The sequence below is a fragment of the Macrosteles quadrilineatus genome, unplaced genomic scaffold (assembly GCF_028750875.1).
Source record: "Macrosteles quadrilineatus isolate MER2022 unplaced genomic scaffold, UCM_ALF_1.0 Scaffold_8__2_contigs__length_117827958, whole genome shotgun sequence".
NCBI lineage: Eukaryota > Metazoa > Arthropoda > Insecta > Hemiptera > Cicadellidae > Macrosteles > Macrosteles quadrilineatus.
The window spans coordinates 32,981,578-33,125,756 of record NW_026542601.1 but is presented as its reverse complement, the minus strand read 5'-3'; the positions used below and the strand labels follow the sequence as shown (position 1 = coordinate 33,125,756).

General features: G+C 35.2%; 6 protein-coding genes across 13 annotated transcripts in view; 2 read left to right on the top strand and 4 right to left on the bottom strand.

Moving 5' to 3' along the window:
* LOC129000874 (E3 ubiquitin-protein ligase ZNF598-like) overlaps positions 1–10,464 on the bottom strand; it is a 23,387-nt gene extending 12,923 nt beyond the window's left edge. Inside the window, exons 1-4 of the mRNA XM_054427934.1 lie at positions 10,152–10,464; positions 6,425–6,676; positions 3,238–3,356; positions 1,506–1,598 (exon numbers count right to left, since the gene is read on the bottom strand). Coding sequence (XP_054283909.1) covers positions 1,506–1,598; positions 3,238–3,356; positions 6,425–6,676; positions 10,152–10,331 — 644 coding nt within the window. The 5' untranslated portion in view covers positions 10,332–10,464. The remainder of the gene's footprint in view (positions 1–1,505; positions 1,599–3,237; positions 3,357–6,424; positions 6,677–10,151) is intronic.
* A 1,025-nt stretch (positions 10,465–11,489) lies between these two features.
* LOC129001595 (vacuolar protein sorting-associated protein 18 homolog) lies at positions 11,490–37,180 on the top strand. 2 transcript variants are annotated; one of them, XM_054428949.1, is made up of 22 exons: positions 11,490–12,009; positions 13,576–13,762; positions 14,791–14,951; positions 18,603–18,779; positions 19,516–19,563; positions 20,751–20,937; positions 21,245–21,384; positions 22,333–22,518; positions 24,961–25,077; positions 25,557–25,669; positions 25,972–26,083; positions 26,259–26,360; positions 27,420–27,494; positions 28,787–28,931; positions 29,255–29,427; positions 30,408–30,543; positions 31,199–31,417; positions 31,883–32,034; positions 32,703–32,800; positions 33,840–34,008; positions 34,564–34,706; positions 35,857–37,180. In XM_054428949.1, exons 1-22 carry the CDS (start codon positions 11,923–11,925, stop codon positions 35,918–35,920), a joined length of 2,991 nt encoding a protein of 996 aa, XP_054284924.1. In that variant the 5' UTR covers positions 11,490–11,922; the 3' UTR covers positions 35,921–37,180. The 2 variants fall into 2 exon arrangements, with proteins under 2 accessions (XP_054284924.1, XP_054284925.1); XM_054428950.1 differs by lacking the exon at positions 19,516–19,563.
* A 466-nt stretch (positions 37,181–37,646) lies between these two features.
* Positions 37,647–43,916, bottom strand: LOC129001430 (hydroxyacylglutathione hydrolase, mitochondrial-like). The gene is made up of 7 exons (XM_054428689.1): positions 43,771–43,916; positions 43,218–43,405; positions 42,091–42,212; positions 41,167–41,381; positions 39,296–39,399; positions 38,192–38,336; positions 37,647–37,980 (listed from the first exon to the last, which is right to left on the bottom strand). The coding sequence occupies exons 2-7, from the start codon at positions 43,371–43,373 to the stop codon at positions 37,850–37,852; spliced, it is 873 nt and encodes a 290-aa protein (XP_054284664.1). The 5' UTR covers positions 43,374–43,405; positions 43,771–43,916; the 3' UTR covers positions 37,647–37,849.
* A 4,627-nt stretch (positions 43,917–48,543) lies between these two features.
* Positions 48,544–101,943, top strand: LOC129000789 (axin-like). 5 transcript variants are annotated; one of them, XM_054427790.1, is made up of 18 exons: positions 48,544–48,765; positions 69,893–70,002; positions 73,290–73,404; positions 74,058–74,180; positions 80,214–80,487; positions 81,264–81,473; positions 82,180–82,380; positions 83,212–83,352; positions 84,205–84,355; positions 85,742–85,849; positions 90,002–90,110; positions 93,331–93,443; positions 93,830–93,922; positions 94,844–94,973; positions 95,602–95,725; positions 96,089–96,319; positions 97,167–97,388; positions 98,190–101,943. In XM_054427790.1, exons 3-18 carry the CDS (start codon positions 73,332–73,334, stop codon positions 98,314–98,316), a joined length of 2,430 nt encoding a protein of 809 aa, XP_054283765.1. In that variant the 5' UTR covers positions 48,544–48,765; positions 69,893–70,002; positions 73,290–73,331; the 3' UTR covers positions 98,317–101,943. The 5 variants fall into 5 exon arrangements, with proteins under 5 accessions (XP_054283765.1, XP_054283764.1, XP_054283762.1 ...); XM_054427789.1 differs by having other exon boundaries at positions 80,211–80,487; positions 97,170–97,388; XM_054427787.1 differs by having other exon boundaries at positions 80,211–80,487.
* Positions 69,089–71,713, bottom strand: LOC129000306 (uncharacterized). The gene is made up of 3 exons (XM_054427268.1): positions 71,642–71,713; positions 69,963–70,064; positions 69,089–69,256 (listed from the first exon to the last, which is right to left on the bottom strand). The coding sequence occupies exons 1-3, from the start codon at positions 71,711–71,713 to the stop codon at positions 69,107–69,109; spliced, it is 324 nt and encodes a 107-aa protein (XP_054283243.1). The 3' UTR covers positions 69,089–69,106.
* Positions 101,944–103,635: 1,692 nt separating the features above from the next.
* On the bottom strand, positions 103,636–142,585 carry LOC128999978 (5'-3' exonuclease PLD3-like). 3 transcript variants are annotated; one of them, XM_054426803.1, is made up of 11 exons: positions 142,300–142,585; positions 126,676–126,785; positions 117,102–117,269; positions 116,389–116,569; positions 114,741–114,875; positions 113,247–113,438; positions 112,331–112,453; positions 111,885–112,024; positions 109,491–109,653; positions 107,229–107,328; positions 103,636–106,356 (listed from the first exon to the last, which is right to left on the bottom strand). In XM_054426803.1, the coding sequence occupies exons 1-11, from the start codon at positions 142,519–142,521 to the stop codon at positions 106,211–106,213; spliced, it is 1,680 nt and encodes a 559-aa protein (XP_054282778.1). In that variant the 5' UTR covers positions 142,522–142,585; the 3' UTR covers positions 103,636–106,210. The 3 variants fall into 3 exon arrangements, with proteins under 3 accessions (XP_054282778.1, XP_054282779.1, XP_054282780.1); XM_054426804.1 differs by lacking the exon at positions 142,300–142,585 and adding an exon at positions 132,798–133,010; XM_054426805.1 differs by lacking the exons at positions 126,676–126,785; positions 142,300–142,585 and adding an exon at positions 125,466–125,568.
* Positions 142,586–144,179: the final 1,594 nt, after the last annotated feature.

Sequence of the window (144,179 nt, the reverse complement as noted above, 5' to 3'; positions counted from 1 at the left end):
TTGCTTGGCCAAGTTGATATAGATTATAGTAAATATTTACATACAGTTCTAAAAATGTACAAAATCAGTATGGTTCTAAAAATTACTTAATTTTATAGTAAGATATCCCTATCAGCCAAATCATGTATTTTTTTGGTTTATTATACTTTAATAATAGAACCACGTGGTTGTTTATATAGCTCTTTTCATGTGATGAAATCAGATAAAAGAAAGTAGATAACTTGCGTTATCTTTTATCATATCACTAACATGGAAACCATTTTAAACCATGTTCATGGCTGATAAATACAACAGAACAAACTATTATTGGATTATGTTGGAGCATTTAATTGATTAGTCAGGTTTTTGAAAGAGTGCTATCACTGTTGTTTAGAAAAATCTGGCTAGCTTTAAATACAACAGGGCAAATTGAAATTTTGTAGTTCTAACAATGATATTAGGTGTTGGTCTACACATTACTACAAATGGACTAACAATGATATTCGGTTTAGCTCTACACATTATTACAAATGGGTACTTTCCTGTTAAAGGGAACATTCATTATTATCGATGATTTTTTTCTCGATATATCGATGTTTTTGTTTTCCGATCCATTACAAATTGACAACAAGAAATGAAACTGTTCTAAGCTAACCTAACATAACCAACCATACTTGCTGTACCATTTAAAAATTCCCTTTGGGTTTGAATATAAAAGGCAAGTTTTAAACGCGGAATTTTTAAATGTTACAGCAAGTTTTGTTAGTTATGTTAGGTTATTTATTTTAGAACAGTTTCATTTCATTAATGTTTGTTGATACTGAACACTTTCGTCATTGTCAGCTGATATGTTTCAATTTGTTAATATCGATATATCGAGAAAAAATCATCGATAATAATGAATGTTCCTTTTAACAGGAAAGTACCTACAAATGTTTGAGACACGCGAACACAATGCAACATAGTTTAACCTATGTACAGTACCAGTGAAGGTTGAGGGTACAATGCAGTGAGATGCCTTGTGTGTAACTGACTAAGATCAGATGATTTTTTACTAAAAGCCCTGTGATCAAGGATAGATAGGACCTAATGATCTATTTCAATGATCCTTTGATACCTTTGACTGAATTTGTCAGTAAAAAACCATATTCCCATGTTAAATTTATAGGTAGTCAGTTTTAAAGTGAAAATAAATTAGGTTGAATTGTGGTACCAACGGAGTGCACTGATGTAAGTTACCTACGGTAATGCTTTCTGTTAAATTCAACCAATTAATCTTTTAAACCAACCTAAATCGAAAGGACAACTTATTGCAAGCTGTAGCATCTTTTATTTAAAATAAAAAATAGCAATGTACTAAAAAATAAAGGAGTCTTTAAACTTTGACAGTAGTGTACTCTGTTAGCGATTCATCTACTTTCATAAATAATATTAGTCTTCTGCTGGTCCAAGTGGATGGTATGTCTACTTCAGTTACTAAAAGTCAATGGTAAATACTTGATTGAGTAACAAAATACAAGACTTACTCGTAGTATTGATGCAGTCCGTCCGCATCACAGAAGTGGCAGAAGAGATGGTCTCTCCGCAAATGTCTATATAACTCGTCGTTGTCATTGTATCTACAACACACAAGATGAAGATTAACGCTAAAATTCAACAGATTTAACTAAAAGATTAAAAAGAAACATAGCACAGTTTATACAATTACAGTACCGCTACCTTGATTTTCATATTTGAATTTGAACAATAAGATGGTAAATGTAAATTTCTTTGTCTTAAATAAATAAATGAAGCAAATTTTGTTTTTAAACAAGAGGAAAATTTAAGTTTTACAAACGATTAAGTATGAATATTTAATAAAATTACATTACATTTGCCCAGTTAAGATTAACTTTCTTACATGGAATTTCAGGTTTCAAAAATTAGATAGTTAATTTAAAAACTATTATTAAATTATACATAGTTAAAATATTAAAATTAAACCTGACATAATGACAATTAAAAGTCTTTTATGAATGAAAATGAAATGAAAAAGTGCTTTATTAACACAAAAATAAACTGCATAAATACATATCAACTTATAACAAAACATAATCTTCTGCATAACAAGAAAAAAATAAACTAAAATAGCACTTTACAGCAATGGTCATAAGACCATCTGCCAGGTTGACAACATTTTCAGACAAACGTTCTTTTAATACAGTATGACTAAAACTGTGACACTATTTATAATGACCTATAATACGGTATATACATTGTTTTGCTGCTTGACTTATACTTTAAATTCTAAAACCAAATCCCACCTATCTCCCGAGCATCTCTTAGAAAATTTGCCAGCGAGCGCCAATCCTTTCCATTAAGGAAATCTATAAACTCTGAGCGAGTTAAAACAACTTTCAATATCCATTTATTTCTTATTTGTGCTCAAATTTGACAACGAGCAACAAAATTATAAGCGTCCTCATTCGCATTTAGATTGCATAAAGTACAGCTAAAATTAGCGTCTGTCATCCAAGGTTTGAAATTTAAGGAAATAGTCTCTGTCCGTCCTCTGAATATCCATTGTCTAACAATACCAGGAACGTTATCTGTTAGATATCCTGATATCCATCATCTCCAAGGTCAAGATTCAGTAATTCTTTCCTTATCTTAAGATCTTAAGAGTTAATTGTATTGGCAAGTGATCTAACCCAATTTACTCTATTATCTTAACCCTTTAGTGACCGATCCTATACTAGACCTATAGTATATGACACGCTGCATAGGACCGGGGTACTTTTAACAATTTCTGCAATGTTAAAGAAAAATGCTATAACTTTTGAATATTAGCCCTCTTTAACATTTCTTGCATGCTAATCTTGTTTTTTTTTAAACTTTTTGTTTTTTTTTAGATTTTTTTTAGACTATCGTTTATTTAAACTGCCAATATATCGGAAGTTTGTCTTTTTAGCAAAAAATACACATTCTGAAAAATTGGAAGTTTGTCTCCTAAGGGTTAAAATCACTAACTATTTGTAAACAATGAATTGAAACTAGTGCTAAGTCTTTGACTGACACTCCCAATTTACTTATATGAAAGTAAGGTCGTACTTAGAATACCTCTTGTTCTTCCATTTTATAAAGTTTTTTACACAGCGTATATTCTGTAAAGAGTTAAGTCAGACATTAGCACTTCACTATGGCCAGCGAATTATAAAAAAAATGTTTAACCGTCCATAGATGAAAATTGTTAAAAACAACTGCCTCAATAAAACAAACCTTCGATCGCAGAATTCGCAGAGAGGATGGCCACGATGAGAGCGATCGTCTGCGTCACCCTGTCTCCGGTGAAGAGCCAAGTCTCGCCTTGAGTAGCATTTGCGTTCTCGTGTTAAAATCTGGTAAAATGTTATAAGTAATCATGATAAAAAGCTTACTTTTTAAGGTAAGAAAACTATTCAAGCATGCACTAGTTCAGCAAAAAAGAGGCAAGTGATATATTAGTTGACTAGCAGAGTACCCGTACTTTGTACGGGGTTGGCATATAAGTATAAAATGCTTATTGCATTGTTATGGGAGAGGTACCGGACACCAGTATAAGAAAATTTGGTTCTTTTAATCCATACGGTAGGCCTATGCTATAGTATAGCACACTACCATAGCCATAATGTTCTACTGTACCTAACCCATATAAAAATTAAAGTTCTCATTGTGTACCACAGCTTTTTGATGCTAGTTAATTCAAATTAGCTGTTGTCATAAATGCAAAAAAAAAAAACAATAGTGCTGCACCCTGTTGGTAAGCCTTATAACTTTTTAATGCCATTTATTATCATAGAACCAACTTGTGCAGTTGAAACAGCTGACAAAATTCTTTTATCTATATATAAAAAATAAAATAGGCAAGCACGATTTTTGTCGGCAGAACTCCTCCGTGGTTCCTCAACCAATTTTGTTAGTTTAGGGCTCATTGGAAAGATCTCATTGAGTAGATGTCATATAAGGTCTTGCATATTGAAAAAGTTTCCTGGGCTCTGCCCTAGTGGCTTTAAAGTTCCAATGTTTACCTTTTTTGTTTACATAGGTTCAAGCTATTTCTTTTAACAGCTGGTAATATTTGTATATGTCTATGTTGTAATAAAAATAGGTCATATTTCTGAGATAACAATGGCATAAGTTTGTTTTTTTATTGTTTTCCAAAGCACACCTGCTCCGGTGCTCCCATGTTTGATCTTAGAACCATCAGTATAGCATTCTAAATCACCTGCGGGGATGGGCCCTTTTTCGCCAAGCCATTCCTCCCTATCTAGTAATAGTACTTTAAAAGGCTTTCCAAAGGAGTGTTTTTTTGGACATGTGATCTGAAGGCAAGTCCAACTCATCGCTATGTACCACCTGAACAATTTTGGAGTGCCCTTTATTGTTCCCTGTGGTTTTCCATAAGTTTTCGCATCTTAGGCCTATGCTGATTTTCTTGCTACCACCTTGATAAAGATGTCGATGGGTAGCATTTCAAGCAGACAATCAAGGGCTGCAAGGGGACAGCTGCTTACTGCCCCAGTTATAATTAGACCAGCGAGTCTCTGAACTCCAGCTAAAGCTTTGACTACTGCAGTAGATTCCATCTTGGGCCACCACACAAGCGAACCATATGTCAAGGCGGGTCGGACAACAGATACATACAACCAGTGTAGGAGTCTAGGCTGTAACCCGCATGTTCCACCTACCAGTCGCCTGCATGCCATTAGGGACCACTTGCCACGGTCCATGAATCTTTGAAGATGTGGTCCCCAAACAGGGTCGCTTAAAGATGATCATTGTGTTAACACTAAAACATTGTTTATAAATCTTGAACTGATTATATTAAAAATTTACTGTAAAAGGATATAAAATGTGTATTTATTACACCAGTGAGCGGATGAGTTTGTTCCAGGTTCGAAAAGCTTTGACGTTCACTAAGAATTGGAGGAAATGGCTCGAGGAGAAATGGAGACTAATAACATGCTTAGGCATACAGTCATAGGCAATGCCGTCCTTGGAAACAGCTACATTTGGAAACTGTTCTACGTAGTTTAATAAACTCGCACAATCGTGCGACCCCGGGACTTCCTAGTACCTTTTAAAGATGAATACTCATAACGTTAACACGGGAAACTCCAGATCCACTGGGGCAGAGCCTGAAAGGATTTTTGAGATAGGTATATGTCTATGTGTTAATCAGGAATGTGAGCTATCATCATACCAAATTTTAACCATGTCGGTTTAGTATTTTTCGCAATTACTTGTCACAATCATCCATCCAAACATCCAAACTTTCTCACTTATAATATTAGTAAGATACAGGATAGGCCTATTATGAAATTGCATGGCAGGGCCGTGGGGTGGGTGCTATATTTTGTGTTGCTTCCAAAAATATTCAGGATTTTGACAAAACCCCGGAAGACAATGATGATTTCCGTACGACTGCAGGAGATAATCTTGATTTTACTATGACTGTGGAGGACGATGACTATATTTCCGTTGGACCGGTGGTCATATTAAAGATTTTGCCGTAATAACGGAGGACGGTTTATGCTACATGATTCAAATTTTTACCAAGTGTTTAGAATGTTATTATCTAAATAATTAGGTAGAATTGTAAATGTATGTCTATTCTAAAGTGAAAAAAGATTTTTTTTATTTCCACAGAAAAACATTTTTTTTTTTAATTACAAAACGACCCAAAAAAAAGTAATGAATCAAAATACAGTTATGATTTTCTACCTAAATATTTAGAGGGCATTATTCCCTGCAAACTGATGGTTTAATTATTAAAATCCAATGATTAGAACTGAAGTTATATCAAATTTAGTTAATTACCTAAAAAAAAACCCAAAAAAATATTAAGGGTGTACTTAACGAAAAAATTTACATTTAACTATGTTTATACCTATTCTTATGCCTATAAAACACATGGTATAAGTTTGAAAGACCTAGTGATAACGTTAAGGAAGTTAGCATTTTCACTGCCATGTCCCCTTAACAGACGTATAATTTGTATTAGGGCCTATTTACAGCTGTTCATAGTAATCCCATGATACACAAGAGAGCGTTCATTTTCAGTTTCGATAACTGGAGTGGAGTGAACGTAAGTAGGGATAAGTTGTCCCCTCCCTCATTAAGCATATGAGGTGTGGTTTGCACAAAACGTGGATTAAATCCATGACTGCAATCACTGGAGTTGTCTGCAGTAAACGAAAGTATGGGGATAGAGGAGGTAAATTTTACCGTACCGGTGGCGGTATACCGCGCCATTGTGGGCGCTCCCATTAGGTCACGTTGTTCTAAAATACCCGGCGGTTTACCCTTACCGCATACCGCGGCAGTTTGGGCGGGCCTTAAAATCAAATGTCCAGTCATAATATGATGTAATGGCATTCTGTAAATAAATAAATAAATGATAACAAACTTTCAAGTTTTAACTCACCTTTAAATTGTCAACACACAGATCGCAGTAAAAGAGTTCGTGTTCCTTCCGCACATGGTCACGCAAATGGTTAAATGTCTGGAATGCGTGACGGGTTGGACATTTGGGACAGACATGAGCAAGCAAAGCATCATACGCAGCCTGAATATCTGGACTCTCAAACACTATCTGGAACTTGCGATCAACAGCTGTCCTCAGACTGAGACTTCGTTCCAGCTGCTTAAACGGGCGGACTGACCTTGTAAATATCACCTGTTTGAATAAATAACATTAAGTTACTTGCAAATGGTTGCAATATTCACAATGTGTTAGAATAGGCTCCTGACTAAACTAAACTAAATTCAGCTAAAACATACAGGTAAGCATACAGGTAACTAAATTGTAACTTAATTGGGCATAGTAGAACGTACTGCATTTTGGAAAAGGGATTATGTATGCAAATGGATGCAAACATTTTTGAAATAGTACTTTTATCTCAGGGATTTAATTGTACATAAACAGTCAGCAGGTCACATAAACCGACATCTCGATTCACTGTAACCTAAACTTTATCTTCCTAATCTTTAGCCTACCTAACTTCAAAACACTTAATGCAGTCACAAATTTGCATAAAGCTACTGCACCTAACCCAATTCGCATAAAGCTCTTTCGACCACCCTGACATGCCTAAACATGAACTACATGTACAATTAGTCAGTCATAATGGTATATATCTCCATAATGTGACAAAATTCCCTTTATAGAAATCATTATTGTCTACAGAATCATTTGAAATATTTCTAGTCAATGATAATTTTGGAATCAACGGTGTTATTCTTCTCATCATCTATGATACCTTATTCACTTATCCTGAACTTAGCGTAGCAGACTTGTAGACACAGTATTGGTTTTGGTATTCTAGGCCTAGGCCTAGTTCTAGTTGTAAGCTAGTGAAGTGAAGCGTCATCATTAGGCCTATTGCCGATGATAGAATCAGTGTTAGTTGATAAAGTTAATACTTCCAGTTGCTTGTTGTGTGGTTGAAAAACAATCAGCTGTAGGCTTACTTCACCCACTGTTTACTCCACTAATAAATGTCATCCGTCCTACCTTGTTTATTCTAATGTTGTATAAGTTATTTGTACGGCGATATCTTGAGTAATATTCATCAGCGGTGAAAAATAATAGTAGCCTATATATAGATTTAGGAGGTAAAAACCCATAAGTAAGAGATATCAGAATTAAAAATTTGTTTGGAGACACCTAACTTAATACCTAATAAATACCAGGCCATGTTTCTTACATTTATAGTCATACAAATTTAAAGTAAAACTAATGATAAAGTAAAGAAACAACTCTAGGCCCTATAGCCTACATTTTTTTTGCTAGGCTAACTTATTGATTACCTATTATTCAGCCTATATAATATGGTAATATTAAATTCAATGTGATAGGCCTATAATCAATAGTGGTGCCAGGTGTAGGCCTACCATTTTTATTTGTACAATATTTTTGCTCCTTCTCCATAAAAATAGCCTAATTTTACAAAATTTTACAATTAAATTTGACAAAGTGTAGGCTACCGTGCATAAATTATGATTATTCGTCACAAAATAAGACTATTTTCCAGTGCCAAGAAAATAAAAATATTTAGCCTAATATTGATTCATGGTACATTTAAATGCACCTTGCAAAAAAACATCAACTTCAGCTGGTGCAGTGCCGTACAGCTCACTCAGCTAGAGTAACAAATACAGCTGCAGGTAGAACAAGAGAATTGAGAGACGTTGACTGCGATTTTTACCAGGGGTATAAGTTATTGCTTAGTAAGTTGCATTGGAAATAGGAGAACAGGGGATTGTAATTTTGTATGAGAATGAGAATCTAAAACTAATGTTTGTGATGATGGAAAAGGAGTTTATTGTGAATTCTTCTGTTGTATTCATCCTCTGAATAGCACTTTTAGGGGGTAACTTAGTTTCTTAACTGGGCTAAGCTAATTTTGATTGAAACTATCGAATTGAAAATATTGATTAATAATCGATATTTTTAAATATATCTACAGTCTAACCTTGATATAACGAACCTCGATGTAACGAATTCCTTGATATAACGAATTTTTTTTAAATCCCCTAGAACTCTCCATAAGACACAATGTATATTTTACCTCTACATAACGAACAAACCATAACAACGACCTTGATTTAACGAATTTTCGTGATTCCGGCTAAAATAAGACACCTCAATATAACGAATTTGTCATTGTCAGAACCTCTACATTGCGAATTTAACCTCTGCATAACGAATTGTCTACGTCTTTTCCTCGTTATAACAAATCCCCCACCCAATTATTGTTTTGGGAAAATCTGTTTCTTTATCAAATTAAATGGAAAGGTCACGTCATCGCTTGCGCTAACATTCGTCTGCTCCGTTTTACATCTTTGTCTGCTGTCGCTGCGCGCGCTATGTTGCAACTGAGAACTGATTTCATTCACTGAGGACTGATGACGACGTAATGTTTAGTAAGCTGTGATTGGGCGATATGGGATAACTATGGTGAATTGTACAATTTTTTTATAAATAGAAACCTAAGAAAGAATATAAAAACAAAACCAAAGAGAAAGAATAGCAACATCGTTATTTTAACATTCCTTTTACGAGTGTTTTTATTATCCTTAAGTTGGCTATGATTATACACTTTTATAATGACTTATCTAATAATTTATTGTTTTCAATACGATTTGTTTCAACTAGCAAAACCAATGCTATAGTTAAAGATTATTATTGACATTCCTCTGTTGTGATAAATCAGTACTGTACTGTAAGTAGCCTACCGGCCTATCGCGAGCAGTAGTTTACAAAACTTTCTACTGTTTTGTTTTGTTCTTGACATGGTTTATGACTACGCAATACAGTGTTTGGCTAGGTTTTAGGAGGGTTAGAACAAGCTGTGATTTTAAAGTTACATCTTTTAACCTGTACCAAGGTCAATGCCATTGTCATGATTGCGCAATATTTAAGATCCCTCCCCTTTATTATGCCGGATAATTTAGGTTCTACTGTACAATGTAAACACTGTACTGCAAAGTATTGTAGCCTATGCTACATTAATTGTATTTTAATGAGGTCAAATCCCGACCTATATTGACCGACGCTGGTTCTGAACCTCGACTTAGCGAAATTCCTGCAAACCTAACCTCTATATAACGAACCTCGTTTTAACGAAATCCTTGATATAACGAATATTCAGTTCGGTACCTTCAGATTCGTTATACTGAGGTTGGACTGTATTATAAAATACTATCATAACCTAACCTAACCACCCAAACTTGCTGATGGCGAAAAAATCGCATGAAGGTTTACTAGGTAATCGAATCGATAGTTTCAAGCAATATTAGCTTAGCATAGCCTAGCCCAGTTAAGAAACTGTACCCCTTTTAGGGCTACTTATCACAATATAATATATTTTACGTGTACGATTATTTTGCCCAGAATACAATAGTTTTGGACTGCGTGTACGATAATTTACTTTGGCCAATCTGGCAACACTGAATCAATATTAAACCGATAATAGGCATAGGCCTATTGCAGGTTGTCTGCGGAACTGTACCTAGGCCTATCACAAATAAAGTAAAGGTTACAGTGGCCTAAAATGTGATTTGTTAACTAAGGTTAGGCCTATTATGTCACAAACAATGTGGGAGTCAGCAGTGCATAACAATAGACTATTTTTTATACTTTGGCTTACCCTTTGCATGTCATGTCTACAAATTGGACATTCATTTTGTCTGCATAAAACCCTCATTCGTGTTGAACACTCATAGCAAACTGGGTGATCGCAGTCACCAACCGAAAATATGTCCACATTTTTGAAGCATACAACACAGGTATTTTCGTTTGAACTATCATCATTGCTGTTGGACGACATATTTATCGTTAATTTAGTATGTTTACACGTGAAATTGTGACAATTGTAAAAATAAATAAATGTAGAGCTTTCACTTAACTAGGACGACACAGCAGATCACAAATTAACCAACCATCATCAGTGTGGTGAGAAATGATTGGAATTGGAATACTTCTAATACTAGTAATACTTATCAGCTGAGAAAAAACACATTCCACTTGCGCCTAGGCCAAGTCGGGTCTGACTTAGGGGAGGTACGAATGAGGCATTAGTTCAAAATTCCTCCGTGAATAGCGCTGTAGTAGAGAGCACTTGGGCAATGAAGGTATACTAATACTAATCGCAAAAATAGTTCTGTTCATAAAATAAAATTATAAATGCCTCAAATTCCATTTTATAATTTTTTTAAATATAAAATTAAACTATCATAACCTAACCGAACAAACCAAACTTGCTGATAATGAAATAATATAACAAATGTTTAGTAATGAAAAAATAATTCTGTTTATTAAATAAAACTAGAAATTGCTAAATTAAAATTTTTGAATGACTTATAATACAATTAAACTGTCATAACCGAACCAAACCAACCAAACTTTCTGATAATGAAAGAATCTTGGACAAAAAGTTAGTGCCAACAGCAGGATTCGAACCCGGGACCTTCAGCATATCAGCCCGGCACGCTGACCACTAGACCACCGAGGCCGATGGCCATTGACCGTATTGTTACGGTAATGGCGTTCCTTCAGCTAATAAGAAGTCACAGCTGTCATCGTAGCCTCTTCTATACCTCCCCTGAGTAAATACCGGCCAAGTCTAACCGTGTTGGCAATGTTAAATGATAACTAGATTTTGTCGTCTGTATAATTTCAGAATGGATGATAACTATATGAAATATTTTACGACATATAAAATTAACACTAAAGCAAGAAAAATTCATAGCTCAATATTCATGAAGAACTGGCAAAGATATTTTTAATTTTTTTTGTGATACCATTTACAAAAAAACAAACGATACATAAATTTTACGTTATATAATCAATAGAACCATACTGGGACTTCTTGAAATCGTGTTGAAATCGGTGTGGTCTGATATAACTCAGCTCACTGGAAGACTGTAGACTGGACTGAGTGAGTGACTGAGGAGGACTCTGGAGAGGGGAAGAGGACCGTCTTCGACTTCGTTCGACTGTCAAAATGAAGTAAACAGAATAACAGAACAGTCTACATAAATTTGAGAAAATATTTAATTTACTTGAGAAGAGAAACTGAAACTTCTATCAACATCTTGCAGCTTGATTGATTTTGTTTCATAGATTCACTGGAGTTCTTGGAAGTATTTTTAGACATTAAATTGTGTAGATATTAGGCAAACTTTTCATTAAAATTCAGATTATGGACCAATACTTGTCATGAAAATAATTTTATATTAAGTCTACGCCAAAAGTTATGAATCTTGCCTTTTAAATAACTTAGGCCAATAGGATATTTTTAAGCAGAAAATTAGGATGTCGCCAATCTACACAAACTAGAGCTACTGTACTCAAACTAGAGACAGTATCAATTAATCATCTGTAGGTTATCTAACCCTTTCTTAACTGAATAAATCATCATGACATCTCTATTAGATCAGTATGAGCAGACATCTCAACGAACCATGGGCCCAACTGCTCCATCATCGCCTGCTGGACCAGAAGTGGTAAGTTTAATAAGTTACATAGGCTGGTACAAAAGGCTAGGTTGGAACACTCCCGGGTACACTTCCATATCTGTTGGCACAAACAACCGAATGAAAATATTGATGGATATATCGATATATCATTTGGTTAGTTAGGTAAGGTTAACCTAACCTAACCAACCAAACGATATATCGAATTAAACAATTGAATAATCAATATCACTCATTTGGTTGTTTGTGCCAACAGATACTGTATGGAAGTGTACCCACGGTAATTCTGAGCAATTACTTGGTCAACCCCAAACTGTTTCATATTTTACTACAGTCATAAGGATGTTCTCAGAAAACAAGAAACATATAATTCAAGCCCCGCAAGGTTAGGTTAGGTTAGGTACATACACACACACACACACACATACATAACCTAACCTGGGTTAGGTTAATTCCATACATATAGTAGTATACTACCATGGTTAATTCATAACCTAACCTATCATAATGGTACTGTCACAACTGGCCTTCTGCGCGTCTCCCGCTGCAAGCCACTGTTATCACGTGGACTTTGAACCTTCTTATCGCTCGGAAACCTGTACGATGGCCTTGTGGGGCTTGAATTATATGTTTCTTATTTTTGAGAACATCCTTATGACCGTAGTAAAATATGAAAAAGTTTGGGGTAATTGCTCAGAATTAGGTACCATACCCACACTCCCTTTTGGTAAGTTACTTTGATAGTATCCGGAGGCCACCATTATACAGCACACTGCGGCGGTTATGTAAGGTTGGATTATCAGTTTGTAGAGCTTTCCTAGTTTTGTTTTGAATCGAATGATAACAGATGAGTCATACTTTAGCCCGCCAAATCCCCTCTAAGTAAGTTTTAGGCCAACTTCAGGTTGTTGTATACTTACTTTGGTGAGCGAGCTGGTGTAGTGGTTAGAGGGCGGGACTTCGGTTCCTGAGTTCCCGGGCTCAAATCCCACCAAATCACTAATGGATTTTATCTAAGTGATAATGTCGCAACCCGTATGTCTAGCCTAGCCTGTTTTAAAATTTCATTATACAGTAGAAGCTCTTTAATCCGAACTAATTGGGACCGGGAGTAGTTCGGACTATTGAATAGTTCGAATTACAGAACATATTGTTGTTTTTACTTTAGGTTAGCTAAAACGTTGCTAAAATGGATTGTAATTTTTACGGGAAAAGTAAAAATGCTTTAGCCTATATAGTAAAATACACAGTGTGTTTTTTTAATACAGTGGTAAACATAGTGAATAAACAGTAGGTACTGTACATTACAGTAGAAACCATTATGGTGTGTATATCAATAAATACCTAGTATACCTACAATAAAGAACTAATGTACTGTGTATAGAGTACAGCAATGAGGCGTTTGGATTAGTGGACGTTCGGATTACAGGGGTTCGGATTAAAGAAGTTCTAACTTACTGTAATGAATTTTATTTTTTTCCGGTAAAAAAAAAGTTGAAAACTAAATATTTACTGTATATTTCAATTCAACAATCATGTTAAGTTATTGCAACAAATAACAAACCAAAAAATATGGTTGTTTTTATTTCTTTGTAGAAACCCGCATCTGGTTTCATCAATATGGCTGTAGAAGATGAGACTCCCATGTTTTACAAGCAGAAAGTAAACTTTGCGCCTCCGGATAAGATTATCCACATGTGTGTCAGCAGCGAGCTCATTGTACTAGCAATGGCCAACGGAATCCTATTTCGGATAGACTTGAAAGCCCCAGACAAACCTGAAGGCAAGTACTAATTTTGTGTGTTTAATTTGTACAGATAAATCTGAATCACATTAAGAGAATTGCAATGTAGAAAAACTTTGACATTCTGAGGAACTATTATAATATATAGCCTACAATATGTACAGATAGGCCTAGGCCTATGTTTTTTATGTTCATTCTTTTTTGATAAATATACATTTTCTAATTTTTGTTCATAAGAATGCTCATTTTTGCTAACCCACAAGAAACAATTAATTAGGTACATCTTTAATTTTAAATTTTACATTTCCTTGCTATTAAGGCTCAAGTTGGCAAACAGAATGTTTAAGCCTGTTTCCGATGCACTCCTCAGTGCCTGCTGAACTTATTTACTTCCACTGTATTTGTGATTTACTGCTGAACTGGTGCCTGAGCAAGAATAGAGAATCAGAAAGCTATATTTTCCATTAAATAGCATATACTTTCAATATAGTTTCCTCATAGTATTGTTAAACGGCTAATTCATTATCAAAAATAAACTATTCTCACACTTTAAAAAAAAGTTAGCCTAAATTTTTTTTTAAAGTGTGTGAATAGTTTATTTTTTATAACACCACACTTATAAATGAATATCGAGGTTTTGCTTTAAAACTTTAATACTATTAATTTTACGCTAGGCTATAAATAATATATAAAATGAAAAAGCAACTCAAAGAGTTTATGCCTTCCAATGAGAAATTATTTAACAAAATCGATCCAGTAGAACTGTAGATTTAACTGTAGGCCTACAAAGTTAAACAATGTATTTTTAATCTTCAAGAAGAACTGTTAATATTGGAATTAATACTAATTTGAAATAACAACTTCGCCAATATTTCTGAATTTTTAATTTTTATGAGGCCTTTTGCCAGCATAGCTATCAAAAGGCCTCATAAAAATTAAAAATTCAGAAATATTGGCGAAGTTGTTTTTTTCATATTAGTAGTAATGTATTTTTAATCCGATACTTATTTGTCAGAAATAGAAGTTTTTAAAAGTTAATGTGATTTCAAACTAATCTTTGTTTTCAGAGATTGATTTTTCAAAGCTGTGTCCCCAGTTGAGACTGTCAGGCATGTTCCTAGATCCTACAGGAGATCATTTGTTGCTCAGCTTTGTCCCGAGAAACCCGGAATCTGGTCTACAAGCGGAGCTTTTCTACCTCAACAGAAAGTCTACTAAAATTAGGCCGGTGAGATTAGTATTAAGTGCTTCTTAGTTTAAAATGTTTCCAACAATTGCTCTACTTAGGAGGGAAACTCTAAATAGCCCAAAACTAGTGGGGATTTATCCCAGTTGGGATGTCTAGCATTGAAGTCTCCGACTATAATGTAGTTGTTGGTCTTGGGTTTAATGGTGTCAAGTTCTTGTAGAGTTACTCCTTGATTTGGTATGTACACATTAACAATGGTTATGTTGAAAGATTCGTTTACTTGTACTTCTGCAGCTGTAGCTTCTATATTAGTGGTTGTAAAGTTAGTTGTGTTGCTTACTGGTAGTGAATTGTGCAGTAGGAAAGCTACACCTCCTCCACTTCTATTTTGTCGTTTGTTTCATCAATCAGCTCAAATAAAAGCAATCCCTTTTCCAACAAAACTCACCTGAGAAGAACAATATTTATCATGTAACCTGTACCTCCTCACACTGCATACCGACATAGCTGATTCTCCCTTCACAATGGATGAACTCCTGCAAGGTTTATCGGATATCCAAAACAGTACACCTGGAGATGACAACATACATAATGCCATGTTGAATAACTTATCACAGCAGTCTCTCAAATAAATACTCACTCTTTTCAATGACATCTGGAGCTCAGGTAACATCCCGCACAAATGGAAAAAAACCACTATCATACCAATTTTGAACCTACAAAAGACGCAGACCTACCCGGATCGTATAGACCTATCTCCTTAACTTCTTGCCTTGGAAAACTAATGGAGAGGCTAGTCAACAAGAGACTAGTGTGGAGACTCGAAAAAGAAGAAAAGTTACATCCTAAACAGTTTGGATATAGACCGAGAAGAGGAAAAAAGATGCTCTTCTGCACTTCACAGAATCAATCTACAGATCTTTTTCAGCAAACTCGACGACAGTAGCGGTAATGGTAGATCTAGAAGCAGCCTTTGATAAGATACCCCACTCTACAGTTCTACTACAGTGCCTTCTCATTGGAATCAGAGGAAAAATGCTTAAGTAAATACAAAACTTTCTGAAGTTTCGAAAAATTATACCTAACTAAAGTGAACAACACCTTCTCAGATGAACTTCCGATTTACAGTGGAGTTCCACAAGGATTGGTACTGAGTGCGACTCTGTTCAATGTAGCTCTGAACGATATACTAGAGACTCTGCCTGACAAAACCGACGGCTGCATCTACACCGATGACATAACCATCTGGAGTTCAGACAAAGACCCCAAACGAGCTAAACAGCAAGTGCAAACAGCCCTTAACTCCTTTAATGCATGGACCAAAAAGTGGAGCATATCGATATCTTCAACCAAAACCGAATCCATCTTCTTTACAAGAAAATACGCTCTTAAGAACTTTATTCCAGAAATACAATGTAAGGGAAAACCAGTACCCCATAACCCGAACCCATCATTACTTGGAATCACTCTTGATCCCAAACTTTTATGGAACAACCATATACAGCAGATTTTGTTGCAGTGCACAAAAAGACTAAACCTACTCAAAGCTGTTGCTAGCAGGACATGGGGAGCAGATACTCTCATATTGAGGCAGTTCTATATATCATTCATTCGATCTAAGATAATGTATGGAGCAGAAATATGGGGCTCTGTAGCAAAAACACATATAAATAAACTAAATGTAGTCCAAAACTCAGCCCTTAGAACTTGCCTAGGATGCCCAAAGACAACCCCTGTACGAGCAATGGAAATAGAGTTGAACATCGAACCTCTTGACATATGCATACAAAAGGCAATCTGGCACAAGTCCCTCAGTATTTCTGCAGACCCCTCATCAAATCCAGCTCTAAGACTGAACCCACAAGAAACTTATCACAAGTCCTCTTTTGCCTTCCAAACATCATCAATAGCAGAAAATACATAAAATATTCATCCAATGCCATACCCAACAGTCAACGAAATCCCACCTTGGCGCTTTCGACCCCCGAAAATTGAGCTAGAACTTCCAGGATTCAGGTCAAAAAAAGATTGTGTAGAAACACAAAGAGCCGTGGCCATAGAAATTATAAACATAAACTACAACAACTATTACAAGATCTACACTAATGGGTCTTTGGACCCCACCAAACCAAAATCTGGAGCCGGTTATTTCGCAGAACACTCAAACACCTCCGTTTTGTTCCAACAAATTCATGCTCAAGCACCGAAACCGAGCTTCTAGCCATCAACACAGCAGCTGCCCACTGCATAAGTTTTGAGAGTGAGAACATATGCATCCTCAGTGATTCAAAAAGCGCACTACAGCTTCTAAAACAATATAAGCCTTCAAACTTTTATCATATAACACAAGAAATATTTCATCTCCTGAATATGGTTTCGGACTGCATGGAAATGAAGAAGCTGATAAAATAGCAAAATCAGCCTCCAACATGCATCCAATACCACCTAAGCAACCAACTCTCTCCAGTTGCATAGCCACAGCTCACAGAACTCTGAGACACAGGTGGGTAGATAGATGGAATGATGAACCGCCACCTTTATAACCTCCTCAAAGAACCCAACAACATCGAAATCTACAAAAACCTTCCCAGATGCTATCGTTTGCCTCAAAAGCAAGAATAGGACATATAATTACACAATCCTATCTCTTTCGATTTAACCTGACAGAGTCACCCCTGTGTCTCGTTTGTCAATTGGAAGAAGAGACTCAGAACACATCCTCCGGCATTGTCCCAGCAAATCAGACGGAAGAGATGAGCTAAAGAGAAAACTCCAACCTGACTGTTCTCTCAAAAGAATCCTGACTGAGCCTAACTGTTGGAGATTAGCAAGCTATGTTTATGAGAGACACCGTGCGGTCGGCATCACTTGAAGCTGGAAGCACGTACCAAGAAGTAAGAAGTAAGTTCGGGCCATTTTCGAGACAGTGTGTTTTTTCTGTTATTTTATGGGTTTTTATGGAAAAATCCCCTTTAAAAAAAAATTGAAAAATATTAAAAAAAACGCCTGGAGATACCATGGATTAGTACATACATACCAAATTTCATCAAAATCAAACTACAGGATTGATCTGTAGCTCTGTAAACATCCACACTTACAGACACACACACAGACATCACTTCAAAATCTTTTTTGGGTTCAGGGGGACCCAAAATGGTTACATCCACTCAAAACTCAAACTCAAAAATGTTGACGAAAATAATGCTTTCTCCATATGTATAGGGGGAGAAAGTAGCTGCCTAGCTAATTATCAGATGATTTGAATTATTTGGTTTTCATGGTTTGGGTTAAACTGTGTGGGTTTCTGCTAGACGGGGTGCTGTTAGAAGAGGTTTCCTGTGCTATGGTTTCTCAGTGAAATCTCACTTGATTTTGGTTTGGTTAGGTTATGTAATCTTCCTATTCAAATCTCAAGTCCAAACATAGCCTAACTGAATAAAAACTAACAATAAAATTGTCAGGTATTTACTGTATATGCTGATGTGTGCTGATAGCCTAACCTTAACCTAGTTAGAAGGGATTTTGTAACTTGGAAAGAAACTTACAATTTAGGAAGTGGTAAAAATCATACTCATAAAGTACAACTAGGCCGTAGGTTTTACCAAAGTAATAAAATTTCCCTTATATTTTTTACTAGAAATTTGATTATTTAAAGCTTTTATACCTGTTTAACTTCCTTTATATTTCAAGGCCACCAGATTCCGAGGACACGAGATCACTGCGGTCGGATGGAACCATGAGAACGTCAAGTCAGACACAACCAAACCTCTTCTACTCGGCACATCCAAGGGACTTATTTTGGAAACGGCTTTGTCAAACGACTCGGAGAGAATCTTCCAATCGAGCATAGAGCAGTATTTTAAACAGGTATTATTCATTTTCATCATGTTCTTTGCGATTTAGCTTTGGAAACTTTGTCTCTGTTCGGCCTTCTTTGACAGAAAATAAGTTTTATGAGACTACCACTGAATTTAATGAAACTGTATTCCCATAGTAGTTTTGTTGGTTTTAAGCAGTTTTGTGTATGTGGATTCACTTTTTGTGACACCTGCCGTGTGTTTTTAAAATTTTAAAAACTTGTGCTTATTGTATCTGATGATTATTGGAGTGTCCAATCGAAATCGATCACCACGTTCCATCTTTTTATATCTATTTACTGTCTTGTGAGTAAACAGTAAGTATAAGTGTAATCTATTATAACAAATGTTATTTGGCGTACCTATTTTTTTTACTTTCAGGGTTTTTATAATGGTTAATTAGAGCAAAACTCAGTTTTCCTTAATTATTATTAATTATTATTCCTTAATTATTGAAACAGGGCTGGAAATGGGATAGAATTTCCTTTTTAGTGAAAATTTGATTAATTGTAGCTTGTAGAAGTGGTATAATAATGTATGTATGTATATCTCAAATCAACCTTACTAAAATTTGTATTGTGTTATATACAAATGGTATAAATATTATTCCAGTCACTCTGTTTGTACATGTTGTAGAACTAAGTTTAGCATTTTTTTTAGTAACACTTTCCCTTAGGAAAATACACTTTTAATAGTACATAAATCAATAAACTAATCCATCAAACTGTTTCTGTCATTTGTGGAAGCTGCCCAACTATCTCCCTTTATACGGACAAAAAGAAGTGGAGGGAATGGTAAGACTTTTTTTTTTTTATTATCAGTTCAACCGTGTACTTTTTTTGCTGTGGTAGTTTTATTTCCCACCATTAAAACATATTTGTTGAGACACAACTGCCTTCTCAAAATTTGATTTAAACTTCAGTATTTGTTGCTAACTGTGATTTTTTTTCAATTTTTTTTAAATTATTTACTTACAACTTTTTTGTCTGTATTGATTTATCTTAGGCTAATTATATCTTTTTTATCTATTTCTCCCCTCCCCAAAAATACATCTTGGCTAACAACTTTAGCCAAAGATAAGCACCGCAAACGCTGGGTCAACACTACTCCCCTTCTTAAGGTCAGCAAGCTTTAGGCCTTCCAAAAAGGTTGCCTCTGACCTCTTGAGACTAGACAGACGAAGAATGAAACTAATTGTAGAACTGATAACTGGTCACGGGCGATTCAGGAAACATTTACAACAGATGGGCTTATTTGATGGTGAACCGATCTGTAGGCACTGTGATAGGTCAGAAGAGACAGCCGATCACCTACTCTTTGATTGTAATGAGCTCTCTGATGCTATAATGATAACTCTTGGGAATCTGGCTAGAGGAAGATATCTTCCCGAGGTTGAACTTATTGGGAAGCTACAGGCATTCATTGGACACCTTAACTTGTAAGGTCAATAAAAAAACAATTGTCTGGGGTGCGCAATAATTTGATTTCGGACAAAGTGCTCTAAGGTCTCGACCTGATAACAACTTTAGTCAGTGAAAATGATATCAAAACACTACAAAACAACCAGACTATATTTTTCACCAATAAAAATACAAAATTGGGCTAATTTGACTTGTTTTAAAACTTTGGACTCCTGAACAACACTATACAATATTTACATAGCTAGTAATTTTACAATTTCAAAGGATTTCCAAATATAATTGCATATTCAACATTTAAAATGTGACCAAACAAATTAGAGTCAAGATACTTTTTTTACAGTCTGTAATATGTATACTTTTAAACTGGATTTCATCACTTCAAATTCTTTCCTTTTAGGCATACACAAATTAAATCAAAACTAAAGGGATAGCAATCAACTCAAGAGATATCCAATTTTTGTTTTTTATGATATATGATATACAGTATTTATTAAAACTACCCTCGTTTGGGGTTAGTTTTAGAGGACTATATATTTTGTTTTAAATTTTCTATTCTGTAGGTGTTTGACATTGGCAAGGGGAACAGCCCTATGACTGGACTGGAGTTCCACAGACTGCCGAATAGAGAACGCTACTTCATCATAGCTACCACGCCCAACCGCATTTACCAATTTGTGGGAAACGTAAATAGCTCTGAGGATCGGCCTCTGTTACAGCAGATCTTCAATGTGTATCTTTCCAAAGCGGGTTAGTGGCATGAATCAAACATTCACTGTAAGTTTTATTTAGGATTGTTTTTAAGAAAAGGTTATGTTGATTGTGTACATTAATTAAGAAAGTTTTTTAATTTATGTTTTTGAAAGAAATATTGCTTGGAGATCTGCAATACAGGATTTTCAGTCCTATCCAACGATCAGAGGATTTTATAACAAGTTTTGGGTAAATTAAGGCTTTTTGGCTGATCTATAAAATAAACCCCTTCAGGCCTATAACTCTAATTTACTTGTTACCTTTTAAGTAATTTACTGATCAATTGTTTTTATCTCTTCAACAGAGGGCTTCATAGAAGTTCCTAGCCAGAAGGTCCTGAAGTACTCCAAGCTGCAGTTCTTCTATCCAAAGTCTTCGCAGCAAAAACCAGTTTTGCCTTCATCCTTTGCGTGGCTAACAGAAGAATCGATCTTCTACGGACAGGTAATATATGATTAGTCCACGGAGTCAGAGTAATATTATTTAGTTACAAACCATGAAGTTTGTCTATACCTCTTCACCTTCTTCACCTTTCATTCACATCGGTGACTTTCTAAGAGGAAAAGTTAAGAAATTGTAAATAAAAATGAACACACTGATTTCCATCCTCAATTTTTGTCTGCTAATAGCTGAAGCAGTAACCTTATTTGGTTTATTCTGCATGTCGGAACTTTCATCTATGGTTTGTAATAGAAAAGTGTTGTTAACACAATGCATTTGATGATACCTAATTGCTCTCAACAATATGACATTTTTACTCTCACACCGAGCAAAAGTTGTTTGAGAAATTTCATTGTTGCAATGATGATTTTTGTGAGGATAGAAGGATTATGTGAATGACAAAGTCCACGCTGGCACAAGAAACAGAACACTTTACACTATCACTATACACAAATGTTTGAATATTTCACTGACACTAACAGCTTTTTCAACCAAAGGTTTGAATTGGAGAGATATGTCTGCAGGTCCAACAGTAGAAAGGAAGTTGTTCAGTGTGTTGCCAATGAAAGCCATCTAGTTTTGTGTTTCTTGAGCCAAAATGTACTCTTTCCCATTCAGATTAAAAAAAAAAAAAAAAAAAAAACCTAAGCCCCACCTTAAAATCTTTTAACACTAGACTCTAGCCTGGAACCGTTTTACACATTACTTCAGAGACCTAGAGGGTCGTGGCATTATCACAGAGCTAAAACCATCGGTGGTTGGTGATTGGCAGGACTTAAACCCTGAACCTCAGTAACTGAAATCCTGGGTTCTACCACTAGACCAGCTCGCTCCCGTTTTCCATTCAGAAAAGCCTAATATCCTCATTAAAATTCTTAAAAGGTAGCCCTTGTATCTATGTTACATCCTTAACCTCAAAATCTCATTTCTTACCAAGATTTTTGTTCATAGGTAGACATCAGTGGCGAGGGAGAAGAAGTTTTGTCAGACAGTCAACGCCTCAACTACCCTGCCTCAGCGCCTGCACCCCTCAACTTTGTGCTTACAGAGTTCCATGTTCTTCTTCTCTACCCGAACAAAGTTGTCGGCCTGTCCATACTAAACCAGAGCATGGTGTTTGAGGATTTGTATAATGAGGTAGGCCTAATTAAATAATGTTAATTGGTTAATACAGGATAATGCGTATTAAATGTCACTCTTGAGACTGGAACAATATTATTTGTTGATATTATTCGTGATATTCTATGGTAACACCAGTGGTTATATACAGTAGCTTGTAAAGTATGTTAAAATTATAGGTTTGTAGACTACATAGTGAAGCATGGGTAGCTTCTAGTATCTCTTAAGCCCCTGTCACATTGGGCTTGTTTCAGCAGCTAGTTCTCGCTGCGAGATCAAGGAGCAGCTCTAGTTACTGGTTCTCCAGCGTGCTAGAAATCCTGTCAGATGGAGCTGGGGAACTAACGGCGCTACAAAATACTATGTGAAGTTAAAACAAAAATATTGTCGTTAGATGGCATTAGACTTGATATTTTGTCTATGATCTGATCAGCTATCATAGAAGTAAAAATAGTGCATGGCAAAAATTTAAATATTAAAATAAAAACACTGGTACCTACTATGAGCTTCTAAGTTAACAAATTAAGAACAAATAAGTTTTGGTAGGCCTATACCTACCACCAGTTTTGTGTTCTTTATTCATTATTTCTTTTCAGATTAGATTAGGTGAACTCTTCTTCATTTAAAAAAAAAAATCCCTGTCCCCTAAATAGATGAACCTGTTGACAGAAATACTAAAATGTTTTGGCCTAGACACATTCCATCATTATGTTTGGAGCCAAGGGATCTGAACCTACTAGCCATCTTTTGATATGACTCTCACTCATAGATAATGGTTTTAACGTGAACTACAATCATGACTAATAGCTATAGTGTGTGACGCAAAATTCTAGGGGGGGAATAAACTAGTATTCACCAAGTCAGGCTAGGCCTACCCTAGAACCGGCCACACTCAAATTTCTTCCCCGGAGTGCTCAGAAGGAGCCGAGAAAAATCCAGGGGTCGATACGAAGGTGTCACGGCTTTGACTGATCAATTTATTTAAAATTTAATCGAAGGCTCAGAGCTCTAGAAGCGCTCAGGAAATCCTGCAGACGCTCAGTAGGAGCTATTTCATCCTCACCTTCGCTAACGTGTTTTGGAGAATTTTGCCTAACTTTTAGAATGACTCTGTAGGGCCGACGAGTATTCAATCTTAAGCCAATGTGATATAAATACTTGTATTAAACTGTAAACTAATTAGTTGAAGACGTTGGTAATTGATCTAATATCGAATAAAAGGCAAAACAATTCCTACAGAGTCGTCGGGGCCTAATTAATATAATTGGATGGAGAATTTATCGTGATGTTGTTTAAAATAGATTTAATATTAATTTACGTAGCTGATTGTTCAAATCAGCCTGCTCCCAAGACTTGATTCTTTCACCCGCCAAAGACGGGGTTTAGAACTTAGACGACAAGTCTCGGGGTATTAAAACGGTGAAAACGAGATATAATTTGGACGTGATAATTATTTGTTAAGCGAACGTAGAAATCGTAATTTTGAAACTAATGAATTAAAATTAAATAAACGATAGCCACTGCTAGTCACTGGCAGGCAGGAACTGGCGGGTCAAGACTCAAGTTAAGATATTAAATTAAGATAATTCGAAACGGAATATTAAGAAAACGAAAAGGTATATTAAGTTAAGTATGCGTAAGATAAAACAGAAAGAACGTAAAACGTAAAAATGGGCCTAACTAGTATGGTAGCTAACCTTCGTAATAATATCGTGGTGTCGTTTCGTTGTATCCGTAACCCGTGCGAGCTAGTCGGTGGTCAAACAGCGAATAATCTTGTCCGTCTCAAATCATGATTTCCTCGGTCGAGGCTTAATCGCTCTGGTGGTGAGTTCGAGAACTAGCCAACAGCTGATCGGAAATTCACCTGTTGAGCCGGTCTAGTTGTCGTCTGTCGTTGGTCAACAAACAAACACCAGTTTGGGGTTAAGTGATGTTGTAATCGGCGTTAAATATTCGTAAAATCGGTCGTTTTAACTTTATTATGTGAAACGGAGTGCTATTATGAATAAATATGTAGTTGTGGGTGTGTTCGTGTACTTCACTGTTATCAAAAGTAGGCCTACGTTCTTTGGCCCATAGCCCAAGCTAGGGCCAACACATAGGCCTAGGATTAGGATGTTGTGGATAAAAATCGGGTAAGTAATGGTGTTTGTTGACTAGCAATACGTTTTTACCCCCCTTAAAATTTGGTACCTCACAAGTGTTAGCCAGATATTCACTGAAAAACATTGCTCCCTAGTCTATTTGTTTGAACCTTTGAGTGGTATCCAAAATATTCATAACAAATTAAAACTAGTCATAAGAGAAGGGGTTGATACGTAAGCCATTCAGTTTTGTGTTTCTTGTACACATAAAAATTGCTGGAAGTTTTGTAACGATTTGTTGTTTTGGTTGGTTTAAATGTGTGCGGTCTCGGCATGTTTGCATTCCAATTACAGTTTTGTTGATATGTTTCAGTCATACGGCCGGCTGGTTACCATCACCAAAGATCCCACAAAAGGCACTGTCTGGGTGATTGCAGAAAGAACTGTTTATCGTTACAAGATATCTAGAGAAGATCGTAACGTTTGGCAGGTTAGCTCAACTTTTTTAAAAACATTAGTATATACAGTATTCCCTAACTCAGTCAAAATCTAGATATAGATAAGTAGGTGTTTCTTTTAGGTTAACCTAATGAATTTGTTCAATTGAAGCTAAGTATTCTTTCTTCTTCATAATTTTAAAAATACCATCACAATACAATAGTTTGGTAATATAACTATTAAGAATAAGAACTATTGTATAACAAATTGAAAAAAAAAAAACATGCTTACCTGAATAGGAGTTTTTCTCTTTGTTGACAATTCTGTCAGTGACAGTGAAATGCTCTAAAGCTTTGTGTATAGTGTAAAGTTTTGTGTCTCTTGTGCCAGTTTAGATTCTTTCCCATTCAGGTAAGCCCGCTATCCTCACAAAAACCAGAAAAAAACCTAGGCCCTTGTGCTCTATGTTACATCCTATCCTCAAGAAAAAAAACTGTTTATCCGTAGTCATATGCTGTGATGGGATTTCAGATATACATGGAGAAAGGGCAGTTTGACTTGGCTAAAGAATACTGCAGTACCAACCAAGCTTACCTGGACCAGGTCTTGAATAGGGAGGCAGAAACTCATTTTAACAACCAAGAGTGAGTATTTATGGAATATAGTCTAACATATTATTGTAGTATTTTGTGTTGTGCTCTGAGTTGTTGGTAAAATTAGTTTTAATAATATTTTCAAGCAAAAAAGTAATGATAAAGCACATACTGTAAAACTTACATAACTGGATAAGTCAAAATATTTAGTCAACATCCGCACACTCAAACGTAATAAGACATAAAATACAAATCACAATTTTCAAATTGTTTAGTAGTATTTCAAGTGTACTAGGACAGTATCCAATACACTGTTGCTCTCCTTGACTGGACCTACTTTCATTTGTTCAAAGATATGAACTCAGTGCAGAACGCTATGCCGAGACTCACTCCTCGTTTGAAGAAATTGCCCTCAAGTTTTTACAAGTCTGGCAAATCAAGGCGCTGAAAACATTTCTTCAGAAGGTTTGTTATTTTACTCTTTCTCCAATACTTGTAAGAGAAATGTCATACACTGTACTGTTGTAAAAATTATATGTCTGTCTAACTGCATTTCTATGACAAGTTTTTGTAGCTTATAAAACTTATAAAAACAGACATAAACATGTGTAAAACTGCTATACCTTTCCCGACTTTTCAGAAATTAGAAAAGCTGCGGCCATCCGACCAGACTCAGACTACGATGATTGTTATATGGGTCATAGAGCTGTTTATGAACGAAATGGGAACTCTGCGCAGCCAGGTAAACCAAATTTTATTTTTCACATTTTAGTTTACCTGAGACAACACATCGTGTTATATACAATTCCAAAACTGTAAAGGAATGTGTTTATTTGTGTCCTCTTTGGTTAGGACTTAATAAAAGTTGTTTAACAGCATAAACTATCACATTTTGTTTAACCATTTTATTTGAAAAGCTTAAATAAATAAATATCTCTTTATTGTCACATTAACGTTAGTCAAAAAAGCGTAGCTTCAGTGTAGATTCCACTGTTGAGAATTCATATTGAAAATCTATCACTAGGCTTGTATTCCTGTAATGTTTATGAGTTATTAACTTCATAATATTTATGAGTGGGGGCCTACTTAAAAAATAAAATAAAATCTCTACAGAATATGTTGGCCTTAAATAAACTTTTATAATAAATATATTCTTAGTGATTTATAACATAAACACATCAATCTTTTCTCAAGCCACACCAAACTGAAAATTTACAAATTAGGACTTGTAACTCTTTTCTAACATGGATCTGTAACATTTACGAGAGAAAAACTTCTGGAAAAAAGCTAATATTGTTATTTTTTATATTATATTTTGTTGATCATTTTAGACTTAAAAGCTCCTTGTCAACCTCTAGAACAGAAATTATTGTATTATGAAATAGGTTGTCTGTCAATAAACAAACAGTATAAATAATTAACAAAAAATAAAGAATCAACTGTACCTAGAGAACTAAGGCATCTGTTTAAAGCACCAGATGTGGTTACATAATAAAAAACTTATTATTACTTAACATCTAATGAGGAGAGGAGATAAATATGATAATAGATTTGAAAGAAAAACATAGATATAAGAAGACCCACTGAATGGCCGCAAATAGAGGTGGATAGACTCACTGAATGACCAACGAGGAGGTGGATAGAATAAGTAGTCAAAGACATGAGAATATTGACAGCCGAAGAGGAAGAAGATGCACATGTTTGTTGTTCAAGCCAAATACCTTATCGGGTGTTGATTGCAATGTTAGTAAGAGTAAGATTAAGTACTTCATAGTGGCTTATTATTTTTCTCTTTCTTCAGGGAATGGAGCACAGCAATGAGTATCAACAATTGCAGCAGGACTTGGATAGGTTTCTGGCTCTTAGACAGGTTGAGGTAAAGAAAACACTAATACAAGAGTCCCTGTGAAATTTGTAGAGTAGCTGATATAATACTGTTGTCTTTACATTTATGACTAAGTAAAGAACAAATGTGATTAGTTTTCTGTTTACTTTTTTTAAACTTTGGTATCCCTTGATTACAGTACTCCCTCTTATCCAGACACTTTTTTACCGGACATCGGTTTAACCGGACTACACTCAGCGGAAATGTCATCTCTTTGACCGGACAACTTTTATCAGCACATCTGTTTAACCAGACTTGATCGGGTGGAAGTGGGCGGTACTGAAACAACTGTTCTCATGTGAAAGATTTGAGACCAGCGATAACGTGTATAAACACAATGCTCTCCAAAATTTGAGTCAAATATTTGGGTTGCATGCATTTAAGTGGTCCGTTTTAACGAGTTTTTGAGGATGTCGGTTTAACCGGAAAAACCGTTATCCGGACTGGCCTCGGTCCCGAGCAGTCCGGATAAGAGGGAGTCTACTGTATGTCAAAAGATACGCTTAGCAAAAGAATTTCTACAGAGTATTGTTTTTTATTTTATTCCTTTGTTCACGTACGCCAATGCTTTTTTACTTTACTACTAAGAGAACAATTTAAATCCAATCCAAATATTTTTACTTGATACAGTCTTTAACAGTACACATTGTAGAAATCCCATTTCCATATTAAACTGTTGCCAATTTTATAATATTGTTTATATTTTCAAACATATTTAAAAAAATAGAAACTTAGAAACCTACAGAATGTGCTACTGTAAGTGGTAATTTTCTTTCTTAATAAAGAAACTTTTTAATGACAACCCTAAGATCAGTAAATTAAGGTACTGCAATCAATCAAAGCTTATTTTTACAATAAGCAAAATTTAAGGTAGTCGAGTCTTGTTTCACATTTTTAGAAAAAAATTTTGAAAAAAAAGATTTTGAGTTATTAAAGACTTTCTTTTAAGCATTCTACAAACATGTATATGATCTGAATTCTGGCTCACAATTTTACCTAGGGAAATATTTAAAAGCAAATTATGCTCTGAAATTCATGAAATTATTTATCATGAAATGCATGAAATTTAACGCATGAAGAAAATTACGCTCTGTTCTGTAGTCTTTGGTTAGCAATGTTTAGTGTTTGTTCTTTTAGGTGTATTGCTATCTTTAAATTGTGTTTGCCATCTCTGAAATTCCACTGAGTGTTAAGACAAGTAGTGTTTCTGCAGAAGTTTCTGTATCAATAATACTTTCTTGGTTTTACTGGAAACAGTTACTTTCAACTTGTTGTGTTGGCAGGAGTGTGTAAAGCGTAACAAGGGCACTGTTTACGACCTGATGGCGAGTCACGGAGATAAACAGAGCATGATACGACTGACAATAGCTAACAAAGACTTTGAGAGAGTGGTTCAACAGCATATACACAAGGGCGACTTCTACAAAGGTAAGCCTGCCTACACGAAGAGAGGTTCTACATGAATTAACCTTTAAGCTCATTTTTGTTTATATCAGCTTGACACAAGCTTTGCACAGGTTTAACATCCATGTCATCCGCATATGTAAGGTTTAAAGAGGCTGCCCTCCTAAAAAAAATAAATTCATGCTCTGACATAAATTTGCATTATGCATTGGTTTTTCAATTGATTAAAGAAATTGGTAATCACATCAATCAAGAATATGTTTTATCAGAGAAAATGTGAAATAAACTAATGTAATTTTTCAAGAATTTAATTACTTTGGAATAATACACCTCTTGCCACGTTGTAGCCTTGGATGTACTTCGTAAACAGAAAGACAAGTCACTGTTCTACACTTTCACACCTGCGCTGGTGCAGGCAGTACCCAAGGCTATGGTGCAGGCACTCATTGAGCAAGGCCGTGCGCTCGATCCCACCAAGCTGTTACCTGCACTTGTCACCTGCCATGCCGATGAGAATCAGGTCAGTCGAGAGTGCTAAAGTTAGTCTGAACTCCACTAGTAATGATCTTGATATGAGTGGTGGTAAAGATTTTGTTTCAGTTTTGAGTTAAAGTGGATGTTGGTTTAGAGTTTCCTCTCTTCTTATTCACCGATAAACACAATAAATCTTCCTTGGCGAAGGGGGAACATAACTCAAACATTTAGAAGAACTCAAAATATGACATAATATATTTTAGCCTAGCAGCTGTACTGCCTTTTTATAGGTTGTTTTTATAATGTTGACTAATATATTTTTTACTCCGGTTGACATTAGAAACTAAGTTGTTTTTGGCCTCACCTAAAAATTGTCTTCACCTTCCTCCTTAGTCATCTTCCATATTCTTGCAGAACTTATCAGGTCTTTTTAGCTTTGTCATTTCAAAACATGAGTCTTCCTAACAGTAGAACCCTTCCGTTAAACAATTGGTAGCTTTTCTGTACCTAATCGATCATTGTATTTTCACTCCTTCCAACCAACCTAGTATTTTGCTTTTTATCATCCCTATAGTGTGATTCCTCGGTATAATTTATGTTACTCTCTGTTATTTCTTGATCTCCAAGCCGAATGTTTCAGAGTCTCCAAGCCAAATCTTTCAGAACTGGCCCACATATTTTTTGTTAAGTTTTGTTTCTAAATGTTTTAAGGTTAGACTTTTTTCTTTTTTGATAAAATAAAAAAGAAGGAAATTACTGATTTCCTAATGATTGATATTCAACACCGTGATATGTAGTATATTTACAAATTTTTTTTCATTTACTTTACATCCTGGTGGTTTTTCTTATTTTAGCTATTAATGCCATTCGTGCTCACTATGCTCAGTTTAGGGCCCTAACTTTGATAGTTTTTTATTGTTTATATATTTATGTTAAGTTATCAATTTTTATCATGTTAAGTTATCAATTTTTATCATAAGTGTTCGTAGGAGTATAAGTATAAATTATTTAATTTTGTGTTGACAGGCGAATGAGATCATCAGGTACTTGGAGTTTTGCGTCAGTTCGATGAATGTGCAAGAACAAGCTGTGCACAACTACTTGTTGACATTGTATGCTCAACATAAGCCTGATAGGCTCATGAGGTATCTCGCTATGCAGGGTGAGTATTTAACATGGAATATGGCCTTGCTTTTACAGTAGACTAAGACTTCCTTCTGATCCAGAAGACCAGTGAATGGAAAGGTCCTACACACAAACTACTGTATATTACTTACCCAACATTTTGTTGGTTCTTTAGCCACTTCTACCGGCTGACCGACCCCTTTCCGTAAGGGTTGGTTTAAATATGCTGTCAGGAATAAATATGCCACAGCCACATAATAAAACAACTATGCATATCCATTTGTTCTCAAGGTCTAACCAACCACGGGTCATCAAATTAGCCAACCTAGTCTCCATTTCACTAGCTGCTATAACTCTATTCTAAAAGTCTTAACCTTGAATAAGAGATTCAAGATTTCTTATTTTAAGATTCAGATTCAAAACTCTTCATTCGCAGATTTTTCACAAACTGAACCTAACATTCTGCTGCTACAACATTTGGATGTGTTGTTAGTACAGTGCTTAGCGTCTCGACCTTTGAAGCAAGAGAGCCGGTTGTAATCCTTAGCAGATCCACATAAAACCTAGGGGTGTGGACTGTTTCCCTTAACAGCACTTGGAATTGCTTGATTGGAAATACTGGCATAGACTATACACTAACAAGAGGAAACCTTGTTTTTTTTCCATGAAAAATTGAAACTCATGTATTGCAGGCCAGGAAGTGTCCATGGTGAACTACGATGTTCACTACGCACTACGGCTGTGTAGAGAGCGAGGGCTGACTCAAGCGTGTGTGCAACTTTCTGCATTGTTGGGACTGTGGCAATCAGCTGTTGACCTGGCTCTGTCTATCAGTGTAGACTTGGCCAAGCAGACGGCCAGCATGCCTACTGGTGACGACGAGCTCACCAAGAAACTGTGGCTGAAGATTGGTGAGTTGACTGTCAAAAAATGAACTTCTGTCCGAGTGTTGTTGGGTTCGAAGATTTTAACTTTAGTTATGTAATACAGTAGCTAGAGCTAGTGACATTAAGCATAGTGACATTAGTGTTGTGACATTGAGCTAGTGATTTATTCCATTTGGGTCTTACAGTAGACTTCATGGTAGTTTGTAGATCTGGGATTAGTGTTCTTTATTTCGCGCAGTTTTTCAAATATTTGTCTCATGTCAGTAGGCTGATAGCTTTTAACTCTGTAATTTAATATAAATGTGAATAAGTTGGCAAACAAGCCATATCCAATCATAGGAAGAGGTGTTCTCTTAAATCAGTTGTCGTTGTTAAGATAAACAATTTAACAACTCTCTGAATTTTCTTACTGATTTGTTTCCTGGGATAAAAATCCCAGTCCATATGTGTAAACTAGCAATAGTTTCTCAAGAATATTTTTCTATACAGCTCAACATGTTGTCAGTAAAGACAACGACATCCAGCAAGCGATGCAGTTCCTCAAAGAATGCGATCTCATCAAGATTGAAGATATTCTGCCGTTCTTCTCAGATTTTGTCACCATCGACCATTTCAAGGAGGCAATCTGCAGCGCTTTACAGGTAAGACGGCTTTGTACACTCAATATTACATTGTGGTCTGTACACTGATTACATTGGTAGTTGGTTATGAATTAGAAGATGGTCAATATAAATTCTTATAAATAAATAATACTTGTTGCGGTCTTTTTTGTCTTAAATCCACCAACTACGAATAACATGGCTTCTCTCAGGAACATGGATGCTTCCTAAATCTTATCTTGAATTTTTCTTGTCATCCCAGGTTCAAAAACTTGAATTATATGAGATTACCTCTTTTGTTGTTGCTTGTGTCATTGAGTAAGACGTTTGTGTATCATTCCATAAATTTGTGGTGACAGCCTGTGTGGCTTCTTCAATGGGTCTTCTTAAGCCATTTTATTTTTTACCTGCACCATTATCTCTATATTTACAAAAATATTGAGGCAACAACAAAAGAGTAATCTAAAATCTAATATTTTCTACGTTGATTCTAAGACTATTATTGAAATATAAATGCTCTTAGGCATCGACTTAAACCAGACTACTATACTCGATTAATCTATAGAGTGGATATAAAATAATGACAATGAATTATTAGAGTTCTACATCATTTGTCACGTCTCCTGTACGGAGAGTAAATAAAAATATGTCTAATAACACTGCTGATTAAGAAGTTATTTCGTGTCTCCTAACACATGTTTTGTCTCCAGGAATACAACCAGCACATCCAGGACTTGAGGGAGGAGATGGAGGACGCTACAAAGTCAGCTGATGTCATCCGACAGGAGATACAATCCTTTAGGACGAGGTTTGTAGTTAAAGAATAGTTCGACTTGTGTGTGAATCAGGTTATTGTAGTAGGTGACAACAATGTGTTAAAAAATTGATGCTTTCTCTAGTAAGAAATGTGTTTTGTGGTTACAAATTCTAAGGACCAAGAGGATTTTTTTTTAAGTTGACGCACATGACATTGTATTTTAAAACTGTTATTAGGCTTTAGGCTACACTATAAATACTAAAAAATTGAGAAGTTACTCAAGAGGAAAAAAATGAAAACTGAAAAGCATAAAACAGAATTATAAAGGTTCAACTGTCCAAGGATTATACACCTGGAAATAAAACTATTATCAATAAAGAAGGATTATCAAAATCTAAATGGCAAGCCTGTATTAAAATGATTGCAAATGTTGTGCCGGTTCGTGTTCTCTACGGCAGAAGTTAGGGCAACAACTGCTACAGGCATGCCTGTGATGAGATTGAAACCCTTGCTTCTGTCCATTTGGCAAACTTCTAAGAAACACAAGGCACCACAAAATTAGAAGTATCATAGCAAACACCTTACAAAAAATATATAATACATGGGAAGTCCATGAAGTACATTGTCTTTCCCCAGATGGTAGCACAAGAAGAGTAGAAATTTTGTTAAATTGATAGACAAACCAACAAGGGGATTTTTCTTGGTCCAACAATTCAATATCAAATCAACTTAATGAAGTCCACGAGGAAAAAAAACAAATTTATGAATCTACCTTTGAATATTTCAAACTTCCAAAATGGAGGTGATTGGATTGTTAATTGGTTCTAGAGGAACATTACAACATTTTTTGTGAACTTTTAGAAACAATATGATTTGGACAGATCCTTTTTGAAAATTATTATACATGTTAAGTAAGAGATTAACTATAATGAGAAATAATTTATATGGCAAACATCATAATTAATCAGTGTTACAGCTGTTTTAATTTTTCAGTATTTCAAGTGTATTTCTGTGTCATTGGCAACCTTATTTTTTATGGCAGATGCATTTATTTCTATTTATAAATTCTTTTCTCTACACTTACTTGCAGGTACACAGTACTGGAGCCGGGGGACGCCTGCGCAGTTTGTGACATCCGCCTGATTCTGCGGCCGTTTTACGTGTTCCCCTGCGGTCATCGCTTTCACGCAGACTGTCTGGTGACAGAACTGAAACAGCATTTGTCTCAACAGACGCAGAATGAACTGAGAGATCTGCAGGTAACTAACGAATTTCAGCAAAGATGGATTTAGAAATTACTAACCCATGTTAGGGTTTTGTTTTCTGTTTGTGTCTACGCCAGTAGAATTTGTTAAGCGAAGGAAATTCAAACACTTTTAAAGGAATGCTGTCCAAACCACTCAAATTCTTGTGGATACGTCGGGAATCAAAATTGTCCCTCTTACACTGAAGTCTGAGACACTAACCACTAGGCTAACTACACCTCCTAGTTTAGGTTGTAAGTCTCAGCAAGTTTTCTCATAAAAATGAACGTAGATGAATTAAGCTAAGCCTCTGAGTGTGTTGATGTATATAACAATTGACAAGAAAATTTCATTCATCAACGTTTTGGCCTTAATATACTAACAACTTAGGCGGACTTGACTACTGCTCATTTGACGTAGTTGAAACCTAAGTGCATGAAGATTTGAAATGGGTGTCGCCTGAACACCATGAATCTACATGTGACTGAGGAATCCTATCCATGAGGAGAATAACGTTGTTTCCCAGAGATATCTTACAATAATTAACTAATCAATTTTTCCCCTTTGTAGAAGAAGCTGGCAAACCTGTGTGCTACAGCGACGGACACGACGTCAGCTGGTACTGCCTCACTGCTGGGCAGAGAACAGGTGAAGACTGACATCGACACCATCGTAGCCTCAGAGTGTCTGTACTGTGGAGACTACATGATCAAGTGAGAGGGAGAAGATAGTCTTTATCTACTTAGTATAATTGTAAAGATTGCAACAGTTTTTAATGGTGTAAGATTATACACCGTTCAAATAATTTTTCAGAAAAAAAGTCATAGTTGATAGCAGACAAAAAGTTCAAAACATATTTAACTTTGTTTTGTCGCTCCAAGGAGGCTTCGGAAGGAAAACAATAGCTGACTAACTCAATACAGATAACTTGACACTCTGTGCAACTCAACGGTGAGTGAAAGACAGTTAACACACCATAGTTCGTTTGAGATGACATTTAATTTAACTTCATAGGATAGTGAAAGTGAGACAAGGCGATAATCCCAAAACTTGAAAATTCCAAGTCGGAGCTAAGACTAAGCCAAATGATGCCAATTGATGTGGCCAATTGGGAAATGCCCACTATGGTTTACACATCCTCATTATTTATTACCCATTAAAATTTCATATTTCTAAATAACTCAACAACCACCAAATTCAAGAACTTCTGAGAAGCAGTTTTTGAATTCTAGGTTTTGGCAACTTGTTTTGGCGTATGAAAGATGGGAGTTGGCTTACTATTTTGTTCCAAATTCACCGGACGAGTATGGTTGTTTCAGATATTATTTTGCCTTGCGACTCTATACTAACCTAACAATAAAATTTAAAAAAACTGTACAAATCCGTTATATAGACCAACCACAGGTCTTGTCAATTACTACTCATAATTTCTAAGAGAGGTTATGTTTTTGTTTATAACCACTGATTGCCAATTATATTCGGCTGGTGTCCAGTAAAAATTGATTAAAGTACAGTAGTACGTAATGAAATCGCATTTGATTAGGCAGGTGGCAAACAGCTGATTTCCAGATTAAATCCTTGCGTGGAAAGACCATTAAAATTCTGAAGTGTGGCAAAAAATATTTTATGTAGGTAGTTATTAAATATAATTAAAGACCATTAGGCGTGGACAATATCGCATTGTACCTTTGACTATAAACTCACTGAAGGCTTTATTAGGTCCAGCTAAAAGACACAAAACGAGAGGTTACTAAAAGAACTTTTCCACTAAAACCAATACAATAATCTCATTTAGAGAGTTGAATTAATTGTCTAAGCCTTTGTAAGAACTGTTTCTTTCACAACCTCGTGCTTTGTTTTCAGTGCTCTTGATCAACCGTTTATCAAGGATGAAGACTACGACCGCATTACAAAGGAGTGGGAGTGATAATAAAGTTAGGTGCTAAATGGTAAATATACCTAGTTTCAATTCATTTCACAGTGATCACCAGTTTTGTAAGTTTAAGCCTAATCTTAGTCCTACAGCCAGAAGAAATGTTTTTGTGGACATATAAGCTTGGACCCAATTATTTTAGGTAAGTTTGAATTTATTTCCCCGTTTCAACAACAATGATTATTCAGTCACATAGTTTTTATTTTAAATAAAACTTTGTTTTTAAACAACAAACACTTAAAAGATCTAAATATCTTGTTAAGTGTTATAAAAATGGTGATTACTGTTATAAAAATAGTGTAATTCAGAGGCCATACCATAGCTAAATATTATCATGATATGTGATGTATTTTTATACTCATGTTGTTTTTTGTTATGTTATTTTGCGGAGCAATATTTTATTTATACATGTGTAATTCTAATCAAACCTCTCTCGTTGGAAATCACTTTTTGAGTTTATTAATCGTTTTAGAAATTGTTCCACAGGTTTAGTTCAACAATAGATTTATAAAATGTAAACTTCAATACAAACAATAAGATGTAATGAGGCTTATTTTTACTGGTTTTATTGGTTTATCGTTTATCATCACAAATATTACCCACAATGCTCTTAAGATAATTTTTACCTCTGCAGCAATGTTTACAAGCTAGTCATTAATGTATTACCAGCTTTATGTCAAGTTTCGTGTTCAATCGTTTAGTTGAATATTTATGTAAAAATTTCCATTTGAATGGGAAAGAGTAACTGATTAATTTAAACTGTAAACTTCTTTTTAACTACAGTACATTATCAAAAGTTGATGTCTCTTCTTAAGTGTCTTTAGTTTATGTTCATTATTTTACAAAACTCTTAAAATAAAATAAATTATTTGGGCTTTAGTGTATTAAAATTTGTAATATTGGGAAAATATCAACATTTTGACTGTACATTCCTATTCCTAGTTGTTATTAGTATGGTTCATTTGTAAGTTTTGTGCAAGCATGAATGTAGATTTTAATTAATATATTTGTAATTGTTTTTGTTTTAATAATTTAGTTTACTAGGAGCAGTTTAGACATGAAAGACATTTTAAATATTTAAACTATTATTTTGTTTTAAAATTTTGGTTTTTCCTCAAACATTTTTGAATCACACTGCTAAGCTGTCTATAAGTGTTGTTATTGTTTGTTATGTCTTTTGTATAAAAAATATATATTTTAAAATAGCTTTGTTACCTGTATATATGAAGAGTGCAATTATATATAAAATTTATAGTGAAAACTTGTTTAATTATTCATCCCCGTGAGTCTAAATTGATTTTTAAGTATTGTGTTAATTTGAACTACAAATTATTTTACTCAGCAAAAGTTTGAAAACATATTTCAAACTTTGTAAGACAAGAATGTGTTTGTGATCAGATAATTCAACCCATATTTTTTAGTTCAGTTTTTTAGTTTCACAATTTCTACTTCTTTTATCTCTTTATTATTTCTAATTTGATTGTTTAGTCCGATGGTGGTGCCTGTCAGTGTCCTTGGCATGTCGACTTGATTCTTGATTCTTGATTATTGATTATTGACTGTACTTTAATTGTAATTGTTGTGAATTTCTACAAAACAATAGTCGATAATTATGTTTCCTGACAAAGGGTGTTTCATAAAGGCGTACAGCCAAAACTTGTATAGTTGAATCATTTAAAGTGGCGATCAGGATGCACATTAGCTTTGAATCCTTCCTCACCATTGCTCTTGTACAGTCATCTTTTTGAGCTCTTGCATAACCCTTACTTCCTACACGCCATCCTAATTGACATGATCTTTAACACCAAGTCAACGATTTGGAACTGCAAACGACAACATATTCATATAAACAAAGATAATCTAAACTCAGTTTTGGGGCTATGGACAAGGATTTAATAAATAATCAACGTATTCTGGTAGTTCCTATATCACTTTGTGGTTGTCCTTTTCTCTCCGAATGTGTTCCAGAGTTTTGACTGGATCGTTGGAGTCGCTTCTCCATTGCACGTCGGGGGTGTCCACTCTCATGAAGGGGTTGGTCTGCCATTCTTCGCCTGCGGAGCAACAGAGATTAGTGTTGTCAAATTTTAAAAATCTGTGGTCAATCTAAAATTTGTTCACCTATCTACTAACCGTTTTCAATCAAAATTAGTAGGGTACCTATTCCATTAGCTAATACTCTACTCTAATATTGCACTCTCCTAAAATATTTTAGAAATGTATGAATTTTTTTGTTAACAATTTTGTCTATTACAATTATTTTACCTATTGTCGAAGGTACGGTAGGGAGGCGCTTTTCCAACATAACCTCTGACCAATTCAACTTCCGGCCGACGTCTCTGTTATAAGGGTCAGCGTGTGAAGCGTACATTAAGTTCGGATATGTGAACTCATGCCCACAGAACACCAGCTGAAATGAAATCAAATTTTCTCAATTCAATAGATTATGTATCCTAATGCTGTACATGTCTTAGATTGTTATCCACATTGAGAAGAAATGGTTACAAAACTAAATTAATACCAACTCAGGCTAGCTATGTAGCTAAAAAATAGGTATTTACCTTCGTCTACAGCTCAATTTGTGGTAGCTTGCGTTACGGCCGTTTCGGCATTATAATGCCATCATCAGACGTCTTGCAAACTACCACAAATTGAGCTGTAGATAAAGGTAAATACCTATTTTAAGTTATACCACAGCTCACCATGTTTTAGGGATTTTAACTATGTCGGAAGAAAGTAACTTTTCAGGGAATACAAAGCTTACCCTATCAAATAGGCTTTTAGTTTGTTGGTTAAATTACTTATTTGTAACTTCTTATGTTGCTGGGTAAAATTTAAATCCTTTGTAGGGTGGCACGAAATCAATGAATACAGACCCTCTAAGAAGATCACAGGTTGGTTAAAATAGTCAGTCAAAATTTGGTGATCATTATTTGTAGTTGTTCCCTCCCACACCAGGAACACTGCCGGTTTCTTTTGTCTCTGCTTAGGTGCGAGCGAGAGGGCCGATTTGAAGTAAGAGAGAGAAGAAAACAACACGTGACAAAAGACAAAAGGTGTCACTAGCGCTTCTGGTAGAGGAGGGCACAACTACGAATATCGATTGCCAAATTTTGACTGACTAGGGCCCTTAAGACGTGTTCTTCTTAGAGGGTTTGTATTCATTGACGAAATGGAAGGTATGTTTTGAAATAGTAACACATTCGTACTAGTTATTTGTGTTGGCATTTGTATGGTGTGAGGTCTAAATACGAAGTTCCTATCATAGACAAAGTAACATACAGATGATAAGTTTTTCAGCAATAGTTCTACTGCTTATGTTACAGATTTATTATTGACTATCACCCCAAGGTTTTCTTGTAAACTTACAGTGTCATTAGGCAGGACTCCTAGTTTGAAGTATAAGTTCTTGTACATTTGATCAGCTGTTCCCTCCAAGAACCTTCCACATCCAGCAATGGTTAAAGTGTCCCCTGAAAACTCACTGATTTTAATTCAATGTTATATATTGAAAGGAAGCCAATGGCCGTTAATTCAATGTTATGCTCTAAGGAAAGCCAAATGGCTGATTTGGAGTTGTGATGCCAATCTTGCATACATTTACTAATCTACATCCATACCAGAGTAATGCCCATTTTACTCTTCAAAATAGGGAATCAATAATTTGGTAGAAAAATACATACAAAACTCTATTTTGATTAACGTGATTATTTCATTGCAGAATTTACTAGTACTTTTTAACTTACAAAAAAAGTCAGTGATTTTCTCTACTTTCCATTTTTTTCGAGTGAGTTTCCCCTTTGGTCCATAACAACTCAACATTTGCATGGGAACAAAAATATCTATATTACTGTAGAAGGTCAGTTAAACCACTGACTTTTGGAAACTGAAGCAGACATCCCATCTACTTGAACCAGCAGTCGCCAATTTAAATTTGTTATTAAAAAAGAATCCAGTTCTGTGACATAGTCACAAATTGGGCTAGTGTTTTAAATTTGATTAAATTTGTTATTAAAAAAGAATCCAGTTCTGTGACATAGTCACAAATTGGGCTAGTGTTTTAAATTTGACTAGTGTCCCTGTTGCTCGAATTCGAGCAATTGCTAAGTATTACAGGCGTTATTTTATAACAAACTTCAACCAAGTCAGCAAATATTCGTAGCAAACTGTTTTATTAGCAAACTTATTGACTGTTTACAATTAACCTATGCTCTTCTGCTCACTTTTGATTTCTGACAACAGCTGGAGTTTCATAACAATTTTTGTTTCCCATGTTAATCCTATGGAGAAATAAGAAACTTTAAAGGGCTCCAGGGCCTCACTCTCTCATTATTTCCCTAAAAAGAAAGTTTCCTGCACAACTTCACACTACGCTCTTTCCAATGACACCAAAAACATGACAATCGGTTCAGTAGTTTCGGAGGAGTAATTGTCACAAAAGATCTGCTTGCGTATTAAATAAGTACTAGTGTCCCTGTTGCTCGAATTCGAGCAATTGCTAAGTATTACAGGCATTATTTTAAAACAAATTTCAACCAAGTCAGCAAATGTTTGTAGCAAACTGTTAATTTAGCAAACTTATTGACTGTTTACAACTAACTTATGCTCTTCTTCTTACTTTTGATTTCTGACAACAGCTGGAGTTTCATAACAATTTTTGTTTCCAATGTTAATCTTATGGAGAAATACAAAACTTTAAAGGGCTCCAGGGCCTCACTCTTTCATTATTTCCTTAAAAAGAAAGTTTCCTGCACAACTTCACGTTACGCTCTTTCCAATGACACCAAAAACATGACAATCGGTTCAGTAGTTTCGGAGGAGTAATTGTCACAAAAAATCTGCTTGTGTATTAAATAAGTATATAGATTTAAATTCCTACCTTAATGTTTGTGGCTGGGATGATTGACTTGACATACAAGATGATGTAGCTTACAATAAGTCATACTATCAGTTTGACTTGGTAAAAAGTACACAGATTTAGTAGAAATCAGTAATTCACATCAGCGTTATCTGTTGATGTGTCTTACTTCAACTATGTCCATTCCACTTTGATTTAAAAACTGGCAACATCCTCAACATAAGGTTGTCTTGTTCTGTCAAGAGTCAGAGATTGATTAAACCAATAAGTTTTGAAACTTAGGACTGATGAACCAACATTGATTTTTTGTCAAGGAAGAAGTGAGTTATACAATGTTGATAAAAAGAGCTTATACTGTATCGTAAGCAGGAACAGCTGATACCTGTAAACACGACTCTAGGCTTGGTACGCAGCACGTAACACACGTCTCCCGTGGTGTGGCAAGGTGTATGTATAACGTCCATGTCCAGCGCACCGATGTGTATCCGCTCGTTATCCTCCACCATTGTCGTCAACCCATCGATTCTGTCATCCTTCCCGTACACAGGGATCTCTGGGTAATCCTTCAGCAACTTTCGATTGCCCCCGGTATGATCTCTAAAACATGGGGTGCAAAGAAATGTAATTTTTTTAATATAACGTCTTTCAATGTCTCTGCTGTAATATTTTGTTAAAGGGTATTTATTTTTCAGTATGGACCTAGTGTGTTTATCAGTCAACCTGTAGTAGTTCTAGGAGTAAAGTTTAAGATAGTGGCTTTAGCAGATAGTCAATGTTGAATATCACACTTTTTTTGTGACTTGTGAGTTCTTAAATAGTTCATAAACCTTACAAAAAAATTATACAACCAAATTTAATTCAACAGCATAGTTAGTTCTAAGTTCTAAAAAAAAATCTAACACCATGTTTCTGTACCTCTTAACGCAGTCCAGCAAACCAAACCGACCATTTCCAGTTTTACATCTGTGTCAAATACTGTGTTAAAATGTAAACAAAACACTTATTGTTTATTAATAGCCCAGTCACGACCCACTACGGGTGTTACAGGAACAAAAAAACAAATTTTTATATAGGAAAAGTTTTAGTAACCCAATTCTTTTTTAGAGTGTCTTATTGTTGTCAACTTTGATAGTACGTTCTCAAAATATTTTTGTTTACCACATTATAATCCACACTTTAAGAGATGGAAAAGTGACGTTTAAAATACAATTAACTACAGTTTTAGACACGTTTTCTCAGTTTCTAAGAGCATTGGATGAGTCTCAATTTTTTATGTTATCACTTAGGCGGTTAAAATATTACGAACTTGTGATAGTGGGTGTTCAAGATCTTGGTCAGTCGATAATCCTCCCCCTCCAGGTCTTCTAGAATCCACTGAGGCTCAACAGGATCAATGACTGCTGCTTCTTTGGTGATCTCATCAATTATCTGAACAGAAAACACAAACCATAATAGAATAGTCAAACTGCGTAAAAATAAGATAAGCTTTCTTTTACCAAATTGGTCTACCTTTAAGCCATGTTTACACAAGGCCAGTAGCAGGCAGGTTAACTGCCTCTAGTGTATTTAAAATTACCAGAGGCAGGTAACCTGCCCACTAACTGGCTTCATGTGGACACAGCTTTACTGGTAGATTTATAGAATATAGTATGATGTATGATATGTCATGAACAAACAGAACGGTATAAAAAAACACCTTCCTGGGAGTCGCGTACGATATGTTTACCTTACCGTAACTTACAGGGAAAGTTAAACACAACCCATACATGCAGTTAAAACACAGGTTGGTGTTTTAATTTACAGATCACTATTTTTTAACACAACATTTAACTAGAACTAGCATTATCGACTATTTTAAAATTGAACGTTTATAAACCCTTTCAATACACTTTCACAAATAAATATTTGTGAAAGTGTAATGTGCCTGACCTTATCTGTCTAGTATTTATTATGTCGTTTCACTTGAATTGTTACCAACTTATTTTCAAGTTTACACGTATTACGTGCCTCATTAAAGTAGACTGTTTTGAATTGTTTGGTTGATAAACTGGAGTGCGGCAAAAGTAAGTAAATGCAGCAAATAGCTACTTTGCATGCTATAATCAGTACAAGGAAGCCCACTTTGTCAGGTAACTGTAGGAAAACTCATATTATGCTTTTTTTTGTTCCCATATAGGCCTACGAGCTATTGGTAAATTTGCTAGACTCAGGCTGTATTCGAACTGACTTTAATGGTAACTTTCTGCGAACATCAACTTTCTGGTCCACAAAGCGTTCAGAAACCAGCTGTCTACAGTTTAGTGTGGGTGTGGCAAAGGTTATTTACGTCCAAGCAAAAGCATAACTACAGTGGTTTAATTAGATTACATTTATTTATTTATTTATTGCTCTTGACAATTTTCACATTGTGTAGAAATCAAAATTCTAACTCACCAAGTACATGTAATTGTCATGGAGAGCAGGGATGACTTTTATGATGGCTCCACGTAAGTTAACAGTCTTGGGTTGGGAGTGAAACTTTTCCCCTTCTCTGCGGTATGCTGCTAAAACTCCATAAACAAGTATTGAAAACAGAACGGACAAAAACATTGCTGTGCCGTGTCCTACGTCATCTGGGGTTTCTGGAATCAAAAGAAGGAATTGTTGATATAGGTACTCTCATATGCAAATTGGCACATTGTGAAATTTGTCAGTAAGTACTTTTATAAAACTGAGTTTGTTATGACACTTAACTCCTCAAGTCTAAAAATCATACAGTATGATGTATGGTAGGTAATTTGAAGATGTTAAATTTGACAGTAAAGTAATTTGCTCTTTCTAAAAGGCGAGGTAGAACAGTTTGTGTATAAAAGAGAAAACAGTACTTTATGACAGTACATTCTGTCGGTAGTTTATTCAAACTAAGTTCTTTTAAACTGGCTGTAACTAGCTCTCAAATATAAAACTGAATTCAATAAAATTAATTTATAATACCTAAAAAAATTACCTGTCTTCACAAGATAAACATTAGCGATCTTGACAAGCTATTCACGATGAGATAATCCATTGGAACGAGCACATAGTTTTTGCTTCAGTTAACAATCTGTTAAATCAAACACGTCAAAAATTGAAGATTTCTCTGATATCAAGAGATGAGAGTAAGGTAGATAGAACATGTTGATAATCTATGACACCCTTATCAACAGATGGTGTGATATAGCTTTTTAATACACTGTATACATTGAGAGTTACTTGTTAATTACATGTTGGTAACTAATAAAGTAACTATTAATGTGCGCTAACTAAAACAAGTTTTCTGTAAACTGTTATGACTTCTTCTGAAATCTAAGAGGCGTGATAAGAACTACTGAATTCGGTTCGAACTTTAGGTTCACCATCAATGTTAGCCAAGCAGACCATCTAATAAATCGAGTTTCCAACAAAGATATAATTCTGTTGATAAAATTCTCAAATAAAGTTAAGGAAATACAATTTTTAGTATAATATGGAAATAAACATATTGAAGGTATGGATGTGAGTACCGAAATCACCCACTAACATTGACTATTGGATACAGAAGTATTAAGTTGTTGTATTAATAGTCAAAGCCCACTAATAAAATAGCCCTCGGCTGTTGAAAGTTTATTATGATTTTACGAAATTAAACTTGATAATTCACCCTTTAAACGGAGGCTTTAAAAAAATAAAGTATTGTGAACTTGTGTGTTTTACAGGGTATTACCAACTGTATGAAACTTTTTATTCTGTGTGTTGGATGAATATGTGTTATTTCATTTGAGTTTTGCACTTTTATGGAACGAATAAAGACAGTTTACTATCTAGAGTTGTACAATTGTCTGGGTAGCTGAGTGGTTTTAGTGCTGGCCTTAAAATCTGAAGGTTGCTGGTTTGATTCTAAAACATCAACTAGACCCAGATTCCATTTCTCATTGGGCTATCATTTTAGCCAAAAGTGTAAATTATCAATTAATTATGCTTCTAATAAAAAAATCAACATTAGATTATATAAATATTCAGGATTTAAACCGTAACCTTAGAAAAAATAAATAAATAAAAATGCTATGTGTTGATCCACACAAATGATAGACACTCAAAAGAGTATGTTAGAATGCCGCCGAAAATCAATAACACAAAAAAAATATTTCTAACGTGGAAGCGTGTTTGATCTTAAAATCTACAATGTAACTTTATTGAGATCTGATAAGATAAACTAAATATGTTTGTATCAATCGGCATTCAAACAGTAGAGATGTTTTCAATCCAGCATTTGTTACTTTTACAATCAATTAGCAGACATGTAATAGGAGTAACTTGAGGTATGTTAATTTAAGTGATATTTGGAAAACATGTTTAATTTTTCAACACACTCAATTTTCTTGTTACTTCTAATATGTTTAAAGTATAGAAAAGTTGTTTGTAAAGTAATAGAAGACAGTGAAAAATTCACTTATGTAAGAAACACTTCTGTTTTTATCGATAAAACATTTTTCCTCAAGAAAGTTCTTCAGTATAACCGTATTCTTATTACAGCACCTCGAAAGTTTGGTAAAACCACAAATCTGCAGATGGTCAAACTGTTTTTGGCCAACCACAATGAGAAAGAATATGCTGAAAGATTTTTTGAAAACACCAATATTTGGAGGGACAAACAGTTCTTGGAGAAACACTTCTGCAAACATCCTGTAATATATTTTAGTCTTAAACCTGAAGTGTATTCTGAATCTATAACAGACATTTCACGAGAATTGAGAAGGAATATTAAAAAAGCTTATGATGAACACAGCTATCTCAGTAAGTCATCGAAATTAAACAAAGCGGCTATACAATGGTATACAGCATATGTTAATTTGGAAGTGATAGATTTCTCAAGAGGATTACAATTTTTATCTGAAATTCTTTACATGCATCATGGGAAAAAGGCCGTGATTCTGATTGACGACTACGACCATTTAATTACTCGGAGTGTATTCTCGAAATTAGATTTGAATAAGATCTCCCGTGCAGTGTTCCACATCGTAAATGAAACAATCAACGACAATGTGTGTCTAGAAAGAGCTATTTTCATGGGTACAGTTCCACTTAAGTCAAGAATGAACTTGCTTCAATCCTTCAAATTCATGGAATCTAAAGATTTCAGTTCTTATTTTGGATTTACCGAATCAGAAACAGAATACCTTTTGGATAAGTTCCGTCTCGGAAGATACAAAAGTGAAGTGTCAAAGTGGTACGGAGGTTATAACTATATCAAAGGAACATTTCAAATATATAACCCTTGGTCGGTTCTTATGTTTTTGAAGACAAGGACATTCGACACCCATTGGATATCTTCAAATGTGGAACAAATTTTGCTTAAGTATGTTAAGCCTCATTTTAAACTACATAGTCACTGCAGAGTGCTTGCGAGAAATAAGAGCATCACGTACGATGTGATTCCAAGCTTCACGTTTAAGGAGATCACAAAGTTAAAGCAGCTTCAGTCTTCCTACAGTAGAGTAAAAGAAGACTATGATTTGTTTATCCAGTTTTTCCTAGAATGTGGTTATTTAACATACGCTAAATCATACAGAGTAGTACCAGGGTCGGTGACTGTAACTTTACCGAACCAGGAAATCTTCAGAGTTTTTGACAATATTGTTAAACAGCTTCCAGTTCCAGACTTTTCCAAAAGACCTACGTTCAGAAGCAGTTACACAGTGGAAAATTCAGACCTTAGGTGGTGATCAAAGATCTAAAATTATTGATTGAGTTTTCTAGGTTTATATGAATAATTTGTATTCATATGTGTAATTAAATTTATTTTTAATATATATGCATTGAAGAACTAGCCAAGGTGGAATCATCAATTTTGATGCAAGCACGGATCGGTATGTATCCCAGAGTACCTAGTAGGATGGATTAAAATAAAATGCCTATTCCCCTTATAAATTGACCACCCTAATTCAATAACTGCTTTCTTTGAGCATTTTCTCCAGTAATTTCCTTTTTAGTTTTCCATTTAACATTTAAAAATCAAATAGAATTTAAAAATTTAGCAAAACAATTTATGTATACCGTAATATTATGTAAAACTGCAAACAGATCTTATATACAGATAAGATAATTTCTGGCTTCATTCTACTGAATTTTCCCTAAATTTAAATTAACCCAGGCAACTAACTGTACTTATTTAGAAATACGGAAATACCTACATACTGTAGTATTTAAAATATGCCATATGGCGGTAATAATAAAATACCCCCCAGCACAGCCAACTTGCTGACTAAGCGAATTTCCATTTGTCTAAGTTTATTTTCAATCAAATCTATTTAAATAACATTTGGCTTAACGAGTACCTAGGTTTGTTGCTACAAGGAAACTAATAAAGTGTTCTTTTTTAGTAAAATATCAATAGCCTAGTATAAAATAAAATAATTTGCCATGTTTTATCAAAATCCTAAACTATAATACGAGCTAAGTCTGTCTGTTTATCTGTAATATGCAACACGAATTCCAGCGAAGGATTTTTACTAAATTTTGGAATTAGGGACTTATAGCCCTAAAAACGTGACTGGAAACAACCGCTACCTCAGGAAAATTCGTGTTTCGCTACACAACTCATTAGAAAATTAAACAATTTAACAGGGGAGAAAGTACAAATAGGGGGAAATTGTTTCCTTCCACCATGGAGGAAAATAGGGTAAGTGTTTCGTATTGGAGACATTTGAGTGCACTGGTGTCAACTCAATGTTTCACTCTTATTCAAGTGTTTATTTTTACACTAGCAGATTACCCGGTCTTCGTACGGGGTTGGAATAATTAATAATCAAATAAAATAGGTAATCGTATAAAAAAATATTTAAATGTTTCTTCAGCCCCCGAGGGTAGTGGGCATCCTTAAGACCCAACTCTAGAGCCTCTTCTGACTCCATCTCCATCTAACACCTTTTTAACAGATTTCCTCCATCTCACTGGTAGAACAAGTAATCTAAGTGAACAACGAGTGAATGAAACACATCAAAACCAGCTTCAGATTTTACAATCGGGTGAGATATTCACTCTAGCAGTATCAAAAGTCGTATAATACAATTGATTATACATCCCCCCAAGAAATCTTGGGAAGATGTAAGATGTGTACCTATGATAAATTTCTGGTGCCTTATAAACTATAGACTACTTATGTTTTATCTACATTAAGCTTAAACGCTTAACGGACGCTTAATGGATCAGCCGAAGAAAACCTTTGAGCTATGCCCCCTCCTTTGACCTGAAGAAAACCGTCCGGATTTGTTTGGGCACAGGGCTGTATTTATTAACTGTTTCTCGTTATTTGACAATCCATTTAAAACTAGTATATACAAATCGAATTGCAAAAAAGTCTGTTCCTTGGTTTTGTAGCCAAACAAAAATACAAATCGAAATCATAAATAAACCCTAAAATGAAAGAGGTCGTTTAGTAGACATCAGCGCACTCTTTGCGTTCCCAGCCTGTAAGACTCTGAAAATAGGCTTCAGATTTGAAAACAGAATCACAAGTCTCCTTGCACAATTCAAAGTCAATTATTTCATATATTCACTTTTAAGTGATATTACAATTAATTACAGTTTCTTGTGCATTGTTATAGTATAGAGAGTTTTAATTTATATTATTGTGGCTTCTATGTTTACACCTGTACGTTATATTGTGGGAGGAAAAGAAGAAGTGTGATAGTCTCTGATTGGCTATGAATTTTAAAATAGTTTCAATTCCGTTCCACCAGAGCGCATTGAATTGAAACTAACATGTCTGCCTTGAATTTCTGTAACAAGTTGTGAGTTTTTGTTGATGTTAAATGTTGACAAAACTGTTTTGTTGTGTTATTATGTGATAGTTAATATTTTTTTAGGTTGTTATTGGTTTATAAAATGGTTTAGTACTGTTACCATGTGTGAAAGTGTTAAGTTTTTCAAGCAATTAGCTGTGTTCTGTACTTCAAACAACATCAAAGGGACAGGTATTTCTAAGGTAAGTAAGCCAAAGTTAAACTTAAAAGGGCGGTTTCCTGCAAAGGGTTGTTTGATCCCCTTTGATATGTTAATTTGCTAACAACAAACGTTGACCGGGAACTTCAAATTCTCATAGTTTAGACCATTGTTTCAAATTTTAAATATGTAAATAATTTATTAGTTAAGGATAATAGGCTACCTAAAATGAGAAAGATCCATGAATGGTGGTGAGGGTTAGGAAATTCAGTTGCTGTATTTCTTAGTCGCCTCAGATGGGTTCTTTAAAAGCGTGTAGGCCTAATAATTGATAGGTTAAAATCCTAACAAAGTTGCAAAGTTACCTACCTACTAAAACATGTTAGAAAAGTAATTTGATTGAAATTCTAGGGACCTAAGGGTAAAATAGGCTCTATTTAAGATTTAATATTCCTATAGTCCTACTGCTGAACTCACTGCAAGTTTTGCAAAGTAAATTTTAGGATTATTCTACTTAACCCCTGTGGTGTTTAATTTCAAACTAACTTAGGCCTACCTCTACTGACTCCTTGTCCGATGCGGTGTTAATGACCAACTTGTCAGTAAAATAGCATTGATGAGATTAAATAAGGCTCTGAGAAGTTTATGCAAAACTGCTGCTTTGATCCTATTAGCTAGTCCTAGACTCTAACTTAGCAAATCTCTTGTAAGTAGCCTGGAAGTTAGAGAAAGATTTTAATTTTCCCCTGATAGGCTAACTTAAGTTATTTACAGACACTGATTGTAACCATCATCATACTTAGCCTAGATTTAGCAGGCTAGCCCCAAGTTCCCAGCATCAATAACTTACGTTTGCTGCGGCACATTAAATGGCAGGAATATCCCTGTGCGGCACAGCCTGCATCATCGAACAAACCCGATCGTCGTCTGTAATTGGCTTTCAAATTTCTGCTTGACGAATAGCAAATAAACGTGTGGTGATGTCCTGCTTACAACGAGAGTCGACGTTCGCTAAAACTCCGACAGATAGCAGCAGTGCTTGGAAAGTAGCCGGTCCCATTGTGATTGTATTGCCAATTGGAGGGAGAAAGATTTTACTTAACAAGTTGAATTTTAAGCTTGTCAGACGGGGATTTTACGGGGAAATTTACTACCAAACTACACCATAACAAAAAGCAAGTCACACAATACGTACGCTACCGGTACCGTAACGTGGTATATAGGTCCGCCTTCGACCGACGCTAGAGCAAAAACATTGCCGAGCGTTCCTGATCGGGTAAGAACCCATCATGCCGAGCAACGTATCCGATCGGGAACGGCCTCACTCAACAAGTTAACAGTGCCAGACTAACTCATTTTTAGTTTACAATTTGGAGTTATCAGGCCTAACTTACCTAGAAGATTTTACCTTAAGGAATGAGGAATAAAATTTGCCACTAAGTAAATCACCTGACTCGACTGCAATGAAAATCAACTTAGGTAGATCCTCGTTTTAGTGTCCACCTAACTTAGGCCTACTTAAATTCTATGACCATCCTGCAAGAGTTCTATGGCCTTAGTTTTAAACTACCACCAACGTCTAGACTAAGTTAAAGAGTCTTAGTGAGACTAATGAGGCTCTCATTAGGTAGTAAATTACGGTAGGTATTCAAAAGATTAGTTGCAACATCATTAAAATTTAATAAGTAGATTATTATAAATTACTCTCTAAGAAATTATTGGATGTGTGACACAAATTTTATTTTTTTACATACTGTACCTACCGTACAATAACCTATGTGCTGTCAATAAGGAATGATGTATTGAACAAAGTACTTAGTCTACTATCTAGGCAAAAGGAACAAGACTACCCCACAGAGAAGTAAGGTAGAGAGGAAACTTACTTATGAGACGACTTTGCGCTTTCAGCACTATTTAGTTTGTTGTGGTTATACTGAGACGAGCAAGGAAGAGCCCAAGTGGCGAGAACTGTGTGGAAATTTTCATGAAACAGGGCACAGGGTCTTCCTCCACCGTATGCATTGTTGTGGGTACATTAAGGCATGAAATCAAGGGGGGGGGGCGGTGTTGGACTATGCCCTAGATACCAGCGAAAATAACTACTTACTAAGGGCTAGGCACCACTTCAAGAGTGTAACTTACGACTTGAATGTAAAGAAAGTAACATAACTACAAGATCGCCACTCATCCTACACTCATTTCCATTCATACTTGGCCTAAACCAACTACTTGGCTTCCTACTTTCGTATGGTTGCCATTTCAGATAAAAGTATTAATATTTATTCTATAAATAACTTCTTTATCAGCATTTTGTGTTATTAACTGACCCAACCTGATAATTCTCCAGTACTCAACAACAAGACAAATTAGATTTAGCTAGGCTAAGTTCAGTTTAAAATTTTAACAAAAAATAGTTAAATTAAGTGGATTAAGAGTTTAGAGGAAGTTAATGTTGATTTACATTTGAATTAGGTCTAATTGTATCAGTTACCATTGATCATCCAAGTTTAAATAATCTAGTAATTATTTTATATTAGGTACCTAAATAGCCTACTTTTATGAATACGGTAATTGAATTTGTAAAATTGCCACAAGGCCTGTTTTGTGCTAAACTTAAATAAATAATTTTTAAAATTATTTTAACCCAATAATCAATTAGGCTACAGTCAAGTTAAATTTTAAACACTCAAAATACATAGGGTAAGGCTCTAGCCTACTTTGTATGGTCTCCATTTCATTGAAAAGTATAAAAGTAAGGTATAAAGTACCGGTACTCTGGTTCAAAAGCTTCTGATTTTCAGGCTAATTAAGATGTGTAAAATATGCTACCTAGGCTATTAAATCCTACCTGTAACCCACTAACTAATTGCAGTTAAATTCACAGTAGGTACGGTACACAAATCTCAGCTGTCAAGGTACAGTAGCCTAATATGAAATCCCGGCGTAAGAGCTGTGAGCTTGGGGATCCAGGATGATAGATTTGGAAAAGTTTCCTATTTAGGTACCTTAGATTTAGATTTAGATTTGTTGTCATGAGAGCCGAAGCCCCCTGACTGCTTACCCGGTACCTATCCTACAGGACATACCCGGGCCCCATGATGTAGGCCGAAGCTTACGCATCAACCTTTAGCACATCATGGGCGGATGACTTAAGGTCATCAGGCTCGCCGGCTGCCAAAGCAGACCCTTCGGAAAGAGGGTTGCCCCTCAATCCTAACCAGGGATTCCGGCTGCTTGTTTAAGCGTCACTCCACCTGGGTTCCACTAGGTCGGAACCTAGAGGTCCATAGTAGAGCGCCCCGACGCATTTAGTGCAAGCAACACTCGGGACCTATCTCATCCCTGACAGGCAGAACCCGCCATCAATAGCCAGGAGGAAGGGGACCATCAGCACGCTGACGGGGGGAACCCCAACCTCCCATTTACACCGCTGCCCGATCGAGGCCTGACCCATTGCTGGGAACCAGAGATATCCAGAGCGATAGATCCCCAGACACCCCTGGCGGGCTCGGACCCAGCACCCGATCTACTTCGTTTGCCCGTCAGACCCAACATCACTGCCAGGCCATCAGGGTTTCCCAAAAGGAGGCAGGTATAGAAGTGGGACCCACCCGGATGAACCTATCCACCAGAGGTGGCGACACCCTTGACTCAATTGAGGTTCCGGGAAGAACCCCCCACACTCAAGATAACCATACCGTCCGTGCTCAGAGACAGGGATAGGTTTGCATAAGTACCTACAAACCGTTGCCCTCACACTGCGGAAAGTTACGTTGCCCTTGAGTGTCCCCGTGAGCTGCGGGTACTTGCCCGTTTTCACCTCCAGGAAAGGTTACTTCCAAAGTCGAGGATTTGCCCACTGAATGCTGGTCGCACACCACAAGCAGGCCGAAGCCCAAAGTACCACAGACACAGGTAGGTTAGAGATTATGATGTACTTCCATCTCTCCTAGAGCTAAACACCCCTCCATCCTGGATAAAGGAATGTCACTGGGACCCGATGCCCAGTCGACCATGTCTGTGGCCAACTTGAAAATGCCGATACCAACACGGAGCATTTACCTCCCCTCTGGGGGCTAGGTATTTCACCTCCCAGGACGAGGCTACTTCCAAAGTCGAGGATATGCCTCACAAAATGTCAGTCGAACACAACAGGTAGGACTCAGTCACAACCACAGTTACAGGTAGTTGAGGAGAGGCGGAATTAACGGCGTCACTGAGAGCTAAACACCCCCCCCACCCTGAATGGAGGGAATGTCACTGGAGGCTCCCCCTAAGGGGCTGGCGCTTACCAGTCGTCCATAACTGTGGTCTACCTGAAGTGCCGGGTCTGACACCGGGCAGTTACCTCCCCTCTGGGAGAGCTAGGGTCCGCGTGGTCGCCCAGGCCACGAACCCACGCAAGCGTGAGCCCCCTGCGGTATTTAGGTACCTACAAACTTTAATAGTCATTACAAATAATTTGAGGAGATGAGTGTAGGATGAGTGGCGTGATCTTGTAGTTTTGTTAGTGACTAAGGCCGACATATTCCTTATACACAGCCGTTAATTAATAGCCCATACAGCTAATGGAAACTAAGGGACCTACAGTTTACAGTGGAATCCGAACCACATTTTTTCCTTGGTATTAACAAATCGGTCTAACTCGTATTTATATTGAGCACAAAACAAGCTTCGGTTGGTATTAAAAAAAAATACTTGACCTTGATCTGATTACAACTACCTTTTCCATTGAAAAGTATTTGCAAATAACGTTTGAATCACGAGTGGAATCCCTTTGGTACCCTTGCTAATTTTGGTACCCAAGAGTTAATTTTCCAAAGACCTTATCTAGGCTCTACCTCTTATAGTTATTGTTAAGGAGAATAAATAAGTGTATGGTTTGTTCTACTTGGTAACAAAGACTCATTGAACCCCAATTGATGAATTTTTATCAGGTTGGGTACGGTACCGTACCGGTAACTTAGAAAAATGTTTGTCCTGAAGGTTTGTTAAATGTATTTACTGGTAATATTAGAATAATTAGTGATGTGTTTATACTTCTCTTGAACCATCTTACTCTTATCCAAATGTAATTTTTTCTCCTTGGAATTAGGCCTACATGAAAGATGAAATTCGAGCTATTGCAGTATGGTAAAAATCTCATAAATAATGTCTTTATTACCCACAGTAACCAGGGAGCGAGCTGGCGTAGTGGTTAGAGTTAGGTCCCATGTTCGATCCCCGCCAAGTCACCAATGGATTTTATCCAAGTGATCATGCCGCAACCCCTAGGTCTAGCCTGAAGTAATGTGAAAAACAATCCCAGGCTCGTGCCTAGCTTCCTAATCCTAGGACAAAGAAAAAAAATTACCTACAGTAACTAAAAACTTTTGAAGGTTCAAAACTGGACCTAGCTGGCAACGATCTTTGGGCTTTTAGGGGTCCTGGCTAGTGAAACAGCTGGTCTTGGTCAGTAACAAAGCTAAACACGGCATCTCACATCATTCTACACTCATCCTTCACAAATATTTGGGTTAAAATATGCACATAGCTAGTGTCCCCATCCACGGCCACCTTAAACTCCGGGCCGCGGCCTGGGAGAAATGGTAACGTTGCGAGTAGTGTTGTCTAGCGCCAGACATCCTATAAGATAACATGGCAGACAGGTGACACCAGCTCATTAATTCACGTATTATTCATTTAAATTTAAATTTATGAACATAAATGTATTAAAAGATCGAAAATAAAACATATAGAATTGAAAACCAAAACAATATTTAAATTGAAAATCCTTTTTTTAAGAAGTGTTGTTATGTACATCTCGTTGTTTCTTGTTTTTATAATTGTACATGGGTAGAGCTACTTTTCATTTTATCGTGCCGCTAACTGGATTTTTTATAGGTACCTAGTAGTTATACCTATTTCAACGTGTTCTTGATATTGCTATTTAGCCTAAATGTTCTTGGGTGGTATTCAGATGCAGGTTGTTGTAAATTTAGATTATTCACCCATTATATTGTTTAAACTAAACATAGTGGTATTTTTTCTTGTGAAATATTTATGGAGTTTCATAAAGATTATTTTAATCTATTGTGGTGTTATGGCAAATTAAAATATCAATCGTATAAAATGTTACACCCCTATATTAAATAGATAAATTAATGTTTTAAGTACAGTAGGTCTATAGTTGTTATAGCTTAAAATAAACAAAATTATTTTTGAAAGAAGGCTAGCTATGTTGATTCCTTGTCTTACATGAAAATGCTTGACATCTAAATAAATATTTATATCTTTTTTGTAAAATCTGAAGATTGTTTTCATATGTGTTGGTGACTAAAAAGGTTTATTTTTATGGTAGATTATTCAATTTTTTTTCTTTGGTTAGAACACTACAGGACAAGTAAGCAATAGTGTTAAATTCAATTATAGTAGGCCTAGTTGTTTCAAAGTTGGCTAATTCTAATTAACGATGAACATAATGTCAACGGCAAATCATAAATCTTTATTGGTCATTAAATAACAAAGTTACAGTAGGCTTCGTCATCAATGGAAATGACGTCAAAAAGGGCCTTAGATTACTAAATACAGCCATACAAAACGTCCACATCGTAAACCAGACGGAACTAACATTAAAATTGTCTTTATGTTCCATAAGGATGATAAATGTAAACATAAATATGTTTTATATACGGTGGAATTCAAAGCTGGATAGTTAGCCGTTCATCTCTGCGGTCAAGGCTCGAGAGACGATCTGAGCAGGCGCTGTAACTACGGCGCCGAACGTTGCCGAAGACAGCCGAGCGCGGCCGAAGCGGCGAGGTGTTGTCGGCGGTTTCAAAGCGCCGCCTCGGGCCATGCAGGATTCACGCTGCTCTGAGCTTACACTTACATCTGTTATTCCCTCGACCCCGACCGACGAAAATTAAAATCTCCGCTCCCCGCAATTCATATCATCGTGGTCTAATCGCTGAGGATTTCACCGAGATTATTAGGTTTACAGACGATTTTTCGATCATTAAGATTGGGGTCACCATAAGCGTATACTGTTTTATTGAAAAACTGTAACCACGTTTTTTTATAAGGAAATGGTTGGATGAGCCTTTCATTTAGAGTGCTACTCTTCAAGTTATATTTTTAGAATAGGTAGGCTACTGTTAATATTGTGTTTAAATAGTGTTGCAATCGCTTGGCCTATTGTCGCTACATTACCTGAAACGGTTGTAGACTAACGTATGAAACTACTTATAAATACGTTTATAGTATGCTTGAAGTTATATGAAGTCGGTTACTGCAACGGATGGTGTCAACTTCTCAGGTGCTAAATTGTTTTTGTTTCCGTGGCTAACTTAAACGCTTTAGATTTCATCTAAATTAATATTTAGACAAAATTGAAAATATAAATGACTTTAACAATTTACCATAAGCTTTAATGCTTAGTAATAAAATTATTTCTAATGAATAATAATCAATAATCAGAGGGATAAATATTGTAATAACGCATTAACAATGCAAAGTATCTATTATTCTACCATTGAAATTTATAACTATTGTTCATGAAAGTGAACACCAATATATTAACCACTAAAGACATGGTGTAGGAGTTAAGTTTTGTTTAACGTTACATTGGGAAAAGTTCAAGACACATAATAATAATAATGTCTTTATTGCTTTCTGACAATTCTACATTCTATATCAAACGTCAATCTTATCTAAAAATAATCAATATAGGCCTAATTAAACAAAATACAATCTAGTCGCTGAAGAAACTAAGGTTTGGAATTTAGGAAGGATAATTTAATTATAAAATCGATGTATATATAAAACAACGAGTAAATAAACTATATTTACAAAGATTATTGTGGGCTTCATTCGCCTTAATTTTTGTCTGTAATGTCCAGGATTCGGCAAAACACAGATATCCACATACATACGTAACACGAAATCGTCCATGGCATCAAAAGTCCATGATTTCGTGTTGTGTGTATGTATGCACTTATGGTGAGTGAAGCCCACAATAATCTTAGTAAATAAATAACACCTCGCCTAAAAGCATGTCTTTCAGAAACAAATAAACTATAGTCAACAACAATAAATAAATTCCCATCTAAAAAGTAATAGCAATAATTTATTAAATAATGAATTAAAACTAACTAAACTCCTAGGGAAGAAAATGCTGTAAACAATTATACTCAAACGGTATTTTGTGAACTCATCCACCTCGTAGAACACCAGATTCGTCAACTCGAGTCGTCCTGTTTTAAAACAAACATCTCATTGGTTTGGAAGAGTCATACGCGATTTTCATTACTAACCAGGGCGTGTTTTAATTAAGACCTCTTCTACCTAAACTATTACAACTCAGCGTCCTAAAACCTTTGTTTTCTGTTGTAACGGAAAACATACTATTCATAGTTAGTTAATTTAAACATGAAATCATATTTGTTGAAAACCATTCAATGAAATGCTATAATATAATTACGTAATAAATAATTTACTACTCGGAAAAGCAATTAAATATTTACAAAGTCAAATAAAACATTTGCAATAAATCCGATTTCTTTTTAGTCCAACTTGAATGCCCGATTTCAACAGCTTGGTCACCATGGCCAACAGAGCAACATTGAAAGGTGTTTTATGTCGATGCAAGCATGTCTGGCGTGAACGTGACTTTGTGATTGTTCTGTACAAATGTTTGATACGGGCGACACTTTGTACGCGGGCTGACATATATAACATTGTACAACACATGATCAGCAGTGTAGTTTGACGAAGAACTGTATTGGTCAACTCTGATGTTTGACTTTGGATACGTGTTACCAACATTGACTTTGAAGTGTGGGAGTAGGCTTCCTACAATTTGATGGGTTTTGATGCATGCTGGTTCCATTAGAATTTGGGTAGCGAATTCTACTTCAATTCCCTTATTCCAGAAGGGATTTCACTGATTAGTGATTTATTTTTTGTTGCAACTAAAATACTAGTAGGCCTAAATAGTTTACTGATAATATGTTATATGTTCGGTTAAATTAGTTCAATAGTTTGCTGAACGACGAACAAAATTTAAACCACTCGCCCTCCACTTGGACCTAACCATAAACCTCTCTTATTAGTTTTTTAGTGAAAATTGTTTGGATTTTAATCTAATCAAATACGAGGAGTAGATTTTTGTTTATTCTTACCTATTAGAGGTACTATACCTGTTCAGGCCTACTACAGGCCTATTAATAACAAATAATATATTGCATGTCTTCAAATTTAATTTTTGATTATTCAGTACCAAGTCCTAAAGAGTCTACCTAATATGGTATGAAGAGTAACCACAATACAGTAACTACAGTACAGTGATACAGTATAATATAAAAGCCTACTCGACTTGTTAAGTGCAGTTAGCATTTTATCACTTTTTAATCAAAATTATAATTTTTTCAAGCAATTTCCGTCTACCACAAGCAATATAGTATCAAGACTCGTTGAAGACGCAATATTTGATATTTTACAACTCCGCTTCCCCCTGTGCGATTTTCTTGCTTCACTTGACAACAATGTGAGACGGGCGGCGAACAAATCTAGCGTGCAGTGATATGACCACGTGTGTGGGATTGTTGTATTGTAGCGGGATTATAAATGTAAGGTTCGGCCGGATTATATGGGATTTCGTCGATGGAATTGCTGCGTTGTAAAAAACTTCGGTAAACTGAAAACACCCCGGGCAAATCCTGGGCTCTCGGTGAAATCGATGGTAAATTAAATAGTTTACATTATTTAAAGGCCTACGTGCATTTTGAGCTGTACAATTTACCAAATTTTCTGATTGTATTACGATTTACTTCTGTTTTTGAGTCGTCCAATAAACATTGTCTTACTATTCTAGTTCAAGATTATTAATTTGCGTTTGCCACATACACTATTTATAGTTGTTAGCTCATATTCTTATAAATATTCTCACATAAATAGTAGTTTTCGTCACTAGGAGTGAAAGTGGCTCTTTTTGGTACGCAACTCTGGGTTTACAAGCGAGGCGCAAAGCGAGCTTGGAAATACGATTAAGTACCAAAAAGACACTTAAATTGCTCCGTGTGATGAACAGCTATTTTTATCATACTGTGGAAATAAGCTTCTAATCGTAATAAAATTAGACCACATAATTTGAGGTTGAAAAAGTCGTCATCGAATCGATGTTAACGTTACTTACTGTTAACAACATACGATGACGTAGGTTGTTCAATCGTTTACAGCTTATATCCAAAGAGTGGAGGACATGGACCTAATTTATCTAATATAGATGCGAAACATTCTGTCATGATAACCAACTTAACTGGAAAATCACACAGAAACAAACTTCAAATATGCAATATTTTGGTTATTAGAAAGTAAGTTTACTCAATGGCAATATCAGTATTTTCTTTAAAACCGTTATGCAAAGTATGACTGACTGTGGACTACAGTATATAGTTTTATTTTGTCGGATACGCGATTATGTTAGCTGATATTTATGCCCCTAACGTGTGGTTATCATGACGAAATGTGTCTGACGATTTTGGCGATCTTGTGACATTTTAAAATGCAGTAATGCCCTGAAACTAGTCATCCTACAATAGATAGCGGAATGTCGACGACAGATATGTAATCTATATCATAGTAATGACTGTCTTCAAGGAAAACTGCGGTTGCAATTTTATCGGTTTTCGTAACAGACTTCTACGACTACGTTACAGCACGGCTCTTTCTGTCTGGGCCCGGTGCCTCATAGTTGAAAATGCCCAAAATTTTCGACAACGGCCCACGATGACAAGCCCGTCGTTTCGTTCGGCTCCGTTCTAGAGGGGGGGGGGGGGCAGTTTTTGAAGGCTGTGCCGCTTGTTGTATGTGTGTGCGTGTGTGAGTGGTACAAAAAGTCGCCGCACTGGAGAATCTACCCGGCTCCTTTGATGTCGTGTACTATCCGTCTTGAGGACATCAGCCTTGTGTAGCCTACGTGCTGAAAACATCGGGCAACTGGTTTCATAGTAACGGAAGTCGTAGAAACTGAGATTGAGGAACTCTGAGAAAATATGAGTGGCGAGTTACCTAGGTCCTTTAGAACTTAACAACGATGGGAAAATTGTGTAACCAATATACAACCCAAGGCAAGTTCCGTTTCAAGTTTTAGTTTTGATAATGTACAGAAGCCTATTCATATGTATTTAAGGTATTGTTATTGAGGTACGGTACTGAAATAATGCTTGTTCTGTATTCGGGTTAAGTAATGTTTGCTCAGAGAACATTTTGTTCGCTGTAACCTCCTAGGATAGAAAGATAAGTTATTCCAATAGTTGAAGCTTATACTGCGGGTTATTTGATTGGTTGAAGGGAAAAACAAGTTGGCTAGAAATTGGATTTTAACAGTTAGGGATTTTCTTAAAAGCTGTTTATGTAAATAAAAGTCGGATGTAATGATTGTTAGTTTTAACACCGAAAAAGCTAGGACCACAATCGTGATAGTCGAAAACCAAACCAAGTTGCCATTTTACCATATTATTCTTGTTTTGTTGTCCTGGGTTAATCTGTATAAAATGCATAGTCAAGAAATTGCATTATATTCTTTACCATCTCTGCATTCTTTAATGTGATACTTCAGTATGTGAACAAAATTGACTACATCTTTCTTTTAGGCTATTACAGAGCGGCCAAATATTATTGATTCTGATCATATCATCGGTTTGATCTAAAATTACCCATATAATTTCTACGTTGAAATCAGTTGCTGGGAACGATTATCCTTTCACTTTATATTTACAGTCTATTTAACTATGGACTGATTTGATTAAATGATGTAACTGTAATTTACTATTTTTACTGCTTACTAATGTACAGTCAAAACCAAATAAAAGTAACATCAACAAATGTTGTCCCTTTCATTTTGTTACATGTTGTGTAATGTAGTTTTTACTTTCTCCCCCTATACCATAGTATATGGAGAAAGTATTGTTTTCGTCAAAATTTTCGAGTTTGAGTTTTGAGTGGATATATTCGTTTTGGGCCCCCCTGGACCCAAAAAAGTGGTTTTCGAAGTGATGTCTGTGTGTGTGTGTCTGTGTGTCTGCGTGTCTGTGTGTCTGGATGTGTACAGAGCTAGGGACTACACTTGTGGTCCGATTTCGATGAAATTTGGTATGTAGGTTCTAATCCATGGTATCTCCAGGCGTTTTTTCATTTTTTTGAAATTAAGATTTTAATGGGGATTTTCCCATAAAAACCCATAAAAAACCTGAAAAATCGGATTTTCTCGAAAATGGCCCGAACGATTTTGATAAAAATTTAGTATGTTGTAGCCCTTTAAATTCTGAACAAAATGGTACAAATCCCATTTCTGTAAAAATTACGGTTCAAAAGTTATGGTAAATTATGTTATTTTCCCATAAAAATCCAATAAAATAACGAAAAATAGGATTTTAGAAAAAAATCCGGTTTCATTTTAACATAGTATGTTATGGTCCTTAAAGTTTTGATATTTTTCATTTAAAAAAAATTTTAATTTTTAATGGGAATTTTCTCATAAAACCCTATAAAATAACAGAAAAATCGGATTTTCCCAAAAACGGCCCGAACGATTTTGATAAAAAATTTGTATGTTATAGTCCTTTATATTCTGAACAAAATGGTACAAATCCCATTTCTGTAAAAATTATGGTTCAAAAGTTATTGAAAATTATGTTATTTCCCCATAAAAACCCCATAAAATAACGGAAAAATCAGATTTTCACAAAAATGGCCCGAACGATTTTGAAAAAAATTAGTATGTAGTCCTTTAAATTCTGAACAAAATCGTACAAATTACATTTCCGTATATTTACTTTCACCGCTTACACATGATAAAGGTTGTTGACAAACTTATGGGAGAAAGTATGTGTCAGAATGCTGATACCGTTTATTTTATAAACTAAAATGTGTATATAAAAAAAACTTTGAACCAGGTTTACGAAGTTAATCTCACACGAAATTTCAAACCACAGACATGAATGATACGCTTTCTAGCCGTGAGGTTGGCACCGCCGCACGCAGGTGCTATCAGGTCGGTGTTGGTACGCCTGGACGTCAGCTGTTCCGTATCCTACCTAACCTTTTATTGCCGTCGGAATCCGCATTTCGCATTTGATGCGGCGCGATGTGTACCGCCAATTTTTATCTGCCTTCAATGATTCCGCGAGTTTTTGCGCAGCGCGGCGCGTTAATGCGAGGTTGTGGCGTTCCACGCATGCGCGGAGATAACGCAGGCGCAGAACGGTCTGGGAGTGCCGTGTTTATCTCCAGGGATGAGCTGGCTTGATCAGTTCTGCTGGGGAAACTTTGATCACCGCCTTTGGATCGGGATGTTTGTGCAAGATTCCAGTCATATAAATGGTGAAATTACAACTCTTCATTCTCGCCACGGGAATAACAGCCTTCTACATAAACTATTGAGGTTATTTATTCCTTTGTTTAAGCAAACATCACGGTTTACGGTTAAATTGTGAATTGACTGCGTCCACTATTTGTTCAGGAGTATTCTGATTCCTACCCGACCAAACGTCACATTTATCAATTCTGCCAGGAAAACCGGGACAATTACATTACGATCCCGATAATTTTCACGAATCAAGCTCGAAGTTATACAAATGTGGTCCACTTCAATCTCAAATATAATTTCTTTGGAAAATCAAGAACTTTTATTTGAGATAGGCTATTGAACACAAGGGTTAGAGCTAAAATCGCGTTCATCACTGCTAGGGGTGTCTGATACAACCCCCAACTGGTGTGAAGATTACCCAACTTTTGGATCGAGTACTCGCAGAACCAATACAGTGAATGAAACATGCCAAATACGAATGTTTTAACTCTTTTTGCTCAGAGTTTGGGAAACGATAATCTTGTGGTTAGAGCACTGTGCTCGCTGGTTCAAACCCAGGCAAAGAACGTTGGATTTAAGATGTGTAATGAAGGTGTGAGCCAGTGGTTCGGAGCCCAACTTTGTCTGCCCACCTATCTATAAAATCAACAAGACTAGGCCTTTAAGACAAAGAGAAGAACTCTCTCCGTATCGCATAAATCCCTATAATAAAAGGAATGTGACAATGTCCAAGAATTTCTACTGGTTGAGCTTATGGGATACCGATATTAAAAAATCAATTATGTGTGAATGTTTGTTGAAATATTAAATCTTTTCGTAACCGTAAAAAACTAATTTCACTTGTAATCTCTCCGCTTTATGAAAGGTCGCATTAAAAGCAAATTATTGTAAATAGAATTATGTATGTTATAAAATTGTCCAAATCTTTGTGGATCATTGTCAGATTGATAACAACATCTCGATGCCAGTCCTTTTATGTTCCGTCTTGAACCGAGACCCATTCCTTATTTACTCACTCCAATCTTAGAAAAAGGAATGCCGGCAACTCTAATTATCCTACGGGATGAATAAAACTACGTGAATTAAATAAAGTCAAAAGGATCGAAAGTGTGAAAAATTCATTCCTTCTTTATTCCTGAGAGCGGGTGAGCCGACATAAAGACGGTGGATTCAAAGACGCTTTCATAAACCAACAATTAGTGTTTGGAGCGTATCGTTTCTAGAATTGAATAACTAAAAGCAACGCTGAATTATAGTACTGAGGTTTGAATTATTTTTATTTATTGGTGACTATATAACTCGTTTATGTGCTTGTGAGTCTCAAGATATTCTTATTATTACACCAACACATTCAATGAAAAATAAGTAGATCTATTAGTTACGATAGGTACGCTGTATCCATAATTCAAAGCCTACTAATTTAATAGAATAGAGTGTAAAGAAAACCAATGAAAACATTTTCAATATCTGTAGTAAAATACATAATCTCTCCCCTTAAAACTGTACCGTTGAAAAATTTGATCTACAGTACATCATTGTCTTCTACACAATGATAATTTTACATTCTCCAACTCAATGCTGTAATGGTAATTATTCCCATCTCTTTAAATAGTTTTTCCCGAAACATTGTTGTAGTTTACAATACTGAGTAATAAGAGTGTTTATGATTTTGAGCCTTTGACACTATATTAGCCTACACGTTTTGTTTTACATTAAAATTTAAATTTTACAAAAATCTAGTGTTGTCGATGAACTGGATAAACCCAGTTTCGCCCTTATTATCTATCTAGTAGATTAGGCCTATTAATTTTTACCCTATTTCTGCTCTGAGACTTAACTATTAAGTTTTACCATAGACTAACCAACGTTTTATCTATGGTTTTACGTAAAATAATTAAAATATGATATAACAATGTTAATTGAAATCAAGCGTAACATACAAATTAGATTGAATTATTTTCAAGACCTTGCAGCCTTGTAAATAATTACAACATAATTTTGTAAATATACAGAGTAGTGGTGGTAGAAGGATTTTATTTTATGAATTAAATTTTATCCATATTAAATTGATGTGTGTTTTTCGTGCTTGCATTCAAATGTACTTATGAATGTATTATTTTTTTAATAGCATCACATTAAGCGAAGTCCGAAATAAACAAGTTAAGTCCGAAAAATAAAATTACTAATATTATATTTCAGGACCAAAGTAGCACTGTATTAAAAGGACCATGTTTGCTCCCGATTCAGTTACAATAGCGACGTGTCGCGATCGGTTTCAACCTGACAGTTGCACTCCGTCTGGGGATGACAGATTCATATTACGTCACAGTTTGTACTTTTAGGGTGAGAACATTCCTCAATATCTGGCCTATTATTTGAACTTAACTGAATCTGTTTTAGTCCTAAAAGAAAGTTAAATTTTAATTTACTCTTATGGGTTGTTATCGTTTGAATGTTGTTAGTTTTTTTTATCAAATTTCGTAAAAAGATGTGCTTTGAAGAGGTTTAACATTAAACATTTTTAACATTGAAGATACTTTAATATTTTGTCTTTTTTATGGTAGGCCTAAGATAATTAAAGTATAGTAGGCGTTCGTCGACATCTTTTTCGTAGGGTTATTAAAGTATTCCTTCTGATGCTATGTACATATTGAAATTGAGTAAAGTCACTGCCTAAGCCTATTTAGTTGTAGGCCTACAATTAGGCGAGGCCTATAATTACCATATAATACATGTATTATAAGAGTTTAGCAATAGTAGTCATTAGTCAACAATGAGTTTAAATTAATTCATTCAGTGTTCAAAGCTTTTCATCGTGTGTGCTGAAATAGGGGCGCTGATATCAACTCGTCATTGTAGCCTTGTAGGCTTCAGAGTTTAATGTCGACACCCAGTTCAATGTTGATCTTCACACGAAACCCCAAGAAGTCTGGAGATCTTCGGGAAAGTTCAATCAACCGTCTTAAAAACAGAATCAAGCTGGCTAACGGCGAAGACTTTTTACCGAACGCGATTCCTCCTGTTTTCACACTGGCGGACTCTCGCCTCGCCTGACACAGTGCAGAAATTAGTCCGATGTTTTCTGTCGAGCGGCAACATCAAAGAGGTTCCCACGGGGAAACTGTGCGAAACGAGGGAACAACGGACCAGGAAACAGCTGAACTAGGGAACAACTACGTGGGACATGTGGACATGGAAATATATACTCTACCTATGACAACTAAACAAGCTTTACATAGGTTAATTGAGTTGATCACAGAGCAATAAAAAAGGAATTTGCCGGTTGAACAGAAAGCATGTTGAAATGAGATATGAGAAAACACGTATGTTATTATTGTTGGCATACACCAACGTCATCGTACAGAGGAGGCTGTGTGTAAATCGTAATATATAAAAGAAAGTTGTGTTAATTACAGCGTTTATAACTAGAAAACTACTGAACCAATTGGCATGAAAATTTACAGGGATATTCCTTAGGTACTAGAATAACATAATAGCCTGTTTCCGTTTCAAAAACCCTAAAGGGAAGCGTCCTATGGCCCTTTGCAGTTTACATGTTAATCTTATGGAAGAATGTTTTATTTTGTTTACCATGCCATGTTTGTTATTTCTTGATTAAATTCAATTAAGGAAACAGCTGTTGTAATGATAATCTTATTTTTAAAAACAAATCTATGCCATATGCATAGCAAATGAGAGCTATCAAATAGGTTTCTATTCTATTTGTTTTTTACGAATATTTGTTGTCAAATGTAACTGAAGGCAAGTGAGTGCAGCGAACGAACTTCAACCAGGACGTGATTGAGCCATGCGAACGAGCTCATCTTGAAATGAACGAGCATTTGACATAAAACCACATTAGGACAGGACGACGTCTGTCGGGCCAGCTAGTACTTAATGTGATAAACATATATTAAAAAGTTAGTTTACCGGAGGAATAGAAAAAACAGCTGGACATATAAACATTTCAACAGACAAACAGCTTAATATGGGAAAAGCTGGACGAGAATAACACACTTTCATAAGTTAATAGTCGAACAGAGAAACAACTTAGCTATTTAACCGGCTGATCAGAACATCAGCTGAACCAATGAATAGAGAAACAGGGTAGCAGTTGAACAGAAAAACAATTATAATAAGAGAAACGGGTCAAGTGAGAAATAACAGAATAAAAAACACATAGTTGATTAGAGATGCCACGAAACGGCGATGCAGAGAAACTATCAGGATAACTACGGAATTGTATTCACTTTGCGCTGAACAGGTAACTTGTGTGTTACACTTATGTTGTTACAATTTGTGTTGAACTTCGCTAATAGTTCACATTACGGAGAGTGCTGGTCCCATTCTACGTTATTGAATCGTCTCTTAAAAATAAGCCTAAATAATGATTAGGCCTATTACTGTATATTATAAACTATTAAGTTAATTAGTGTCATAAATTTTCATCGTAAACCAATTCCTATTAACCGATTGTAATGCTATCCAAATAATCTATTCCTTTTCATCCTTGAAGTTACGCATCAAATACGTAAAATAAATAATAAATCACAAACCAGATAAATGTGTAGGCGACTTGACACAGCCATGTAGGAACTGGTTTGCTTATATTCAAATTTGAATATTCATACGTTTAAACGTATTTTTTAGATTCTTTTTTATCTATATCTGATGAATTATTTGCATGAAACCACAATGATGAACATTTTATTTACCGTCGCTTAAGAAGTACCGCTGAAGAAGATACCTCTATCTAATTTCGCTAATTTGTTGTAACCATATCATATTTTCATTTTATAGAAAGTAACACAGTTTATAACACGCATTACTTGAGATAAACATACACGATTGCATTGCACTAATGTGCGTCCAACTCAGATTATTTACTACCTCTTACTTTGGACCTCTTGATTGTCAACATTTATATTTTTAACATTTTCTTGCACGATCCTAATGTTCAGTAAAAGCTTTTCTAGGTACTGTAGTGTTTAGGAAAGGGACAGTCAACTTATTTTATGCCCTTATCGGAATTTAATCAGTTCGACGTTGCTTCAAATCCACATTCAGTCATCTCGGACGTCTTGATCGACGTGTATTTCCACTATAAATATTTTATGTACGACCTCGGCGGCAAATAATATTGCTATTCGATGAACTCGTGAGTTTTGATTACCTTGGATATTTGCTTCCTGTCTAGTTTCTTCAGATATGTGAATCTACTTGATCTTTGTGCATTTCCATCATCGTTACTTTACCACTACGATATCTGCGTTGAAGGAAGTATAACGGCGTTGACAGTCCAGGATCGCAGGTCGCAGGTATATTCTACTGGAAGGGCCGCAGTACAGCCAGCGCCAGGTGGGTCGGGCCTCACTGTATAATTATAAATATCACGCCGTCCTGCGCGCGTGGCCTTGAACCTGATTTGGTTGTTTTCAATCGCCGCGCCGCCCCGGCTACACCTGGTCACATGGATCGGGAGAACACTTTCTACATTGCGATCTTATTGGGTGTCTTCATTTGATCATATGAGATCGGAGATCACTTTCTATAGGACCATCATAAAGGGTGTCTACATTTTATCATATGAGATCGGGAGATCACTTTCTATAGGGCGATCATAAAGGGTGTCTACATTTTATAATATGAGATTGGGAGATCGCTTTCTACATTGCGATCTGAGTGTCTACATTTTGTCATATGAAGTGGGGTTACTTACAGCACAGCCAGTGTGATCTTATTGGGTGTCTACATTTTATCATGTGACATTGGGAGATCACTTTCTACAATGCGATCTTAATGGGTAGGTATATTTTATTAAGAGATTGGGAGTATTGTACAATATTTAGGGTGTCTACGTTTTTTCATATGAGATAGGGAGATCAATTTCTAAAGTGCGATCTCAATGGGTGTCTACAGTTTATCTTATGATTAGGGTTATATATTGTACAATCTTTAGGGTGTCTACATTTTAAAATATGACATCGGGGATCACTTTCTACAGTGTAATGTCATCTTTTTGGATGTCTGCATTTTAAAACCTTTTTAAAATAAAGCCCATTGCTGTAGTTAGCTGGTTTTGGATAGTTTTATAGTCAATAGCTTGAATGCTATGCAAAGTCTTCGTTCATATCCCGCCAATGGCTTTTATCCACATGAGTAATGAGTATGTCTTGGAGTAGGAGTCCACTTTCAAGTCTAGATCTGCCTGTGTAGGAAAAAGATAGGCCACTTAGGCAAGGAAAACGATCTCTGTTTTTGAGATTTCCCCCAACTAAAAGTTATTTTAGGCCTATTTGTAACTAAATAGTGAGAAAAATATCAGTATAGAATATGTTCATTAAAATGGACAATTCATTTTTAAGTCCATCAATCAACACATTTTATTTGTATTCTACTATTTTTGTAATAATGTCAAATTAATTTGTAAAATCTTTCAGTTTCATTCTATGGTGTCTAGGTCTAGAATAAGCTTCCTGAAATATTTATTTTTACAATTGCAGTTCTGACATATTTCTATCTTGAATAAGTAATACTTCTCTACAATTTACGGTGCATTGTATCATTGTACTAGATAAATTAAAATTATTGTATTTCAACTAAATTTTTTTTAATTCAGTAGGCATACAATATTTATAAAGCATTCTATGTGACAGATTCAATAGCAATTGCTCAGCAAAAATATTGATATGAGTAAAAGTTAAACAACCTAGAAAAACTCAGTGTTTAGGCTATCTTGAAATTATGATTCTGTTTTACTTTGACATTACTGGCTAGTGTTGATTTTATTTTCACCATATTTTACTCTATTTTAACTTTAATTCAGAAATTTATTGACAAGTAACCTAAACCACTACTGAATTTCACACAAATTATTTATTTTAGGCCAATCCTTGTTTTTAAAACCCTTGGAGATGTCTTATTGATTCATTACAGTGTAGATTTCCACTAACAATAAAACTGAGACATCTTTTTGAAAAATGTCTCAAGATGAAATTCTTCAAAGGCTCGGAGGGCAAGGGGTGGGGATCAAAAATTAATGTGACATTATGAGGGTGAAAACAATAAAAGCGTTGAGCCACTTGAGGAGAGCGGTGACTTCAAAGAGTGTTCGAGGCTTTGAAGCGTTTCCACTCAATTTGTAGCCTCTTGTCATCCTCGCGCCACCTTCGTATCTCGCCAGATTCTAAAGATAAGAGATAAACCAGCATCAGATTTTAGAATGAGTTAAACACCTTGTAAAAATATCAGGAGAGTCGCTAACGGTTTTTCCAATTCCGTAAAGAGGCTGTGTGTTTGAAATTAAAATTTTATTTGTAACTGTTTTGTAATTTACAAATCAATTTGTATTTTCTAGCTCTGCATTGGTTCTAATCAGATCTGTATTTTTTAACAATTTACTAAATTTGAATATTTTAAACCTTCAAACTAATAGCTATTTTATACAATTAGGTTACTTTTACAGCACTTCAGTAATAATACAACCCAGAGATATTTTACTACAATACACACACAATACATTTTAAGGATAGTTTAATGCGGTTATTTACCATTATTTGCTCAATTTAATTTTTTTAATTCTCCAGACTGGTTTTTAAACATGAAATCTCATCGAGTGTCTCAGACTTAAATGTGATAGGGATGGGTTTGAACCTGAGGACTGCTTTCCTGAAAAGTTTTTGAGTGTCTCACAACAAAATGCCTCACTTAAATTGCCAATGTTTACACACATAAAGTTTACAATCAATTACTAGTTCTAGAAGTTAGTGATTTATTTAACACATATGATATCTCAATTAAGGTGTAAATGTTGATGTTTCAGACTGTTAAATGTCACTGTGGCGGAGAGTTTGGCGAGGGTTGAGGTGACAGCAGCTTCACCAGAGACTTACCGATCTTCCGTCCGAGACTCCTTCCACTGGCGACACCGCTGTGAGTACATACAAGCCATTGAGAACAACAGAACTCGTGTTATTGACAGTTACAGTAGAAATCTAGTCTTTGACATCGAGTTTTTGACAGCAGTAAAATCGGGTCATTGAGATAGCTACATAATAATCTGATCATTGACTGTTGTATAAATTCCATTAACTGGGACCCAATCGTTCAGACTCAGTACTATTCAAGTGTGAAATTCACTACTAATTATCTATATAACATATTTTTAAATAAAATTATATTTTGCTTGCAGTATGGTTGACAAAAAATACATCAAACCAAAACAATAATTAGTTGTAAAACCTTTAATTTTATTTACCAATTGCATAAACCCTTTCTATAGTCTGTCTATAGTTCTATAGTTTGTCTATGATACCCAGCGGATTAGAAACCTTCTTAGAACTCAACACACCCGCTCGTCGAGCTTGCCACTTGGTATCATAGCCAACAAACGGACGGACTATAACATGTTTGTGTTTTATCCTTATCGATATAATTTGATATCCTTTAAAATTGAAATATTGAAAACACCAAATTTGTCATTGTCTTTGTCTAAGTCTTTCATTCCCACCACACTAGCTTTAAAAGTTATATTAAGCTTCCATGGGTTTCAATGGAATGGAGAAATTTCATTTATCTCCCCAATATATAGGCCCACAAGTTTACAATATGTTACCGCTGCGCATAAAAAATATTGATAGTAATACACAGTTCAGATCAACCCTGAAGACCTGGTTAATATAAAAACTTAAAATTTTTTCCCCATCGAATGTTGTTTAAATAGGGACGTTAAGTTAGATTAATTATTTAGTAAGACATATTTATAATTTCTTAGTTTTAGTTTTACCCCGTATATGATACTATGTCCTATCAAATGATGTAATGACATGTAATGAATAAATAAATAAATAAATAAATATAACCTTCCACTTTTTACATTTTGGAAATCACACGGAACGTCCTCTTGGACATCAGTCTACGGTTTGTTATGTAATTTAGATAATTTTTGTATTATTTTGTTGGTAATTTTATTGTAAGGCAACAAGAATCAATCTTTGAAAATATAATAATTTTAATCATTACAAAATAATCAGAGTTTAACATTTTTTTAAGTAAATTTATTTTCTAGTAGTCAAGGAAAAAATATTTTAGGTTGGAATGCAGAAAAAAAAACATTGAAAATCCGGTAAGCCATGTGCCTGCTGTCAGTTTTGATAGGCCATCAAATCTATAGGGCCTGTTCATACGGATGATCGAACATCCTTCCCCATTGTACCTGGGCAGAGGATCCTTTAGAACTAATAGGTCTGTCATATTTCTATAGGCAGGTAAACATATCTATTATTAACCATTATTAAATGTATTGAATTTCAGTGAACAGATGGCGCTCTTAGACCCGATTACTATACAAATTGAAGCATATTTTTTCCAACATCCATTGTCGACATTGATTTTCGTCTCTCAACTTTTGTTGTGATGATTCATCCCTCGCGTTTGCGCACTAGATGTAGGGGTGTTGCTCGTACCCCTTCTCTAGCGTCTGTTCTCAAAGTCAGTAGCGATCATAAAGCGTGCCGTGCCGATCCGCTAGCCAGTAGTTCCTGCGGTTCTTTGTTCCGAGGGTTAGCCTCACCTGGTGGTAAACTTCTCTTTTGTTGTAAATCTTGACACCGGCAATTATGTGGGTAGGTATCGTAGCTGTCATAACTGTTATAGCAATATGATTTTGATCGGAACAGACATCTGAATAGAGAGAGGACTCGTGTTAGCTACTTAATGGATGTTAGGGAACAATAGACTTAACAATTTTTTGCTAGAGTTCGCCAATTTAGTATTTTTTGTGCCTGATTTCCGTGCTTCCATATTCCGCGCAACATATAAGCAAGGAGGTATTAGCATTGTTTTTCAAGTTTTTTCCGATGATCTTTTGTTGCCCGGGCCGATTCTCCAGAGGGTTCGATTTGAGAAGTGGGGGTAGACCTCCCGTCAAAACCTCCTATCGATCGGTGAATGGTAGGTTGCAATCGGCAGAAATCAAACCCCCCTCTGCGTTATGATATGGTCTCCTTTTGTTGTTCGCTTTAGGCTATGAGTCATCTTGGATAGCGTCCCTTCTTTGTGGAATATCGTGGAAGTCACGTTCAACTATAGTTTGAATTTGGTTTTAAGAGAACATTTGCGTAAACATATTTTTTTAGTAAATGTTATCATTACCTAACTACCTCGGTTGTACCTAGGGTTTACAACTACCAACTTGTTTTTTATTTAATTAAGATTTAATGTTTGTGAAAAATATACCGGTTACAACGTCCAAAGATAATTAGTTTTTATAAAGTATGTTTATAAAGTAGTTCTACTAGTTATACTTATGGCATCGCAGAGAGGTACTGTGACGTACAAGATCTATCATGCCTATGCTTTTTGGATTCAGAGTTTCCTAAAGCACCACCTTTGGCCACAGTTCCTCATGCTAAATTCATAAGTTGATATCGTTCTATGCCAATTATGACCAATTCCTGTGTCTTTGGTATGGATAGCTATCAACCTTCTTATTGATTTTGGTGAATTCTACAAATTATGGCCTGCCCAATGCTAGCTTCACCCACCTTTCTTTCTCCTCTCTTTGTGTTTTAGCTGAGTAATCCTGCTGCATATTGCTTCTCATGAAAGTGTCGTAGGTTTAAGGTTCCTCCCGGAGCATTATTCCTCTCTTCTGTTCTCTTTCTGGCCGGTTTAAGTTCCACACCTTCTTCTGGAAATTGTGTTTACTAACCCATACTCTGCTCAAACTTATCTTACAAATAATGTCGCTCCCTCTTGATTTCCCTTAGTTAATGTATTGGGGCATAGTCTTGCTTGTAAAAGTGCTCACTTTTAGAGAGCGTCTGGTATCCATTAGGTAGGAAGGTCTGTCATCGTATAATAAAAAAAAAAAAACTGTTGAAGACACCAGATAGACAATGACACCTTTCACCTTTCAGTGGTGACTTAACACCTGGCATTGGCCTGAAAAATAAATCAGAAAGGGGTGGTTGGATAAAAAGATGACAAAAATCAAGGAGTAAACTGACAGAATTAGAAAGAGTGATTTGTTTATTAAGTGAATGGGTCCATGGGTCAGTTAAAGACCCTGGTTACGGCAAAGTTTATAAAGAGTGGTTGCTTGGTGGCAGTGGGTTAGCCATCTCTTGCTCTTTTATTGTCTCAGTACATACATTTACTGTTCATTTGTTTTACAATGTTGGTTGTTCAGTATGCTGCAATTTTTGTTTTGTTGGTAGTGCTGGCGTGATGGCTAGTGAGAGGGTCGCGCTGCGTCTGCAATGAGCGATCCTGTCACAGACTCTTCTACCATCACTTTCCACCAGAACTCGCCCAGACCCCCTGTTGTACCCGGTAAGCTTTGCAGAAACCTGGACAGTATAGATAGGTAGAACTTACTACACATCGTTAAAAATATGTATTTTAAGACTATAAAATTTGTTTGAAAGGTGAGCAAATCTTTTTACTAGAACAGTTGGAACATTCACTGTCTATATTAGTACTGATGTATAGTTTATGATACATTTCAAACTTAATAAACAGATTTTTTGTGAGGACAGCAGGCTTGAGGATACCCAAAACGTAACACTTTATACACAAAACATTACACCGTCATTGACACAATTTTCAACTAAGGAAGAGGTTTTTTTATTTTTTTATGTATAGGCTTAAAGTGTAGAGTTTTGTGTGTCCTGTAGCAGTTTGGATTCTTTCCCATTCAGGTAAGCCTGCTATCTTCACAAAGAATCGTAAAAACCTAGGCCCTCGTGCTCTATGTTACATCCTTGAAGAAATTTGTTGTTATCTTGTGCTCTTATTTTGTAGTCAGCCAACTTCTTACTGTAAGATTCTTACTGTAAGATTACAAGGTTTGGGGTGCTTCCATGAGTATCTGGAAGTCATTCTTGAATATGTTTGGTGATGGTCCCTGTTAATCACAGAAGTAGGCTGTAGAGTTTAACATGACCTTTAGATTTACAAAGCAACTATGTATCTGTGTGATGTAGGAGAGGAGACGTGTGGTGGTGTACAGTCGCCGGCCGCTGGATGGGGTGGCAGGTACGGTCACGGTGGCAGCCCTGTGCCCACCCCTCGGCGGAGCACGCTCACTCACCACGTCACATTGCCAGGTGAGAACATCACTTAACCTTGCTACCTGTAACAGATCCTCAGCTAATCATTGTTAGTAACAAAGCTGTTGTATCATTCGTTCAACACCATTCAGCCAAATTCACCTTCAAATTTGCACTCCTTAATGAAACCAAATGAAATGTTTATTTTTCGTATTAAGTTTCCTTTCTGTCATCATCCACATGGAAACATGTTACGTGTCATACAAATAAATCCTTGTGTTAAATTAATTTTGACAATCGGGTAGGGAGTAAGGACACAAGAGCATGAGGTAGTCTTTATGTTTTTTTAGTTAAAATATTTTCTTCAGTTTTAATTTGTTCTGGGAGGTTATTGTGAATTTGCCTACCTATGTGGCAACCCTTCTGTTATGTATGCTGAAATACTGTTCTTTAATTTAATTCAATCAGATGTTTTCATAAAAACAATGTTTGTTTACTTGTTACTTTTGTTATAAATGTTTGACAATAAAAGATTCTTCATTCATATATTTTATTCTATTTAAATGTAATAACGTTACATAATGGCGCTGCACGGACATGAGGAATATGACAATGACGACACATCATCTACATTAACAGTGGAACAACCTACTACACATAGTTTAACTCATTTCAAGTTCGAGAAGTTTGATGCTACCAAAGAAACATGGAAGTACTACTACCAAAGGTTTGAGTTGGAATTAATTGTTTGTGGGTTACAACACAATCAAGAAGCTAAGAGAATTTTACTTCTGAAATGGATTGGTGCTGAACATTATAGAATTGTGGTTGATAACTTTTATCCAACACCTATTTTAACAGTAGATTACGAGGAAATTGTTGAGTTTATTTCAAATTTCTATAAACCAAAAACATCCTATTTGTCCGAAAGACTCAAATTTGGAAAAATCTTGAAGAACAAAGATCAATCAATATGCATATTTGTAAACAATTTGAGAGCTGGTGCGACGGAATGTGAGTTTAAAGATACACTTGACGAAAGACTGCGAGACCAGTTCTTATTGGGTTTAAATGATCCTAAACTGCAAGAAGAGCTCATCAGAAAACATCCTGAGGAAAAAGCAAGACTTGTCGACATCGTTAAAGACGCCTACCTCATGGAAATGGCACATTCTCAACAACAACAAATAGAAACACTTGGGACATTTTCATGTGACGCACAGGTAAATAAGGTAGGGGCTACACGAACTACTAAACCTTTATACAAAAGGGACAGTACTAGAATCAGCTTGAATCCTGAGTCACAGTGTTTGAGGTGTGGTTTAGCAAAACATAAAACAGGTGAGCATTGCAAGGCAATGAATATTCAATGTAGAGCTTGTGGGAAAATGGGGCATTTTGAAAGAGTTTGTCTGAAATCCAATAATGTCGTCATTGAGAAAACTCTTTCAAGACGTTATGTCAAACAAATTGATAAGTTTGCTGGTATGAGTGATTATAGTTACAATGTAGACTTTTCCCGACATAATAATGACGGATGTCCTGACATATCTGATGAACTAGAAGCTGGTTCGGTAAAAAACATAAGTCAAATTAATAATGTTGAGAAATTTTGTTACGTTGTTAATTTAACAATAAATAGGGTTCCAATAACGATGGAATATGACACTGCTGCTGCAAGAACTATAATTAGTAAATCTACGTGGAAACAAATTGGTGAACCGGCACTGACTCCTACGGAGGAGCTGGGTGCTTATCCGTCATTTAGAATACCTATGCTCGGCGAGACTAAGGTCGCGGTTTCGTTAGGATCAACTACTTTGCAATTAAGTGTTGCTGTCACTGACAGTGTTTCAGGTACACCTTTGCTTGGTAAAGATTGGATTGCAGCATTTAATCTAGATCCTAACTGTGAACATGTATGTAAGCTAAATTCTTATAGCGTCAATCATATTAACACGGACATTATAGACAAAGAGGGGGAGAAACGTAAGATATATAGAGAGTTCAAAGACATAATTACCAATAACCTAGGAACAGTGAAAAACTTCAAAGCTAAGGTTAGAGTAGCTAATGATGTACAATTGCCAATACACAAACCGAGACCTGTTCCGTTCGCATTACACAGTGCAACTAGCAAGGAACTAGATCGTTTAGTGTCCTCAGGGGTCTTAGAACCTGTGGATCCAGCTACTACTCCGATCCTTTGTGCTTCTCCTTTAGTTGTTGTACCAAAGTCTAATGGTGAGGTACGATTATGTGCAGATTTCAAGGTATCAATCAACCCTCATTTAATCGATGACGAATACTGCATCCCTACGTTTGAAGAAACAGTACTTAAGTTGAATGGTTCAAAATTCTTTTCAGTTATTGATTTGAAGGATGCGTATCTACAGATTCCAGTGGACGAAGAATCAAAAAAATATCTAGTGGTAGCGACACATAAAGGATATTTTACCTTCAATAGATTACCTTTTGGTATTAAGACTGCACCTAAGATTTTTCAAAAGCTGATGGACCAATTATTAGTTGGTACCGATGATTGTGCGTGGTATTTTGACGACATATGTGTGGGCGGTAGAAGTGGACCAGAACACATTGATAGGCTCAAAACAGTTTTAAATATATTGAGAAGAGCAGGACTATGCACGCGTGAAGATAAACTACAGCTTTTCAAACAAAGTGTGACTTATCTTGGGCACAAAATTAGTGCTCTTGGTATTCAGCCTGTTGAAGATCGTGTAGAAGCTATCAAGAAACAACCCCCACCAAAGAACGTTTCTGAGCTTAGATCATTTCTTGGATCTGTGAATTACTATTCAAGATTTATTCCAAATTTGCAATCTCTTTGTTTTCCTTTACATAGACTTTTGCACAAGAACTCAACTTGGGCCTGGAATAGTGACTGTGAGGACGCATTCAACCATATTAAGAGCAACATCTCAAACAATATGGTACTTGTACATTATGATCCTAAACTTCCACTTATCCTTGCAACAGATGCTTGCAATATTGGATTAGGAGCAGTTCTCCTTCATCGTTGTTCTGATGGCAGTCAGAAACCAATTGCAGCCGCTTCAAGGACATTAAATTCAGCGGAACAGAACTATTCTTCTATAGATAAGGAGGCACTGGCCATTATCTTTGGTGTTAAGAAATTCTACAAATATCTCTATGGTAGGCATTTCACTCTTTTGTGTGATCATAAACCACTCGAACGAATCTTTGGGGCAAAGCAGCCTATACCTAAACATGCCGCTTCCAGACTTGCAAGATGGGCTATTATACTCAGTGGATACGACTACGATATAAACTACAGGGCTGGAAAAGATAATGTTCTGGCAGATTGTCTGAGTAGATTACCTTTAGAAGGAGGAACAAACATTGATACGTATCAGACGCTTGGTGAAGTAAACCAAGTTAGATCTATGAGAATTGAAGATTTGCCACTTACCAAACGAACGCTTCAAGATAACACTCACAGAGATGATGAACTGAAACACATTATATCCTATTGTGTCAGGGGATGGCCCGATCGAAGTTCAATTCCGGACAATTTGAAGATATTCTATGACAAGAGACTCGAACTATCTTATGAAGAGGGGATTTTATTGTGGCAAGAAAGAATAGTAATTCCTAAGTCACTTAGGGGAGACATTCTTAGTTACCTCCACGTTTCACACCCAGGAATAGTTGCCATGCGCTCTTTGGCGAAGTTGTATGTTTACTGGCCAAAAATAGACGATGACATTGAAAACTTAGTGAAAACTTGTACAAGATGCCAAACATTCAGGAAGAATGATGTCGAAACGCCACTCAATTCATGGAATATACCTGAAAATGCTTGGGAAAGATTACATATTGATTTCAAAGGACCTTTTGACGGATACATGTGGTTAGTGGTAATAGACGCATATTCTCGATGGTTGGAAATATTTCCAATGAAAAACGCTACAAGCAACACTGTGATAAGACGACTTCGTGAACTTTTCTGTAGATATGGACTTGTGAAACAAATTGTTACTGACAATGGAAATCAGTTTGTCTCAGAAGAATTTAGAGAGTTTTGCCGCAAGAATAACGTGATTCACATCAGAACCACTCCCTACCACAGTCGTTCCAATGGTTGTGTTGAACGAGTCATTCAGACATTTCAAAACAAGTATCTCATGACTGACATAAATGATCACGAACAAAGACTCCATACACTTTTATTCTCATACAGAACAACTCCACATTCATCGACTGGACGGACACCAGCTGAACTTTTCCTGAAAAGAAACCCAAGAACTTTGATTGACACCCTAAGACCGGACGTGAAGGAAAAGATGAAACAGTCGTCAGAACGCCAAAAGTTTTATCATGATATCCACTCTAAACGTAAAGACTTTAGTGCAGGTGATAAAGTGCAGGTGAAACGGAATCCAAATGAAAATTGGAGAGAAGGGGTAGTGCTAAGGAAAACAGCACCATTGTCATACAGAGTGAACATTGATGACAAAGAATACAGGCAGCATGCCGACCATTTAAGAACACGTCAACAAATACAGCCTGCACAACAATCTATTCAACAACAAACTTCACAAAAACTAACTTCACCTTCATCTGGTACTACAAACCAGAGAAAATCAAGTCGGAATATAAGAAGGCCAATGTATTACCATGATGAATATTAGTCCTCCAGGCATTTAAAGAAGGAAGGGGGAAATGTTATGTATGCTGAAATACTGTTCTTTAATTTAATTCAATCAGATGTTTTCATAAAAACAATGTTTGTTTACTTGTTACTTTTGTTATAAATGTTTGACAATAAAAGATTCTTCATTCATATATTTTATTCTATTTAAATGTAATAACGTTACACCTTCATAAACAGCTGTCCTAAGCACAGGATATTGTAGAAAATTCCCGTTTTGGGTGTTATATTTTATGACTGTAACTTTTTGACCCAAATTCCTCATAATTTCTTTCCTCCTGGTGTGCCATTAAAGTATAATCTACCACTAAAGAAAGTGGTATTAATCACAGCGACCATAAACTATTTTAACAATTTACTGAATAGTACCCTATTGTACTGACATACCCAACAATTACTTATGTACTGAACTAAACAAACCACCACTACTCTGAATGTTTCTATTAAAAAAAAACAGTTTTGACAACTTACCTTTATTAAACCCAAACTTAACCTAAAAACAAAGTGTTTACACAACAATAAAAACAAAAACAAAAACCACGCTCCAACCCAAACAAGTTACCCGAACCCAAAATAAACACTTAGATAGAAAAACTGCTTTATACACCCAGAAATACCAAAGTGTGATGTCTGACTGTAGCATCTCGTGCCACTTTTAAACTACCAAACCCTAAATTGTATGCTTTTTCTTACAGTGATATTTAAAACCCATACCAACATTGTAAAGCAAACTCTGCAGTACTAACACAAAGGAAGGTCTGTCATCGTTTTGTAATGATTTATCAACAAATTCGCCACTCTTATCAATGAGAAGCCTACAATAAATAAACAAAACATCTAAAAATAGGTACTACTTATATCTGAACAGCGTAGTGGTTATAATGCTCCCTTTAGTAACCAGAAGGGTGTTGGCTGAATTTTGAGAACCTGGACCCAGCTGTCCCTACATTGGGCTTTTATTTAGGTGGCACTGCACATGATTCCGGCCAAAGAAACAGTAGCTCTTAGTAAGCAATAAAGCTACACAATGAATTTTAACTACATTATATACTGATCTTTATTAATTTTGGCCTTAAAATACATTCCCTGGTGCGTCAGCACCAGTTTTATTCAAATCTAATATAAAACCCAATACAAGATTCCTTTTTGAAACCAAATACCAATTTTACATTTAAATCCCTTATCAATCTTGTCAAGCCATTCTGAAAATATGATAACATGGTAAGTTACACAAAAAGAACGTACTCACTTTCTACGTTTATTCTCAAGAAGTTAAGACAATAAAGAACAGATATCTTACAATACTGATCCGTTCTAAGTTTGTTCACAATTAGTATGATTTCTGCAGAAAAGTTATGTTACAAATACTATCCAAGCTGTTGTTGACACAGAAGGTGCTGCACCGCTGGGGTTCGAACCGGAGGGATGCAGTTCCCCGAGGGGCGGGACAGGAGGGGAGGATCGTTACTCTCCCCCCTCTTGTCTCCGCTGGGCTCAGAACCTTCCGTCGCTGTTAGAAGACCCGGACGGTGTAGAACTGTTCAGACGATACCTGGAGAGCGAGGGACGGAGCCACGCAGACACACTGCTGTTCTGGTTCGCATGCGAAGGGCTGCGGAAACAGTCGGACCCCGACAAGATCTCTCAACTTGTCAGAGTAATATACAGGTAAATGTTTGATTCAAATATATTTTTTAATAATATAGCATCAGTTGAGATTTATTTGACGTAAGAGATGCTTAGGTTCAATGATAGACAGTAAAACGTTTGTGGATAGTGTTGAGTTATTGTTTCTCGCACCAAGACAGGCTTTTTCCCATACAGGTAAACCTGCTAATGAAGCAAAATTCTAGATTTTGCTATGACTGATCCTGGGTCTTTAGCATCTCATTGAAGGGGATTTTCTCATAACTTACTAAAATTGTGATTGTACCAATAATCATATAAAGAAAGTATAAACAGTTATTTTTTTACTCTTTGAGGGTCTGTGAAACTATGAGATTTTATAATTTTGTCCTAGAATTTTTCATTTAAAAACTGGGTGGAACTCTGACACAGTAAACATATCTTTAAACAGATTTACAATTTTGTAGCCATGCCAGATAATGTGAAATATTATCGTGTAATGCAAACAAATAAAAAACAGAAAGATCAGTAGAAGCATCTATTATGTATCTATTTATTGATATTCCCGTTGTTTCAAGTGACAAGTCTGTAAGCGAACATTTAGTACTGTGTTCCAAAGCAACTTAGTTTATTAATTGAAACTAGTAAGACAAATAAATTAAAAAGAGTATAATTATATTGTCTCACTCAACAAATATTCATAATGGTTTTCCAAAATCAGTTAAACAAACTCGATTTTTACATGACATTTTTGATTTTTCAGTGTTCCTGTTATAATTCCACAGCTTTGTGAAACTAAATAATTTTACTTTCTGCAGGAAATACTTTCTCAAAACGCAGCTCGGTATACCAGAAGATCTGCGGTTGTCGGTAATGCGCAGGATCAAAGCTGGAACAGACTTGGACTGCGGAGTGTTCAACGAAAGTCAACGAGAAGTGGAGCGAATCATCACAGAGACCACTTACCCAAACTTCCTGCGGTCGGAAATCTACCTCAACCATGTGCAAGCGATGCAAAATGGCTCTAGGTTAGTTGTAGTGTAGTCAAATATTAAAATGTATTTGTGTTGAATTTTTTTCATCTATACTTATTTAATACGCAAGCAGGTTTTTTGTGACAATTACTCCTCCGAAACTACTGAACCGATTGACATGTTTTTGGTGTCATTTTGGACATGTGAATTTGGGTTTGCGTAAATATTACAATGGAAAAAAGCGAGAGAGCCTGGATAATTTTATGTACTAAAAAGAAAACTGAATTAACACTGTGCTGCATTTCTTAGTAATCATTGAAAGAGCCGATTTGTCATAGAACACCACCAAGGAAAGGAGAAGAAATAGAAATATTATATATATATTTATAATCGTTATCATGGACAGCCTAATGCGGCTATAAGTAAGGCTATTTGTAGAAAACACTAAAAACAAGATTAGCTTTTGAAAAATGATGATATTTACAAGAAATAAAAAATCCCGTCTCGTCTCAAATTAAAAATTCAATCTCATCCATCCCTACATTAAATATACGTCAGTTTTTATCAATGGAAACGCTGTATGAAATGTATGGCTGCAGCAGCAGGTTCACCTAGATGGTCAGACCAATAAGAGCCAATGAGCCTGTTTCTGAGCTTTACAGCGTACAATCCAATTGTAGTTATTACAGTGATAGATGTTTGATGTTAGGCCCTAGTATTTTAACATATTATAAATATCTTTCTTTGTCCCGTGTAACAGTTCCTGCAGTGGCAGTGGCAGTGGTAGCGGGTCTAGCAGTGGGGGTGTCACGGCCGCTCCCCCCACCATGTTGGCCACTGTACATGAAGACTCGGAACTAGTGGAGCCCCCTCTCCCCCTCCCCCTCACAAGAGACATGCTGCTGGCCACACAGAAGAGACGAGCCGTCGACTTGCGGCCCAAGCCCGAAGCTTACGCTGGGTGAGTGGTGTATATGTAAATTCCAACTGTTATTTTGGAATGTAAATGTGGTTTTGATAATTGTTTTGTTGTTTTTCAACAAGTTTTAAATGTTCCAATTTTTTGTTTTTACATTTTTTTATTTGTAATGTTATCAAAGATTTTTTTTTTTAGTTATAGATTAGAAGATATTACTTTTAGTCTTTTGTCGTTAACGAGTTAAACATTTGCCATTGTTGAAACAGAAACTACTAATAATGAAGGCCCAATGAAAATTAAAATAATGTAAATAGTGTGTGCCTTTTTAAATTTATTTACTATTAATATATAGATATGGTTTTAGAGCACTTAATTCTTTCTATATGCTAATCATATAACAATTAAAAATAACAACAGTGTTTTCCTTTATTTTTAAATATTGATATAAAAAGGAAGATGTATACTACAATTCAATAGTAGTTCATTTATATCATTGTTGTTGTTTTTTTGGTAGTATAGGTTGGTTTTTTATAATTTTGTGTGAATGTTTATGGGATCTTTTCCGTTAATCATTTTAGTCATTTTAAAGTAGATTTTCATAGATAAAATTAGTTGCAGTCAAACCAAAAATTTAAATAGATATAGGCTAGTTTTAGATATTTAACTTTTTATTTCTGCAATTTTCTCAAGGGCAGATTTGAGACACCACCTCCAGTAATTTGGTTCTGCCAAAGATCCAAACAATTCAGCAAACATCCACCCACGTAACAAACTAACGGAAAAGATCTCACGACTTGCCACTTATTTTGAACCCCGTTTTGTTGATTTTACTTAGTTCTGTTGTATGTGTGTAAGTAGTATGTGTTGTGTCAGTGTGTATTTGCCAAACCTCGGCAAGGCGAGGATGGCTTACTCGTCTTACAATCCAGTCTCCCGACAAGACTCGGAGCTGCAAAGTCTCAGCTCGGACGCACGGACGGAGTCTGACAACATGTCACTGACTGACAGTTCTGTGTAAGTAGTGTGGCCGTTGGTGGTGGAACTTATGCTAAAAGTGTTGATTATGGATAGTGCAAGTTTTTGATATCTCAGTATCACAACAACTGTGGAACAATGGATGTCAATAAACAAAGTATTCAATAGATGAATCTTTTATGAATTATATGAAAATATTTAGGTTGGATTCTTTTTTGCATTGAAATACCTAACATACATTGAGTTGTAAAATATGAAGAGAAGATATTGTAAAATATGAAGACACTGGGTAGAGCTATTATTTGAAATTGGATTACATACAAGACTTGCTAGTGCTTCTGCTTGATGTGTGATTGATGCAGAGTAATGCTTAGAATCTGTTGATATTGAGTAGAGTTTTCAATATTATAGGGTAAATTTTACAGTGTGAGCTTATTGTTTTGTTGTAATATCACAGAGCAATCAATATAGTACAATTTGATCTTTGTATCTAGTCTCATTATTGTAAAAGGGTTATTGTAAAACTTTATAAATATATACGTCATATTTTAGGTGTTGAAACTTCAAGCCTGTTGTACACACACACATCTTAGAAATCAATGGAAACTAAAACTTAAAGTGAATAAAATCCACTAATTAATTTGTCAAATTCTATTATTTTGTTTTTGACATTGCAAACTGGTGTTCATATGGATTTGATTATGTTTTTTATAGGAAGGACAGGCTTACCTGTAAAGTGGACAAGATTTTTCAATAGGAAACACATTAGACATTAAAATTGAAATATTTCATGGTCGCTGACTACTTTTTCAATTACACAGAAATTTTGTTTATATGATGTTCATATAGACTTTATTAGGTGTAAATTTCAATAACTATATGTTCCTACAGGGATGGAGTTTCCAGCAGCGGACATCACAGGTTCTCCCGTAAGCAATATCGTCAGCATTGTCGTCAGGTTAAAGAGTCAGCCACTCTCAACCGAGACATGCATGTACATCACACGTTCATCCCTCGTACACAGAGAATACAGAAGGAACAGGTATGATTTTGTCACTGTTGCAACTGTAACTTTTACTGTTTGGTAACTAGTTAAAGTAGCAGATATTTTGCTGTGTTTTTTGGAGTGTCATTGCATTTTTTACCTGTTTTGTAAGTATGTATCCGTACCATGGAACTTGTCAATCGATAACAGCGTTGGATATCATCATCAATGGACTATTTAAAATTGCATTTGGATTGAGTATTTATCCTGCTCACAACCAAATCTGCCATGCTTCGATTTTAAGGGAGTAGTATAACCACTTTTACCTTGATGATTACAGAAAATCTTTGTTACAGAAAGACTTTAAGAAGTAGATTTCTGTTATTAATTTTTCTGTACTTGATTGTTTTATATAAATTTATTTTTCTGAAAAGAGGAATGATGCATAAACTTTACCATGCAAAAAAGTGTGGAAACTAAAAAATTTTAATCTTCGGAGTTTGTACGACCAAAAGGATTAAATTGGCTCAGTAGCAATTAAACTGGCCCAAGCTTAAAAAATGTATAAGGACTAAATCAGTACCGGTAAAACCTTTCCTAGACAAACGTAGCCCAAATAGTTGATGGGATTAGAATAACATGTTGTTTTAGGAGGGTTAAAGTAGAAAAATTAATTGTTCAGTCTTCTTCTGTCTTATAAATGACAAAATTCACTGTCCTAATGTAAAATTTTCCATGAACTTCAATTAATGCTTACAGATGGATTATTGAGGTTAGAGAAATTCTTCTTACATTAAGCTCAATTTAATTTCTCCTTCCTTTGATATCTAATTGGAAAGTCAAAATTCATCTAATCCATACTTTTGAACTTGTAAACATTCCTACAAGATCCTTCCGTAGTGATGAACATGTGTACCTTTCATCAGTTAGCCTATCAATCTTGTTTTGATGTTTGCAAAGCTGTCATGTTTTTTATCAGCTTCTGTCAGTCAGTTCCCTTATCAGTGAGACCTGGAAGCCACTTCAGACTCCCTCAGTGTTCTGCAGCTCTTGTAACTTGTGGTTCAGCTTTGGGTGTTACTAAAATGTGTGTACTTTAAAACCTAGGCCTAGAAGGTTTGCAGTTTGTTCCTCTTGCAATTAGACACGGTATTAATTAGTGTTTAGGTAAAATATATTATTGATTGATAGTCCTTGTCTGATGGTTGTTAAAGAATTTTGGTTCAGTTTACTTTTTAAAAATTTACAATGTATTTTATTTTTATTTAGTAGACTCAACAAATTATTTGCTATAGGTTTTAAAAACTTGAGAGTTCTTGATCAGTAATTTGATGGGGGGGAAATATTATGCATTTAATACATTAAATATAAAATGTTGATTGAGAAACTGGTGATGGTAACCTAATAAGCTTATTCCTTAAACTAAACTAAGTATCATTTCAGGTACATCCTATGAAGCCAGACCAATTTGCTTCAATTTTAATTGAGAAGTTGGAAAACGTCAAGAGGAACCAAGAAGCACAAGAAATTTTAGACCGAAAGTTGTCAGAGGTAATAACAAATTTTTACAACAATCAATTATCAATTATCAATTATTTAAGATGGGGACGCCACTATGTGCGTATTTTAACCCAAATATGAGTGAAGGATGAGTGTAGGATGAGTGGCGTGATCTTGTAGTCTTGTTAGTGACTAAGGCTGACATGTTCCTTAGACACAGCTGTTAATTAATAGCCCATACAGCTAATAGCAACTAAGGGACCTACAGTTTATAGTGGAATCCGAACCACATTTTTTCCTTGTAATTTACGAATTGGTCTAATTATCAGGATAGTACTGCGGATAGTCGTAGTACTCACTAGTGCGGACGTTAATCCACACCAGGGAGCATCAACAAATTAGATAATTCAGCACATCTATGGGACACATTGTGCTTATTACCAATAAAATACCCCCGCCGCAGCAAACCTGCTGACTAAGCGAATATCCATTTGCCTGATTGGATTTACACTTAAATGTCTCCTTAAAAATATCACATTTATTCCCTTTTTAAATAGCATTAGTTTAACGAGTACTTAGGTTTGCTGCAACAGAGAGGGTAAAAAGGGATTTTTGTAAAATGTTAATAGTTTAGTATGAAATGAATGCATTTTCCAAATTTGATCAAAATATGTTTATAAACAAGCAAACTAACACAGTTTATTTATTCTCCCTGAGAATAACATGGGAATTTTAAATTTACAGTTTTTTGGAATTTTCTCCGTAACCATTAGGCGCATAATAACGCTTCAATATACTAAATTATTTGTTTTTTAAGCTCTACAAAATGGTTTGGAAAGAAATTGCTAAATTTTAATTTTTTAGTGTCAAAAATGGGAAAAACACATTTTTACCCCATAAATCCCCCCATAGACCTCTGTTCCCATAGTCCGATCATGCTGGTTCGCGAACTCGTTAGAATAAACGTAGGTTTACACGTTTGTACCAAATTTTATCAAAATCGGATGATTTTTGCTCGAGTTATTGCGCTAACGGACACATATATAAATATATATATATATATGAATTTGAACGGATGGTGTTTTTGGTCTCAAAACGAAAAAGTAAATCGGTCCCGGGTCCAGGTCTTACCATGAGTACTACGGTAATAGCTTATTCCCTATATGGGAGATTCGCTAATATAATAAAGGAGTGCGAGCGTTAAAAAATCGTGGCTCTTTGAACCATCCGAAGTTCAAACCTAACAGGTTCAATAAGCAAGTCTACTTTTAGTAAACATTTTTTAAATAGGTTGTTTATTATAGTATTGTTACTGGATTGACTGTGTGTATGATTTTCAAAATGATGCTCTTTTTGTTTAGTTTTGATAATTATTTTAACTAGTTTTCAACTGCTAACATGTTTTCGGTTATTTTTGGTATTTTGGTTTGTTTCATTAATCATGACAGGATTAATAAACATTGTGATTGTAATTTCTTCCATTTGTTTTGATTTTCGGTTTATATCAAATCAAATCAAATTAAAATATCATTTATTTCGCAAAAAACAGACATAACATAATATTATGATCCCTGTACAAAAATATTTACAATATTATTTATTTTTCTAGGTTATATTTAATTTTCTATAAAAGCTTTTTAAAATCAAGCGAAATTGTCCCCCACAAAGGATAATTTAATCCTGTGAGTGGGAGAGAGTCGTTATATTATTAGAGATTTTTTTTTAATTATGAAAAAAAGGAAATTTGAACAATTTAAAAGTTGAAAGTTGAAAGTTGCGCTGGAGGACTGAGCGAATGGTGCCCCCCACCTCCCCCCTACCCTACCCCCAAAAGATAACACACACACACACACACGCGCGCGCGCGCACACGCACACTCACACTGCTGCACTCACTCCGACACCAACAGGCGGCTGGTAGCCCTAGGGCCGTCAATGCTCTGTCCCTGTGGCGCAGAATCGGGAACCGCTTACATACGTGCTTGCATACAATCGTTCTTTCACTCTATCAGCTGATGTGAGTGTAAATTTGTTGCCTGTAGGTTGTTCATTGTCTGTAGGTTGAGATCAGTAAATTTTGAGCAGTTGATCTCCCAATGCTTTGTAGCCATAGGGTAATTTGTTTTTTGTATTTGACCAGTGGTCCAAAATAGTTTTCGCGTAAGTTGTAGGGCAGATTGTTGTAGATAGTGTGAGCAACATAGTAGCAATTTGTTGTAGAGTAGGTTCTATTTAGTCTCGGTAAATAAATTCCTCCACCTAGTGCATGTCTGGTTCTGTATTCGTGTGTTACTCTTTCAAAAATGTCATTCGAGTGTTTGAATATGTAAATAGTCATGGTTCGAATAAATAATTGTCTGATGTCAAGAACGTTCATTTCATTGAAGAGAGCATCCGAAGGGTAGCGCCGGCTCCTGCCTAAGGCTGCTTTTATTATCGCTTTTTGGGTGATAATTAATGGCTTTAAAATATAACCATATGCACAGCCCCAGGCTATTATTCCTCCGTCAAGTAGGGACTGCACGTAAGCAAAATATGCAATTCTGATTTCTTCAAACTCCAAAATCTGATGTAACTGGTTAAAAGCATAGATATATTTTCTTAGTTTATTATTTAGATATGATACGTGGTCTGCCCATGAAAGTTTAGAATCAATCATTATGCCAAGGTATTTATATTTTTTCACTCTATCTATCACTGGACAGTCACAATCCGAATCAAAATTAGCACAAGAATGAATTTTCAACTCATTGATGAGTGTATCACCACGATGACTAAAAGCGATTGGCATGAATTTAGTTTTATCTACATTGAGTGTCAAAACATTTTGATCAAACCATTTTTTAATTTTTGAAATACCTCTTTCTGCGAGGTTGAAAACTGTTTCCCAGTCTTTACCTTCAAATAATACTAGAGTGTCATCTGCGAAGAGATAAAACTTCCCTTCAATGTCGATTTTAACTAGATTATTTATATATATTAGAAATAATAAAGGACCAAGGTTACTTCCTTGAACTACTCCATAGTCTACTTCAGCTAAATTGCCCTGAACTCCATTTATGACTACAAATTGTTTTCTATCTAAAAAATATGATTTAAACCATGCTAATGAAATGTTTTTTATTCCAATTAACTCCATTTTCTTTAATAGTATTGATCTGTCGACAGAGTCGAAGGCTTTAGCTAAATCAAAAAATACCAGCACGACCTTGTTTCCTTTATTGACAGCTAAATTAATATCTTTGTTAACTTCAAACAAGGCGTCAGAGATATTCTTCGATTTCCTAAATCCAAATTGACGTGATGTTAAAATGTTATAATGATTAAGGTAATTAGTTAACTGGTCTTTAACTATTTTTTCCAAAACCTTGGTAAATACACTCAGCAATGAGATCGGCCTAAAGTTCGAAGTCTTAGAGCAGTCTCCTGACTTGAATAGAGGAACAACCTTAGCGATTTTGTAGGCGTCGGGGTAAACTCCCCTCCGGTAACCCCTCATATTGTGTTGTTATTTCGTCACCAGCATGGCAACCCATAAGACCCATGTAATTTTGTTTTAATTTAAAATACATTTTTTGCACTTATTTTTTAGCATATTTTAATTTATAAAGGGATTCTACACATCTACAGGAAAATATCATTCTAACAGTATGCGTAGATTTTCCCTGTGATGCAACCAAGCTGAGAAAAAAATGTTTTCCTATTTTGCATTATATAAAACTAGCTGTTGTACCCGTGCTTTGCAACGGGAAGAGGTCACGAAATGCAAAAAAAAAACTAATAGTACTGCACCCTGTTGGTAAACCTTATAACTTTTTAATGCTATTTAATATCATAGAACCAACTTGTGTAGTTGAAACAGCTGACAAAATTATTTTATTCCTTTTAAATATGATTACTCATAAGGTTAACATGGGAAACTCCAGAGCCACTGGGGCGGAGCCCGAAAGGTGAGATAAGAATGCATCTATATGTTAATCGGGAATGTGAGCTATAATCACACCAAATTTCAGACCGATCCGACCAGTATTTTTCGCGTTTACTTGTCACAAACATACATCCAAACTTTCTCATTTATAATATTATAGTAGGAAGTAGGATTAATTATACCAAACTAAAGATTGTTCTCACAATTAAATTAATATTAATATTTTTATTAGTCAAAAATGTTTGAATCAATTTTATTATAATGAACTGTTCTCAGGCTGAAACATGTTCACCAGCTGATTTCTCAGCAGCAATACAGCGAAGTTTGTCTGAGACGATTAGAGAAAAACTGCAACTTGAAGACGACAATGTACAAGACATCCTAGGTAATTCAACCTTCATAGCATTCCCATCCTCATCAATTAACTAATACAATACTTCATAACTAATTGTGTTCTTAACTAACTTACTTCATAAATAAGGAAATTTACAGGAAAGCAGGCTTACCTTTAAATAAGTACATAGAGACACATAAAATACAACACAAAAGTAGAAATTTTTGTGGTCACTAACCACTTTTCGAATTTGGTAATTTGAAAATCTCCAACGCATTCGTTGAAAGAGGCTATCCCAAAAACCTTGTAGAAAACCAAATCCGATTAGCCCAATCAAACAACCCTCCAACAAAGAAACTGAAACCACCGCCAAAACCTTAACCTAATAACTGAATACCACCATGGCCTACAATCCCTCAACTCCATTCTAAAAGATGAATTCAAAATTCTCCAAGCTTTCCCACCCACAAAGGTTTTCCTGAAAACACCCCAACCACCACATTTCGCCAACCACCCAACATCAACAAGATTCTTGTTCACCCTAAAATACCAGATCCAATGACAGCAACCAGAAATAAACCCCCAAACGGCTCTTTCCCATGTAATACTTTCAGATGTAAAACGTGTCCCACCAACCCAAGTTTTTCCAGCAACGCCACAAATGAAGTTTTCAAGATTCAAAGACACAACACCTGCAGCACCAGCAATGTAATTTATCAGCTTCAATGTAAAAACTGCCCAGCTCAGTATATAGGCCTAACAAAAAACCAGTTCTGTACCAGAATGAACGGTCATTGTCAAGATGTAAAAAATAATTAATTATAAAGCCTCATCTTTCATAGCAGGCTAGTGTATATAGATTTTTTATATATGTGTGTACTTGTGTAAACATAGAACAGTGTAAATATAGTGGATTATTCATAAATAATGAGTGAACATACTCATACATATGCAACAGTAAAAACAATTTTTAGTCTCTTCAGCTGTGTTGGCAACCCTGACAAGGTGGAATAGATTCGAATTGCAACTGCCATTGCCATTTCTCCAGTGGAAAATTTCTACTTTTGTGTTGTACTTTATGTGTCATGGACTTATTTTAGGTTTTGCCTGCTTTCCTGTAAATTTCCTTTAAATTCCTGGCAAATGCCCTATCTTTTTATCAGATTACTTCATAAATAACTTAAGATTAACTACTTAATGCTTTAATATTTCTTGTTCATAACACATTCACTATTAGGTGACACAAGACTCCTCATACAGATGAGTGTGACAGCTGATAGCAGGGTGTCTACCAACCGGGAAAACCGGGAATTGTACTTAATTTTTTACTGGCCATGAAATGTACGGGAATTGTCCTTAAATTTTTAATGGGCCATAATTTTATTGATCACTGGTTGGTTAGGAGCACATAAAAGGTTTATCAGATGTTTGTTTACATTTTCATAATTTATTACTAGAGTAATTATGCAATAAAAATCCCATTAGCAATCTCAAACCCATTAATATTTTACCAGGACAATCAAGTGTCAAGTCAAGTACTTTCAAGAACTGTTGACTCGGTAGCTAGCTCATAAAAGTTGTATCACTTTTATTCCTTTACAACTTCTTTATTTATTACTAGGGTAGGCCTAATTATTATTAGATCCCAAACCTATTTTATGATGAAAATAATTGTTTTATGATGGCTGTTAAATTTCACTTCTTACTTGTACTTTCTTGAAGATTCAACTTGCCGGGGCCATAAAACTGTTTATGGTTTCATATTGAAAATGCAAATAATCTACAGTCTCTATTTTGTAAACTAAACCCTTTTTTTGGATATTTTATCTTTCAATTGACAAAACCACAAGCATTGTTGTTTGCATTAATGTTTTATCACTATGTAGGCCTGCTTGGTTTCAAATTATGTCATTGCATTTTCTGTATCTTTGTCTTATATTGTTGGCTATTCAGGTTTAAATGTTTTTTGTTTCCCATATTTATTTATTGAGTTGTATGCTTTAAGCAATCTAAATCTTATGAACTAGAATGATGATAGTGACTTTGCTGCTATTATAACCTCATTGTTTGTTACTCAGTTTATATAGGCCCTCCTAAATAATTAGGTCTAGGCCTGGGTATTTTGATTCTTGAAAGAGCTGTAAAATATATTAAGAAAATGTAATTGAGCCTAAGATAAACAACTAATGATTGCTATGTGTCGATATTAACTTTGCAAATGAAAATTCAATAATCTTACTCTGTGCTTATTGGTAGCCGCTTACCATACCTTGATTTTGTACTAAGAACTGAGTAACAATATGCATTAAAGATTTTTTTTTTTTTTTTTTCAAAAGTAGTCGAGACCCTAACGTTGTGCCAGGGCAAATCATGCCAAATTAATCCGCCTGGATCGGATAAGCTATGTTATGATGTTTGCGTGACTGATGGAGATATTTGTCGCTATCGCAGGAGACAATGATTGCGTTTCTCTGTTGCACTATAAAACCTTTACCGTATAGGTAGGCCTATGTTTGTTTACTTTCAATGAATTTCTATTTTGAAATTTAACTCTTATCTATTATTATTTACTTTTCTCTCTGGTACAACTACAGTGAATAACAAGATTAATAAAGTTTGAAAAATCAGGAAAATTATTTGGTAATGAATTGTCCATGAATTTTTTATCCAGAATGTAGTAGACACCCTGTGATAGGCAACTTGTTTAAATGCGTTTTCAGTATTTATAATATCAACTTATTCTGGAATTTGGCTACTAAGCTTGATTATTTATTGTTTTGCATCCATGGCTATAATATTTTAACAATACAAAGAACATTGAAGGAAAGACATTTTTGTGAAAGGCCTATTCTTCAAACACTCAAGTCAAAAACCTATTGTGTAACCTGGTTCGAAAGTTATTAACCTTTTGAATCCGAACATAAATAATAAGACTTAGAATGAATAAGACTAAGACTATTTGAAATGATATCATTTTTCATTGATTTTCTGGCAACCAAACAGTGAAACATTTAGACTCGGGTTAGTTTATTTGTCCCACCTTTGTATCCTAAGACGCTAGGCTCGGTACCATTTTACACACATTACTTTAGGCTATGCCTAGAGGGTAGCAGCATTATCATTTTGTTCAAAGACATTGGTAGTAAATAAGTGGCGAGATTCGTACAAAGTACCAAAGTTCAACCACTTGACCCAGTCTAGACTAACTTAGACATGAGGTAGTAATGTTTACTGATATCTAAGAGTTTGTCAAATACTTGTTTTGTTACAGACCAGCATGTGTCCAGAGTGTGGTCAGATTTGACCCCGTCAAGGTCACCAGGTGTGTCGTCTCCAAGACCCAAGAGTCCTCCTCACCGCAGGTCTGCCCAGCCACTCAACAAGGTATGTCAGGTCTACTGTCTAGTCAATTGAAAAAAAGACACATCTGCATTAGAAGAGGGGATAGGGATCTATCAGTAATTTTAGTCACTACTGTTAGTAGTACAGAATATGGGACAATTTACTGTCCCAAAAGACACCAGCAAAACTTTTGTTCAAAAAGTATTGAAGTTTTAATAACTCGAGAATGTATCTTGGTTAGGATAACTTTTGTTCTATTTTTTTATTTGCTAGAAGTTGAGCTGCAGCACTCACCATGAAAGACTCATCCATTCATGTTATGTTATAATCTAATCAAAAACCGGTTTCAGTTGGTCCTTATGTTTTGGAAGTATAGTTCAGTATTTTCATATACCTGCAATTTGTTACAACCATTGTTTGTGTCACAGGCCGGCTGCGGTTCCAGTCTTCCGTCCCATGTCAACGTCGCTCCCAACCCGTACCAGTCTCGGCCATACTCACGGTACCCCCGGAAAGACAAGGTACGCTATCACTTATCATCTTCTGGACTAAGTGTGATGTGTGTACAGCTTTTTCCTCTGTAATCCTCACTTTCTTTGTTGTAAGTTGATTTTTGGTGATGAAAAATTACCACTATTTGAACAAATCAGAACCGACATTTTCATTCACAATTAGTAACAAGTTTTTACTACAGCATTTTGGGATCTGGAATCTGATCCGGGCCTCAGGTGAGAAAGTACCTAAGATATAACAAGATTAGTTAGCTTTCTTCTACATTAGTACACAAATCCAACAGAAGCTGCAAATCACAAAAGAAAAACCATAGGACCAGACAATAATTGTGTATTAGTCAAACAAAAACCTAAAAAAAAAAACTATTATAGTAGTGCAAAATATTGGCACACAGTGAACACGTCCTAAAATGGAGGCTTAAATGACACCTCTTAGCAACCTTCATGACTTTCTCTTCTGATAGGATCCAAATAAGTCATAGTTCAAACATAGATTATGACTGGGAGAACGAGTATTGCTTTATTATTTTATGTTACAAAAGTGGTGTTTTAGATTTGTTGGGGTTTTTTACATGTGATGATGGTCCCAAAAAGAAAACGTGATTTATATGAGAAATGAAAGAGGATTGAATATGTTTTACAATGGAGATACAGCTTTAACACGACTTAACTCATGACAGAAAAAGTGCAAAACCTTTCCTGAAATTTTTTTAAGAAATATTGATCTTTACTGTAATGACTTTTAATATATTAATTGATTTTTTTTATTTTCCCTGTTTTACCCTTTTTGTTGGTCGGTAAAGGTCACAATATAGTCATATAGGCATATAGTCATATAGTCATGACCCATATAGAAGTATTTTTCTTTTAGGTGTTACTGCTATGTGTCATATTGTGCCGTCAATATTCTAACAGCTGTTTGTGTTATAGGACGTGTTCTCTACGTTCTCGTCAGACTCAGGTAACGTCCACGACTTCACAGAAGGTTCTGAACATAGGATGCACATGCCCAAAAGCAAGTCCATGCCTGACTACAACGACGCTTACTCCCAGGTCCCTGGTGAGTCAACAAATCTGTTTAGTGTACACAGCAGTTGATTTGTTCAATTCTCATCAAAATCATGTGAAAGGAATTGATAATATGGAGGTTGAGAGTGGATGTCTACTTGCTTTTTGCTAAATTTAGTAGGTACACTTGCAACACTAGAAATTGACTGATGAGACATGTGGATGGTGTCCCTAGAAATATCAGCTGAATTATGAAGTTTTTTACTCATCCTGATGCATGCTTTAGAACCTATAGACTTAAAGTTCATCATAAACCATAGCAACCTATCCTTGCTCTGCCTAAGTTACAGATGATTGCAATCTCCTCAGACTGTGAGACAAATTATTTAGTATGCTTTCTGTTAATCCACTGCCACTATATAATTTGTGTGTCACAACTAACAATACACGATTTAGAATGAAGTGTCTTGGTTCTTACCTAACAAATGTTTAAAAGTAATTATTTCATTTATTCTAAATTTTAAATTTTTTTAATTTTTTTCCTGTGGCTGTGAATTAACAGAATTCCTTCATTTTACATTCATAATTTAATCAATTTTTTACTGTGACATTTATTTTTCCTTTGACTCAAGTTGTCTTTTGTAAAGCAGTGGAACTCAATAACTTATTTTGCTACACAGGTCATGACAATAGGCTCCGCCAGAGCCGAAAGTGGAGCAGCAAGAAGACGGAGTTGACGGACAGTGGAGTCAGCGTGGTTAGTGATACTCCCCCAGTCAGTGTGGTCTCACAGTTCAAGGACAGGTATGTCTACTCAAGCCTTTGCCGTAGTTTCACACACATTCATTGTCAATAGTAGACTCTCTCTGATTTGACTCATGTATTTACAAAGCACTTCTATGTCTTGTTAACAAGCTAGTCACAACCTGTTTAGCAATGAAAACCAATTGCTTTTTACTTCATGGAGTTTACTAGCACTCTCTGTCGGTGGCTCAAAACAACAATGTTTATTTTTGTACAGAAGCGTTAAATCGATGTTTACACAATTGTCGCTGGAATACCAAAAAACGCATTTGTGATTAGATTTTATTTTTATTCTATAACTTTAACATTTTGAATTGAATGTCTACTTTTCAATAGTCAAAGGTTTTATAACTGTGTTTGCAGCCGTGTGCTGTCCTGGCTGATGGAGAGTGGCCCAGTGACAGAAGGTCGGTCATCACAGGACAGCAGTGTTGCATCACTACACCGTCGCCGCAGCGCCTCGCCGCCCGCACCTGCTCAGCCATTTGTAGCCGATCCTTCCATGCCGCCGCTGCCTTCACCACACACAGCCACACAGCTGGAGGAGGCTCGGCGGAGACTCATGGAAGACGAGAGTCGGAAAGCGAGAGTCAGGTAAACAACCTAACTTCAACAACAACTCGCATACCATACTTTTGCCAATGCTTTTTTGGAATTGCGGATGGGATAAAATAGTGTTGGGAATGTTGACACTGTTCACAAAAAATAATTTTTATATAAAGAAACAATTGTTGGTTGCTAGTTTTATCTTAATTGAGATTTGCTTTTTTTTTATTGCTAACTCCCCATTCTTAAAACTGAATTCCACTTTTTTTTTTACGGATGGATAATGGACTCTTACTTATGGTGTCTTCTAAAAGATAAACTTCTTTCTAATGCAAATGTTTTTGTCTTAGCCTATGTTAAAACATAACTTGTATGAAATGAATTGAAATGCCATTCTCTAAACTTTACTTGGTAACAGTTCAATAAAATCAAAATCTTCACAATGATCTTCATGCAGATTCAAGAATTATTTTTGTTAATGGTCATGTTTAAAACAAACAGAATCACTAAACATTTACACCAGAGTCTTGGTAATCCAAACCAACTGTTGGGGAAAAATTATCTGTTATCATTTAAAATCATAGCCACATGTTCTAAGATACTAACCAAGGGGTGCAGCCAACCGGAAAATTCCTTTAACCAAGAATTAATTCTTGGCTACATGAATTTTGACGACCTGGAACAATTTAATGAACATAGGTTCATTAAATCTAGGAAACCATATCTTCATTAAAACCAGGAATCTGAATATTGGGAGCAATTGGCAATAGCCAATAGCCGAGTTATTAATGATTTTCGTTATTGATGTTCTGTTAGCTCTCTTTTAAGATTGTCACATAAAAAGTTTGATTTCCGGTGTTATTTTTTTAAATTGAATTGAATATCTTAATTGCAGCAGGCTGGGTGTGTGTGGGTCTCAGTCCGGCGGGTCTACGTTGCGTCGGGCGAGCGCTGGTGGCCGCAACGTCCCCCCTCCTCCCACCACTGGCACAGCTACTTACACCACTGTTGTGTTTTCCTTCTGTGACGAGCAAGTGCCTTACCGCACCAAGATACCGGCTCGTCAGGTCACACTGCGTCAGTTCAAGGAGTATCTGCCTAAGAAAGGATCCTACAGGTTGGTTAAAGGATTGCTAATTTGTTACGCTAAGCTAATTTACTAGGTGCCAATGTTCAAGCTAGTTTGCTATGAGACATGTTTGTTTGCCGAAAGTCCAAGGAACTCTTGGGAATCTGGCACTACTTAAGTTAATTAGCTTCTCAATGTGCCAAAACATATTTCAACTTCATAAAAGAATAAATAAACTACTTCACTAGTTAGGAAACTAGTGAAAAGGCTTACTAACGGAAACATATGTTTTGACGTGGCTAATTTTTAGCACTTAATGTCAAAGCTAGTAGAAGTTATGTGATCTGTTAACACGATTGTTCTTTTTGTCTTCAAAATTGCCCAAGGCTCCATTAGACTAATTTAGTGAACTGTGCTAAAAGTTTTAATTTCATTGCAAGTACCAAAAGTGGCATTTTCTGGTGTGCGCTCAAGTTTTATGTGAGAAGTCAAAGCCGAACACTGGAACATCAAATTTCACGTGCGGGGTGAAATAATTGGAGAAAGTGATGTGATATCACTTTTGATACAATTTATTAATGATACTTTACATCATGACGCAATTATGCCTATTCTCTGTTCGCAGTTCTAGATTGTTTAGCAATAAAATTCCTGATTTATTTTATAAAAGTAAAAGATAAGGAAACGCTAAGTGTAGTGGGCTAGATTGAGAATAAGGGAAAGTAAATTTGGATCAAGAGAAACCTATTGCTTCTTCCTTAATGTATTCCTAAGCTATGTGGCCATGTGTCACGTTCCCATCAGTCAAAAGTTCAGTTTGTGTACTTAACAATCTCATTATTTCTTCAGGTATTTCTTCAAGACGGAGTGTGAAGACCTTGACATGAAGGTTATTCAAGAGGAAGTGACAGACGACAACGACGTTTTGCCGCTGTGGGAAGGGAAGATCATGGCACAAGTGAAGGCTGCAGACTGAGGGAGAAGAAACTACAGAAATTCAAGACAGACTGTTAAACCCCAGAAACTTAAATTAATACAGACTCATCAAAAGCTACGGAAGTCTAATCCACAGGGTGTCTCGCCTTATTTTTAGTGAAGTTTTGGTTTTAATTTTTTTTACACAGTTCAGCAGGAAAGACTAGGTGTAAACGCTCACATTGTTTCAGGTACCGATGAAAAGAGACATTACGAACACTCGTCGGTTTCCTGAATCGAATTGATCGCTTCGATCGCTCGACCTCTTGTACAGTGTACGACGTGTATTTATTTTATTTGCCGACCTTGTTTTAAAATCGTGCCTTAGTCGTAAAGCGAATTTGCACAACTGTTCATATCGGTTTAAGTTTTCATATTTTTGTATTGAATACTTTCTTCTTTCAGTTCCTTGTCATCTACAAAGTGTTCAATAGACAATTGGAAATATTGTATTTAATTTAAGTTGACAAAGAGTTGGATAATGGATGATGGGGAATGAGGTGCAATAATACTTGTGTATGTTTGGAAATTGGAATCACCTGAAATATTTACTGAATTGTATTTTAAAAAGGGTGTGCAATTATTTAAAAATATATAAGGACTTATTTTGGAAAGAATAGAGTTCAGTTAGCTTATCTGGGAAAATTTAAGCTGGAAAAACAATTGAAGGATTCTCTTCAATCTACTCCCTTAAGAAGTTCTACAGTAACGAAATGTCAATATTCTTTTGTATGACCTTTTATTGTATATCTGTAAGTCCCTGAACTTAATTTTCCCATTTAAACATCTGAACTCGTACCCTTCATAAAAAACTCTTTGATCAGGACAAAAACTGCCTGTTAATGACATGTCAGTTCATGTTCTTTTACACATTGTAGGTGGTTGAATGTTTGCTCGGTGTGTTCCCTTGAAATAAACATTTTTTAAAGGATTACCACTAAATATATTTCAAAATTTCTCCATCATCCAATTTTTATCACATATTTTGTTCCTTTCTCTTGTCAGTTTCTATGTTCAAATTAGTTTAAATCGTAAGTGTTACGCTCAAATCACTCGTGTTTGAGTATTTAATCGACAACAAGTTCCTGACTTAACTTGTTTGTTTAGTTGTAAATTGTTTCTTGTGCTGTTTTTGTTGTAAGGCAGCTGCCGTGAATGCCTAGGGTAGGTGGCTGGTTGAGAATTAACAATGTAATTTTGTTACAGTTGACAGACGTACTTATGTCAAAAACATTGTGTAAGTTTAAAATTTGAATGCATGTAATACAGCTACATTTTTTTTATATTTTCATTCAGAGTCCAAGGAATTTATGTTGATTATTGAGTTATAACAATCATTGCATGTTATATTATAGGCTCAACGAGCCAGCATGTAAACTGTTTTAGCACCAATCTTGCCTTTATATCATACTAGCTGCTGTACTCGTGCTTCGCAACGGGAAGATGTACTATACCGCCTAATCCAAACATTTGTTAAGTAGTTCAAATTTATAAACAAAGAGCCACCAAATCTAAACAAAAAAGTATGACGTACATTGTAACTGTCCTACTGTTTACATTTAAATATATAATCAATTTTTCATAATCAATGACGTAAATAAACCTACCACATAGTTCTGTTGCGTAAAATATTTTAATCAATTTGTTTGGATCGCTGGTCCGGACTAATAAGCTTGTAGTAGTTCTAACGGTTTACATTAAAATGTCAAGTCAACGCAACGGTAAACAAATATTGTGAATTTTTTCATGCTTCCATGGAGACCAATTTTGAAACCCTCACCTCAAAACTATGTTTGGGCTGTATGGGTTTAGTATTTTAGTTGTGGCAGCCGCATGGACAAACAGACAGACACCACCTCAATTTTATAATAATACTAGCTGGCTCGACAGACGTCGTCCTTTCCTAATGTGGTTTTATGTCAAATGCTCGTTCATTTCAAGATGAGCTCGTTCGCATAGCTCCTTTAGGTTGAACTCGTTTGCTGCGCTCACTTGCCTTCAGGTTAGCTCGTTCGCTACGCTAACTCTCCTCCAGGTTGAAGTTCGTTCGCTAGGCTCACTCACCTTTTGTTGCAAATTAGCTGTTTAACTTTTTAATGCTATTGAACGTCACCGAATCATACTGTTTAGTTGAACCAGCTGTTAAGATTCTTTAATTCCATTTAAATATGAGTACTCATAAGCTTAACATGGGACACTCCAGAGCCACTGGGGTGGAGCCCTTTTGATGGATCTGCACCAAACTTCACACAAACAATCCTTTAATAATGCCTGAAAGTTTCATTACAATCTGTTTAGCGGTTTCGGAGTCCATAAAGGACAAAACAAACTAACCAAAAAACAAACATACATTGGATTTTATATAGGATAGATAGATTTAAATAAATAAACCATGAGAAACTCGCCTCTTGATTCCAAAAACATTAATAGAAACTAGACAGAATAGATTTTAATAAGTTAAGCCTTAAAATATTACGTCAAAATATTCCATTCAATTTGCTTGCAAGATGAAGGGGCTTAAGTACATAGGCTATTTACGCCACTTTGTCTTGCAAGCCTCGAATTCTCTAAGACAATCACACGCTCTAAGGTGGGTATTTTTATTTTAAGCTGATAATGATTGCACAATGACTGTAGAATTGAGCAAGATGATATGTAGGTTTGTTACTGACCTATAAATTAGCTATCTCTTTATTCGGAACCATTTATATAAAGGCCAATGACCAAGGACAGTAGGGTCCATTTTCAAACCATCAAAAAGCTACTGACTTTTCTCAAGAACAAACCATCAAGCTTCTGCTTGCTAGGGGAGCACTGTAACGAATCAGAAACATTTTTATAACTAGCGTCTTGTTGAACTTTATTATTTAAAATACATGCATTAAACATTTTTTTTAGCATGTATGGAGATTTCAGTCTGCTATGTAAACATTACCAACCTTACCCTAGATCATTTGATTTTAATTTGATTGTGCCTGCCTGAAAGAGAGTTGAAAACCTAGAAATTTTTTTTTTATTTACAAACATAACAAATTTCGATTAAGGTTTATTCATATCAATCAATGCAATATTAGTTTTACATTTTGTTGAATGTCGCCGTCCCATAACCAGCCATCCAACCCCTGCCAATTAAGTATATTACCTCAAATAGTTAAGGTACAAGTGCTAAAGTTTAACTTTGTATATATTTTTTACAATCGGATGCTTGCTACATTTTAATATTGTTTTTTAATTTTAAGTATTTATGAAAGTTAAATACAAATCGAACGAGAAGTGTACGGGCGGTTAGTTAATGTATTTTAATTTTAAATGTTTAGTATATGTATTTTTTTAGTAATTTATAAAATTTGTAATTGTGACATAGTAGGTCTATATATATTTGTCCTAGGTTATTTCTAAGAAAAACTGTGTTTTCAGTTTGTATAGCACAAAACTGTAATCAAAATTCTGTGAACTGTTTTTGACCAATTAAGACGTTCAAGATCAAAAGTCGAACTAGAGAAATTGAACTTTTTAAATATTTTTTATTTTTTAACAATGTCAAACCTCAATTTGACCCTTAAGAATATTTGTAAGTAATTTATTTTATTAACAACATTAACTGATGTCAATAAAACGTTTTTAGGTATCGAGTTGTTTTTTCATTCATACCTTTGCACAGCTATAGCTAGTAAGTAACTTAAACTATAGATTAATTTCCATAAAGTTGACATGCCATTCTTTTCAGCGAATTTCCCTATAGGGAAGTAGCTATTACCGTAGGTGGCACAGTAAGACCTAGGCCCGGTGCCGATTTACTTTTTCATTTTGATGTCCCCAGAGGTTAAAAGCACCATTCATTAAAATTTATACATATAGAGTTATATATATGTCCGTGAACATGATAACTTGAGTAATTTTTGTCCGATTTTGATGAAATTTGCTTTCAAGGTGTAAGACGGGATAAACTTAAATAAATTCGTGAACCAGCATCATCGGACCATGGGAATGGGGTTTTGTGGGGGGTTCTTTAGGGTAAAAATTGGTTTTTCTAATTTTTGACCCTCAAATACCAAATTTCCCAATTTATATCTAGACCTTATTAAATAAAAAGCTTAAAAAAAAGATGATTTAGTATAACAAAGTGTTTTTGTACAGTTATTGGCAACGGATAAAAATCAAAGAATTGTAAATTTAAAATTCCCATGTTATTCTTATGGAGCATATTGAAAATGATGTAGTTTGCTTGTTTATGGATATATTTTGATCAAACTTGGCAAATTTATTTATTTTATTCTTAGCTATTAATATTTTACCAAAACCCACTTCATTAGTTTCAGCTTATAATAGCAGCAAACCTAGGTACATAAGTTAAACCTAATGTTATTTAAATAGATTTAGTTAAAAATCATTCAGAGAAATGGAAATTCGTTTTGCTGCGGCGGGGGTATTTTATGTTTGTTTATTTACAACATTCTACATGTATTTATTTCCATATCATAGTATAAAATACCACAGCTGCAGCAAACCTGCAGACAGCTAATTTCAACTTGTCTGATTGGATTTTTACTAAGATACTTCCAAACAAGAAAGAGCAAAGTGGCATGAATTGTTGCCAACTTATTTTCAAGCGTACACACACATATTATGTGTCTAATAAAAGCACGGTTTGAATACTGAAAATGAGTGTGGCAAAAGTAAGTAAATGCAGCAATTAGCTACTTTGCGTGCTATAATCAGTATAAGAATGCCCGCTTTATCAGGTAACTGTAGGAAAAAGAATTTACTAGCACTCTCTATGAATGGCTGATCCAACAGTGGATTGTTTAGTAAAATAAAACCCCCAGAGCACAGGTTATGTATAATATCCAAGTCAATGGTTATTCTAAAAGGACAATCTTGTGTTAACCACAGAGATGCAAGTTACAGAGGAAACAGTCAATGGTTCACTCTAGTGGTGTCTAGCACTAGTCGCTGGTATCTAGGGCAAAGTCCAACACCACCCCCACCTCCGCGGTGGAAGAAGACCCTGTGGCCTGTGCAATAGGAATTTCCACACAATGCTCATACCTCGGGCTCTTCCTTGCTCGTCACAAGTATATTTCCCGCATAACATACTAGAGCTGAAAGCGCACCGTGTTCACAATAAGCAAGTTTGCTTTGTACCTTCTTGGTACCTTACTTCTCTGTTGGTTAACAAATTCTACCTCTTAGAGATCTAAAAAAATGTCTTAATAATTTATGTATGTTCTTAATCATTAAGTAAACCAACATTTAACTAAAGTCATGTTGAAATTATAAAACACTGTAAATATAAATATAGTTTATTAAGTAGCAAAAAGTGTTAATTACAATTGACAATTTTCTATGAAGCTGCAAATTCCAAATTCATAGATTACAAAATAAGGCTAATAATACAACAAATTTTGCTAAATTCTCTAAAGCATATTATTTTATTAGTAGAAAAGGAATAGAAAATGTTTTTCACAACATCCAAACGTTAACATAACATGTCTTATAAAACCTTGAACAGTTTTAACCTAATAAATAAAAATTGTGCTTTGTTTTGCAAGAAAAACACAGTGTTAAAGCCATTTGCATTTAAATTCATGAAAATATTGCTTGTGGAACAAATATTACATCAAAAGAATGAATTTGTTTTGTAACACTAGGTGTTCCTAAAAATCTAAAATATTGAATGCGTCTGCATATAAAACCTGAATGTACAGTTACAAAAGCAAGGCAATTGGAACAAGGCACAAATGTAATTAGAAAAGGCATTTAGAAAAGTAGATTTCTTGATATCCACAAATTTGATCATTTTGAAACTATTTTGGTAGTAAAAAGATTTCCAGTATTGGTGGTAAAAATGTGCTTAAAGTTGGCATGGCTAATATGCAACAAATTTATGAACCAATCATACAATGTGGTAACCTCCATTTTTCTCGAGAACTGTTCAATTAAATTGTAATACCAGTTTAAAACATGGAACCTACAAAATACTTAATTGAATAAAATTAAGAAGTTTGAATACAAAAGTGTGAAACATTGGTTAAAGCTTTACTTGGTGCATAACATTTAAAATGGGTTTAAAACACAATTAACTAAATAACCAATAATTTGAGATCAATTACACTTTTTACAAACCAAAGTAAACTGTACAAACATCCTTATAGTTATAGTAGTTTTCATAAACACTGAAAACAAAATACTGTAACTTATTCCTCTACTAAAAATAAAGTTCTTAAGCTAATTCATTGAACACATCATAATCACAATTATTGTACCAGTACGCAATTCGTAGTACTTAAGAGAATAAAATTATTTGAACTTACAAATTCAGTTTGTAGCAAATACTTATAATTTGTTTGTATTGAGGCAATTAAACTCATAAACACTAAAGTCAAGTTATAAGGATAAAATCAAATAAAAATATATTTTACTGTTGTCGGGGAAAACCATTTATTATTCCATATTGATAAAAAAAATTAAAATAAACCTGAGTATAATTGAAAAAAAGAAAAAAAATTCTAAATCAAATCTACAGTACCGTAATAACAAAACAAAAAACACTTTTCAATTTAAAACAGTAATAAAAATAAATTAACTGCCTAAAAATGAACCTCATCATTAAATCATCACCTCAGCTTTGTTATACCTAGGTTGTAATATGACAAGTTGTTATTGTTGTAATAAGACAAGTTGTTATTGTTGTAATAAGACAAGTTGTTATTGTTGTAATATGACAAGATGTTATTGTTGTAATAAGACAAGTTGTTATTGTTGAGTTGTTAGGGATAAAATATTTCAAAGGTGTATCTCATTTAAAAATATTGTCTGCTGTTTTTTAAAAACAGTAAATTTTATTTATTTGGATTATGTAATTTAGTTTGAGATCTAATTTATTAAAACCAGAAAATGCAATATTTTTCAGGCAACTTTTATTTTTGTTTATTTGGAAACTTTTATTTCAGTTTGTTGGTTGGCATTAAAATAATTTAAGGATCTTTTTGGGTCGGGAACATTGGAATCGCGACAAACGTTCACAGATATTACTGCTATCACATGATTCCAATATTGCTGGGTTTAAACAGTTTTGAAATAGGTTGGAAATACAATTAAAACATTTTACCTACGACCGTTTTCTAAACTAGCCGTTTCAGTTCAGTTCTTAGAATGAACAAGATTCATTTAACAGATTTGTTTACTTAGATAACAGCAAGATTTTACTTAACAACATGAGTAACGGACCAACTAGGTTCAAGGATTGAGAGAAAAGAAGTAAAATTGTTATGCTTTGAACATCAACTAATCAGTTGTTAAGTCCGATTTAATTGTTAATGAGTGGTGCAATGAATGTTTCATTGCATCACTGTCAGTGGCTCTGAGAGGTTATAAACAAAAACATAGCCTCTCTTAGAAGTTATTAGTAGTGATTGTTAGTAATTAAAAAAAACTATCGTAGGTAAAGTGGTGTACTCAACTCGGGTAAATAGTCTTAAAGACACTCGTAGAAGTTTTAAGGCACTTGCCTTAAATTTCTACTCATGTCGTTAACACTATCTCTACGCGATTGTTGCGTAAACTACTATTAAATATGGATCAATTTTAAGAAAATTATTTTTTAATTTTTTTATCGATTTCCACAGTAGATTCTGTATTGTATTTAATTGTAATCAGGATAAAAACTGAAGATCTGTCGATCTGTGACTCTGACTCTATTTTTTAGAATTCACATTGGAGATTTGAAATTCCCGGATTCGACCATCATTAGAGAAACCACCTAGAATATTATTTTCATATGATCTTCACCGGTATTATGAGAACCGCTTAAAAAGTTATTTATTGCATGATCTTCACAGGGTAGCCTAAGTTAAGATTCACCTAGAACTCCAGTTGATCTACTGCAGGTTCAGTTATCTGGGCAAGTCGTAAGCAAACTCAGAATTCCAATCTCTCAGGAAGACGTCCTCAAGTTGTTTCCGCAACTGTGTATCTCCTTCGATGACAACCCCCACCCCTCCAGTGGACACAAAATAATCCCCAGACCAGTTGGACGTTCCTGTGGACAGTTAATTGTGCAATGAGCAAATTAAATTGACAAATCAATGATAGGCCACAAAAGGCTAGAGGATTGTTGCATGCTTACTTAATGAGAACAACTTTATCCTGACACTAGAAACACATAAATACACAATAAACGTTAACTTGAAATAATAAATTGTGTCAATGACAGTGAAACATTTTTTTGTAAAGTGTAAAGTTTTTTTTCTTATCATAGCCTACCACAATGGACTCATTTTTGTAAAGGTAAGCCTACCCCAGCAGCAGTAATCCTTACAATTTATACCCTTATGCTTTTTGTGATACACCCATTAAACTCAAAAGGTTATTGTTTGTTCTATGTTGAACATTGTATCTAAATAAAAATCTAATTTGTTAAAAATATGTTATTGTTAAAATATGTGTTGTGGTATAAAGTAAGAAGACATGTGATGAGTTGTTGAGTCAAAAGGTCACTATCCCAATAAATCTTTATAAAGGTTACACTGAAAATGAACTTTGCTAGTAAAAGTTTTCCTCGTAAATTGTATTCTTAACATTTTGTTTCCTCCCAAGAAACTACCTACTTAATAAAATACTGTAATGCTTTAAAAAACTATTTATTCTTTCTAACATACTTTTTCATACACCATAATATAAAAACCTGATTTCTTTACACTTTTCAGTTCAGAAATTAACAAAACTTTTTTCACCTAGGACTTATTCGGATTAGAACAATTTTGGAGTAGCCGGGTTTAGATAAGGGAGTCTTAACTAACTGTTCTAATTTTTTTTAAACCTTTTATTGAAATTTTGGTTTCATTTTTTTTATCCATATTTAACTCTGAATATGAAGAAGAAATACTTTACTTTTCTCTTCAACATACTCACCTATATAGGCTGTGGTGTCTGTAACCATGTACTTGTTATGGTTGACTCGAGCAAACGGGATCTTGCTTTGCTCTGCTGTTTCCGGAACCACAAACAGTTTCTGGAACGATTCCAACCATATAGTTGTATTGTAAAATTTACACATGACTCATGACAAACTTAATCTTTGTGCAACAATATTTAGCCTGTCCTAATTTGTAAACATTTATTACCAATATGAATTAGCTTACATAGCCTATTGTTTTGCTATGGCAACAAACAGCTGTTATCAAAGTATCGAACTATTGGGTATGTTGCTCTTGTATTAGTGTGGAGCACTTAATATTACTATTGAATAAACAACAGAAATCAGAAATCAGAAATCAGAAACGTTTTATTGTCCTTCAACATTTACAACAAATGCAATAGACAAAAGTCAAGAAAATTCAGCTATTACATAAACAGCCTATTTTTAGGCAAAACAAAACAAGCCTAAAAACAAGTCAAAATAGGCTATACTAATACATATGCTTACAAATAAAAAATAATGTGGAAATGTGAGGACATTAAAAGTTAACTTCGTCAACCTTAAAATATTCTTCTAAGTCATAAAAAGGATTTAAAAGTAACCAATCCTGAGCTCTTTTTTTAAATGACTTAAGGTCCAATTCTTTGGCATTGATGCTAAGCTTATTAAATAATCTTAATGAAATAACATGGTAACTATTTTTACATTTACTTAACCTACAATAAGGCACGTCTAATAGGAACTGATTACGTGTGTTGTGTGAATGGATATTAAACCTATAAACATGGGAACTAGTATTTTTCTTAACCCTAAGTAAACACATAAATATGTACAGATTAATCACAGTCAATATTCTACTTCTTATGAACAATGGTTTGCAATGCTCTTCAATTGGAGCTTTGTTTATTATTCTAACTACCTTCTTTTGGAGTATTAACACTTCACTTATGTGACTACTGTTTCCCCAAAGAATCAAGCCGTAGCTAATTATGGATTGGAAAAATGCAAAGTAGGCTACCCTTATGTAGGTTTCAGGTACAACACCCATAAGATTTCTAAGCAAACAGATTACTCTGGACAATCTTGCACAAACCAAATCTATCTGAGGAGACCAGCTTAAACATTTATCAATTTTTATTCCTAAAACTGTAATTACATTTTCATTGTTTACATCTTGTGACTCTACTGGAATGTTTTTAAGACTACACAATAGATTTTGAGTTTTATTCTTATTAAGACAAAGGCTATTAGCATTAAACCACATATAAGCTGAATCAGTTGTGAGCTCAGTTACTGACATAAGATCATAAAAGTTGGGATGAACACTCAAAAAATTGGTGTCGTCCGCAAACATGATGGTAGAGGATCTTTTAATATTGGCTGGTAGGTCATTGATGACTGTGATAAAAAGAAGGGGGCCTATGATCGAGCCTTGTGGCACACCTGAGCTAACTTTCAAGCAGCTTGACATCTTGCCTCCTGCATCAACGAATTGAGTTCTCTCTCTCAGGTATGAATCAAAAAACTTAAGCTGTACTTAAGCTGTAACATCCTATGCTCTTAAATAATATTACTAAATACTAATGCATCTTGGGACACAATTTAACCATTTTCAAGGATTTTCAAGGATACTGTCAATCAAAGGAATAAATATGACTGTTTGCAAAGGTTAATAGCAAAGCAAAAAATACTTCAACAACAAAGCCTAGTATTTTTACATTTCAGTAAGTCTAAATATGGGTATTTCTAATTGTAAAATGAAGTGTCACAACTATGGTAAACACACTTAACAACTGTACCTACTAAAGTATAATTTGGTAAATAATGGCTATTTTTTTTTTAGAAATGTTATAAAAGTTAGAAAAATGGACAGCTTATGTCCTTACCTTATGGCATGTTGTATTTTTTTCTAAGGACAAAAGAAACACTTTAACCCAGAATCATACATTGAAAACAGCTGTTTATGCTGCATTATGACAAAAGTGCAATTTTGTTTCAATCAAGTTACTACTATTAGCTAAAACAGCGAGTGATTAGCAAGACTTTAGTCTTTTCACCAAATTTAGGGGGGAAGTTCCCCCACTACATTTTGCTCAATGTATATGTTACAGTTGATTGACGTGTTGGTAAACGTCAGCAGTTGAGCTATTGTTTTAAAGGTAGGATAAAGTGGGGGGTATTGATTTCTTCCCATAAAGCCGCCTACATTTTGTGAACGGAGTATAAAAGTCAGTCAACTTTAATCTTCCACTTACCACTGAGATTTTAGCTCCGTAAGCTCCCGTAAGATCACTCAAGGACGCTAGGAACAGTTTCATTTCTTTCCGTGAGTGCTTCCACCAGCTAATCAGAAGACGCACTTCGACCGATTGGTCGATCGCCACATCTCGTAAAGCATTGTCAATTACTCCCCAGTACCTACATGAACATGTGCTACTGTAAACATTGGCATCAAAGAATACAGTTGACAGATTATGGAAGTACAGTAGAAATCTGCTAATTGTTTGAGACTGACAGGGTGCTGGATTACCAAAAATGCTGGACTGTTTTCAAACTGAAATAAACATGATGACATAAGCTCTGAGCCTTATCTTTAGTCGGCTTGGTGGTAGATGTCCTGCGTCCGATCAGGTTACTCAAGAGCTGATGAAGTACTTGATAACACACAGTACATTACAAAAGTGTGTTGTGCAGAACTGGGCATATTATGAACTTTCTTATATCATTGTTGACCAGCACAGTTACTGTTATTTCTGTTTAAAAGTGTTCTTGGACTAAAGGAGACAGGAAATATGTACTCAATGAGGTACAACGTGGCAGCTTGTTAAGTATTAAATTCCCCCACCGCAGCAAACCTAAGCGAATTTACATTTGCCTGATTGGATTTTCACTAAAATATCTCCTTAAAATGCTATATATCCTACTAATATTATAAATGAGAAAGTTTGGATGTATGGATGTATGGATGTATGGATGTATGTTTGTGACAAGTGAACGCGAAAAATACTGGTCGGATTGGGCTGAAATTTGGCATGATGATAGCTCACATTCCCGATTAACATATAGGCATATTCTTATTTCAAAAATCCTTTCGGGCTCCGCCCCAGTGGCTCTGGAGTTTCCCACGTTTACCTTATGAGAAATGGAATTATTGAATCTTAACAGCTGTTTCAATTAAACAAGTTGGTTCTGTTCTATGATGTTCAATAGCATTAAAGTTACAAGGATTACCAACAGGATGCAGCACTATTATTTCTTTTACATTTATGACAACAGCTAATTTGCAACCAAAAAGGTGAGTGAGCGTAGCGAACGAACTTCAACCTGGAGGCGAGTTAGCGTAGCAAACGAGCTCCAACCTAAAGGTGAGTGAGCGTAGAGAACGAGCTCCAACCTAAAGGTGAGTGAGCGTAGCGAACAAACTTTAACCAGGACGTGATTGAGCCATGCGAACGAGATAATCTTGAAAATTAAGAAGTTAAACGGGGCAAAGCCCGCGGGTTACAGCTAGTTATGTATATATTTATTCTCTATTCAAATAACATTAGTTTAAAAAGTACATAGGTCTGCTGATACAGGGAAGGTAATAAGGTGTTTTGTTTTTATAGTTAATTGTTTATAGTAGCCTATAGCAGAAAATTCCAGAGTTTTATCAAAATCTGTTTATAAACAAGCAAACTACAACAGATTCCTTATTTTCCATAAAAATAACATGTGAATTTTAAATGTAGGGCCTACAGTTTTTTGGAATTTTTTCCGTAACCGTCAGGCATACAACAATGCTTCAATATACTAAATTATTTGTTTTTTCAACTCTACAAAACGGTTTGGAAAGAAATATCAAAACTTTATGTACTTGGGGTCAAAAAAGAGAAAATCCATTTTTTTTACATATAAACCCCTGTTCACATAGTCCAATCATGCTGGTTCACGAACTCATTTGTATAAACGTAGGCTTTCATATTTATATACCAAATTTCATCAAAATCGGATTATTTTTGCTTGAGTTATCGTGCTAACCAACACATATATAAATAGTGTATGAATCACGTATAAACAGATCAAATCAAATAAAATCAATCATATATATTATCATATATAACATGTATTTGAATCGAAACGGATGGTGTTTTAGGCCTCTGGGGACCTCAAAACAAGAAAGTGGTCCAGGTCTTAGCATGAGACCTACGGTAATAGCTTATTCTCTATATGGGAAATTCGCTAAAAGTGAATTTTAATCCACATAAATGTGTTTGATATCCACTTAAACATAATACCTTATTTTTAACTTTACAGTTGCATTTAATTAAACACACTACTATGATTACTTTTAAAATACATAGTTAACATTACAAATGTCAGGCCATTTCTGATGCTTCATTGGGAAACATCGAGTAGATATCTCATGTACATAGGTACCTGTACATTCAATAAAAGTAGGCTATTTTAAATAATTAATACAAAAACTATTTCTTCAATAAAAAAAAATAAATAAAAGTAGGCCTACTTCCTTTATCGAAACAAAGCAAAATTTACAAAATGACAAAAAGTTTTTTGTCAAGTTCTATGTTAACCTCCTGCCGAGTAAGACGGTCAGGATTTTCATCACTGTCACAAACTCACACTAAAATATCACAAAATAGCCTTACTTGGCTTTTGATGTGTAAATGTAGAGTGGGAAGTAGTCCATGACTGCAATGTAGACAAACTTGTTGGCTTTTGCGATGACAGAAGTGACTGCATCTCCGTCAGACGTACGACCATCCGGACAGAACTGAGGGGGAGAGCTCTGTAGTAAAACAAACAAAATAAAGTGAAACGCAGGGAAAAAATTAATCCACGGCTAAATTAAAAAACAATCTACAATGGCAAATTGTTTTTAGTACAATTTGAGACAAGTTTTGGTCATAGTTAGTTAAAAGAGGTTATAGTCAGAGTTCCTGTAGAAGATACTGTCCATGAATATAATGTTGATTTATTTTTATTATTATTTTTTTCTTCAATGAGGAAAGTTTATGATTATTTAGAAACACAATGGGTATTTTATAAGTACACTTATAGTAAGAGGGAATTGTTACTACTTAAAGATACTCACAGAAAGGTAGATAAGACCATTGCTTGACAAGTTCATGGGAGAATCTTTGTTGTAGACAGTAGAGAGAGATTTCGGCCATTTTGCTGGAACTTGAGCACCATCCGCTCCCATCATCCAGTAGACCTGAGGTCCAACAATAATCACTTTGCTTATAAAAAAAATACTTCTCTTATGACATCCACTTTTATATGATTTGTTTTGTAATTTTTATATACAGCAGTTTAGCATGTCTGCGAAGAGTAAGATTAATTTTGAACTAATTATTGTTGTTAGTGTAGATAAAGTACACTTATTTAGCTTAAATAGGTAAAAGTTTTAAGGAATCCAAGTATACCAGTACATCAAAAGTATACGAACATCAACCAAAGAGCTATTTCTGGTAAATATTCATCTTAGAACCATTTGACCTAGATGAGTTCAAATAGTTTTCCCTAGGTAGTCTCTGTTAATTATTTAAATTATAACCAAGAAATATTATTCATAGAGCCAAAAAATATTATTTATAGAAACATTGGTCATATCGTTAAAAAGCCAAATATAGCTATCTCTAGCCCAAGTTAACACTGCTTCATCTGAATTGTAAAGTAGAGGTTACCCACTGGTAAAGCACGTAAAGATCCATCACTCAATGTATTGTCTGAGTTTTACACTCATATTCACATGAGTGATTGGGACCTGTCCCTATTTGGGTTTTCTAGGGTACTGACAATATATTACAAATTAGAAACCTATCCACACCAGTCAATCGGTGTGAAGTCAGTACAGAATACACTCCTTATAGCGAAGATGCATGTTGAACCAGATTTTCAAGTCTTGTTTCTCCTAATGCAGAAATGCTCATGTCTAGAATTAGAAAACAACTTATTCTCTCGCTATTCCCTTAACTAACATGTAGTCAACTAAGTTCTCAACTCACGTCAAACAATTTGCCGACGTCGTCCGCAATACAAGGGCAGTCAGAGATGTATATTCCCATCTCCTTGACCTCAGTGAGGGATCGCCAGTCGGTGTTAGCGCTGCCGATGTAAGCGTGTTGTCTGTCTACCAGCCACAACTTGGTGTGAAGGATCCCACTGCCGACCAGCCTGGGGAAGTTCAGACTTCGGACCTAACACAGATTCAAAAAATTAAAAATTTTACTGTGGCAAACATAGCACAAGGAACTTGAATAATTAAAACACCAAGGGAAGGTAAAAGAATTGAAGTTATAGTTCGGCCGCTTAGAAAACGACCTGCGCGCTAATGCTAAACCAATGCTGGAGGAGGTCGCTCTCTACGCGGCCGAACTATAGTTTGTTAATAAAGGCTTTAAAAATTGAAGTCTCTCACTTTTGTTCACACAACTGATTTGAAATGTGTTTATTCAGTAAATTAAAGGCCTTATTGTATTATCTTTATAAATAATTTCTTGATCAGTATTGTATGTGTACTTTGATTTACTTTTGGTATTTTTTTTTTAAAGTTTTTCAAACAAGTGGGTGTGATGTTGTGGATGTGGTTAGTGTCTCTGACTTAAATGTGGGAGCAACTAGTTTGATTCCTGACATATAAAAATATTTTGAGGGATTTGAAACGCTTTCCCTTAAAAGAATTTAACTTTCTTTCATATAAAATACTGCTGGTGTAGACACTAGAAAAAAAAATACCTAGTTAAAGATGTGCAAATTTGTCTGGCTTTGGTGGCAACATTGTTGATTGATTTTACAATCATAAACCATGACTAACAATCTGTTAAAAACCAACTCTAGCAACTTTTCCCAAACTAATTACACAACACAATTTTCATAGCACACATAAAGGTTGAACAAATTTAAATTATCTAATTTTTATTCAAATCTTTTAATTGTGTATTTTTTTTACCAGACTCTAGTCCAGGGTAGTTTTTTAAATATTATTTCAGGCTAGGACTAGAGGTTGCGGCATTATCACTTAGATAAAATCCATCAGTGATTGGCGGGATTTTAATCAGAGACCTCAGGGAACAAAGTCCCATACTCCCGAATACAACCGTGTAGTCAATTAGAAAGTACCTAGACCAGACAGATAATCTTGACTACCCAGCTAAGACTTACTGGAAAAATTAAAGTCAGGTGATTTACATACATAGCCTCCTCTAATACAAGGCTGCGGCATTGGTTTGTGGCAATGCTGCATCGACATGCCTATTACCACTGTAATAACAGGAATAACAATAAACATTGTACAGATGCTCCATTACAAATTAGTGCACAGCTGTTCCAGTATGCCGAGTCAGCAGCATTGCCACTTTCGTCCCTCCGCAGCCTTGTGATAGAGGAGGCTATGATAAAATACTATCTGATACTACTTTTCACAACAATTGTGTGAATAGCTAACTAACTTTCCATGGCTCAAAATGGTTGGTTCTTATTTTTATTATTTCCATTCTTACCTCTGCAGCTTTCTTCTTCACTAAAACTTCAGTTTCTGTATTCGGTTCACTTTTTGAAGGAAAGTTTTGAGCAATTTTAACTTTAAGTTTTCTTTCAGTTCCGGCAAGAAGTAGTTCATCAAAGATTTTCTGACCCTAAAACACAAGATAACTACTCATTAACATTGGGTTTTCATTTTTGGGTTCATTGGGTTTTTGTTCAAGGAAAGGCTTTAGCAAGGCTCCACTGGAAAAAACAGGCCATGCTGCAGCACGGGCAGCGCAACGCTACGTCACAGTGGTGGATAGTTGTACTAAACTCTTACCATTAAAATCTTACAAACAGCCAGCTTGTTTATTTATCTAAAACATATGGGAATGGCGATGGCAATGAATTTATCAATGAAATCTATCCACTAGTGTGACGTCATGGATCCTGCAGCATGGCCTGTTTTTCTAGTGGGGCCTTGGCTTTAGGCCAGGATTTTGAATTGTATACAGAAGACACACAGAAGACACAATATATCGTCCTTGGGGGGCTTTGTTAAGTCTAGAGAAAGAATAGTACTGAAAGTGAAAATGTCTGAACTCTATTTTACTTTATCTACAATTAGGGATGGACGAGATTGGATTTTTAGTTCGAGACGAGACGAGACGAGATTTTTTATTTCTCATAAAATTTCGAGACGAGATCGAGACGAGATTTCTCTTCTCATACACAAAGGGAAATGCACGTTCAAAATTTTTACCTGATTTTGTAACATTGTTAGATGACTGTTTGAATACAAAAATAATGATTATAGGCAAGAATATTTACAATCTTTTATTAAATAACATCAGCATAACATTGTTTTATTAATCACGCCTAACTTATTAAAAATGCCTACGATTAGGAAACATGGTGATATCAGTTAGGATAGAGTTCAACTTATCCTAAAATAAAATAAATCATAAAATAAAAGCAATATTAATTTTTATAAAATAGTTACTTGTTTTGACTTTATAGTAATAAAACATTCCTCACACTGCTTACACTTAACAAAACTTCTCAAATGTTATTAAAGTAATATTATTAAAATAATTAAAGTAATATTTACATTAAAATAATTAATTAAATAAGAACGCCTTCGAAAAGGAAACGCAACTACAACAGCGTGTTGTAGTTGCGTTTCCTTTTCGGTACAGGAGCGTCCTGTATTGCGGGTATTGCATTGACTTTCTGCAGGCGTTTTTAATTTTTATTTTTTTTTATTTTTTATTCTCGTCTCGATAAAAATCTCGGCCAAAAAGAAATCTCGTCTCGTGTAACGAGATTTAAAATTTCCCAAAAATTTCCCGAAATTTCGAGACTTGACCATCCCTATCTACAATTAATTGACAAAGTAGGGGACGAAATATTGTGTCTTCCGTATGTTCTATGGCCTATCTGTACTTCTTCAAGGTAAGCTTCCTGGTATCCTTTTTATTAATTATTTTCATCATACAAAAATGATATTAGGAAATGAGGTAAATGAATGGATGATAAAAATAAATTAAGGATATCCAATAATATCCTAAACACATACATTCTACTTTTTCCATTAATTTTTATTTCAAACAGTCATAGTCATTAAGTGATCTTTTTATTTATTTTTTTTTTTTTTTGCGGCTTCTTGTGCATAGCTCTTACCTCTCCAGCAGTAGGGAATTGGCCACTGGTTCCGTTTGTCAGAGTCCAGTAGTACGAGGCAATCTCTACAGTAGATGTAGCCTTGGCTAGAAGCTCAGACCACACAGAGAATGTGGAGGGGAAGGGGGTGGAACCGTTCCGATAGCTCATACCATCGGGAATGGACTCTACGAGAGAGAACCTAGGCAAGAATTGAAATCAAGATGACCTAGGGATGAATTGTTTCAAAGTTAAATAAGTGAGTGAGTTAGTTAATCTAAGTTGTTCTTAAGTTACTCTGTGCATAAGCTTGTAAATCAGTATGAAACAATAAAGATTTTTTGATTCTGATTTCTGATACATTAAACAACCTGGGGATCAGATCCTTCGCTGAACAATTTGAAATTATACTGTATCCTATATATTAATAGGCAAGCATGTTTCTTCGGAATATGTTTCAAACCAAAAAGACTCCTATGAAGAAACTCTAATTGTGTGGCTAGGAAAATTCTCCTAAAGCTGGGTTTCCTTGGCGAGGAAGCGTAATGTGGAGAGCGGAAAGTGGAGAAGCAATTTTCTGTTAGTCCAGTGGCGGTCCACCCTGCTTCTAGGAAACCATTATCATTAAATTACCTAAGACAAGAGAAGAGTGGACTCCCCGCACCTAGAAAAACACAGCTTAAGGCTAACTACCGATTTAAATGTTTACTTCTAGAACGTTTCCCTCAACTTACTTGCATTGAGCTTGGCATTTCCGAAGTTGCTCCCAGTCTATCTGTGCGGCCGCCTGTGCTTGTCTCTCTGCATTTTCCAACAGTGGAAGCAGGACTACCAACACGATCAGCACCAGGATGATGGATATCGGCACACAAGACGGCTTAAACCACCCTTTCTGACCCCAGCTAAACAAAACATAAAGAGTGTAACCAAGACAATCATGAAGGGAGAGATAGGTTGACAATGAGAAGGAAGAAGTCCTATATTTAACTCTAAAAAAGTAGTAAATAGTATTTTAATTCCTAAATTTTATTTCATTTTTTTAAAATTTTGACCGTTTAAGTGGATACGCCTCCTCCAATGGTCAATTAAAGGTTTTGATCAATTTTGAATAATTTTCTTTTTGAATTTTAAAGTAATGTAAATGTTCTTAAAAATTTACTGGTGAAATTTCCAACCATTATGAAAATAATTTCCTATTTTTGTTTTTGTAGTATGCTGGCGCAAATCAGAATATTTTAATTTTTCACAAAATCTCTTTCATAATGGCCGTTACTTTCATCACTTTTTATTGGTTTATTTTCTAAGCTACAAACTAACTAGCAATACGTCTTCTAAGCTTTATAATTTATACATTTTAGGATATAAAAGTTTTTAAAAGAAAATGTTTAATTTTTAACTTTTAAAAGATTTGAAAAATTATAATTTTAGTTACATAATAGCTAGAATATTTTCCATAGTTGAAAAACTTTATTAATATATGTAGAATGAGTCTTTAAAATTTAGGCAAACTAGTTAAAAACAAAAAAAGTATATACAAAATCTCCAAGAAGAACTGTTAATATTGGAATTAATACTAAATTTTAAATAACAACTTCGCCAATATTTCTGAATTTTTAATTTTTATGAGGCCTTTTGCCAGCTATGCTGGCATCATCATACACATCACAAAACTGAAGGTTATTAAAAGAAAACACTATGCGTGTTTATAATAATTTATCACTACCCAATTGGTTGAATGTGTTTACAAAATTTATTATTGGTAGTGCTTTGTAATTTGGACTAATAAAATTTGGTTCAGGTTTGTACCTTTACTCAGGGGTGCCCACAAGGGGGGGCCGTGACGCAGACTGCGTCATTGAAATTCTTGGGGGGGGGCTCAAAAAATTCAAATGGGGGGGGGGAGGCTAAAGTTAATTGCAACAGTGTTCAACGTGACGACAATCCAAAATTCATTACGAAATCGCCAGATAGAAAGTGGATAAGACAATAGTTATATTATTGAATTAAATTAGTTAAAATAGGATTTTAGGATGGTTTAGGATTCGTGTAGAAAGTTATTATTTAAGATTAGCAAGACGTGAGATCTAAGAGAGGGAGCGCACGGGATGGCTCAACTGCTGTGATAGATAAAAGATAACGCGTGGTACAGACAGCTACACAGCAGAACGCTTTGTTGACATAAAGCTCGTTAAAATGCAATCAAGTAGCAAGTACCATAGGCTACAATACTTTACACTATTGTGTATACTCGATTACCTGAGTTAATAGGGAGAGGGGGGGGAATGAAAAATACGGTTAATCCAATATAGTATAAAAACAGATGACAAACTCATTAAAACGCTGTAAACAGCCATTAAGTCACGATTTACATTTTTATAAACGAAATTCAATATTGCACAATCATTATTATTGTAAATTTCAAATAATTTATCTTGATTCAGTTGTACAAACGGCTACGTTTAAAATTGTAGCTAACTCAAACTCAACTAATCACTAGCCAAACATTACATTGCTATAAATAACGTAAATATTAAAGGAACCTTTAGAAAGTGTTATAAGGTACTGCTCATGGTAGACAGATAGGCTACCGATAGGTGCTGTATCACAGCATAGGAATTGATAGATAAGTAATAAAAAAGTGTAAAATTATATTTAGAGATAATTAAAACACTCTTAAAAAAGAATGTAACGAGAACAATCTTGTTATTCTCTTTCTTTGTTCTTCTGTTCATTAATAGGTTTCTCTTCAATTCATACACAAATTCAACAAGTCGCCATATTTAGGCCTACTCATTGGCCAATCACAGCCTTACTAAAGTTACCATGGTTATCACTCAATCACAGTGTACTAAGCATTATATCGTCATCATTCCCCAGCTGTTGTATCTGACTAAAATCTGTTGTAACATAGCGCACAGCAGACAGAAGTGTATAACGGAGCAGACGATTGTTGGCGCAAGCGTTGTTTCCATTTCATTTTCATCAAAGGAGCTGTGATGTTTCTAAAGGGAGGGAGAGGGGATCGTTATTTCGAGAAAGACGCTGACAATTCGTTATGGATAATCTGCCAATACAAAATTCCTTAAATTGTGGTGACTTATAAAACTCTAATTTTATTTATATAGAAAGATAAGTTTTCCAGTCTTGTACAACACTGATTCACGGTCTTTTCCCTGTAATCAAAATTCAAGTACAACTTGATACACACAGAATCTCCGGTTCCCGACCTGGATGATGGCTAGTTATTTAATTTAATTTACAGTTACATATTAGTACTCGTTATAAATCAAACCCGTTATGTAAGCCAAAGCGACACGGCTATTAATCTCACTTGGTTTTGGATTTGCTTACAAACGTGTTTGGAAATGGTCAGGGCCTACACAGTATTCTTAAAGAACATTTATGTAAACATATCAGTGACAGCTGGGAAAAGGAATCTTTATCAAAACAGCTGTTCGTAATTTCATATATGACGTGTTCTCTTAACAGATTATTAGTATTTCATAAATTAATGACGTATGTAGTAAACATGGAGAAAATAAACTAGAAAAATCACACAAAATTGTATTTTTGATCGTCCGTTATTTTATTTCCAAAATAGTGAGGCCATATTTTAATGGCTATAAGGACTCTCTCGCCAATCCTGTGGATACAATTAAACCATTAGAATCATAATCGGTACTCTAGTTTTCATTAGAGTAGGCATTGAGTAGGCTGCATAAAATGCCTTCTGGGCCGTGAGAGACGGACATAAATGGAGATAAGACATGTTTCAACTTCTTCAATGTATAAAACATAAATAACCCAAAATATGTATAATTCTGAGCAATGTACAGAAAAAACTATAACTTTATTGATATAGATTAACTGGGTTTGAATTTTAAATATCTAAAAAAAATATAAAACTTCTTTTATAATTTTACAAATAGTGCTGGGCGGGGGAATAATGTTTCTCATTTGTTGTGTACATCATTTATGGGGGGGGGGCTGTTGCTCAATTGGGGGGGGGGGTGCGTCATGAGTCTAGGGGGGGATGGGCACCCCTGCTTTACTTACTGCTAAGTTAAGCCTATATTAAATATAACTTACTTATAGAAAGACAAATGATGAAGCTGAAGGATTTCTTTACAATACAAATTTAATGAACTAAGAATAGGATATTACAATGAATGGGGTTTGGTATTTAAATGAACAAATACAGGGTCGCCATCTTTGGTTTAGCCTAGCTCATTAAAACAGAACAATGAGTTTACAATACTTCTAAGATATGAGTTTAATTACATAAATCTTCTCAGGGGAACTTGGCTGGCTAAAAAGATCTTCAAATATTTGAATTTATAAAATAAAATATGTCAATTATTATGAAAAATGGGATAATTTTGATATTGCCCTTAGGCTTGGATAGGTAAGTTAAATATTCCAACAATGAATAGAATGTGAAAAATTTATCAAAGTTGAATTTCGTTCTCTTGTTCAAATTTTTCTTCTGGAAATATTCTTGATGAAAATAAAATAGTTTTTGAATTCAAATAATTAGGTTCGATCAGAAAGTAAATAAAATAGGTCTGTATTAGTTAAATTTCTTGAAGTTAGGATAAGCCTTATACAAAATGGAGAGTTCTCACCAGATCTTCAGTAACAGTGTCCAATTTATATAAATCTTGAGGTGGCAGTACAAATTTGAAATGAAAAAATATATGTATAAAAGCTAAACTGTTCTTCTGTTGTTAAGTTGATGTTAAGTTAAATAATTTGAATCACTTTGACTTTAAATGTTAGGGATTATACCCTCACTGAATTTAAGGTGTTTAAGCTGCCATGTCTCAATAGAGAAGGAGGAAAATTTTAATTTTACACAGGATGTTGATCAGTTCATTGTTGAAGCCAGCTGTCTTCTTTCTTCATCACTTGCACATGCACTAATAATCAGGCTTTTGGATATTAATTCAATGTTGGGGTTTTAGAAATAATTTATACTATACTAGGACGCAAAATAAGCTAAAAATAAGTTCTACAACTTTCTACCTTTGACTGTTGATACAACTAGACATTTCCTTTCCATGTTAAATTTTTCACCAGAAGTTTAATCGAAACCGTCTTAGTTTATGTGAGCCACCGGCAGATTGCACTGATCTAAATTACTAAATTCTATCGAATACACAAACTATTTAACCAAGTTAAATCAAATGCCTTATGGTAAGAAATATCAACTGTTGTGACCCATTAACTTGGTCAGCGACCAAAAACAAGGTATTAAATTGAATTTTAGACATTAGCGCATTCTGTGATTGGCTCACACACACAACTACGTTCTTACCTAATAAAAAATTAGTAACAGCTGGTCCATATAGATAGGACGTCTACTTCAGTATCCAATAGTCACTGGTTCTAAGGCTACACTAGGGTTGCTTTCAGAGAGGTGAAAGCCAGTTGAGCGGAACAAACGTGATTTGATATTTGTATAAGTAACTAAATGTAAAAAGGTCAATAGATTTATTTACTAATGCTGGTTTTAAAGATTAAAATTATAATAATTCAAATTTACCTCTTCGAGAAGTGCATTATGGTAGTTTTGACCGGGAAAATATTACAGTAGTTGGAATCTGATATTAACATCCAAAAAGGGCATTCAAGTATAAAAAAGAGAAAGGAAATGTAACATTCAAATTCAACTGTAGCCTACAACAAAAACATTGGACTTCATTTTTCACCCTTACAATTGGTAAAAGTATTTAAGTATAAAAAAACAGTACCTATTAAAAAACGAGTATTGTATGAAAACAGGAGAGGAAATGTGACATTTAAATTCAACTGTACAGCATAAACATCGGTAAACCAAAGATTACATATGCGTTAAACTCAGCTTTCTTTGCTGGAAATAATTTATGATTGTTAATACCAAGTATTCTTGATGGAGGATATGATTGTAATGTAACTAGAATGTACGTCTTCTGCCATTATTAGGACGATTTAGCGACGGCATTTTAATACTGGCCTTAATAATACCATTGGCCATTGAATACAGTAGATTTTGATGAAAATGCTGGCTGCAAATTCAACATGGGGATGGAATGTCTAGTTGTATTGATAGTCAAAGATAAAACATAGGCCTACGAAATATGTAGGGCTATTTTAATGTAAGACTCAAATGTAAAACGCCTTTAAAAGACTAAAATAAACTGAATTATTAGTCATGTATTTCGATGTGTAAAAATGTAAAAACTGCAAAAAGACTTGCTTATTGAACAATAAAAAAAGATGGCTGAAATGTAGGAAAAACATAAGTAATAAGTAAACATCGCATTCAGCTGATTTAAGTGAAAACAGAATAATATAATAAGTAGGGAAGACATGCCTTAAATATACAATGTAGATAATATAATTTACTTCTGGACAGGCCTAGACAATTAATTATCCATACCGTGGTTAAAAGTGTACTTCTATAAGCCCAGGTTTACTTATTACGGTTGCAACTGGACGTATGTATAGTCCGTGGCTTGGCAATCAAATAACAGTATTTATATAGGATAGGCTACTGTTATCAACATTTGAAATGACTGAATTGTTACCAAATTACTGTTTCACAAAATGCAGATTCCATTTTCAGCCGAGCCATTAAAATAAGGATTTGCCTAACAATTATTAATATTACAGAATATGATGTATAGTATATAAATGATATATATAGTATATAAATGAATAGTATATAAATTATATACAACTTATCACATTCCATAAATTATATGTTAGTTTTGCTATGGTCAAAGGTCCAAATCCAAATGTTCTCTTTTCTTTTGGTCAGTATGTAATAATTTGCTAGAATCATTGACTTTATATAAAGTCAAAGCTAGAATACTGTAGATGGTTTGTTAAGTTAAGACCATATGCAAGTATTTTTGAAATCGTTTCCCCGTTTAACCTTAACCAACTATTCCATTCCAAAAGATAAAAATTATATGGTGCAACACAAATAAACAACCCGATCACCTACCTATAAACCTACACTTAAACTTCCTAATCTAACCTTACTTCAAAACACTTAGTGTAGTCACGAATACTCATAAACCCCGACCTACCTTCCCCACATGCCTAAATTAGATCAGTGTTCAATCTGAGTTTTATCAATAAGTGTAATAACTTACTGTACCGTCGATGTAATTCAACATAATATAACCTATGAGGTATTATCGGATTAAATATAGATTTCGATGCGGTTCGATATATCGCTTATTAAATCCTGATTTCTATCATTGGCTGTTTCTAATCAGCTGGCAACATAAATAGGTTCCCAAGAAAGAAGTAACCGGTCCGTATCCCTCCGCTCCTTGTTTATGCTCCGCGCATTGAGAAAGTAGTTCCGTATATTTTCTCGATTTTCAGTGAATTTCGCGCCTTAAAAAATGTTTTAACGGCATTTTCTTGTTTATTAAAATCATAGGAATGGCTTAAAAACGTTTAAAAGAAAAGTATAGAAAGTTAAGAAATACCTTATGATTCTCTTGTTTACATTTTTCTTGTAAACAAAAAAACTGTCATAGCTACTTTAGTCCCATAAGCCTAATGTTAAAAATTGGAAATTTTAAGTTCGTTTTAAATTGCATTAGCATTATCTAATTGAAATTTGTTTGTTTACAAACCATCTCATTATTAGTCTAAGTAGTCTTGTTAAGTTTGGCTGAAATGTGTTCAGCCGTTATTGAGTGATGGTGTTATATTGTTTGCATTGAAGTCGATCCCAAAGAGCTTCGCTCGCTTCGCTCGCTCCGCTCAATTAATAATTTTGGATAAAAGTGTTATTGCAACTATGGACTTAATTACAGGTTACAGGATTTTATTAACAATAATTGTTGAAATAAACAATATATTTTAAAATGTGATGATGGTTTCTGAGGGGTGATTTAAGGATAATATAATTCAAATTTACTATACATTTTCTGACAATTTATTTAAATAGGCTATATGGCGAATTTTGGTACAATAAAAGGAGTAAATTATATAACTAAAATGATGAATGAAGTGAATGGGCTATATATGACATGTAACATTGCAATTTAAAATTTATAATTGTATTTTTAAACATAAACATAACCTTCAGTTTTGTGAAGTGTCTGATGATGCAAGCATAGCTGGCGAAAGGCCTCATAAAAATTAAAAATTCAGAAATATTGGCGAAGTTGTTATTTCAAATACACAAAATGTTTAAAAAACCTAAAAACAACTTTAAAAGAGATTAAAAATAATTAACTTTTACCAACACCAAGGGTAGGAAATATTTTATATTATTTTTCCTTGTATTTCATTAAAACAAAGTTAACAAAATACTATTTATAGTATAAATTTTAAAAATAGAAAAAATGTTACGGAGGCGTATCCTCAAATTGAAACTTACAGTAGAATCAAAGGGTGGTCTTAGCCAAGGGTCTAGAATAATACACCATGCAAACTAAAATACACAGTAGGTTTGTTTATAAAATATTCATCGATGTGCAATAGTTGATTTATTTTTACTTATTTATTAACCTGGTACAGGATATAAAAAAAATAATTTTCCAATATATAAAAAAGGCTTGTCCACAGAATTTCTTATAACACTAATGCCTTTCTCATCCTTATAAGTTAGTGTGAATCAATCATGATTTCATATTTCATGACAAAACAATTAACCATTTACTGTCATGTCTAGATGAGTAACGTGTAAATTTTTAAATTTTTTTAACTTAGTAACTAGGCCTTTCTAGACTTGCAAAATAGTAATTAGCAAAAACACTCAGTGGTAGAACAAATGTTGTATCTACCACAAAAATGAATGTTTAACTACCTTCGACATAAATTACAATTTAAATGTAATTTTGACTACAGATAGGGCTAGACGTATAAAATTCTTGTGTTAAATAAATTGCAGTAATCTAAAAACTGGAAGAAATAACTTAGGTATTCCTTGAGAACAGTCAACAAATTGTTTTTTACTATATCTAACTCCATTAATAAAAGGAGGAAACTACGCGTATTTAAATAATATACTGTTAGGGTGCCCTATGTTAGAGGTGCCATAATGCTAAAATACTTATACTGTAGTTATGTAAATACTTTGTACTTACACCATTTTTTAATCAAACGTTTCACTTTTTGTTCAAGAAATGTAAAGTTTTTAAAGTAAAAAACAAAAACAAAGCTTGTAGAGCAGTTTGGTTTACTAGACTGAACATCATTCAAAGATTGAATTCAATGTCAATAATTATCATTTTCTATGGATCAGGATTGAGTATTATTTAATCTATTAAGTGGCCTTTGTTGTTTAGATAAACATTTTAAATTGTATTTTAGAATTTGACCTCAAATCTACAAAAGGTAATAATTTGTGAAAAGTATTTTGACTTAACAAAATCCAAAACAAGCACAAAATAAAATCAAAGTGATAAAATTAAAATATATATTTAACATGTAGGCCTATACAATTTACTATTAGAAAAGCTAGTTTGAAAGTAAATCAAGCATAATAAAGTAAGGTACTTGAACATTACAGTTTATCAGTGAATTGTCAAGTACCAGAAACACTTATGATATCAACAACAATATATATAAATTAAAAAATTATACGTTTGTAAACAGAAGTTCTCGTAAACAAATTTAAAGAGTTTCAAAAGAGCTTCCTTATGATAATTGATGCATAGAATAATTGTTTTTTTATCACACAGTAATAGCAAATAGTCCCACAGAAACTTTAAAATGTTGTCATGTTATGGGCCATTTATAAAAAAAATCTTTATGCAATGACACCACCATAGTAGCATTTTCTATAAAGTTCTTCCATGACTTCAGACAATGATAACACTGAAGGCTATCTAGGTCTTTAAGGAAATAAGATATTTATTTTATAAATAACTGTAATACATCAATCCATACTATAGGCTCAAGTCGAGTCGCATTTACATCAGAGTTTTACATTATATCAGGGTGCCTAGTTACTTTAGTGTATTTACTTAAGTTAGGGATGTGTGCAAGACTAAACCGCTGAAATTGGGTCGCGGCTACACAGTGAGGAATAGTTGCAAACATCATGATTATTCCTCACAATCGTAGCTACCCACGTCTGTCATCTTGGAATCACAGAAATATGAGAGGTGCATGACTCAAAATCATCATTAGAAAATAGTCATCATTTTTTTTTTCGATTGCAAACCTTGACCTGCGATCCATATAACATTTTGGAAAAGAAAATATGAAATTTCACAAATAGCCTAACTAAAATAAATGAGTCAAACTCTTTAAGATTCTTATCTATTGTATGCCTAAGCCTTACGTACTTACACTTCACTATGTTTGTCTCCAAAATCATCAAAGTCTGTTCGCATCATATACCTGGATTCCCAGTCATCATAGTCATCCGATGGCAAAGAACTGCCACGGTCCAAAATTTGCTACAAAAACACATGTTTTAGTTAACAAAGTAATGCAAAGTATACACAGAACTTTGATTTAACTCCACCAGTTAAATCAATAATCATATTTTTTTACAATATTAATCAGACTTATTTACAGTTGAGCATTAAATCATTCTACAAGTAATTTAGGCTTGAACGTGACTTGACTATGTGTGAATTAAATTCATCAAAACAAACAAAAATTATTTCAAAAGTCCTTTATTTTGTCGGTACACCATGTAACTTCCTTAATTCTTCACCAATTTCGATTAATGAGGTGTCATTTTAAAGCTCCTTTTACCCACTACATCAAGGAAGTATACAAATCACTTATTTTCTAATAGTATTTTGTAAAAACGAACTGTTATATCTTATATCATTCTGCAAGTAATGAACTTGAAATGTTTATTTACGTTATTCTATCAGCTGAGGCATGTGAATTAAATTAATAAAAAAACAAATTATTATTGTTTGTGAAAACAATTATAAAAAAATTATAAAAAAACAATTATTGTTTGTGTTTACGTCGACCAACATAATTTGCTTTCTATGATAAATAACCCTGGAGATGAAATCAGATTATTCACTTAAAAGAAGTATAAACAAGAACAACTCAAGAGTAAGTAGCCTACCACATGGATTCTTTAACTTTTATATTTCTTTATTACCACAAAGCCTTCATTTTGACATACCTACCAACCATTCTATTTATATTGAAGAAGTCCATTTTCAAACATCACCTCTTATCTTTTTTTTTATTACAGGTACTCAATGAATGGTTATGTCGTGTCGGATATGTGACCGACAGGAAACGGTTTAAATCAGTTTTTTTTACCAAGGGACGTAGAATGCTCTGTTGTATTCATTAGAGTTTTTAAGCTCATTAAGCCCTTTAGGTTTTTTACCTCATGCTAAAAAGAACTTTATTTTCTAGTTGATGAGAAACCTAAGCAGGGTCCAAGATTGGTTGAAGCTCTTTTGGGCACTTACACTATCAAAGCGAAGTTGGCTGACTTTGGTTAAACTGTAATACTACGCAGTTATCCGATATCCTTTCAAACTTACTAAAAAAGAATTTCCCTTAAAAGTAAGAACCTTTGCCATGACTTTAAATAAGGCACATGGGATGGTCAGGCGCTAAAAAAGGAAGGATTAAGGATTGAACCTGCAGGAAATTTGCTAAAAGGAAGATAAAATGCAGATTTAGAGTGTATTCCCTGGAACATCGTTATTATCACTCCCTGACAACATTATTTAGAGATGTTTTCAAACTGCGAATTGTTTGTAGAATTTTTAAATGAGCATATCTTTTATGAGCTATGTGACATTGAAGACAACGTTGTGTAAAACAAACAAGAATTCAGATTCCTATATTACCATAAAATATGCTTAAGTTTATAACCCCAAAGCAGAACAACGAGCGACGCTGCGACATTGTCGCGGACACGAAACGCCGAGAAACGCGGGCCTGAGGACACATTTACGGAGTCATAACGACGATCGCGCCGTGGCCGCGATTATTGGACCGACGATCGCACCGTGACCGCGAGTCATAACGACGATCGGGCTGTGACCGCGGAGTCATACCGACAGTCACGCCGTGACCGCGGAGTCATAACGACGATCGCGCCGTGACCGCGAAGTCCTACCGACGATCACGCTGTGACCACGAGTCATACCGACGATCACGCCGTGACCGCGAGTCATACAGACGATCGCGCCGTGACCGCGGAGTCCTACCGACGATCGCGCCGTTACCGCGGAGTCATACTGACGATCATGCCATGATGGCGAGTCATACCGACGATCACGACGTGACCGCGGAGTCCTACCGACGATCGCGCCGTGACCGCGAGTCATACCGACGATCGTGCCGTGACCGCGGAGTCCTACCGACGATCGCGCCGTGACCGCAGAGTCCTACCGACGATCGCGCCGTTACCGCGGAGTCATACTGACGATCATGCCGCGATGGCGGAGTCATGCTGACGATCGAGCCGTGACCGCGAGTCATACCGACGATCGCGCCGTGACCGCGAGTCATGACGACGATCGCACCGTGACCGTGGAGTCATACCGACGATAACCCCGTGACCGCGGAGTCATACCGACGATCGCGCCGTGACCGTGGAGTCATACCGACGATAACCCCGTGACCGCGGAGTCCTATCGACGATCGCGCCGTGACCGCGGAGTCATATTGACGATCATGCCGTGATGGCGGAGTCATGCTGACGATCGAGCCGTGACCGCGAGTCATACCGACGATCGCGCCGTGACCGCGAGTCATACCGACGATCGCGCCGTGACCGTGGAGTCATACCGACGATAACCCCGTGACCGCGGAGTCATACCGACGATCGCGCCGTGACCGCGAGTCATACTGACGATCATGCCATGATGGCGAGTCATACCGACGATCACGACGTGACCGCGGAGTCCTACCGACGATCGCGCCGTGACCGCGAGTCATACTGACGATCATGCCATGATGGCGAGTCATACCGACGATCACGACGTGACCGCGGAGTCCTACCGACGATCGCGCCGTGACCGCGAGTCATACCGACGATCGTGCCGTGACCGCGGAATCCTACCGACGATCGCGCCGTGACCGCAGAGTCCTACCGACGATCGCGCCGTTACCGCGGAGTCATACTGACGATCATGCCGCGATGGCGGAGTCATGCTGACGATCGAGCCGTGACCGCGAGTCATACCGACGATCGCGCCGTGACCGCGAGTCATGACGACGATCGCACCGTGACCGTGGAGTCATACCGACGATAACCCCGTGACCGCGGAGTCATACCGACGATCGCGCCGTGACCGTGGAGTCATACCGACGATAACCCCGTGACCGCGGAGTCCTATCGACGATCGCGCCGTGACCGCGGAGTCATATTGACGATCATGCCGTGATGGCGGAGTCATGCTGACGATCGAGCCGTGACCGCGAGTCATACCGACGATCGCGCCGTGACCGCGAGTCATACCGACGATCGCGCCGTGACCGTGGAGTCATACCGACGATAACCCCGTGACCGCGGAGTCATACCGACGATCGCGCCGTGACCGCGAGTCATGACGACGATCGCGCCGTGACCGTGAGTTCTACAGACGATCACCCCGTGACCCGCGAGTCACAAGTTTCTATTGGTACCTGTAAATTGTTACCCATTTTTTGGTTTTTATAGATCAGTGCCACAAATGGTAAAAATTGATTTCGTATGTCTTTTTTGGTAACTGCAATACAGTACTTTTTTTATGCACAGAAAAAAATCCTGTCCCATCCCGTCCCGAAAATCGGGAAGGAAATAAAAATCCCGTCCCGTCCCGTCCCGAACTAAAATTTCAATCCCGTCCATCCCTAGTGTGTTTATATAAAGAAACTATAGTACATTTAAAGTTTTACTTCTGAAGACCTTGTTAACACTTGTTAAGGTATGTGTATATATATATACGTATTTAAAAAAAAGTAAATTTAAATAACCTGATTATGCCTACCCCTTAATAGTTTTTTAGTTTTTTGTTTTAAAAGTAGGCTATACAAGTTATTGAAATTTACTTATTTTATTTAACTATATTACTAGTAGCCCTAAAGAGTGAATATATATATATATATATATATATATATATATATACCGGTATATAAGTCATTATTTAGCTTTTTAGTTTTAGCGCTTGCGGACACATTTTGAGGTTTTCACAGGCCGTTGCAGACACGTAGGAACCATTCTGCTTTGGGGGTTTATAATCCTTTATGGTTATAACATTTTGTAGAAATACAGGCATGTTTATTTTGTCAATATCTGTATCAAACAGTATATTTTCCATAATTTATTAATTTAGGCCTACTGTCAGACAAAAAATGAACAGAATAAGCTGACAGTAAAATAGAGCAGGATCTCGGTGTGTGAGTTAGCGACTTGTCGCCTATTGTGGCTGGTGTCATGAAATAACAAGGGGAGCTTATTTATCGCCTGATCTAAAAAAAAATCCTGTTTTATGCCACAAGTGGTCGTGGTTCGCTTAGTGTGGCTGGCGGCATTCATTTAATTTATTACTACCCACTTTAATTTTTGGCACCGTGAGATGGGGGTTACTTTGTTAAAAAATTACTTTACTTAAAAAATTAATAACTTCAAAACTATAGGCCTAGGCCTACATACAAAAGATTCAATTCTCGCACCATATTATGTGGATGGATGTTATCTATAACTTGTGCATGTTAAAAAAATTGAGATGTTATAGATAAAAAATATATATTTTTGTGACTGTTCAAAGTAGCCCTGTGGATGGGGCTTCTATGAACATAAACTTTAACGTTGACTATATCTTAACCTTGACTTAATCTTGACTATACTTTAACCTCTTATATCTCTGGCACTGTTAAACCTAGGAGCTTCTTTGATACACCATAAAAAAGCTGGGGTTTCAATAAACAAATACATAGGCCTACAAAAAAATTTAAAAATATTAAATATTACAATTTTACTAGGGTCTAAGTAAAAACTTAAACAACTCACTGAAAAATTTGTGATTTACGACTCCATTAAGTATAATTTTTTTCTAGTTCTTCCAGAGGCCTGGTTATGGTTACACTTAATTCTTAATTAAGTTACGGTATTAATGAATATCTATTAGAGTGAAAAATCGTTATTTTTTATCTGCACTTAAGTGTCTTTAAAAACATCCCAAAAAAAGTCGTCAAAAGAGCATCCATACTTGACTAAAGACTTAAAAAGGACCTATTTACAGTTTTTTCTTCCTTTTTTTTCTTTTACATGATAGCCTACTGTACCCGGTAGTTGCTGAGGTCAGCATTGAAGGTTACACCTGATCCTTGTGAAGATATTATTGACGGTTCGGAGAGAACTTGTACCATATAACTGTATGCTATGTTGTCAAAATCTTCCTGAGAGGGCCAGATGAACTTATTTTTTCCCTGGTTCCTTAGGAATTTTACCTCAGCTCCCTTCTCATATGAACTAATGATTTTTGCCCTATGAAATAATGATAAATCTCTTTTTTAGAGGCATATTGCACCACTACCCATGAGCCAGATGGTGGCGGATCGGAACCTTGCACTGTACCAAACATTTTTTGGTGTTTTTATTTTTTTTAAGATACATTAATATCAACCCAATTAACTAAGGTATTATAAAAAAATACCCAAGTTAAAAGGCCCAATCTTTTATAATTTTTTGTGTTACATAATGTTTGGGGGGGTTAATTTTTTAGGGGGAAAAAACGTGGTCTCAGTTAATATTTTTTTAAACAATTCTGCACTAAACTGTATGATATATATAATATTCTTCTTCTTCTTGAATATTAAATAGCCTAAACTAAGGAATTAGAAAATGTGTATTAGATAAGTTACAGGATATGACAATATGACATAGCCTATTTAATGTGTGGTACACAGAGTCAAAACATTTTTTTACTTCTCGTTCATAGTAGCCCCAACTGACGGTAGCTTCGATCAAGTAACTAACGCCCAAGTTAGCTTAAAACTGAAAGTATTATAATATGATCTAACTAAATTATCTGAAATAACTTAGAGTAGTCATAGATTGAAGCATCTGAAAATTAGGGGCCTAACTTACGTTTAGTTCAATATTTTTTATAAACTAGATGGAGTTACATAAGTGATAGACTTAAATGTTGAGCTAAAAGAGCTCACATAAAATAAAAATAACGGTGTTAAGTAACCAGGTCAATAAGCGTATTTACGACAAGTTAGAAATTTTATTGGCGCTTGTACATACGTCAAGTCCTTTGGTCGCGATGATATTATTTTCCATTATGTTAACTTAACTTAGGCTAGGCCTATGTGTGATAATTTAAAAGTGTAAATTTCAGGTTTAATTTAAGACAGAAATTTCGACAAAGTTTAGTTGTATTTTTTATAATGGACTAGCTCTTCACTGCAAAACCTTCTCTGAAGGGGTAGGTTTATAAAAATAGTTGTATTAAGTTAAAGATAGGAGAAATATAAACACTTACTTTTGTCTTTTTTTCAGGATAAATATTGATAATTGTCATAGTTGGTTGCTTACTAGGATCAAACTACCTAGACGCGTGTTGTAGAAGTCTAACGCAATTGGAATCTTGCTAACGCAGTTAAATAGTTAAGTGCTTAACAATGACATTCTTGCGTGACTTTTGTGGACGACAGATAAAAATGTAAGGTTATATTGTTGTTGATGTTTTGTAACAAAGTGAGTGACATTGCCTGAAAGAAAACTTGAGCTAACCAGCACCAGCAGCAGCTGGAACACTGGACAGTGGACTGGAGTGGACTGGACTGGAGCTGACTCGCTGGCTGACTGAACTTTTTCCCGATAGGCAGTGACGCCAACCAAATTAAGCTTTAAGCTCCTTGCTATACAATTGGGCCTTTGATTATAGAAAACTAATTGTAGTTTCTACAGATAATGATTGCGCATAACTCTAAACTAAAGTATATTATAATGAATCTAGGAAAAATTCGATGTATGATTTCATTCTATACAAGGCAGTCTCTATTTCAGATTATCTAGCATTAGACTTATTCTATGCTGACGCTTCGGAATGCGTATTTTTTAACGTGGGGATGAGTAAACGATAAATTTGAATGAGATGAGATTATACATAGCCACCTCTATAGCTTTGTTACTAAGTAGGCTACTAACTACATTTCGGCCTAAGTTTCTGTGCTCACGACCAAATCCGGTCGGGTCTTGGCGAGGGAGTTGGCGGGGGTACTTTTGTGAAAACATTTGTGTCTTGCTACTCACTCACCCCTACCCCCAACACTGCCAATAACCACTACCCGTATGTTTTAGGTTTTAGTTCGTCTACTGTAGTACACGGCCACCTTAACTCCAGGGCGCGGCCTGGTAGAATTGGCAACGTTGCAAGTAGTGTTGTTTAGCGCCAGACGTCCCTTAAGATAACATGGCAGGCAAGGTGACACCAGCTCATTAATTCGCGTACTATGCATTTAAATTTATGAACATTAATTTGTTAAAAGATCGAAAATAAAACATATAGAATTAAAAACCAAAACAATATAAATTGAAAATATACTTCGGTACATTTAAAATGGAGTCAATTTTCATAGCCCAGTAACCAAGCTTTCGTATTTTTTAAAAATACACAAATATCATTAGCTGTCTCCAAACAAAACAGCTGTTACACAACTACTTGCAAAAGGCCGCGGCCTGGAGTTAAAGGGGGCCGTGGCTAGTATAGTGCACCCCTCCACGTGCACAGAAGTTTTGGCCGATCAGGTGCTCAGGTGGCCAGCTGGTTTCATTCATCAAGGTTCTAGCAAGGGAGTATTTTGTCTATGCTTCTAACTATTTTTCTTTATAACCCCCGAATAAAGGTCATAGCAATTCCGGTAAAGTACTTAATATTTTGTTATACGCGGAAGTTATCGTGTCGTGACTATAACAAAGAGTCCACAAAGTTTTCAACAATATTCGATTCTTTGTTGAAAAAACTGATTTGAAATTGTAAAGATAGAGTAAACTCTTCATCCAGAACATGCAATGTAGCCTTTGCGTGACAAGAGTACACAAAATGGAATCACATGATTCATCTTCATAAAAGGGCTTGAAAAGACTGTCCTTCATATTCACAATAGTTCTCACAATCAATTTCGCACAAAAGTCTTCACAAACAGATTTTAGCACGTACGAAAAATCAATTGAGCAGAAAATGACGACAACAATTAAATTACAGAGGAGTTTAGAAAACTAACACAACGTGTATAATGGCAAAAACAATTATTTTTATAAATTTAAAGTAAATCTAAGCTAATCAGTTTTTCTTTTAAAAAAACCTTTGTCATTGCCAATTTTATGTCATGACTTGTTCACACAACAAAACTAAATAATAACTAGCTGAAATAACTTCTTTTCACAATATTTGAAAATACTTAAAATATATTTGAAAATATTCTTCCTCTATGTGTTGTAGTAGGCCTAGTATCGTACCACCTACGATAAGAGGGAGGAATTTTCATCGACCGCTTTAAGCATTTTAATCTAGTGCCAGAAGCAAAATTTTTATTTCAGCTGTGGTTTTCGATAAGGAGAAATGAGAGAATTCTATTGGCAGTTATGGCGTGACGTCACTCTCTTCTCTTGAGAAAACACCATTACCGCAACGAAACAAAGTGTTTCGTGTTTCCATCTGTGTTCGTGGTGTAGTGGATAAAGTAATCGGCTGATTTCCACGAGGTAACCAGATCGGTTCCCACCGGTGACACGAAATTTTTTCAAAGATTTTGCTTAGAATGCGATTACTTCTTAACGGTTAATCTTTTGTTAGAATTTGAGGCATTTATAATTTTATTTTATGAACATAGCTATGCTTTTGATTAGTAAACCTTTATTCAATTGTTTTCATTATCGGCAAGTTTGGTTAGTCAGGTTAGGTTATAACAGTTTAATTTTATAATTAAAAAATTATAAACTTATTTTATAATTTTTGTTTTTTAAACTCTCATTTCGTCCGTATCGAAAAAACACAGCTGAAATAAGAATGGTGAGCCCAGAAAAAGTAAAAATCATCAAAATACGTTGCTTGGATTAGGTACACAGTACATATTTTCCAGCTCTTTAATGATAGCCTTGGGAATGTAAATATCTTCTCCAATAGCGTGTTGCGCACTGTTAAATCTCATCTCTCACGCACGAACGTGAAGTTTCTCAAACATTTGTGCACACGGAATGTCAACACCTTTTTTGTGTCACGCAGCTTGCAAATAACCTCGATGAACATGGATTCCATAGAAAACATATTGGTTGCCTTACAGAAGAGAATAGACGATAGACAGTTTTAATATGATTATTTAGATGTTCATTGCAAATAGGACAGTGACATGAAATGATGTTTACAGGTGGTTTGGTGATTGCAAAAACAGATTACATTTTACAGATTACACTTATCTGGGTTATGTTTGAGTAAATTCTTTTTCAACGTAGAAGAGCCTTCCCAGCAGCCAATCTTCAGGGGTTTCTTCTTAAAGCCGGGTTTTCCCAAACGCGGAAGAGGAGCGCGGAGAGCAAAGGGCGGAGATCTGAAAAGCAGTTAACATGGCGTTGCGCTCCGTTTCTAGGAAAACAGTAACATTACACTACCTAAGACAAGGGGAGTCCGCTCTCCTCGTTCCTCTCGCTGCGCTCCGCTTCCGCGCCTAGGAAAACCCATAGCTTTGAGGTGGTTGAATTATTCACTTGATTAATAAGTTATTATGGAAGGAGGCTGAAGTATGCAGCTCCTTTAGGGCGGGTTTCTTTCTGTAAGTGATAGATTATAGATTGGAAAGGTGAATTCTGATGCATTTCTAGTCTTGTGTGGTGGTGTAGGTTCCTGTACTGAATATAGTCAATATTGTCTGGTTTGTTGGGAGGCTATTGCATGTAGGAAGGGTTGACGGATACGGATGAATATTATACTCAGAGAATAAAGATTAGCTAAGTGATAGTGCCTACTCTTATTCTCTGGATATAAACGATACATTAACAAGAGCATGATTTTGAACATTCTCTTACATTTGGAGTTTGCAAACATGATCAAAAATGTTGTTATACACAATCAAAAATTAATAGGTATCAATAATTTGAAATACCATGAAAGTTTTAAAATAAGATAATATAAGTAGAAATATTACCTTGCATGATTATGAGGATTATTTAGCATTTGCAACAAAAGAAAGTGCTATACAACAACAGAATATGATCATGCTTTGATATTATGATAGACCTACTTATAAAACCAATTTTGAGTAAAGCACTAATTTATAACGTATCTGTGAGGGTCGTCGTAGTAAACAGGTAGGGTCGAAGGTTATACAGTTTGCGTGATGTCATTGTTTCGTGACTGCGGGGTTGCATGATAAACAACTGTTGCTAGCCACCGCATTAGCTAGTGTTGCTGTTGTAGCTAATAGTTGAGGAGAATGCGGTGGTTATAATCAAAAATGTAGTGTCCAGGCATAGCCGTGGGTTTAGGCACAGACTTTAGTCAATGGTTTAGGCAAGGCCACACTAAAAAACCTTTTTTTAGTGTGGCCTTGGTTTAGGTCATACCGCAGAAAACATAAATTATATCCGAGTCTACCGATCGAAGTATTGCATTGATTTGTGGTCCTGAAACCCCCCTACAATTTGTTGTTGTTTAGTTTGCAGACATAAAACATAGTAGATAGAGCAATTTAATATTAAGATAAGGGCTCTAACAGCTGTAGCGCCCCCAATATTTTATTTGGTTAAATAAGTTAACTAGCTAAACATGGGCCTATTTAGTTAACGTGTTGTCAATAATTATTATTATTACTTCAGTCATTCTCATTTTTAAATTCACACCAGTATCTGGTGGCCAGCGTCTTACAAAACTAATCTAATCTACAAATTTTCAGCTCAGAAACACAATTATATAACACCCCAGACAGTACAAGGATATTTTATAAATATTTTTAAAATATATATCCATCTTAAAAATATTTAATATATTTTAATATTATTTTTAAAATAATTATGATTGTGATTAGGGCTACTACTATATAAATAATTGAAAACATTATAAGAACATTAGTACCCTTTTAAATTCATTTTTAATTAATAAACGACATGTTTCGACACTTAGGTCATAGTTATGTTTACATTTACAAATACAATAAAAAAATAATATTATTTTTGTTATTGTATTTGTAAATGTAAACATGACTATGACCTAAGTGTCGAAACATGTCGTTTATTAATTAAAAATGAATTTAAAAGGGTACTTAAGGGGTATTTAAGGGGGGTGGGGGGGGGGGGGGGGGGGGGGTTTTTATAATGTTTTCAATTATTTATATTTTTAAAATATATTTTTTTTAATTTTTGAATAATATGTTAACATAATAGTTTTAAACTATTTTAAAATTATGTTTAATGGTTTATAAAAGATAATTTGTAAATATTTTTTTATTTTCCAGTTGAATATATTTAAAAAATATTTTTAATATATTAAGACAAAATAATTTAGTAAAAGATATTTTTAAAATATTTTATTTGCCAAAAAAATATAGCTTTTAAGAATATTTTTAATGAATATTATAGAAATATTGTATAAATAGCTCGTTTAAGGTTTTAAAATATATTTTGGTAATTTGTTTCAACCGAGCTGGGTAAAATAAATTTCCCACACATTTAAAAAATATATTTTGACAACAAATCTCTTTTTCCTTAAAGCATTGTTTTAGGGCCATGACAAAAAAACGTTTAAAAATAATTCAAGTAGCATATCGCATGTACCGTCTATTAAAGATATCTTAAAATCACTCCAATAATAATTCCTTTTTTTCCCAAACAGTTAAACAAAATGTTTAGACTATCTCATAAGAGTAAACTTTTAACATACCGGATGTCCGCCCAAGTAGCACACATTGTTATTGTTGGCCCAACGTTGGGAAATGGTCGGCACGGTTGGGATCCATAGTAAATTGGATCTATAATAAATGTCGTCAGATGATGTTGTGATACTAGATACAGTGAGGAACGCCTGCTTAAAATATTACAATTATAATAATGCATTTTTTAAAATTAATATTCTTTGACTTACTTGAGCTAATTTTTAATAGTTGAACAACTTAAGGGGAAAGATTAATTAATCTTATAAGAATCAATTATAATACCATTACTATTCTAATGGTAATTAAATAATTAATATATTCAAATACCAGTATCCTATCCAACTCCCAGAAAAACAATTCAACTACTTGATGCCTAAACAGATTAACAGATTAACTGTAGTATCAAAAATATTTTAAGTATTGCGTCTATTGCGACTGTCGGCTACTCTTTGACCCCTTGAAAACTCTCAGTATTAACAAGCGCAGGTAGCTCAGAGGTAAGGTAAGAGCATCCTCAAGGAGTATGTTTTATCTATGGTAGGAGGCTCACAACACAACAGGTATTATTAAAATTTGCTTAGTCTGCAGGTTTGCTACGGCGGGGGTATTTTGCCCTTGCCATATTTTTATTCTTCTATTTAGCATGGGTCAGACGGTCAGACCGCAGATCAACCTTAAACGAATCAATACTGTGGGTAGAGAAAAATCAACACCTAAAAATACTAGTACTATTTAGAGACTGACACTTAACTGATGAACTTAGGCCTACTGACGGGCTGAAATAGTCTTAAGAAAATATTATTACGGGCCTGTCCATCCAGCTTTTATTATAAACCAGCTGTAACCCGCGGGCTTTGCCCCGTTTAATTTTTCTAAATTTTCAAGATTATCTCGTTCGCATGGCTCAATCACGTCCTGGTTGAAGTTTGTTCGCTACGCTCACTCACCTTTAGGTTGGAGCTCGTTCGCTACGCTCACTCACCTTAGGTTGGAGCTCGTTCGCTGCGCTCACTTGCCTTCAGGTTAGCTCGTTCGCTACGCTAACTCGCCTCCAGGTTGAAGTTTGTTCGCTACGCTCACTCACCTTTTGGTTGCAAATTAGCTGTTGTCATAAATGTAAAAGAAATAATAGTGGTGCACCCTGTTGGTAATCCTTGTAACTTTAATGCTATTGAACATCATAGAACAGAACCATCTTATTTAATTGAAACAGCTGTAAAGATTCAGTAATTCCATTTCTCATAAGGTTAACATGGGAAACTCCAGAGCCACTGGGGCGGAGCCCGAAAGGATTTTTGAAATAAGAATATGCCTATATGTTAATCGGGAATGTGAGCTATCATCATGCCAAATTTCAGCCCAATCTGACCAGTATTTTTCGAGTTTACTTTTCCCATACACACATACACACATACAGCAACCACCTCTTTTTTATAATAAGTATAGATGTAATTAAAAATATCGATTATTAATCAATATTTTGAATTCAATAGTTTCAATCGGTATTAGCATAGCCCAGTTAAGAAACTGTACCCCCTATCGCCATATAATGTGAGAGCATGTGCGGGGCACAGTAAGTTAGTTATTTGCTTTGATCAATAAAAGAACAAGAAATTCATTCAGCAGTCATTAAAAACCTTAGTGTCAACTCTTTCAAACTTTTAAGTTATTCACTCTATTAAGTTAGGCTATAACTTACATCCATACATCCAAACTTTCTCATTTATAATATTAGTAGGATGGACTGAGGCTAGGTCATACATCAGAAGGTTGGCTTATTGATTGTCGAGGGCAATGTGATTGCTACAGAGAAGTTGTTATTGCCTCGTAGGGGAACTAAAACGTTTTGTCGTTTTACTCGACAGCCTTTCGTCGATAATTCGGTGGTTCTTGGAAACAAATAAAATGTCTCCTTAGAAAACATGTACTTGCAAAGATTATATCAAATCTATATATAAGCAAGCATGTTTCTTTAGCACTTTTTCCCCAGCTTGTGTACATCGCAGGGAAAATCCTACTATTGTTAGAAAGACATTTTCATGTAGATGTGCACAATCCCTTTATAAATTAAAATAGGTTCAAAAATAAGAAAAAAAATTATTTAAAATGTAAAAAATTAACAAGAACCTTATAGGTTGCCATGATGGTGACGAAATGACAACAAAATATAAACAGAAAATCAATACGAATGGAAGAAATTAACATACAATCACATGTTTTATCTACAGCATGGGGTGAAAATAGAGAAGCCTGTACAATTACATATTTTTGGTCGAGTTTTTGACCACTGGACGACCACTAGTAGAACTAAATACGCAGAAAGACAGGTTGCCTGAGTTTGATTGTGTTGAACATTATGAATTTCATCAATGTATCCATTAATTAATAAATGTCTCGATAAATCTTAAAGTCTCTGTTGTTAAGAACGTCTGTACTAACCCGTTAAAAGAGAAATAAATTTTTAAAATCTTTATGATGAAAAACTTGTGTGTGGTTACAGTCAAGCAACACAACCTAACTATATCATGGGGCTTATGTATCAAATAACTATCACTATATTGTAAGATATTTTAAGAATGCATATAAGACGTAACTGAGCCCAAATGTGAATGAAAAGTAAATAAGTTTCCTCCCAATGTATGCCACAAAGACCAGCTTTTTCTTTAGTAAAGGCTATTGAAAATTGAATTATCATCAGATAATGGCTGGAGCCCGTTTCGAACCACCAAAACGTATACTTTTTATCAGAAATGTTCATACAGTATCATTAGGTGAGCACTATGTAATAACCACTTATAAATAGCTACTTATTTTTAGTCATAATCGAATAACTTGTCTTAAAGTCTACAAATTATTCCACCTAACTCAGGTTATGCTTCTATGTGAAAATCGAATTTCAATTTAGATAAAACGATAACTGTGAATAGTTCTTAAATAGTAGGTCAGAACACTACTTCTCAAAGCTTCTCATGCTTGTAATCAAAGTTCCATTTTGTTTGCGTGATATTATTGCGTGGTATAAACACTTATCGTGCGTCCAAAGGCTGAAATGATTGAGTAAATAATGGGAGGGGGGTGGGGTTGACAATCCCGATGTTTCCTTTTCTTAACTACATTTGTTGAATAAACATTTTACATAAAATATTGAAAGTTTTAAAGCATTTTTTAAATTGAAATTAATGTTTTTAGACGCAAGTTTTTGAATCGTCAGTAATGAAGTAATTATTGTTGGTAGAACGAATATATTACCGCATACCTACATATATATGTTAGCTGATATATGTTTTAGTAAACAAATAATGTCGTAAATAATGCAGCAACAATTACTTGAAGTAAAATATGACAGTAAAGACGGCTGACCTTAACCCACCTCTTAAACTACCCCTTCTCTTCCTTTCACAGTCATTACCTTTATCATCCACTTCAATGTTACCTGGGGAATTATTAACCAAAATGTCAGCAGATCGAAAAGCTTAGTAGCATTTTGTTGTACATGAACAGTATTACCAAATACATGTATTAAGTGTAGTACAACAAAGCAATTTAGGGGTTCTAAAGTTCTGTGAACCATTAAAAAATTGTCGTTAGTAATATAATGCCACTGAAAGATAAAATAATGGCTTTGGTGTCTAAAGAATTAGCTGGTCTTTTCTATAATCAAAGCTACACACTGCAACCATTGACTGTGTATAGTCAATACTGCAACTCACATAATTATACATTCATCTCTATGACTTATATTTGGGAATTCTGGCTGAAATTTTAACGAGACTCATCATTATTTCGTTTGAAACACAAATTTAAGTTACCTAAACCAGTTAAATCATATATTCAGATAACTCAATTTTCAATTTTCGAGTGTGCTTACAACTATGGACAGTCTTATTTAAATTACCTGTTTAAAAGACGATCTTATGATAAAAATATGGGGTGTGTGTTGACCTAGCGTTTCGTTCGGTTCTAGCGGGGCGGATTCGACTACTGGCATATACACTAAACGTTTAATTGAATTTGACTATTTCCCCTTAAAAGAGTTTGCATTGCCTTTTTTCTAAATCCACTGACGTATAAAAACTATCTCTGTTGTATGTATGTAACTATTCTCACATCTTTACTCACCGAAAGTCTTCCCCTGACAGTCGGTTTTGGAGTTGGTATCAGCACTACCACAGGGTCTCTCACGGGGGTTTTGAGCAGTTTATCCTCTACTCCTGGAAGACCTGCATCGTCCCGCACTAGGATGTGGTACGCCTGGCATCCTATCTGGAAGAGACCGTCGTGGATGGACAAAGTCTCGGATGGTTTCCGAGACCAAAAGTAATTGCCGAAGAAAGGTGCCATCACAACATGCTTGATAGAATGGGAAAACTAACGATGTGGATTCCGAACTGACGGCGACATGTTTGAAGGACAGAGGGCGGCAAACTGAGTCGAAGAGCGCAGAAAGGGTTCTTTAGCGCGGGCGCGGCCTATCGATATTGATTTCGAGATCAGACTACTGTAATGGCCGTTTCGATTGTTCCCTTCGATAAGAGTATTGTGGGGTTTAAGATGAAAAAGAGCACTTTATTTGTTTGTATATTGAAAATGATATTATTTCAGACGTCGTCTCCAAAGATGAATCTGTCCCAATGCAAAATTATGTATGCACAAAAATACAGTTTTATTGATATACTATATTTAAAAATGGATGTATTGTTCGATTTAGATAGATTATTTCAATAATATAACTTGAGTTCTTTACAGTTCGATCGAATTATTAGACTGAACCTGAGTGCTAAGGTTTAAAAACATTAGTTTTATACATTTCATTTCCTAAGTAAATTCATAAATTAAAAGGTTAAACTATTCATAAAATCTAATAACTCTTTCTTCATAAGATATATCATGAAATTACTAATTTAAGAGTGAAAAGGTTCAAATAAGGACTTCAAAGTACTGTACAGTGTTATTGTTTCTAGTATGAAAAATATAAAAAGATCTAACCAAGGATGCTAACTACTACCTTGGCTTATAATGACACTCATCCGATAACTTATCGCTTCAAAATGATCGTATTGTTTCGATTTTTTTTTATATCGATAGTAGTCACAATCTTGTTCGGTATTTACTATAGTGATAGCGTGTAGTAGACGGTTGTATCCGTTCCATGGTAGTTTATTGATTCTGTATAATGTACACGCTGATACACTGGTTGTATTATGTTGAATTATTAATCATCTTGCATTTGATTGACCTTGTGTCAGAAATTTTGCAAAACATCATTAGAGGTGACGATTAATATTTAATTATTCGTTCATTAACTATCTTGAATAAAGTGATAAAATCGTTCATTAAATGTCTAATTAAGGTGAAGATATAGAATGGTGAGATACACCTATCATCGATTTTTAACTTACATGTCCTTTGTAAGGTATGGTCAGAAATCCAGTCAATTAGATTACGACAGTGAGATTTATGTGTATGTTGACCAAGACCAAGTTAAGTGCATTGTTTTAATTATAGTGTGTAGCTCAAATAAAAAAAATATGTTCAAAAACATATTTTAAATTAACAAGGTTCTGTAAGCGAATGTCAAATTTGTCTTGAAATAGTATTGACTCATGTGTGATGAAATACTATGTTTTGAAACCTAAGCGTTGTTGGTAGCGTTCTTTAGGTAGGTACAGGTGGATTGAAAAGTTTCTTAAATTTTGATGATCAAATGGTAAACCTCTTGTTTAGTACACTTTTACAACCGCACCGTCTTTTGTTTTTTGGAAGGATTTTAAGCGTATGTTAATTACCAAACACTTTAATGTTATATTTCACCAGAATAAAATTTCTATCCATAGTAAAATGAAAAATCTGAAAACTCAAACATTGTTTTTAATTTAACTTAGGTTTTTAGGGACATGAAAAATTGTCTATCATAATAAACATTTTATTAAGTTTTAAAATCCAAGGAGGTGGTGTTATTTCACCTCTGAGTTTTGATGAGGAGCTAATCGGAATGGCAA

Bases quoted from the DNA above. Each gene is read 5' to 3' on its own strand.
- LOC129000789 (XM_054427787.1), top strand. From the start codon at position 73,332: ATGAGCGATCCTGTCACAGACTCTTCTACCATCACTTTCCACCAGAAC. The intron at 94,974-95,601 runs GTGAGTCAACAA...TTTGCTACACAG, and splicing joins CGCTTACTCCCAGGTCCCTG to GTCATGACAATAGGCTCCGC. The intron at 96,320-97,166 runs GTAAACAACCTA...TCTTAATTGCAG, and splicing joins AGTCGGAAAGCGAGAGTCAG to CAGGCTGGGTGTGTGTGGGT.
- LOC129001430 (XM_054428689.1), bottom strand. From the start codon at position 43,373: ATGTTTTTGTCCGTTCTGTTTTCAATACTTGTTTATGGAGTTTTAGCA. The intron at 42,213-43,217 runs GTGAGTTAGAAT...TTTTCTGTTCAG, and splicing joins ATGACAATTACATGTACTTG to ATAATTGATGAGATCACCAA. The intron at 41,382-42,090 runs GTTCGTAATATT...CCCATGTTTTAG, and splicing joins TTGAACACCCACTATCACAA to AGATCATACCGGGGGCAATC.
- LOC128999978 (XM_054426803.1), bottom strand. From the start codon at position 142,521: ATGGCACCTTTCTTCGGCAATTACTTTTGGTCTCGGAAACCATCCGAG. The intron at 116,570-117,101 runs GTAAGTTGAGGG...ATTCTTGCCTAG, and splicing joins AAATGCCAAGCTCAATGCAA to GTTCTCTCTCGTAGAGTCCA. The intron at 109,654-111,884 runs GTAAGGCTATTT...ATGTTCATGTAG, and splicing joins ATTTACACATCAAAAGCCAA to GTACTGGGGAGTAATTGACA.
- LOC129001595 (XM_054428949.1), top strand. From the start codon at position 11,923: ATGACATCTCTATTAGATCAGTATGAGCAGACATCTCAACGAACCATG. The intron at 21,385-22,332 runs GTAATATATGAT...TTTTGTTCATAG, and splicing joins AATCGATCTTCTACGGACAG to GTAGACATCAGTGGCGAGGG. The intron at 26,084-26,258 runs GTTTGTTATTTT...CCGACTTTTCAG, and splicing joins TGAAAACATTTCTTCAGAAG to AAATTAGAAAAGCTGCGGCC.
- LOC129000306 (XM_054427268.1), bottom strand. From the start codon at position 71,713: ATGACAGCTACGATACCTACCCACATAATTGCCGGTGTCAAGATTTAC. The intron at 70,065-71,641 runs GTGAGGCTAACC...GTCAAAGACTAG, and splicing joins AAAGAGAAGTTTACCACCAG to ATTTCTACTGTAACTGTCAA. The intron at 69,257-69,962 runs GTAAGTCTCTGG...TCTTATCTTTAG, and splicing joins GAGTCTCGGACGGAAGATCG to AATCTGGCGAGATACGAAGG.